Source organism: Cygnus atratus, chromosome 13 (genome assembly GCF_013377495.2).
Source record: "Cygnus atratus isolate AKBS03 ecotype Queensland, Australia chromosome 13, CAtr_DNAZoo_HiC_assembly, whole genome shotgun sequence".
Taxonomy (NCBI): domain Eukaryota; kingdom Metazoa; phylum Chordata; class Aves; order Anseriformes; family Anatidae; genus Cygnus; species Cygnus atratus.
The window spans coordinates 14,265,516-14,409,694 of record NC_066374.1 but is presented as its reverse complement, the minus strand read 5'-3'; the positions used below and the strand labels follow the sequence as shown (position 1 = coordinate 14,409,694).

At 42.0% G+C, this 144,179-nt stretch overlaps 1 protein-coding gene and 1 long non-coding RNA gene across 2 annotated transcripts; one reads left to right on the top strand and one right to left on the bottom strand.

Annotated features, from left to right (window-relative positions):
* Positions 1–7,129: 7,129 nt before the first annotated feature.
* LOC126913460 (uncharacterized) lies at positions 7,130–49,202 on the bottom strand. Its single transcript, XR_007708797.1, has 3 exons — positions 49,127–49,202; positions 10,053–10,179; positions 7,130–7,279 (listed from the first exon to the last, which is right to left on the bottom strand). It is a non-coding gene; the product is annotated as an uncharacterized LOC126913460 (long non-coding RNA).
* Positions 49,203–70,371: 21,169 nt separating this feature from the next.
* FGF13 (fibroblast growth factor 13) lies at positions 70,372–125,884 on the top strand. Its single transcript, XM_035541751.1, has 5 exons — positions 70,372–70,558; positions 72,602–72,712; positions 78,682–78,785; positions 124,288–124,486; positions 125,748–125,884. The coding sequence occupies exons 1-5, from the start codon at positions 70,372–70,374 to the stop codon at positions 125,882–125,884; spliced, it is 738 nt and encodes a 245-aa protein (XP_035397644.1).
* Positions 125,885–144,179: the final 18,295 nt, after the last annotated feature.

Genomic DNA, 144,179 nt, shown 5'->3' with positions numbered 1-144,179 from the left:
GCTTCAAGTTTGAAAATTTAAAAGAAAAGGAAAAACAGAGGGCAATTGAATTTACACCAAGCAGAATGTCTTCAAATCAGTCATGGTGGGGAAACCAAAGCATTGGTGTAGTAGATAGGCTTGCATTGATTTGAAGGAAGCAGAAATCCAAAGTGCAGTCACACAGTACAGACAGGACTATTCTTTACTGAGCCACAAGCTCACTTAAGCAAACCCTTCAGGACCATGTAATAGCCAGATAAGTAAAACTGTATTTTCACATGGTGGTAGCTAGTGCGCTGGTAGCACGGTCTGTGTGAGAGCTGAAGTTATAATAAAGGCTGTGAAAAGAAAACTCTGAGGCAAGGCACATGTAGAGCAGCTGATGGGAAGATTGCTCCTCTTGCTAAGTGCATGTGAGGTAATGCAAGACAGCTTTGGAAAATGTTGTGGTTTAGCCCGGCTGGCAGCCAAACACCACACAGCCGTTCGCTCACCCTCCCCCCTCCCTCTCCGGGATGGGGGAGAGAAACGGGAAAGTGAAGCCTGTGAGTTGAGATAAGGACAGTTTATTAAGACAGGAAAAATAATAACAATAATAATAATAATAATAATAATAATAGTAATAATGTGTACAAAGTGATGCACAATGCAATTGCTCACCACCCGTTGACCGATGCCCAGCCTATCCCCGAGCAGCCGGCCCCCCCCTCCACCCCGGCTAGCCACCCCTATATATTGTTCAGCATGACGTCAGATGGTATGGAATACCCCTTTGGCCAGTTTGGGTCAGCTGTCCTGGGTCTGTCCCCTCCCAGCTCCTGCTGCACCCCCAGCCTGCTCGCTAGCAGGACAGAGCGAGAAGCTGAAAAGTCCTTGGCTTGGTGTAAGCATTGCTCTACAACAATTAAAACATCAGCATGTTATCAGCGCTCTTCTCATCCTAATCCAAAACATAACACCCTGCCAGCTACTAGGAGGAAAATTAACTCTGTCCTACTTGAAACCAGGACAGAAAATGATTCTGAAATTGTTTTGTGAAGTAAGATGTCAGGTGTGGATTTGCAGATATCATTTGGGAGGATGTACTGGAAGACTTTCACAGATGGGAAAATATTTTGCAAGAGAATTGGAACTAAATACCATGCAGAGATTGAGAAGGGAAAACCACATTTCTACCAAATGCTTTCATTTTACTTGCTCTGTATCAGGTACCATCAAAGAGTTCAACACCTGCAATTTTGCATGTAAAAATGAATCAGGAAACTTTAGAGTCATTTCTGTTCAAATTAGCATAGACTAGTTTGTGTATGCTGGAAAAATTGTCTATCGGTTCTTGATTATCGTTGCTATTATTGAATAGCTTTGTTAGAAAATATAACTGCAAGTCTGTAATCTTACACGTTAATCAATATTTACTAGACATGATGTATTGACTGAAAATGACAGATAATGAATCACAATTTGTTTGGAATATGCTTTAAAAAAAAAAAGCGTCAAAGTGTGTAACTTTGAGTCTGCAATTTAATGATCTTATGGAAAAAAATGCTGTAACCTACTGCCTTCCAGGGCAGCACCAGTCATACTGGGATAGCTGAAATTATATTTAATAGATCTCTTCCACTTCTTGTGGAAGAAAAGGGTAGAAAACGTGAGAAATTGTACAAGTTTTGAAATAGAGCGTACAAAGCTGATAGAGTAGATGATGCAGCACCAAAAGAAAGGCACTGCAAAGATGTGAAAGACATGCAGAGATTGAGATATGTGTGGATATATGGATACCAATGTATATAGATGAACTTTTATGTACAATATTTAATGGAAGATAGATTTGTTTGAGGCTCCAGTATAAATATGCCATCCCAAGAGCATTCAGGTTAGGTCAGATTTGTAAGTTCAGTGATGTCATTAATATTTGAAGACACGCAAACTTTTCTTTTCATCTGAAGGTCTTTGGTCTCATGTTTGTTAGCTGAGATGTTGTATTAAAGACTGATCTTAGATATAAACTCTAACGCAAGCTTCTCATTAACTCCTGGAGCACCGTGAACATCCCAACCCAAAGAGCGTTCATGGATTATTCCATCCTTTTTTCCCTTGAATGTCAACGAAGTTATTGTTCCCCAATACACTCTCTGAAACTGTTCCTGTATAGGCAGCAGACTCTTTTGTAGGGCTAGAGAGAACAGTTGACCACCATAACCTAAGTTTTCATACCAATGTCTTTACACCTTGACAGACTATCATATTTGCCCTTACATGAGCTGTCTTATTTAATGTTATGTACAAGAGGGAGGGAGAAGGAGCAGTCCTGGAGTGGCAACAACTCACCCAGGTGAAGGAAGTGGGTTTCACCAACAGATCAGAAGAGGACCAAAATTGGTCTGTGCTCTGGGAGCTCAGGCCAGGCCTGTTATATCAGATGGAGAGGCTTCTAATGGGTTTGCAGGGAGCTGACTTAAATCCACAGCTGTTTAAAAATAACAAATCTTCCCCTCTGTCATTCTTTCTCTCTCTCTCTGTCTCTTGTTCTGCTCCAGATCACCCTAAGTTTGCAGGTAAGCAAATGCTTTGCGGCTAGTGTCTGTTTTCTTGGAAAAACTTCAATTAGAAAAAAAAAAATCAAAAACAAGAGGAACCTTGGGCTGGAAATTTTCCTTTTTTTTATTTTTTAAAGTTTGCTTTGAATGTTTCTTCTGTCAGGTATTTTCATTTTCTGTCAGGTGTTTTCTCCCACTTGCATCCTTTCTGACAAGGCCTGTGTCAGAGGCAGAAAACAAGAGTGAAAGGAGCCTAACAAAAAAAAAAAAAAGGAAAATGTATAGATGTCAAGAGTGCCAAGGGCAGCAGAAGTTTGCAAGTTTTAATTTTACTCAGATGTGAGAGAACTGAAAACCAATTTAAGGAAGAGCATGTGGGTGCAAGGCTTGCTTTTTTTACCTGCCGCCCAGGCTGTGTTTCCAGGGGTGAAGCCTGTGGAGTGGGGCTGGAGATGGGGAAAATACGGTGGCAGCGCTCCTCAGGGACGGGGGGAGGAAACTCCACATCCAACACTGAAGTAGCTGAGAGACGGAAAGGATGCTGGAAGGTCAGCTTCTGATCCAGAATAACGGCGGAGGTAGTTGGGCTTAGTTGTTTATCTGAAGCAGACCAAAGAAACAGTCACCGAAACCCTGAGGTTAACTTGTGTTGCGCATTCCTTCCGTGGTTTGTGAGGGGAGCCATTGAAAACAGGACTAAACTCTCATTTCTTATGCATTACCAATCACCTCCTGAACAACAACTTTCTGTCAGTAACAACCTAGATCCACACCAGGATCCACATCAATTCCCAGAGCTGTCACTTTTCTCGCGCAATAATTTATTTGCTTCTGTAATTGCTTTGCTGGATTTTTCTGACATCCAGGAATTGGGTCTCCAGCACAGATCTTAACATCTGAGATATACCGTGGACTGTACTGCATGCTGGGACATGCTGATAGTTATTAAAACTTGCCATTCACCTGAGTGGTCAAATGATGCAAAAAAAAAAAAACAGTATGCAAATGTATTTGGGAAACAGATTACTAAATCTATTCCTGGCTGTGCACTGGGCAAGCCAGTCCTGACTTACTAATAATTCTGATGATCTTGGTTTTAATCATGAAGTTGTTGGCAGATGACAAGGAGCAGATATGAGCACAGTAAGAGAAATAGATGCCCCTTCTATCTGTTGGGTTAAACTTTAAGTAGTTGGTTCAAAAGAATCTGCATTTAAACTACATACTGTAGCGCATACCAGATACACAGTCCTCTGATAATTTAGGCCTGGTCACTGCCCTCTTCCAGCCTGTGGGCATTGGTTTTGTTGCCTTGCAATGTGGAGGTGAACAGTGCATGTTTTGTTCTCGTGGGATTGAGGGAAAGTTCTGAGCCCTGTTTTTGGAGTAGCTGTTGCCTCCCTCCCTGCAGCCCTAGGCAGAGGGAGTGCAGTGGGATGGGATGAGAGTCAGGCTGTGGTTGTCTTGAAGAGTGAATTGTATCACAGGGAAGGTCTAGAAGCCCCAGAGGCCTCTACTAGTTTGTTCTGCTGTCATTCTTTGCTGAATGATGAAGGGAATGTGAAAAATGATTGACATATTTTTCAAATGTATTTCACATCTTCATCTTCACAAATGTAGAGCTTTGGACTTAAATCCCCATGGACTGATGGAGTAGGACTGGAGTCACAATTGAATGTGTGCTTCTAAAAGTAGATCTTTTCCATCATCCATAATGATTTGACAAGGTTGTAATTGGTGAGCATAGACCACTGGTATAGTGCAGAGCTCAAATTAACCTCTAATGTACTGAAACTCTGTATTAGCACCAAAAACCCAAGGAAATTAAAATATATTGTTTATAGAATTCTCTGTGGTAGTCAACAGCACCTTGGCAGTGTTCGCCCATCATCCAAATCTCAGCGAAGCACTCTGCTCTTCCTGCAGAAGCTGCTGGCTCAGTGTGACAAGGCAAATGTTGTGAGAGTCGTATGTTACAGAATCCGTGTTACAGGATAAGCTGTTGGTCTCAGTGTAAAGTGGGAGGGAGGGAGGGAGAGAGAAAGATGACTTCGCGGGAAAAAAAATGTTATACTAGGGAAGAACTGGTGAAGAGTCTAGAGTTTTGCATCACTTAGATAGCTCTGGTGAAAGGAAACTAGTTTTCAGCATTGCCTTGCTCTTCTCTGAAACCTGCTGCTGCTGCTTTTGTTCTCCTCTGCTGTCAGCCTCAGTCCTCCTGGGCTTCTGCAGGAACATGGTCAACAGCGGGCAGAGAGAGGTGGAGTGAAGACTGTTACCTTGGTTTCAGTGAATTCAGATGGAAATGCATCTGTTGTGGTAATATTTACGTGATAAGTACAACAGTGCAGTAAATAGACTATAGCTGGTCAAATACAGCGTTTCTTGCCTTTGATATTTTTTTTCTGTGGAGGGAATTTTAGTGTTGCATTCAAGGAAAATTTGATATCAGCAGAGTTTTCTATAACATTTTTTTCATTCCGTCTGAGTATGGGACCATTTCTGCGTTTCTTAGGAAATAAAGTTGGAAAGAAAACAAATGCATTTTCTTAGTCTTGTTAGCTCAAAATTTTATGAAGAGTACTTCTTGCACCCCTGTTAGGTCAGAATGGGGGGGCTGCTTCATGGTATAGTAGAAGTCATGACAAAACAGTATCTTAAAAATACATTGGTGAACACTCGTTAAAGTATTTATACCAGGTCATCTGCAGTAAGCAATCACTTACTGGTTAATGTGACTGTCAAATGAGACAAGTCCCCTTGTGCTTGTGTATTCCACTGAAGGTGGCACATCTGTCAGGTCTTCCATGATCTGTATTTACATCGTCATCTGGCAAGAAGAAGTTAGTTGTGAGAGTGAGAATGAATCTGTTTTCAGAAAGGTTTGTTTGGTGGCATTTTGCAGCATCATATGGCCCATCTCAAAAGAGAAAGTAGCTCCTTGATTTCACTAAAAAGTGCAGCATAATCTCTTCCACGACTCCAGAACACTAGATCTATAATTTAAAAATCAGAACTGAATCAGTGCGGAAGGTGGAAATGCCATTGATTAGTGCCGATCTGGTAGGCAGTGGAACCTGCTGTGGAGGCATTTGTTCAGATCTGAGAATTGAATCTACGTGGAGATGCTTCTCCAATTTCAGTCCCTTGCAAATGCCTTGTGTCCCGGGCGTCCTGCCTCTCCTGTCTTGGGGCAAGGTGGCTTCAGCCACCCATGCCATCTTGCTGCTCCTGGATGGGGATGCAGAAGGTGACAGGGATGTTCTGTGCTTTGACTGTACGTGGTGGAGATCCAGCAGGGAGGGAGAATTGTTTAGCAAAAGTAATCTCAGAGAAATGAATTGTTTCAGGAAAAGCATGCTGGCAGCTTGACCAGAAGTTCTTGTTGTTACCATAATTAAATAAATAAGCAAACAATTAAATAGAAGCTGTGGCAGCCTCAGAAGTGAAGCGGTTCCCTGCCTCCCTCCTCCCCTCCCTTCCCTGTCGCTGGCGGCAGAGCAGCGCTGCAAGCTGGCTGTGTTTCGCATGAGATGTGGCTAAATTTCTCCAGAAAAAAATATCCAGAGGGACAGGATGCGATGCTCTCATTTCTGACATCTTAAGCTTGTCACAGACGCCGAGCCTGTTTCACCCAATGTGATTATCTCTCCCTCTGTCAAGGAGGCAGATGCCTCAGCTAGGAAAATATCGTCCCCGGCCTGTCATCTGGATTCTATAAATGGAAATAGGCCTTTGCAAAAGCCAAAAATTATATTTAGTTGCAGCTATGGGGGGGTGAAGGAATAAATAAAATCTGAACCTTTCAGACTTACAGCGGGAACAACAAAGCACTTAGGTTAGCCCTAATCATCTGCAAATGTTGATGCATTCATTAAATGTACTCTGCACAAATAAGTTATCTTTCCGTCACTCCTTTTATCTTATTCAAAGCATTCACTTGCCAGTCAGGTTTCTGTGTACAAGTCATAAATATTCAGCTTTTTCTGGAATAGTTTTTGCCCAGTATTTTCTTGTTTTCATCTAAACTCTCCATATGCCAGCAGCAGCAACAGCAAAATGCTGTGAGCTGGAGGTGTGTATTTCAGTGATTTAGCCTTGGATAGCCCACAGTAGCCTTATCTGACCAGCCCTTATTAGCCCTGTGATAAAGAATGAGCCAAAGATAAAATTAAAATCTTGCTAGTTTAGGTGTGAAGAAAACTTAAACGTGGAGCATGCTGCAGTGCTGGAACAACTCTTACGTGTCGTGTCACTGCTCTGTGGGGTAGGCATGAGTGCCTGTGAGAGGTTAGTTATTAGGGCTCAGGTTTTAATAGCTTTCTGTGTGTATTGCTGACTAAGCAGACTGAATTGCCAGTGTTTTAAAGGCCATTCAGGAGAAATCAGGGAGACATTTTTCAGAGCATTCCACTTGATTGCGATGCTGGGTCAGCCAAAAAAAAAAAAAAAAAGTGGAGTTCTCCAACAATTTCAACACAGGGAAAAAGTGTCCTTTTTGAAATTTTATAGCAAGTTACAAAACCAAAATCGTTCTTGGGCAACTACCACCCCACCCCCCTCTTTGGCTGTTGTTTCAGTTTCTTCTTCTCTTGACTTTGTGCTGGAGCCATCCGCATTGAATCCCTGGAAGGTGGTCAGCACCGCTGCGCAGGCCTACCGTGCTGGTCAGAATGGGACCCCAGGGTACCACGTTCCCAACTGGTCTGCACCAGAGATGTCTGGTCATTTGGGTGGTTGTAATAAATTAGATGAGAGTTCTGCAAAAGATAAACTTCCTTAATTTACATACGGGCTTTGAGACCAAATTAAAGCCCTCCTGCCTCTCATGGTGCTGTGAAAACCCATCCAAAGCTTACAATGAAGTTGTACTTCATTTATTTGTTCCTGTTACTCATCAGGGATGTGTCATCAGCAGGGAGTGATTACCAGAAGGAGGTGAGCAATTAAGTGTTAACCATGGGCATGGAAACCTGTGAAAAGGCAGAAGAGTACAGCGATGAGCACTTTCTCTAGCCTTTATAAACATCAGTTCAGTCTGTTCAGATATGTACCAGGGGTCTGTGCAGGGCTCTCCATTATCAGAAGGTTCTTTGAGAGCACAAATGAATTAATTGCAAAAGGCTTGGTGACATCACATCAAAGCATAATTGTATTTGCTGTCTCTTCCTGGGGGGGAGGAGTGTGGAGATGAAATTAGTGATGAACCACGCTTGACATTTTGCTCTCCTTGTTCTAAAAATGCATGGAGATCATTGATGGTCAGGACCCCGTTTATTTTAATTCTTATCCTGAAGGTGTGTGCTGTTGCTTTTGAGGCCCTTTAGGATACTAACTTCCAGCGTGGGTGTGCTGCTGCCAGCAGAGATGATAAATTGTGCGTCATCCTACCAGCCTCTCAACCCCATCTCTCAGCTCATGAGATTATGGTCACAGATCCTTGTAGACCTTTCTGCCCCTGCTCTGAGCAGAAGAGGGAGAAAACCTTGCCCGTGGTCTCTTTCCTCCTACGTGACTTTGCTTTAAGGGAGGAAAAAACTTGGTCAAGGGCTGTATTGCTTCTCCCCAGGCACTGGATCTGCTCACGCTAGGTTTATGGGGCCGGTGCAAAGGGTGCAGATCTGGGCTGGGCTCTAGGACTGGAGGTACAGCCAGGCCTACAGGTGGCTAAGGGGAGTCTTGGAGCTCCTGGACCGGCTTATAGGCTTCTTCCTGGATCTCTGAAACATCAGCCAGGTCCCTGGGAAATTCTTTGTGAACTCCCATGAAGAAATTCGTGGAGCTGACTCTAGAAAGTTTTCCTGAAGACTTGTCTGAGAACGCTGTTATCCTCCCATAGGTTCATTAACAGGCATTTGTGTGTTTGTTTTCCCCCTCCCTCCTTTCCTTCCTCTCTTTCCCTGTGATTGCCTGGCCCTCTGTGGAATTTGGTTGCTGTTCATTACTTCAGTTCTCTACCCAGAGGCTGCCATTTTTATTTATTTTAGTTTTATAATTTCTATTTTCGGATCAAAAAGAAAATAGCATTGACCAAAAAGAATTAGAAGCAAGAAGTTTTTCAAAGAACTAAGCCTTTGAAAATTATTTTTTTTATTCAGTTTAATTTCATGGGTGCACAATTTCTATTACACGCAGGCCAATTGGGTTGCAGTAACTAAAAAAAAAAATATTTATTTCAAGTCTTGTAATGTGTTATTTATGAATGTATTATAGTTATAATGATTCACTTACAGAACTATTGTGACAACAGTACCTTATCTTAAAAATGGGAATTTACAATATGATATAGTTAATTAACAATAAGAAAGAGAGCGAACTGAGAAGATGCATGTAAATTGACAGCAATAACAGAATAAAAGCCAGGGTTTATATGGGTTTGAATAACACAAACTGAGAAGTCATAATGGAGGAAAGAAAGACTTAACTTCCACAGAAACTTAGATATTAGTCTGGTTTCTGCACATCTCATCGCTCATTGAAAAATGTCTTAGACTTGCCAGGCCTGGTTCAGAGAAAATTATGGTTGTAAAGTAATAAATGGGATCCACTGCAACTGTGCAAGGACCAGTGGGTAACTTAATCCCGCATGGGACTTACTTGGCAGTATAATCAAACATTTGCCAGATGCAAGATAATGTCACGTAAATATTTAAAGCTGTAATCGTGCCACAGCATGTTAAAAGATGGAAAAAAAAAAAAAAAGGTGCTGAAAGGGAGTTGGTTACTTTCAATTTAAATAGATCATTTAAACCAATGAAAGCAGTGATTCAATTTTCTATATGGATGCGTGTTCACCTGACAAGAAATGTAAAGAGGGCAAAGTCCTGTGGTTGTTGAGAAGTGGTGGAGAGTGAGTCTCAAGTGGGCTATAAATGCTTCACCAGCTGTTCTCTGTTTCCAGCTTTGTTTTCCTGTGATTTTGCAACTGTGGTGCTACCATGTTGTGCATAGATAGGGTGCTGAGGAGTTTTGTTTAAGGCGTGGGTAAAAGTTATTCCATCAGGGTATGGCTGAACAGTGCTGGGCATGCCTGGGTGAATGAGGTTCAGGAGAGTGCTTCAGCACCAGAGAGCACTTGGTTAAGTACTGTGCTTATGCAAGTTGTGTCCGATTACATTTTGATCCTCCAAAAGCTTCTGTGGAGCTCTTAATTACTTCATGTCTCATGTTCTGGCTGTTTCATTTGCTTTAAGGCATATACTGAAAGGAATGAATATTGAGATTTTAGCCTCTTTCTGCCTAAAATTTCATCCAGATGCCCATTATTTTCACTGTTCTGAGAATAAATAAATGAGATGCAGTGAGCATACAACATGTCAGCTCTCCACACAGCTTCTGTTTTGCTCACCCACAGCTATTTCAAGTGCCCTTCCAGGCAACTGCCCACAGCGGGACACTTTGTCTAGACATGATGTGAAGCTAAAGCCGTTAGTCAGACTCTATTAATATATGATATGCAAAACATTCCTGGAGAGAAACTTCAGCGTGGATCTGTCAGATTTGACCAAGGGAAGCTCTCTTTCATTGTCTTACCTGGTGGGGGAGAATGACTTCTGGTGGGTGAAAGCAAGGTCTGAGCCCCAGCATCACGAGCAGCCCGACCCAGCACGGCTGTGGGAGCTCTCTGGCAGTTGAGTCAGCTCTGGTGTCAGCTCCTCAGCTGTGAGACACAACAATTACAGCAATAATTTGAGTCAGAAAATTGACAGAACCATTTAATGTATTTGAGAGTGACAGTGAGTCATCTCTGATCATTGTGTTTAGCAGCCTGGAGATCCACAGGCACCCAGGACAGCCTCGATTCCATGCCTGTATGACAGCTCAGGACAAGGAGTAGCAGCTCAAAGTCACCGTCTCTTTCCTCCCAGAGAGGGCTTCACGTGGATCTGATCCCAAAACACCATGGCAGTGAGAGTTAGGACCAGTTACAGACAGGGGCTTGGCTGGTGATAGCATCTCTGCTACCTGCAGCCCTTAGCCTGTTCTTAGCATGGGGGCACAGCTAGTGTATGTAGCAGTGTCAATTGTGTAACTGGTGTGAAATGAATAGTTAGAGCAGACTAAAATGCTAATAAAGTTTTTACAAAATCTCTTTAGGGTTTCATTTCAGGAGCAGAGTACATTGGTAATATGGAACTTACAGCTTAGTAGACTTAAAAAGGAGGATTTTTTTTTCCAACCCACAAAAACCTTATTTCTTAAATGAATTCTTTGAGAATTTTCTGTTCTCCAGCAGTCACCTGAGATGCAAGTGGAGTCGTGGGGGCTAATATTAAAAATACTGTAAGTGCTTATGTAGCACACAGGGCAAGGAGCAATAGAAAGACTCCTACCACTGGTGATTAGGAACTGTGCAAATACTGCTGAGCACACTCTTTGCAAAATTGAACTGTCCAAAGCAGTGCAATGCTCAGTAATGAGTGCTTGCAGGACCTACACACTCAAGCACTTGTTTTGACAATTGTATGGGACAAATCTTCAGCTATTGTAAATTGCTCTGAAGCTTTTCTTGAATTTTTGCTATGTAACTGGAGATGATACTAGTCACATCCACGAGTCTTGGGCACTTAGAGCAACATAAAGTCCTTTCCACATTTTAAAGTGTTTGAACCAACTTCAGAATAAATGTTTTAATTTATTTTGAGCTATGTAAAGGCCCAATAGGCATAAATATGGTAATGATGTGAAACAGCGATTTGTCTCTAATATGGATGGTTTCGAAGCAGTACAAAAAGTGATTGTGGTATCCCCAGAGGCAGCTCCCCAACTCCAGTCTGTGGTACACAATGTCTTTACTCGGTTTGAAAAGAGCAGCTTTCTCTTCCACTAAAATAAAAACCACTTGCTACATCCTAGAACACTAGAAGCTAATTTATAGCTCAGTACTGAAACAATATCTTTTTTTCTGAAATTGTCTTTACTAACTCGGATATACTGCTGCAAGCCAGAGGACTGCCATAGTTACTTCATGCACTGGAATGTGAAATGTGACTTTTTTTTCTTAGAGCTCTGCTGTGCTTGCTGTCTTGAGTTACTTTGTCATTTACACTGCTGAACACCGATGCAAGCATATCATGCAATGTAGTGTAAATATATGCATACAAAGGCAATAAACACCACTGTTATTTCTGCTTTACCAGAACAGCCTTACCTTGATCATTTTGCCATTTGTTTTCTGAAAAAGTTGATTCTGAATAGTTTATTGCTGCTTGAATGTTTATGGGCGCGCATTTATGCACTGAGTAGAATATTCTCTTGCAAAACCACCTCCCGTGTCTGGCAGAGGATGGTAGCTGTGCATGTTTGTGAGGTGGCAGCTGCCTGGGCTGGAGATCACCTGTGGCAACATTCGAATTTTGTGCTAAGTTGTGTGGAAATGTGCGCTGGTCTTTGAAAGATGTAAAATGCATTTCTTTTCTATAACCTCTTCATCATGCCATTTTTGTTGGTGACATGTCACTCAGTTGTTGAACAACTGCAAGGTGTGTTGGCCTTGGACAGACCGTTTTTAGCAGAACAGCAATATGCGAAGCCGGAATTGTTCATGTGAGTTATCTACAGTTTGGCTTAAGCAAGTACCTCGTGGTGGTGGTGGTGGTGGTGGTGGTTTGTTTGCTTGTTCTTTTTTGCTAGCTTGCAAACACATGGTATTGAAATTCCTTTCAGATCAAGTTTTGCACTAGAGTGCTGCCCCTTTTGTGTGCCAGGTTGTGCGCGCAGCCATCTCCATACACCTGGGGGTACACAGATGTCATCTCAAATATACTCCAAGCTATGCCAGCAGCAGCTTTCTCAGTTTATCTTCCCTCACTGCTGACACCTGCTCAGTGAATTGAGTGGCCGTGTGGAACCAGGGCCCTATCTGAGCGAAGGCAGCTTAGAACAGTAGGGGGAGAAAAAACAACCTTGTAATGGCATGCTTAGACAGCCTGCCTTGGTACCACTGCCAGCGTGTGCATAAGCAGGGCAGATTGGCTTCCCTCTTTTGGGGAGATGGAAGGTCTTGCTCATTCATCGCCTGCCTGCAGATGATGCCGAAAGCTGTCCCTGCGGTTCATATGGAGAGGGAGGAGCTGGCAGCATCATACTTGCTGTGTTGAAGGTAGCTCAGGTTTTTGCTGTGAGCTCCTGTCTGTTCAAGCTGGAATAAATGGACAGTGAAAGTCCTCATCGTGTGCATCCTGCTCTGCCAGGGTGGTGTCATTAACCCAGTCACTGCACATTTACTGTTCACATCAGGGCAGCAAAATCATTCCTGGTGTCCGTGACCCAGAGCTGATCACTCCTCTCACTTTCTCTTTCATGTGGTCTTGTCCAATGAATTGAAAGACACTAATTTATGCATAAAATAATGTATCATTTAAAGTCAATCTTTATGGAAATAGTAGCAATTCTGGTGCAATTAGGCTGCTAGTACTCGCTGGCTGTGGTGCACACTATATGGAAGCACCAGAATATTGTAAAAAGGAAGTTGGGTGGTTGTAAACGGTCTCAATATACTGAACATGCAGCTGGACCCTGCAAGCACGGTCGTTAAGGTGGACAGTAACAGGAAAACAGGTAGTTTAATCTTTTGCTGATTTGGCTTGGTGCTGGCTAAATTGATTTACAGTGAAAAGCAAAACCCCTCTGTGTACGTGCAGCAAGTTCATCGTAGCCATGCTGTATAACAGCGATAGCGTAATTGGACGTGGATTTGAGTAAAGCCCAAAGGGATTTTTAGATGAGTGTAGGGGGGGTGGGTGGGGGAAATGCTCCCAAGCACAAGTGTTAAACCTCTGTCAAGTGAAGTTTCTGAAATGTGGTCCTTTTACTTCGGGAAGAGGAGGAGAAAAAAAAATCACCATTGTGAGTATTGTTGCACATCGCTCTCAGTCGATGCTCCATTCAAGTGGATATAATGATTTAACACTTCCTGGGCCAGACAGGAAAAAAAGTTGGTTAATTGTCAAAATACTTGAGGTGCATTTTTCAGTCACGTCTTGGGTGTTAGAGAGCTGCTGGCTGGGGAAAGCTGCTCCAGCAGAGGTTCTACACAGGTAAATAGAAATGGTAGTGCAGGCAGAGCTTTCTCTGGTCATATGCACGACTCCAGTGAGACTACAGTTGAGTAGTATTTTAGAGGTTAAATAATTCGCTGCAAAATTTCTTGGGTTGCAGAAGTCAGTTGTGGATGGAGGTAACGTAACTAAAGTTTTAGCACAAGAAAAAAACATCAGGAAAAAGCTGTAGTCTTTCATCTGACTGATTTAAAAACATGTTTGTTTGTATACGAACCCGATTTATATAATCTTAGCATTTAAAGTATTGGGGAAAAAAAAAATCCAATTCTTCAAACGAAGACTGTTGCTTAATTTCAGGTCGAATAGGTATTTTTCCTTCTCTGCAATGATTTTTGTGCCGTTCGTGCAGCAGCTGTGTGTATGGCTCAGGCCAGAAGCAGCCGCCTGGCCTTTGGGCAGCAGTGCCGAAGCAGAGCAGCGTGCAGGTGCCCGGCACCTCCCGGGGCAGCGGCAGTGCGCTGTGCTCCTCTCCCTGGCACGCCGAGGGTTTTTGCTCCTGCTGATTAGTTTTCTGTGCTTTGCTTTGAAAGATTTCCTCTGGGGCCATTTCTCAGAACAGCTCCTTCTGTAATGGGTTTGAATTTTAAAACACTTCATTTCTTGCCTCCTTCCTTTTGTTTATCCGCAGTAAATGAGGCAAATAATTGGGAGGTGTCACCTGCCCCTTCATGAATGGTGCTTCTGTTCTTGTCCCCTTCTTCCAAGCAAAGTGCCCAAGAGCTGCAGCAGTGGAGAGCCTCTGAAACAGTCGTTGAGAACTTTACTGCTGCTGTTCATCTCCTGTTTCCCAAGAGGTACAGCTGATCCTTCTTTCAGATTTCCAGGAGGGATTCAGTCTTTTATTTGAGGATTTTGTTGCCTTTTTGCAGGCTCCTTTTCATTGTTCTGCTCTTCCAGGGTGATTCTGATTTATATCGGTGGTGGTTTTTGTGTTGTTTTTTTTTTCTTTTTTCCTTTTTTATTTCTCCCTTCACCTCAAGGGAAATTTGTCTCCTTTGTAGCCCTGGTGTTGTCAATAGACGCTCTATAAATAGCAAGAAAAAAGCTACAGGCGTTTCCATTTCTGTTGTCTTCCTTTGTCATTTGAAGCTATTCTCCTAGCTCCAAATAGGGCTAGATTAATAATTAAATTCTTATTAAAGTTGCGTTGCACAAAAACATTCTAGTATTTCATAAATAGTGAACTAGAGCTCTCCAAAGCACTCTCACAAACTGTCAGCTTCCCACTCATCACTGGACCTTTCTAGCAGTTCTCTTGCCACCTCCTTCTCTGGTTGCCTGGTTTTCACCACAATGCGAGGATATTCTCTCAGAGGCGTTCCTTGTTTTCTCTCTGGTGCTTTTGATGGCAGCCAGAACTTGATATGAAGATGCCACATCTTTTGGTGTCTGTGCAATCAGGATGTGTTATTCAGCTCCTGAAGCTGCCCAAGCAGCAATTGCCGTTTCAGTGTCCTCCCCGGAGCCCACCCCTGCTTCTCCGTGAAGCGTCCCCAGTTCTCCGCGAAGTGCGGTGTGCTTACAGCTCTGCCATATGCCGGCCCGTGTGCCTGTGGCTCTTGATACGCGCTCCGGAAGAAATGAGTAGCACGCTGTAAATTACTATCTTGTCTGCACTGGTGCATGGAGCAGCCCACCTGTTTGGAAAGCAGCCAGCTTGCGTTTGTCTTAGCAGATGGGGAAAGCAGAAAGCCGCTCCGAGTAGGCAAGGAAGCAATGTTGGTTCATTCAGTGGCAAGCGTGGCAAAGTGGTGAACTGAGCTGCAGAGCTGAGTAAGAGCGGGCACAAGTCTTGCGTAGCAAAACTACAGATCCTGGTGGCTGGGGAGGGGAAGGCAGCGGTCTGCCCAGTGCAGAGTGAGTTGTGGACGTTGCTTAGCCCCTGAGGAGCAGGAGCATGCATCTTTATCACAGCTCAGATGCTGGAGGCTGAAAGCGCCACCGAGCAGCATCTGGAGAGGAAACTGCAGTTCTCCCAGACCGCAGTAGGATAACAGTTGGAGGCAGCTGCAACACTGAAGAGTGGCCGGATTAAGTTAATCAAAGGCTGTTTGTTAGTAGATGAATGCCCAGAACAGCTAGGAAATAAGGCTGTGCGCAGAAATGTAAGTGCCTTTTCCACAGGGGAAAGAGCAGACACATTCTTAGAATTTATCAACAATTTTGTGATGTTGGATGTCATTGTCTTTATTATGCACAAAGATCTAAACACAGTCTTATCTTGTCTAGTCTTTTTAGAGGATAACAGCATATTACTGCTAGCAGTAAATCCAATTACTCTTTTAGGTCAAGGGGGAGCATTCTGTGCAAATATTTTTGGAAGATCTGAAAAAATTATTCTGTGTGGTTGACCCAAAGAGAACATATCAGAATTTTTCAGCAGATCAAAAAGTCTAGAAATTCCTACTCACACTGAAAGAAATATGTTCAAAAAGGCATTCAATTTTGATTGTAAGACATTTTTTTTTAATTTTTCAAAATGAAAATATTTCACAATGGGAAGCAGTTTCAAACTAGAATAAAAACACTTCCTAAAACCATCAGTGAAATATTCTCATATGGGGGTGAAGGCAGGGTTGTGAAAACCTTAAGAATTAATTCAAAATGAAATGTTTTGCCTAAAGCAGGTTTTAACAATATTGTTCTGGCTCACTTTGTCTGTTCCTGGTTCTCTAATAAGGACTTTATTGAGTGTATAGGGAGTGACTGTGCAATAGATACTGATGATCCATCTAAAGCAGGGAGGAACTCTGTCTCGGACAGGAGAAATCCACCTGTGGATGCACTGAAGTTGATTTAAGTGGGTTTTGTTCCTGTTTTCTGGGGGTCGAATTGTCGCAGTTGATAAGCCAAATTCTACCTTCTGCTTTGCTCATGCTTGCCCATGGCTAGCAGGAGGACTGTGTCTCTCCATCCTCTCCTGCCATCTTTTACAGAAAGAATTTCTGCTCGCTGCTTTGCTTCAGTCCAAGAATGAGGCCTCCAAATAGGATTAGGATTTGGCAGAAATCTTTGGGGGTGCTTGTACTGCAGCTTCTGCTGTGACTGCAGCAGTTTGGGGCGGTTTGGATGAGATGTGAGCCAGCATGGTTGGCTGCTGGTGCTGGGAAAGTGAACAAAAATGGTGGTCGATATGGGATGGTGAACCTCGCCCAGCGGATAGTTAACTGCTGAGGCCTAGGCTGCTCCTTCCTGTATCTGAACCAGCTAATTTAGTGAATATTTAGGAGTCTCTGCCTTATGCAGCAATCGCAGCAGGGGCTGGTGGTTGGCTTTGCCATAAGGATTATTACTTGGACTCCACTAGTAAACTGTAAATATTCCTGTGATGCTTATGCTGTAAACAGGAGTTTATCCTCCCTCTTCCACCAGACAGAGAAGAGAGCTCTTAGACTGTCTACTGTTGAATCTCAAAAGCCTCAACTCCTAATAACCAGCACAATCTAATGTAGATCAGCAGTAGGAAAAGTCATTAGTTCAGGTAGTAAAAGCCCTCTATTAGACAAGAAATTTGCTTTCCCAAGAATGTAAATATCTGAGCTCTTCCAGACAGCTACTGCCCATCTCAAAATTTATGCAGTATTTATGCATGCCATAAAGCTGTCCTTTTAATATCAATTCAAAGGTAAGCACAGAGAAATAGTTGCCAGAGGGGAAATTTATAGTATTTGGTTTGAGAACAAAAGACTAGGTGCTGCTTCCCAGTAAGAGGAGTGAATAAGTTGTGCTGTTGGCAACTTGTCATCGTCACAGCCTCTGTCCAGCAGCAGCCTCCAGATGCAATGAGAGTTCTGTTCAAGTGGAGCTCTAATTTTCAAATATCATCTAAGGAAAATCAAGGTAAAAGTTACAACTTCCAGAAGTTACTTTCATTTATTTATTTATTTACTTATTTGTTAACCTTTGGAGTTGGTGTGTTTCTAGTTTGGTGTCTGGTTTTGGTCATCTATTGGGTAGAAAGCAGCAGGGCAAAAGGAGGGACTCAAGAAACAGCTTGTTGTGATTTAATGTTAGCAAATGTGGCAGCTTGTATTTCCTGCTGCATCTATCTTCATTGTGAAAAATTGTGTATCAGAGTTGACCAAACTTAGAAGTTGTGAGCGTCTAAATGCAAGCTGAAAAATAAGTTTCTGACTTGTCACACTAAGGCCCCAGGGCCGTTTGGTGAGAATATTGCATTGGGATTTTGGCAAAGCTGAGTGGGGAAATGGTATGGATAGACTACATTCCATTACGTGGCTTTGAGTGTATCACAACCCCAGAATAGAATTTTATTTTTTAATTAACTTTTAAGTATTTTCATGCCTCAAGTTCGTTATATTGTTAAGGTGGCTAACAAAAATCACTTCAGTTTGGATAAAGTAGGGAGAAAACAAAGTGGTAATGAAAAGAAGCTGAGGGAATTGTTCTCGCATATATACCTGAGAGCTTTTCATCAACTACTTCAATGCGGAAAATGTTATTACAGAAAAATACCCCACTTTTCTACCTATTCCTTGTTTTGCAAACACTGACTTTAATCAAGCTATTTTGGAGGTTGTTTTTTTTTTTTAAAGGTTTGTCCTTGCAAGGAAAAGAAAGCAACCTGATACCGTAACGTTTTTTTCTAAAAGGGGAAAAAAATAAAAGCAAACCATTTCTTACATAGCTGTAAACATCCTCAGAGCCCTAGGTCAAGTCACTCCTGACCTTTCTTTCCTTTCTGTGGGTAGGGAAGGCAAAGGATGGAGGAGGTGCTCAGCGAGCATCGCCACCGTGTTCCACAGCACAACCTGACAGGCAGCAGTCGTGAGGTGTGTGCTGCGCTCCGTATTGTTCTTCCAAAAGAGTTGTGTTGGGGGAATGCTTTTTCTGTGTGTGTGTGTGTGCATGCCAAAGAAGGGATTTTTCTTCTATTTGTGGAAGTGTGATTTAACAGGCGCTCTAATACTCTTCATGGGTTGAAGGTCTAGTGTAGAAGTGTGATTTCAGTCCTTCTGAAATGCCAGAAAAAAAAAGTAATCTATTGCAAGTGTAAGTATCTTGAGGCTCATAGCATGCAAAACTAATCAGACTGAAAAAACGTAAGGGAACCTGAAGGAGGAAAACCATGTCACAGGTAATAACCTGGAAGGTCATTGCAGGAGGGAAGTCAAAACAGATTCCTGTAAGTACAAAATTTGTATGTTAAATTGTGTCATCTGTACAGCAAGAACAGCCTAACAGGAACAGGGAAATGCCTCGTTATTGAGGCAGATTCACCCTATGGTTGCTACAACATTTAGCTAGCGGAGCTGACACCTCTCCATGTGAAGACTAGGGAAAAAATGTTTCTGTACAGCTTTATTAAACTCTGAATTATATCAAAGAATATTCAGTGGGAAACAGAGCCAAGGCCTATGGACAGACTTGATGTTATGGTTTCTGGCAATTCTAGGCATGACTAAAATGAGGTTGGACATGAAAGACAGACATAAACCAGCAGTGTTTAGCTGGTGTGTTTGTATAATAGAAACATGTCTGAATTTATCTTGAAAAACATCCCAGTGCTGGCGGCCATCTTAAAGATGGCTTTCCTTTCTCTCAGTAAGGCTTGTAGGAGGAAGGAAGTGGATTTTATTTTATTTATTTATTTATTTTTCACACTGGCTTGTGGTCAGTAAGCGTGTACTTAACAGTCACTTACTGACTGTGAGTGGAAGCATATCCTAGGTCCTGCAATTAGCACGGACTCTGTAATGAAGGGAACCATAGAGAAAACGCAATGTCATCTGCTCCACATTGCACAGTATGTAAATACCACTTTGGATTTTTGTTACTTCCCTGAAAAGTACTGCCTGTTGTCTACTGTGGTGTATATGTGATTGCTTCACGTGTATGTTTTTTATCCCATTAGCAAAATCATACCAGACTCCTTGGTGATATTTCTCTCATTTCTAAAGGGTTTATTCACAGATGTTGAATAATGACTCTTTTATGGTTATATGGTTATACACTGATTATTTTTTAGCCATCAAAAATGGACATCAGGTTTTTGAAGCTTTTTGCATTATATTCTGCGTGGCTGAAATTTCCCCGTGGACTGGTTGTTTGCACCCTTAGCTGAGGTCCTGGTGCTGTCATTTCAGTGGCTCCATGAAGGGTGCCTGGCTGTCATCATAGCAGGGAAATGAGGCTTTGGGGTTAGGGTTTTTTCCTAGTTTTGTCATAAATTCTCAGTCTGACTTGAGGCCATTCATCATGTTAAGAAAAGGTTTTAGCTGTTCCTGTCAAAACAGTGACATCAATTATGTTACCCATACATCATCCCAGCATTAAGGCTTTATTAGAGCTGTGGTTCCTAGTATTTGCTCCAGATGTCAGTGCTATGATGTTCCTCAAAACCAAGGCTCTGCTACTCTGTATTCAAGTAACCTGAGGTGTGTTTGCTGATTTCAACACATTCTCCATTTATTGAAGGTGTGGCTCTCTTTATGGCTTTTTCACACTTAAATAAATCTGTCTGCAGGTGGTCAGAGTATGTGCGTGACTGGTAAAGGACCCGTTAAACTGGTAAAGGACCAGTAATTCATTCTACCCATTGACCCTATTAAGCAGCTGCTAGCCTGCTTTCTGCATGTTTTTTTAAAATTATTTTTTAAATTGTTTTGCAAAAGTGGTGATCCAGCACCACACAGCATGGAGCCTTGCGATTAATTCCCCCAGCTCCCACAGCTGAGTGGGACTTCTGGAAGGACTCTGCCTCTCACGGGGTCAGCCCAGGGACGTGCCTCTTGCCCGAGGCTGCTTGTGACAGTGGGACACGCCAGCTTGTTGACAGAAGGTAGCTGTGCATTTCACTCCTGCTGGCTGTTCATGTTTCTCAACACACATTATCCTTTATCCCTGCAAATGTCAGAGGGACACGCTGTAGGCTTCCTGCACTGTTGACATCGGTGTCACTGCACACAGCTCACTGGTGGCTTTGTGCAAGCTCCGGCCGTAGCAATGTCTGTGTGGTGACTTCTTGGAGGAGTGACCCATCAAGGCTTGTTGGTCTTTGGCTCATCTTCGGTGTTAACTCTTAGTGATCACTCCCAGCAAGTTCCCTTCAGTCTCCGGGCTGTCAGTACGTTTCATGAATGCATATGTAACCTTCAAACAAGCCCAAGTAATACTGGTATTGTTAAGGGAGCAATTATCCGGTGACCCAGACCTTGTGCTCCAGTGACCTACTACTCTTTTTTAACAGCTTGTGCTTTTCTATGAGCTTATACATCCCTTTTAATGACACTTTGTCTGGATTATTAGTCTGTGTTATTGGTGCTATGTGTAGTCTAATGAAGCAACAACAACTAAGGTGACAAGTGTCTCATACAGATTAATGAGGTCTTAATCAAGGTGACTGCCCACTGTGGAAAGACTATCAAGTTGAATCACTTATCTCCTATATATGATTTTTCCTAATGCCTTTTCGATAGGAGAATAAAAGAAAAATCTAGAGAATGAAAATGTAAGGGGATCATAGTTGTTTGAAGGAACCCATGTTTAAATCGCTCTGACAATTCTTAAAAATTATTATTCATTTGCAGATATTTAGGAAATGGTTAAATTGCTTGAATTACCAGCCAGTGCTTCCAGAAGCAGATAAATTTATATAGTGTTGCTACATCTGCAGTTGTAGGCTAGCATGTCAATGGTTACTTTCTCAATCTTTGGGATTTTTCTTGATCTTTGGATTTATTTATTTTATTTATTTGCTATATGGTTGTACGGTCTCAGCTTAGTTTTGGATGTAGTTCTATAGCTATGCATCACATTATGCATAACTAGTAGTGGTTATAGACTGTCCTTTGAAAAAGCATTTAATTTTCGTTCTTGAGAGATTATCTGTTCCTTAAAGCTGTAAGCTGAGGGATCTTGCTGTCCCCATTATTAAGGCTTCAATTTTTAGATAGTGGAAAAGTGTTTTAATTCTTTCTGGTAGTGTAATACTTTGAGGTACCTGGAGCTTTCTGTATGCTATACATTTTATCTTTTTACCATTTAATAGTCTGACCCCATTTAGAAAACATTTCAGACTGCATGTCATGTATATTATTAATGGCAGTATTGACTTATAAGATCAACTTTAAAAGATGACTTACTGTTTTACAAGAAAACCATCATAAAGGCTAATGTGCTTTCTCTTTGTACATCTACTTTTCTACCCATTGAAAATAATGATCAAGTCAAATGTCACTGGATTATTATCCTTGCTCTGAGAAACTCTGTATAATTACATATCCTGATAAAGACATGTTCTTTTTATGTTGGGGAATAGATATACTGATGTTGCATTACCTGCAGATGTGGAATGATTAATCCCTGATGTTAACATAGAGATTGCCTATGGTTAGGCAATAACAGCATGCTTTTTTTTTTTCAGTTATTCCACTATTTATGAAAGCTGCATGAAACAATGTAAATTGTTGATGTTTATGAGAAGTATTGTTTATGAAAGTAAATATTTTCCCCTCACCCCTCTATCATCATGACTAAGATACTTTAACACTTTAAATTTTATTTTCTTTCCCATAAACCTTTCTTCCCCTCCTTTCTTCCCCCAACCCTGACGTTATGTAGTTGATTTAATTCTCTAGATTGCTTTCCTCAAGCTCTAACTTGAGTTCATTTTGTTATGTGGTGACCACAGTTATGGATGACGCTCCCCCTGGCACTCAGGAGTACATTATGTTACGGCAAGATTCGATCCAATCTGCGGAATTAAAGAAAAAAGAGTCCCCTTTTCGTGCTAAGTGTCACGAAATCTTCTGCTGTCCACTGAAGCAAGTGCACCTCAAAGAGAACACAGAGCCGGAAGGTTTGTGGCACTATGGATCCATGTTCTGTTTGTTTCTATTATTTTTATTTTTCCATGTATGTCCCTAGAGTGTGCTGTGTGTTTTCCAGCCTGTGTCAGTGCAGTGCAACTGATGCAGGAAGCGTGATGCACTCCATGTCCCCCTTTGCTTGCCTGTTAGTGTCTGATTCAGCTATCACGGGACACTATATATAAGCTATGTACAGTATCGTTCTAGATGAGAAGTAAAATGGCGCTGCTTTTTCTTAAATAAAGTTTGTTTGTTTCAGCTCTCATCATTACACACTGCCCTTTTTTTGGCTGCCAAAAGTTGCTTGCTATTTAAACAGCATCAATTCCAAGTCGGTTCTTTGCAGTAACGTTTCTGAAGCTGCACTTTGCTGAAAATAATGGCACTTAGGCTCAGATTCGGCTTGTCCCCAACACCTTTCACTCCATAAGGCTTCTGCATAGCGCTAGAGAATGCTCATGACAGCTGTACTTCAGTAAAGCAGGATGAAGTTTGTATGTAATGCACGTCCGGTTGCATTTTGGAAAATGAAATGCATGCAGAGCAGAAAAAATAAGCAGAATGTTTTCTTTTTCAGATAAAGCAAAGGTATGGTCTTTTCTAATGCTGTGTTAACTAATATGAAATTATTAATGAGGTATCCATATCTTTAACTTGCTGGTCCAGTGTATTTAAGATGAAGCTGTTTTTTATTATATTTAAGAAAATATTTCCTTTATTGTTCCTTATGCGTTTTTCATTACTGCCTCCATATTCCACATGGTAAGGCTTCTACTTTTTGCAAAAGCTTCAGTATGTGCCAAGACAAGCAATGCTACTGCTGGTAGATGTATTTTAAGATGAAATATTTCGGGGAGATCTGTGTTTTTATTTTAAAAAAAAAAAAAAAAAAGGCATTTCTCATCTCACCAGAAATATTCAGTCTGACACAAATACTGGTGTAAGGTGCGGGGAGAGATTTTTTTGTTTGTTACAGTGATGTTGCAACTGAATTTTAAAATTGGGTTTTGAAAACATGAGGTCTAATTCTTCTCAGTTCTGGGGCTGACTTGGGTTTTGATTTTGCAATTTTGAATTCAAAAAAAGTAAAGCTGAATCCCATAGCACTCTTCTGGATTAACAAATATAATGAATTTCCTATCATCTGTCAGGATTTGAGTTTGTGAGTAAATTATGAGCCCAGAACTGCTCATGTCAAGATCCTCTAGGAAGACAATGACAGCTGAGCTGCTAGAGGTGCTCAGCAACACTGGCAAATGTTATTTTGTAAATTGAAGGTTCTGCATGAACTGTAAAGTAAAGGGTGTTCTGTATCAAACAGATTTGGGCTCTAAAGTTGACCTCATTGACCCACATACTGTATTTCACATCTCCTTTGTGCTCACGTGGAACTCCAGCAGAAGTTGATGGTTATTTCAGTGGAACTTATTACTGACAGCTGGATTTCTCCCGGTGACTAGCTCTTAGCTGCTATCATTTTCAGTGGATAAAACAAGTTACATACTAATGGCATGTTCAAGAGGAAAACACGGGAAGTGGATTTGTGCAAGGCATTTTATCTCCAGACTGAGAGTCTCCTGGGGGCGTGGTTTGGTTCAACACTGAGAATTTCAGGATCTGTTGGGAGAAGCTTGCAAGGTACAGGCTCAAAGTGAAGACCTAGAGAGCATCAGTTCTGCTGAATTGTTGCCTGAAAGCCAACAGTTGTTCTTAGACTCTCCATAAATCTCCATACTCTCTATCCCCAACAGCTGTTACTCCTTCCTCCATGGCATATGGTATTGTTAATCATTCTTACTGAAAATGTTTAGTTTTAAGAGGAACGCTTTCCATCTTTTACTGCAGTATACAAGGATGAATGTTTCTTCCCCTTCCCTCCTTTAGCCCTCCTTCTCTCCTCCAGGAATTTTGCATCACTAGACAGGGCACAAGAAGCTATGGCCACTTACCCCACAATCAGCTGACTTTATGGGAATTCATACAGATATTATTTCAATGGAATTTTTATGTTGCATGATTTCTACAGATGTTTCTGTGAAAGACACTTCTAACATAAGAAGGAAAATACATGTTTAAGAGTCCTTTTAGCCTCTCCTGCAGCTCAGATTGCCTAGGGTATTTTTCTTTGAAATCTGCAAATGGTTTGGCAATGGTGTTAGACCCCCCTGAAAGGCTGACGTGTGTCATCCTTAGTGGTTCACTGGCACAAAGCTGAAAACTTACGAGTATGAAATGATTTAAACTGAGCTATCAGTGCAAACACAAGAACAGTCTGTTGAAGTCAATGGAACAGCTGGAAGAAACCCGATCTGAATACCTTCTAGTGAGAACCCAACAGTCAACAGCTCAGTTGTGCCGTGAGGATGAATGATAAAAAGAAAAGAGAAAAAAGTTTAAACCTGTTACCATAGTGTAATTTTCACATTTTTAAAGGTACTGGAAAGTACAATAACTAAGTAGCCATTATGAAATTTCCATTTCCAATGATGGCATTTTACTTAGGTTATGTGAAACATTGCAGACTTGAAAGACTCTGCAGTGAATATAAAAATGTACATTTTTCTTCTTTAGCTTCTGAGTAATGACATAGGAACACAAAGTAAATCCTGCAAGTTTCTAGCACTGCAACTCATCTAAATATTTTATTTAGATGATAGATTTTTTTCTCTACACTTTTTAACCACACTTTCACACAGGGTAAGTGCTTGGGCCATCTCATATATCACTTCAGGATTTTGATCTGCTAAGCATGTATGATGATGTCAGGTAAAAGATTTTCCTGGCTTTCTGTGGGCGTGTTTGGGGAATACTCTACTACGTGCTGAAATACTTAAACAGCACCTCATTCTGGTATTTGAAATAGGCGACCCAACAGATTTATTTCTCTTATCTCAGACCCATTTCTAAAAACAAAATAGATCCTTGTTTCTTAACTTAACTTGCCTTGGTTTCTTCTTTTCCTGATGCCCAACCTGCCTGCAGACAGTCTCATCATTTTTCACAGCACCCATGTGCCTCAAATACACCCAGAACAATACTCAAATGCACAGCAGAAAAGGTTGGGGCCTGGTATATTCGATATCAACCTGCAGGACATACAACTGTTCTTGGTCCGGTAACTATGGCAAACACAGTCTATTTTAACTAATAGATGTGGAAAGAAGGAGAGAAACAATGGGAAATTAAAAAATATATAATCTTTCCAAAACGTGGAAATTTCCATTTGGGCCCCATGCCAGCTGGATGACATCTGGATTGCACTTCACATAGGAAGCTGCATTTCCTAATTCTATGAGAAACTCTGGACTAAGTTAAAAGATGAACTTGTGCTTCATTCTGCATCATTTCAGCTCTGTTTTCTCAGTCATTCTACGGTTTACAAATGCTGTGGATCTCTCAAATGCAATAAAACAAGAGGAGCTGACATCCTTACCTGGATGCAAGGTCCTATGGGCATTGAGCATTGTTTACAGTTACATCCAAGCTGTAGCAAAATACAGGGTGTTTTTGTAGCTTCCCTTAAGCCAGGAATACACTGCTAGCAGGAGAAGGGCCATCTGAAGTACATTTTGCAGCTATTTGTTCTCTTAAATAGTTTAAACATAAGCTGCTGCTATCTGTGTAAAACATGGTTACGTAAAAAGAAGTCTGCTCCTGGAAAACTAATTTGAGTTGTATTATTGCAACCAGAGGAGAGAAAATAATGAGAGAAATGTTTTTTAAAAACACCCATTGGTTAGTCACAGTCACATAATCAAGAGCCTTGGCCTTTTGCCCACAGTTCTGTTTTCATGTTGTTTTTTTTTGACTTGGTAACATTTAGTCTCCCTCCAGGCATGCATAACCTTTTTACACAAAAAAGCAGGCAAGCATGGCAAAACCTGCAGTGGGGATGGGGACAGGGAAATCTGGGATAGCAGCTGGTAATGAGTAAAGGCAGCTTTCCTCAACCAACAGGAAATCTGATTAGATAGAAAATGTTAAGGATGCTAATGTGAAACAAGCAGCTTCGCGGTTGCCCTTGACAATGGCTTGTTATCTTCATCCCTAGCAATGGGATGACTGGCAGAGCCGGTCCCGGGGGCGAGGAGAAGGTAGGACACTTGAGCACATTATGTGGGAGGCTGGCTCTTCTGCCTGCTCCATGTGCACACGCTGTTTTGTCACCGGCAGAAATTCAGAGCCTTTATGTTGTCATATTGAATGTCCCTTTGGTGCTCCAAGCATTGTGTCAACACTGATAGTACTGTTACTTGGCACGCTAATTATATACTTCTAGACCAAATCAGTCCTATTAGCCCAGCTCCCTCATTCGCTCATGTTAATACATCTGTATTTCTGCATTTTAGAAAATTAAAGGAAGGGGAGGAGAACCTGTATTTGGAATCACGGAGAACTGTAAGAGGCTTTTAACTTTGTATATTGTTCAGATCTGAAAAAGGCTTTGTATTCCAGTGGAGGAATACTGAGGAATAATAGAGATGAGCAATGTGAAATGTAGGTACAGCCCCCTGTGCTGATCATGTCTGAGATGTTCAGAGCCAGCACGCTTGGCCGTGAGACACCAGTGGGGAGGTTCAGGATCTGTGCTGCGGGTGTGTTCAACCTTGGATTTAAGCTGGACCAACAGCTGCCTGAAAGGGGCTCGCTGGTTCATTAAATACAGGCTCCTGCTAAGTTAAGTTTCTAAATAGGATCACATTATGAGGGTTGTGCTGCCTTGATATTAATTGATCACATTTTTTCGTCTTCCAAGATGCTTTTCATCATGTCTTCAGCTTTCAGAAGGTGTAAAGGCTTTCTGAGGTGAAAAGTGAAGACTTGCTTTCCCGTTTTCCCAGGCTTTTGCCAGTAGGAGTATTTAACCCTTTCCTGCTGCAGATAAGCAGTCTTGCCTGGAGCAATTCAGCCCTGAGAAAGGAGTAAGGGAGGGCAGACAGTCTGCTATTGCTTCGTGTTGGGCCCTGCAGCCCTCAGTGCTCTCATCATCACCCTTTCCCTCAGCAAAGACCCCTTCTTCCTCCCTGTAGGAGGACTGAGCACCTCTCAGTCCTCCTGCAGGGAACGTGAGGTTTTCACCCTGCCTTGAGTCCTGGCACTGGCAAGAAGAAGCAATGTGCAATGCCTGAACCTTGTCCAATATCAAATGAAAATAAGCTCTAAATTCTGTCTCTCTGGAGTTGCTGCAGCTATGGGATCATATCTGTTATGAAGAATGATCTAGAAGGAGTGACAGAGACCACAAAAGCCAAAGGTCTAAAGCTGCCGCAGTTAAAATGGCTTTTCCCCCAAGGGAAAGCAACTTTGGTTTGAGTGATTAAGTGACAACCTTCTATTTCAGGGCATTGGGAGGAAGTGGTGACAACAGCACTCTTACTTTCTTCAGATGCTTAGTACATAAAGCAGAACAGCTCAGTTCTGTGAGTGGCTGAGCCCTCTTGCCCTGATCCTCCAAAGCCTTTAAGCACATGATTAACTTTAAACATTTGAGTGCTCCCAGCAGAGTCAAAGGGGATGGGATGTATTTAATGAGCTTACCTGAACATAGCCTGGGCCTGGCTCGGGTTCAGGCTCAGAGAGTGCAAATCCAGAGTAATTCCACCAAAATCCAAGATTTACTCAATATTTACTTGTCTGCAAATGAGATCAGAGCCCCATTGTAGTTTAATTTTATTTCTTCTTTTCTTACTCTCTTAGGAGTTTATATGGTCCTTATTGCTACAACCATTTGTGATTGAACATGCTTATCCTCACAATACTCTTGTGAAGTAGGAACGTTTAATGATTCCAGTTAGAAAGAGGGAAGTGAAAGACATGTTTCTCAAAGCTATTCGGACATCTCATCCATGTTAGTATCAATAACACCTCCTACTGAATCAGCTGAGCATTAAGTACTTCACTGTTTATCTTTTGAAGTTTTGGGAGTGTGACATGCCTAGCTTTTGGACTGTTCTTTTGGCTGCTGGACATATTCTTTAATGCCCAGGTGTTTCCTGATGTCTGTAAAACACAGTCAAATTTCAGTGTTGATTTCAGTGAGTGCTGATTTTCCAGTATCCTTTCCACCTGATTTCTTGGTGACTGTCCTCATTGAGCCATCAAATGGATGGTCCCAAATCTACAGATAACAGATAAACCAGGAAGGCACCAAGAGTTGAGGAGACCTCACAGTGCTTCTGTCTGCCACCTCGCCTGGTCACAAGTTGGAAATTAAGTGCTTTTGGTACTGAGTTTTCCTGGTGAAACAACACAAATGTGCAGCTCTAATTGTGACGTTTGCCAAATTCACACTCTGTAGTGTCAGAGAAGCTTAACTAAGTAATGGCATTAAGAGTAGCCTTAGAGCTTTTATTTCAAGACCGTGGATTTTAATTCTCAAACTGGAGCTGGCCTTATTGCTGAACAGGTCGTGGCGACCTAAAGAGAATTCTTACCTACCTGTGTGCTCTTAGGGGCAAATCTTTTATCTATGACACTATTTTGCTCTAATCTCAGAATAAGTATTCATTATGGAGCTGGTATCTGACACTTAGCGTATCTAAAGTAGGATATTTAGACCAAATGAGTCACACAGATGTGCTTTTCTCATCTCATCTTTTAAAGGACTCTTTGAGAGCTTCAAGGAGTGCTCCTTGTATGGAGGAAGGCCTTTGTCTTGCTACATTTACATTCCACGATTCTCCTGAGAAAGCATCAGGCTGCTCTTCAAACTGTCCTCATCTTAAATAAGATGATGTAGTTCTTTATTAATAATAAGAGATCTTTGTACCTTATTCAACTACATGGTCCATCATAATTATTGCACGACCTTTTATCAGTGGTAATGGCTGTAGTATTTGAATATTGGCTTTCGGATTGGGAGCATACCAGTTTTTCATGCTGTTCTAGGTTAGGAAAGCTCCAGAAACAAATTGTTAAACTTTTTGGCTATCACTGCAAAGCTTCTTTTCCGAGGATAATCACTTACAAAAGCATTTAAGCATGTCTACACAGTGCAGTGGAGCATGCTACAGAGATCCCCTAGCTGATGTCCCATATCTATACGGCACAGTGCATCAACATGCAACAGTAATAGTTGTCGCAGTGAAAACCATCTTAAGTTGCTCACAGTGTTATGTTGCAGTGGGTCTATGCTTACCAGTTCTAGGGTTAGCACAGCTGATACCTAACTCACGTTTCTGCTCTTTGTTCTATCAGCAGTTTGGACATTCAGTAACAGATACATCTGAATGCACAAAAGTGAAGCCAAAACAAATGTCAAGGTTTATCAGAAAGCCTAACAGACTCCATACCTCTAGGATGGTCTGGAGAAGAAAAGATCTATGTTAGCATCAAAGCCTGATGACTAGTCTTGCTCACTGGGGAGGAGATGGAGGTTACCTTCAAAAGATGTTCATAAAGAGGTTAAGATTAGGGTATGCAGTGATATAGAGGAGGTATAAATAGTTAAATATCTGTCACATTTTTCAGGTAAACTAAATAATTCTTGCATGTTGATTTAGCAAGGAAAAAAATAAAGAATATAAGCAACATATTGACTCTGCAGAAGAAGTCTTTAGGTGCCAGCTGTCCTTCATGCTTGACATTTCCATGTTATGCAATAGTCCCTTCTACAAAGGTTATTGGTGCAGCTGTGTTATTTCTCACTATTATAAACAAGTTAGTCAAATTTAGCTTTCACAACAAAATAAAAACTAGTGGACGCTCTTGAGATTTGTGCCAGCATCATTAAGACAGATTATAATTTGTTTTGTATGGCTCTTGACATGGAGAAGTTGGAAGAATGTTAATGTAGAGTGGTAAGTGGGCGTAATGTTAGGGAAATAGCTAAGCATCTTGATTGTTTGTCTTGAACCCCATACAGAAGAAAAATTAAGTAGACCAATACTACTTTCTCTTAATTTCTCCAGTTGAGGTTTGGTTTCTTAATAAATATTTTTTAAATAACAGCTTAACCTTTCTCCTTATGCTTGACTTGCCTGCCGGATACAACACACCAGTCTCAAGGTTTCCTTCCTTTCATCTTGTAGAAGAGGCACATTTCATTCTTCAGCTTTGTTCTGTGCAACCTTTATAAAAAGGGTAGAGGCTTAGCTGTCCCTAGAGCCTCACATCATTAGGGGATGAAACAGTGAGACTTACTACAGAGGGTGAAAAAGTATCTGTATCAGCAGAACTTACTCCATACTGCAAGCTGGTACTACATCTGTGGAAGTTGCATCAATAAACCATCATGAAACTTGTCAAACTGTTGGCTACTGACTTTGGAGATAGGGCTGTTTTCCCTGATACCTCCTGCCTGCCTTCACAGAGATCATTGGTTGGAAAGCTTTACCAACTTTTCAGTGTTGTGAAGACAGATTGGGCTGCAGAATAAGCCAGCCATGAAGACAGTCTTCAGCACGAGAATCTGGTACTGCAGTGAACACTGTGTTAAGTTTTCTGTCTTTTGATAAAGGCATTAACAGCATAAACCACATTTGTGGTGACTGACAGTCTGTTCTCCTGGCTTTCCTCTGAGCAGCCAAACGTTTTTTCATTTCTGCAATAGGTGATGCCAAATAAGAAAGTTGAAAGAGTTGTTAAAAATGTAAGGTTTATTTCAGTTGTGTGCCTTTGCTTAATTGGTGCCTGCTCCTGTTTTTCTTCTTCCACAAATCCAGCTTGTCTGAGTTGATAGTCAAAGACCAAGTTTTGCTCTTTAGTCGCTGTTTCTCAGGTGAGTATGATCGATCTCTCTCATTCCAGAGAGGTGGCAAAGCTGACATCAGATGTAGCTGGCGTCTTTCAAATATTGTTAGTAGAAAATATTTAACGTTCTCAAACTCATTGTATTCTCTTTTAATGATGAGCTATTAATGTTAACCCAGTAGAGTTTGTGTTGTTGGCCTTCTTATGATGTTTTGATTAAATATGTACTAAAACAGTAGTAGCAAAAATTCAAATGGGACTTGATCTGCCAAATGCAAGTAATCAGTTTCTTAAATCACTTGAATATTAGATGAATGTAAAAGTGGTGAGAAAGTTTGCTGGTCTTTGTACTAATAACAAAGGAACATGCTTAGGAAATTATCGTAATAACTGAAATATTTCTTGTAGTGCATTTAATACATGCAGTGAAATGTACAGTCATTATAACACTGGTTCTGGATAAAAATATATGGTGCTAATTATTTCAAAGTTCAGAGAAGCTTTAAGTCAAAGCAAACTCTCCTTCTGGTTTTGAAGAATATTTTTTATGATATGAAATTGTTACTGTAGTGGAAGTTATATTTCCTCTAAAATTCAGATGAATGCTCTGCTTGAAAAATTCCTTTGCCCCTTGACAGTTTCCCTCTAAATAACAGACAAGGAGGTTATTTAAAATCACTTGTCTGCTAGGTTGTTTAGCCACCTACCTTCAAGGCATGCTGATTAGCCTTGAGGAAGACTAAGCAGATCACTATAAGGTTCTTGAGTTAATATGGACTCCTCCTCTTTAAAAGTGATAAACTCATAATGAAAAATTAGCATGTTGTTTTTAAGGGACAGCAATTTCTCTTGCTGAGAAAAGCCGCTGCTTCTTTGGCACACTAAGATATATGTTTTCTTAAGGATGCCTGTTTTGAATTTAAATACTATTTTTCTCACATTCGGAATACAGGAGAACATACTTTAGGATGTAATGTCTGTCGATGCTCAGCTTGTGCAGGCTGGTGCCATTGGGAACCCTGAGAACTCTGATGAGTTTTTAGGTCATTTCTGCTAAGGACACTTTTGAAGATAATTACGATTCATTTGCTGAAACTTTTAAAATCTCCATTCCTATTAATTTTATTTTGAAAGCAAGTTGCAAATAACCAGAGAATAATCATCAAGAGGAAAGAGAGACTGGGTGCGAAGGCAAGTTCTGATAGGAGAATGGGTATAAAGATCAGCAGAAGAAGAGAGGGCACTTTTAACTGTAAGGAATCATAGTTGTGAGGGGGAGAGTTTGAGATGGGAAAATGTGAGTTCTGTGAAGGGGAAGAAAAGTCTGCTAAGAGAGTGATTGGGAAGCTGGTGGTATGGACAGGTGAGCAGAGTTCTTTCAGATTATCTTGTTGGCTGCAGGTGAGATCCAGAACTGAAAAAGACCTCTCTGAGCTCCAAGAGAGCTAGAGGGCTACTGAATAAGAGAGGAGTTTGAAGCCTCTTCTGGATGAAAACTTGAAAGTAAGTGAAATGGCCTGGAGAGGACAGAGATTGAGGTTGTTTGGCATCACCCTATGGAGATCTGACCCCATGAGTTGACCAGCCAGATGCACTAGGCACAACAGGTTCTTCTCTAACTCCAAATTCATTGCTCTGTGCACACTGTCAGGTGTATGAAATTATTTGATCATCTAAATAGTGGATTCTAACCACACAGGTAGTTTTCCATATCCTAAGCTGAAGTAAGTTAGTGAAGTATATTGACTTCTCAAGAATGCTGACAGTTTACATCTGATCAGGTGTATTTATGGTCAAATTCTTTAATTTGCATATGTGAGTGACAGTGTGTGTAGTTTTGTTTTGTTTTGTTTTTTGTCCAAGAGAATGAGAAAAAACATGGGGTAACACTTGAACAATTTTTTCTCTATATAATCCCTCCTAAAGGAGAATTTGTACTGCCTCAACAGAATTGAAAAGGTGCCTTTTAAAAACTAATGTCTCAGAAGGACATCTTTTTTAAAACAAAACAAAACAAAAAAAACCTCCAACACTCCTGCCAGGTTTAAATTTTTTTTTTTAAGGGCTTTACTACCAGCTTTTAAAGTCAGCTTATTTCCAACAGAGTGATGTTGATATGGATGCTGGGCTACATTTTTCATTGTAAGTCCTTGGCCAGACTCTTATTTATGGATAAAATTGGAATTCAGTCAACCTGGGATGGATGCAGAGAGAGTGTTAGTTGGCTTCAGGTCAACTTATCATCTGAGTTCTGTAATACATCCCCAAAGATTTCATCACATACGTTTGAAAGGTACCAGTGACTGAACTAGGTGTTACAGGAGTTCTATACTTAGTTCTGCACTCTTACAGGAGATCTTTCCTATTCAGGTGCCAAATTCTCTGCCTTCATTCCTTGGTGGTTGGGTGTTTTATTTTTGTTTGTTTGGTTGGTTGGTTGGTTGTGGGTTTTTTTTCATAACAATCTTTCTATATATCCTATGTTCCCTGAGTCATTCTATTTCCCTCTGAGTCAATGTCTGAACGATCTATTGTTGCTGTATGAAGTCCACCTTCTTTTTGTTTAGTGCTAGGGAAAGAAGTCTGGCTGGGAGGCAGGAGGAGCACCTGGTAAAATGCAGTCAGCTTTTTAATCTCTTGGAGCTGGTGTCTGTGAAGAACGCTCACTTTTAAGGACATATCTATAGGAGGTTTTTTTGATACGTAGATCAATGTTTATAAGGAAAAATGTGTAAATCTAAACTCATACACTAAATTTCTCAAGAGACTTCTGTTGCTCTAAGTTGGTTGGAAAGGAAACTTCAACTGAAATGTTCATTTGTACTACTTTGATTCAGGATGGGGCTCCAGGGAAGGATCAAGACAGATTGACTTTTGCAGTTGGTAGTTTGGGCAAATTCACCAATAGTTTAGGGCTCATTTATAGTCTTTAAAAACTTGGTCGTGACAATGTTATAGAGTATGGGATAGTTGATGCCTAATTTCTCCATCATTATAATAATAGGACTTGTTATTTCCTGTGTAATATAACTTCTTCAGATTGGCATAGCACCATTTTAAGTCAATGGATCTTAAAGCTATGAAGCAAAGGGAATTGCAGGAGTGGAGCGAGCATTGGCTGAGGACCCGATTCCCAATGCAATGCTTTCTTCTAATTTCTTGAGAGACTAGGTACTCACAGTTGATTTTGTCAGTGGAGCTGGCGAAAGTTCTAGGAATCCTCTGCTTCTCTGTTAAGCCTAGCTGCACCAAGGGTCCTATAAAGAGCAGGTGATAATCGCTTTGCTTGCTTCAGCTACTCCTAATAGCACTTTTTTTCAGCAGTCTATTGAAACCAAATAAGAGGGGAGAAAGAAGAACATGCGCATAACTGAGATCTTTTCCGGAACTATGTCTTCTGTAGATTTTCAAGGTGTCTGTTACATGAAGAGTTACGAGGGAAGTACTTTCATAAAATGTTTCTTATTAAAGAAAAAAAGTGGTTCAACAAAAAAGGGATTTGACTGTGTGAGTGTGCCATATAATTTAATTGCATAGGTCACATTTCATTAGGAACTTTGCATTTTATAAATTGATTGTGTCCAATCTGGGAAAGTAAATTCAGCTAAGAAAATACTTTTTTTTTTTTTTTTTCTCCTAAACACATTATTTTTCTCTTTTTTTTTTTTTTGGAGTTTTGGAGAATTATCCTATTCTTCTTCCAAAATGTTTTTCATGTTCCTTTTGCATGGGAGGACTCCATTTTTATTTTCAAAAAGTCATGTGTTTTATTAAAGACTGATGCCCAAGTCCGCCTTTTTTAATCCCCTCTGTCCAAAAGTGTATATTTCCTGGGCTGAGAAGTACTTTCCTTGGAAAATTTTTTTTTTCTTAAATCTTCTGGTTAGAGACTGGAAACAGGCAAACCAGTGAAATGTCTTGGTCTCTTACTGCTAGCAAATAATCATCTTATGTAAAAGGAGACCAAATTATATGTTTCCATGTCCACTTCCAAACAGTAAGTTCAAGTTATATTGCATGTAACAAATGCAGGTAAAGATCTCTAGTCTTATCTGTTCATACCTCTACAGAGCATGTTTTCTCTGACAGTGTTTGGCATAGAAAAAGAGCATCAATGAAAACTTAGTAAGTACAAGCTATGAATGCAAGAACAGCTAGGAATTTGAAGTACATAAGAATATGAGAATGTAATTGCATGTGTTTTACACTAGCCATATATTTTCCCCCTTGGATGTCAGGGCTTCAAGGACTGGAAGTTAAAAGATTAACCAGCAGAAACACTAGCAAATGTCCTCTTCATAGAGAAGAGACTGTTGTGCTTGCTGACTTGCACTGGCATAGGTTCAGCTTAAAAATATTCAACATTTATTGACTAGTAAGCTACCCTGCAACAGCAATTGCTGTTGTCCCAGGACAGTGTATTTCCACTTAAGTATGCAATTTCATTAAAGTAATAGTCTTGGTTCTTATTTGCACTAGGTCATTGAAACCTCCTTTGATGGTCAGAAGAAGCTTTTCAGTGACCTTAAATTATTCCTTTAAGAATGTTACCTCACCTTTTAGTTCCCTTTCCACCGAGGTCATATAAACGTCTACTGTAATTGAACTGTGTGCTTCCTTAATAATTAACAAATGTTTGAAATAGCTAAAGACAGTCTTGATTTTTTTTCTGTAACCTCTATACTATAATTAAGTTTATTAGTGTTGAATAATGGGAGAGCCAGAAGTATGTTCTCCTTTCTCATAGTGAATGAAGGAAAATGTCAATGCAGAGACCAGATTAGAATCTGCACAGCATGTCAAATTGTTCTTCATGGCAAAATTACTTATTAGGGCAATTAATGCAGAGGTGTTGTGACTAGGTATAAAAAGTGCTGAATAGTGTCAACTTTCTAATAACTGATGTAAGTTCACGTCTCCTATTAAGCAGTGGGAGCTGGAGATTCAACAAGGAAAAAAGATCTTTCTGTGTGAATTGTGTGTGAATTAAGTAGCGTTCAGCATAGAAGAGTATTCCAGTAGGAAGTATGGAGCTAACGTCATGAACAAAGCACAGTAGTAAGTTTTCTACTTGGATTTCAGTCCTGAGAGGATTAGATCTTTCTGGATTGCAAGTGGGCTGCCATGACTCAGAGAAGAAGTGATTAGATCATCTGGATAATGGAGGCCACAGAATCTCTTCCAGACTATGGTATTAAGCACAGTGCTTAGACTCAAATATATCTCTTTGAAAGGCATCTCATCTTCAAGAGGGAAGAAATTAAAAAACTTTTTTTCCATTAGTAATTTGCTAATAACCTTTTCTTCAAAATAAGTGTTCCTTGGACTTATAATTAAGCAGGATGCAGCCTAAAGATTATTATAACTTTTTTTTCATGAAAAAAAGTGTTTTCTTGGTGGTCTATTTTCCTCTCAAAAGAAATTGATCTGAAAAATGGTTGATGCAGTGATTTCCACTTATAAAACATCCTATGTCTTACCTGTTTTCTAGATAGACTAAGTTTTGGTGTATTTAAAGAATTGCATAAAGGTTCTTATTAGAATATACTTAGGAAATTTAATGGAAATTTAGTTTGTGTTGAATCCTGTATAAGGGAAGTTCCTCAGCCACTTTGCACTAGCTGCAGAGGGTCTGTCTTGGGGCAGCTTGTTCTAGCATCATGCCAGGAAGTGGGGTGTCAGGGAGACTTGTGGCTCCCCCATCCACAGGGAAGAGATTGGGCCAGCCTTTGGGCCAGCTTCCACAACACCTCTATTCGTCCAGCTTTTGATTTTTATTTTATTTATTTTTAATAAAACTTACTTCAAAAGGATCTGGGACCCAGTAGGAAATTATTTCCAGATAGTTCATGAGCCTAAATTTTGGAGGTTGTTGTCAGTGGACTTCAAAACTCATTTATTTTCTAGCAGATGTCTGTCGACCAAACCAATACACTAGGAAGTTCTTGAGGGGTAGTATGTTAGTGAGAGTCCTCCCATGCCAAGGTATTTGGAGAAAGAGGCAGGCATGCCCTTCAGTCAGGACTGAAGTGTGTTTAATGACTGAGGTGACTGAGTGATACCAGGCTGTTCTCTGCTGGAACAAAGCCATTCTTAAATTTAATTTTAAGCATGTGTCATTTTTTATTTCTGATTTTCCCTCCTCTGCCATTTTAAAAGTAGTTAAATACAGTAGAGGGAATTTAGCGCTCTGAAAATGTTCTTATAAGTTCTGGAGTTGGAGAGAGAAGGTGTGGGCAGGCTTTCCCTAACAGCTCCTCAAGCCTGAGTCTTATGCTTCTTATGAATTGAGAACAACCCTGTTTCCAAGGTCATAATTGTACACTACGATTACAAACCATCGTGTGAACAGGGGATGTTGTCAGAATACTGTGGCCCTAAAAACCTCCATAGGCATGCCCACAAGAGGCATTTCTTATCTCTTTCAAGCCTGCTGTCTCGGTATTCCCCTCTCTGTGCATCTCAGGCACGTGAAGAAGACTTAGCCTTTGCATTGCTCTTTTTTCCCCAAGAGAGATCTCCTAAGCATCCAAATTGCACTTAGATCGGGGTTACGCAGGATGAGAAGGTGGGGAGGGTTGGGAAAAGAGGCCACATATGTTTCAGATGTAATGGTGTGGTGAATTATGAGTAACTAATTGGAGTGGTGTAATTAATGAGAGTTAATCAAAGCAGGGAAACATGCATATTTTCTGCAGGGTTATTAGTGTCTTTGTTATCAAATAGAATTCAGATGCTGGCAAATTTTAAGGTGATTGACAATTTATTTTAAAATTACACGCATTTGAAACCCCTCCCCCAAATCTGCAACAAATTAAAGTGTAAGAAATTGGCACAAATGATCATATAACTAAGGAAAGAAGAATGCTGTGCTGCTTGTGATCAAGAAAATTGTCTTTTAAATTCATTTTAACAAAGCCATAGGAAACTGTTTTGTCAGGGATCCTAGAGCAGATGCACAATTGATTTAATTATGTAAAATATTGATCACTGAAAACCTTCAGCTACAAGCAGACAACACACGTTAGAGAAATATGCATTAAATGTTGCATGGAACCGATTACAGAGTGGGACTTCAGGAGGAAGTAAAAAGAAGAGGGAAAAATTCAAGTTTGGCAAGCAGAAGAAATATTACTTGAACCATTTTAGATGATTCAGATTGGGATACAATAGCTTTTTGTCACATAAAAAATGTCTTGATTAATAATATCGAAAAGTAGGTTTTAGTTTTACAAATGGTACTGAATTGAGAGTCAAGTAGATAATGAGAAACAATTTAATCTGATACATGAAGAGGATTAATTTGAGTACCTGGGTTGTAATAGGGCAGCACAGCTCAATGCAGATAAATGGTAGATAATAAGCTTTGGAGTAAAGAACTCATAGTAAATGACTGCTCAGATAGATGCTGCAGCAAGCTGACTCGGGGAAAAAAATGAGAAGTTACTTGAGAAAAATTGCCTATTCAGCAGCAAAGCCAAAGACAGGAAATGGGCTATTGAACTGCTGTTGCTGAAGGAAAATAGCAAAGGATTTAAAACTTTGTCATTAGCACTCAGCAGTGCAGTATCATGCTAGTGGCTGTGGGAAGTGAGGTGGTGTGTGTGCATCAAGGGCAGTATGGCACGGCTGGGGTGCCATGGCCTGGTGGCTCTTGTGCAGGCAGGCACAGCTCCTTGACCACGGAGAGAGGTGGCCTCTGTCCCCACTTGCTCTTCACTGAGCATTGCCCTAAGTGCCCCAAAACCAGGGCTGGACTTGGTGCTCCTCTGACTCTTTCAAGCTAAAAGGAGTGGTGCTGCATGGGCCAGTACAGCAACATGTTGGTTTAAGCCCCATGTGCAAAATGCATGGAATGGGGTTGTTAGTGAGCTGTGATGTAAAGCCTGGGTGTCTTCGACAGCGCTGAAGCTGGGCGTAGCTCCTTCGTTGATTTGTGTGGATCTCAGAGCACACATCACTTTGAATACATGAATGTCCAAGCAGGTTTACTTATACCCTCTTTTTCTGCTAATTACATTTTTATGGTTGTAGAATTCAAAAGTAAACTTTACTTTTTTTAAAGCCTTGTGCATGCCTAATGAGAGTCTTGACATGAAAGTTTTCTTCATCTGCAGGTACCCCGGGAATCCAGAGCGTGTAGGAGCCCTGCTGCTCTACTAGGGCACTTTTCAATTATACATTTTTTCATCGTGATCTTCTAAATCAGAGTCTTAGAATGAATTTAACATAGTCCTATAATTACCAAATCTTGTTCTGCCCTTTCACCTCTTCAATATACAGCTGTGAAGGCATTTTAGTAGAAGACTATACCATAATAGGTTTGATCTTATATGTTAAAATGTCTGAGTGTGGCTAAGCAATACTCAGAGGGGACAGAGGAGGTGAGAACCGGCTCATGGACTGGGTGAGTTTGAGCTCAAGGAAATAGTCTGTCAGTTCAGCAGGACTGAAATGGGCACACCACCAGAGACACGGAGCTGTGTGGCCTTCGCGAGATTCAGTAGTTCTAATTATTGATACTGTCTCATCAAAATTATGGAGTCTGTCACAAAAGCCTGACAGAGACCCAAATGCCGGTGACTAACCTGCGTACTAGTTTCTCCATACCACAGATTTCCATCCTCCACAGAATGCGATCACTGTGGTTGGTGAGAATGTGCTAGACCATGCTGGCGCCCTATAGGCCGCGCTCTCTGCAGCAGCTGCCACCACTGCTAGATGCTTTCTGAGCCCTTTTCAGTGCTGTTCCCTGATGCCAGCTTTTCTTTGGCCCCACAACACCAAGAACGTAATAATTATTCTAACACTGCATTATAGAGTCAGGAAAATTATTATTACCCAAGGCAATTTTATATACAAGTTTCTTTTACAGTTATCTTTTTAAATTAGGGCAAAATGCTCTGTGATTCATGACTCAGTCCGAGGCTTGGGCCAAGGAAACAGAATTGCATGCAAGGAGGCAGCTGATTGCATTCTGTGCTGTGCTTTCTATTTTCCTGCAACATTATGGTATGTCCAGGAGATGCAAGGGAAACCAGAACGTTTTCCAAAACATCGGCAGAGCACTTCTGCATTGAGTACAGTGGCCAAGGGAGAAAAAGAGTTGGAAAAATCCAGAAGATTTTTCTGGATTTTTTTTTTCTTTTCAAACCCCTGAGTCTCCATCATGGGTTGGTTTTCAGGTTCTAATTTAGGATCCCAAGCCACAGAGGCTTGATGCTGTTGTTACTCTGTCACAGCCAGCTTGGGATAAATGTCCCCACTCACCAAGCTCTAGTTCAAATTTGCTGTTGTGAAGCATCCATATTGCTGGGCTTCTTGGAGCCTGCCTGCCCTCACCTTTTCTCACTTCATGTCATAGATCTAACTTTTTAAAGAAAATTTTGTTTTAAAATTAATACAGTCAAAAAGGCAGTTTAAATAACAGAATATTCAACAGTTAGTAAAGCTTCCTTCAACAGATTTGAGTGCAAGACTGAAAATGAACTGTTATCTTTCCAGTTATACTTACAGAATGCAAATTTGAATTGCAAAAAGGCCATTAAAAATAGCTTGTGCAATTTAAAACAGACTGAGTCAAACTGACAAAGCAGAAAATAACATGAACTGGAGATGCACTTGTGTGCTGTATCATGTTAATGATTCTGTTTTCTAAACCAGGAGCAGCTCAATAATATATGCTGTTTCCAAACAAATGTATGTTTTATTAAAATAAATTAAGATAGAGAAAAATACACCAGTGTGGGATGGGAAGGAAAACAATTATTCAGGAAGATTAAACTTGCTATACATCAGAGACTTGTGGGATGCCCCCACTGGGATTTTGTGTGCTGTTTGTAAAGATTTTATCTATAAATATTACATCTGGACTCAGTCATGCACAAGACCCTGACCCTGAGCATTACATGACAAAAATACTGCACAGTATGAAAAGTGGTCCAGATGTTTGTCCTGGTTTTGGATGTGGTAGAGTTAATTTTCTTCCTCGTAGCTGGTATAGTGCTGTGTTTTGGATTTAGGATGAGAATAATGTTGATAACCCGATGATGTTTTAGTTGTTACCGAGCAGTATTTACATTAAGGACTTTTCAGCTTCTCACAGTGCCCTGCCAGCAAGGAGGCCAGGGGTACACAAGAAGCTGGGAGAGAACAGAACCAGGACAGCTGACCTGGACAGACCAAAGGGATGTTCCATACCATATGGTTTCACGCTGGAAAATTAAGCTGGGTGGAGTTGGCCGGTGGTCTAATGCCATCTGGGACTGGCTGGGCATCGGTCAGTGGTGAGCAATTGCGTTGTACATCAATTGTTTTATATATTCTTTTATTATTGTTATCGTAATCATTATAGTTTTCCCTTCGTTTTCTGTTTTTGTCTCAACCCTTTACCTTTTTTCCCATTCTCTCACCCATCTCACTGGGCAGGGGGAATGAGTGAATGGCTGTGTACTGCTTAGCTGCCTGCCCAGTTAAATCACAACAGTGCTGTACATAGATACTTGCTTAAAAGCTATCCTGGAGTTCCAGTAATCAAATCTCTGAGATTCAAGAAGACAGCAGTGGTAGAACAGGAAAACATGGGCTTTTGTTATGTGTTTGGTCTAAAGGCCAAAGCATTTGTATTTTGAATTAATCTACTTCATGTAACTGCCTGGGTGCAATGGATATTTGACAAAAGAAGCAAGTTAACCCCCTCATAGCTGCAGCTGTGTGTCACTGGCAAACAAAGTGACGCCTTTCTCCAGGAGCCAGGCTGTCTTTGCGTTTCTCACAGTACAGCAATCCATGTTTCTTGTGCTGTTGACTTCTGCAGCCAAAACAGACTCCAGAGTTTCATTCTGCCTATGGCAATACCAAGAGGTGATCACCTTTGTAGCACTTACTCTGGCAGCTAGTTTGTGTTAGATACAGCATAAACTTTATAATGCCAATTTTCCTATCCAGGCTGATCTCCGAGTGTTATGGGCAGACATAATGCTGCCTGGCACTGTGATGTGATCTTTCCTTACATCTGCATTTTATTGTACATGATACGTCTGTGAGCGCTGGATGCCCAGAGTTCTCCCCTCTGGCTAATCTGTCTTTCCCTTGACAGCTATTAAACAAGGATTTATCAACATGACTCAAAGGTAGCTTTCTGGCACTTTTAATATGTAGAGATTTCAATACGGAAATGCTTCATCTTGTTGCTGATGCAGATCGTGCAGTGAACTTAAACCAGATGTCCTTAGGAGGACTTTGATCCAGTGTCTGTTAAAACAACAGAGCTGGGTCTTCAGACAAACTGAGGAACATGCCCAAAAAATGGGTGTGACAAATAGGTCTGTGGGTAAAGCCAGTTACTGAGATGTGAATTTATTTCCCCTCAGATGCTTAAACTGTATTTGCAAAGGCTATTGAAGACTTTAGTTGGGGCTGGGCGTTGGTTTTCTGAACTTCTACTCAAAATTCCATATTTTTCATAAATATATGGAGGTAAAAGGAATAAAGTCAATTTGAACTAGGCCCTCTAGAAACTAGGCTTTGTGTGAGGATAACTGGGAGGTGCTGTACATGGGCTCCCAGTATCCATGAAGTGCCAGTGATCAAAGTAGCTGTAGATAGAGCTTTTGGCAGGGATACATTTTCAGATGCTTTAGGATTTAAACTACTTTTGTAGTATCAAATAGAGTTGGTATGGGAAAGAGGAGGAGGTATCATAATGCCAGAGTGCCTATACTATATTTTAGAATCTGGGGTAGGTGGACGTCAGTTTCTACCCAGTATGGTAATTCCTTTATTTTCCTGTTCTTCTTCTTAATAGTGATAAAACTTGGAGAAAATTTCCTGATACTCAGTTCTTAGATATTATATACATTGTCCCATTCCCGGTAAATGAGTCTGTGCTCAAAAATTAAAATTCTGATTGTTTTGATTGTGGTTATGGTGTTATATTGCTGTCCTCAAGGGACTTTGGCCTATGCACTGAACTTTGTATTTATCTCCTGTTTACTAGCCCTTCTTCTGTCTGCATAACTTCCAAAAACCCTTCATCATTCTGCATTTCTGAGTAGCACTCCTTTCACTGTGGGTAATGCAGCCTTGCTAGTGCTTAGTGATAGCAATCTGAGTCAGGCAACTTGGCTGTCTGGAGAGCTGTGCTCAGATACGGGATAGTAGATATCCTCCAAATTTAGTACCACAGGCAAAATTGGTTAAAAGGAATCTTGCGAAGATAAGTGTATCAAAGACTGGGAGGCACTCAGGTGCAGTGCAGATCAGAGCTGGGGAAGAGCTCAGATGGGTTTTGCTGCTCCGCATTTGAAACAGGAGGAATGAATCTGTACTTCAGCTGTTAGGAGCCAGCTAAGAACTGTCACTAAAACTACAGAGAGAGCTCATGTAGCTCTTTAAGTAATATTCAGATTCTTAAAAGTGCCTCTGAGCTGTTGTTCTGCTAAATTATCCCATCCACAACAATACTTGTAGACAGAACCATCTATTTTGCTCTATGGGTGTTTTTTCTATAACCTGTTATAAGTACTCAAGTCTGCTATATAATACAAGATTAAGAAAAGCTGAACCAGGAAAATAACAGTAGATGTATATCATAGATTCTTGTACAAATGATGTTGAAGGAGAAGAAATTTCAACTACAAATCTGGCATCCGATTTATTTAAATTCAGTGGAAATGACGGAAATTAACTCTGTTGTTCCTTATTTTGTACGAACAAACACCAAGTGCAGTGAGGCAACCTGGATCTATCATCTTATGGAAACTTGTTTCCTTGTGATAACTTCTTTGTAAACTCAGCTGTAAGTGTTTTGCTTGATTGTCATGGGCACTGTGATGGAGCTAAGATATTTTGGCTATACACCTAAATCTGTTACGCTGGAATCCATGGCTGTGAGCAGGTTTAGTCTTACAGATACAAACAGCAGCACTCCAAACCTCTCCCCTGACAGTTCCTTGGTGCTAAGAGTGTTTTCGGCTGAGGAGCAGAACATTGTTTGGTTTTGTGATAAAGATATATACAGGAGGGCTGGCAATTAAATTCAGTGCTTGGGTCAGTGAAAATAAAATAGTACAAAGTAGAATATCAGTGTGAGTGGAATGTGTAGTACACACGGCCTGGTAAATTCTGACAATGGTTGGTGATGAGGAAATGTGAAATAAATGTAATAGTAATTTAAAAAGCATTCCGAAGTGGATTACTCTGAAATCTGACTGTTGAGCTCCATGTTATGTATGTTGTCTGTGTTTTCTACTGACTGAGGAGATGCAAGTGTCAAGGTAATACATTGGCAAAGTGTGAAGTGTCAGAGCACTGCCTTGGTGAGGACAAGAGCAGACATTAGGTTGCCCCAAGCATCAGTTATTTATGAGTCAGCTTCAAAAATAAAATAAAAAAAAAAGAACATTTGAAAACAGGAACTTGCTGTAGGACCCAGTAAACCAAAAGCTGTTTTTAATCAGACGTGGCAAATAAACCTAACCTTTCTCCCCCGATCCATGAGAGTCTAGAGTAGAAATATTCCATCCGTGGTGCAATTGATTATTGATTCCCTTTCTCCTGCTGCCACTTGGTGTACCAAAGGGTGGGCATTTTGGACCAGGTGGGGGTACTTTCCCCCTCTGTTTCTGTGCGTTGCTTAGCAGCTGAGCCTCTGACAGCACACTGAGCGCGGCAAGCCCAGCGCACAGTAGGAATGAAAACTCTATTTGTCATCTTGATAAATCTTATTTGTAACTCTTCTGTAAAGGATGTGACAGATTAGCTGAAGGAGAGATCTGGGGACATAGGGTAGCACACAAAATTTAATTCTGACTGATTGGATGTCACAACGCAAATGAAGCATGGTCTCACATGAGGTAGTAATTGCAGCTGTATTGTCCATTGCTTTGTATATTCATCGCATTCTCCCTATTGATTAAAAAGATGTTGCTATAGTAGCTGGAACACAAGTTTTCTCAGTGTCTCTTCTCATGTTTTATTGATTTTTTTTTTTTTCCTGCTTAATAAAAATGACAGTCCTTCCTGATTTCTGAAAGGAGACAGTTGTTTATAGCCCGTACGGATCAACAGCTTTTGTAACAGCTTAAACTGCAAAGCTATGTAGGTCTTGTTGGCAGTGATAAAAATAAGGACTGTAATTCACTCATAATGTCTGAGGTGGGTTTTTGTTTCACATTGCTACCATTGTGTGGAAATGGCAGTCTGGTCATTCTGTGCCATTTTGTCTAAAAGCTTTTCTTACATACAGGTAGCTGGACTGTCAATTTTGTCTCAGCCCCATCACTTACTGAGGAAATAATTCAAGTAAAGGCAGCAAAGTTGTTTGTCTTTACTGTGTCACCTTTTGGGGCCTAGGATACAGGCTTGATAAAAATGGAAACATTTCATGAGTTCTTTCCAGTTTTGATAAAATATTAACTTAGAAATGTAAAAAAGAAAATCTGTAAGTGGAATTTACAGATTTGGGGTGGGTGTATGATTTTTTTTTTCCTCAAACAAATTCTTTTAGTCTGTCCATGTTCTGAAATCATTTGTGAACTGACATATCACACCTCTTCTACTGTGTGTGCTCCAAAGACACATTTAAAAGAGGAAAGATGTAAAGCGGGGAAAGCTGCATGGAAAATACAAAGTTCTTCCACCTTTAGCCAAGATCAGATGTGCATTTCTTCCAGTGGAGTGGATTCATTAATTGAAAGACTCCAGCGTGCAAAGTCAGAACAGTGTAACAAGATTCATGTTTTTGTCGAAAGCTATTTGGGTCTCCATCCACAATTTAAGTGGAGTTATTTATCGTAGAGACAATTGTTTGTCAGTTTCCAATGCTAATTATCTGTTCAGGGCAGCATCTGTGTCTCCATCCCTTTACAGGTTCAGATTCTGAACCTGTTTGCATCTTTTAGATGTTTCTATATTATAAATACTGTATTATTAATGGTGATGATTCCATCCTCTCCCGGCCTTACTGAAAGTGAAAACAAATGACTTCTTTCTAGCTGAGACCCTAGAAGATGTTGACAGATGTAGAAGTATTTGTTTTGCAAAACTTCCTCTGCTTCCCTTCCGTGCTATCTGTAGCTTAATGAAAAGAGCAGGTGACACTGGAAATGATGCAGTATGAGTGTTGAAGTTCTCTGCTCTAACCTCTCTTGGACCACATGGGTAACATTTTGTAAAATCTGTAGGTGTTCCAAAACGAGTGGTCAGCAGGGCATGTTTATGCAAGTAACCAGAGCTAAATTGGCCCTAACTAATTAAACGTAATTCAAAGGATTCCAGTGAAACATCTCATGATACACAGAGGCCAAGAGGTTAGGAGATTGATTATCTGTGTAGGCAGTGCCTTTAAGCTCCAGGCAAATTTACACAGTTATTTTGCTCAGTTTAGAAATATATATATATGTATATAATTATATTTATTTATTGGGAAAACATAAAAAAAAAGGCCAGGGACAGAGGGTGGGATGCTATGGTTATAATTTGTTCAGTGGACAGATCAGAGCGAGTTGTCACAGCTGTCCCTGTGAAACATGTTGGAGGTGACTCCAACCCATAGAACTGTTGGGCCTTTCTGCGTTTTCCTGGATTTTGACAAACTGCAGATGAGCTAGCCACAGGTTCAGAGGGGTTCAGTCTTTTGAGCTGTTTTTCTGCTTAGGCTTTATTGTGCTGATATGGTTGAGATTAAGAAGATCTGTTCTGAGAGGCACCCTGAGAACCACTGCTCACAGCTCCTGAAGGAAAGACATCCATGCTGAACCCAGTCCAGACTTGCTCAGCAGCATTCAGTCGAACACTTTTGTATATTCAGGTATGTTTTATACTTGTATGAAATCTCTAAATGTCTTTCGATATTAAAATTCTCTTGATCTTCGCTAAAGATCTGATATATGTTCTGATATAAATATATAAATATAAATATATGTTATGGGATAAATGATTGCTTTAGGAAAATGGCTACTAATCATTACGCTCATCTGATTGTCCACTTTTGCCAAGTTTATTTAAAAAGCTGTAAAATGTGAAACATCCCACAGATAAAGGAACATCAGCTGTAGAGAAAAGCAGAAATCTGTTCTGTTGTCACAGTGCACTGGCTCCAGTGTTTATGTTCTAGGGTAGAGCTGCAAAAGCACTGATGACTAAAGAGTGAGTGTTTTAATTGCATTTAGCTATTTAAGCATTACAGATCTTAGCATTCCTCACTGAATTCTCTGGGTGTTTTTTCTTCTCATTTTATCCACCAAGTGTAATTAACATTATTACTGTGAGATGTTCATCTCAGTCTCTCTTTGTGAAAAATTGATGCTGGTGTCATTTAGGTGTTTTATCTAGTGGTTTGTCAGTGGCTTGCTGAGTAATATTCCCTATGGGAAGGTTATGTTTACCACGTTTCCTGTAGGTTTAATTGCAGGCAAAGATAAAAACAAACACTGGATGCTGCATAGATCGATTGGAAGAGCACAGCAAAATATGGAGTTAAGCATAAATATATATATATATATATATATATATTTTTTTTTAGTAAAATTTGCCTCTTAAATTATACTGAATTAACTGTAGCCTGGTTGTTGCAATACTGTCCTAGCAGCAGCAGAGGTAGGAAAATACCTGTTGTGTATTCTCAAAACTGCATCAGCATAGACAACTGTCATTGTATGCTGTTGGAAGGAGTCACCCCACACCTGAGGGAGCAGTGGGCAGAGGGGGCCCCGCTTGGCGCAGGTGCCTGGTCCCCACCGGCTGTGGTGCGGCCAGATGCTGCAGTGTGCTACATCTGGCATCCATGCAGCTCGCACGGCCTCGCCTGGCCACCCTGGGTAGTCGTCAGGAGCCAGCCAGCTCTTCCCCCTCCGTTCCAGAATATTTCTTCCTCTGATGAATTAAATGAAAGCGGCTGGCTTTCTTGCAGGCACAATGTACAGCTTAAAGTTCAGGAAAGCTGGAACTAAGTATTTTCTTGTCATTCTTTTATTAGCTGACCGTTAAGCTTGACGTAACTACAGCTAAATTGTAATCTGACTCTCACCTTTATTTAAATAAATTCTCTGGCTTAAAGTTGAAAAGATTTGGGAAAACTTATTAATACTGAGTATTGAGTCAAATATATATTCCTGGGTAAAAGAATGTTCGAAACAGTTTCATCAATACCTGGTTTCTCCATACCCCCCACCACTTTTCTTCCTCACAGTGGGGTGAAATGTTTGTGCACATCTCCAGTGGCACTTAGCCTTTTTTAGTGCTTTAAGTAGGTACTCGAATTCCCCCTTGACTCTTCTGGATGAATTGCCAAAAAGGGAGTTGTTATTACTGTACATCAGTCCTATAGTCAAGTGGCCACCTCTGTGACTGACAGCTGCATTGATGCGCAGAAGATGCTCTTGTGTATTTTAAATTAAGGAAACAGATGATAAAAATGAGCATCCCACACAATTTCCTCATACGACCTGTTCTGTTCAATGCTACCTTGTTCTTATCTAGCTCGGGCAGTGTTGTTTACCCCCTCTTTAGGTTTGCAGGAGCCTAAAAATAGCAGAAAGTGCATACCCCCATCAGTCTAAGTGATGTGTCGTCAGCATTGTGAGAACACGCACAAAAGACTAACTCTGCACCATACCTTGCCCTCTATCTAGGGCAGCTAAAGCTTGAGTTAAAAGAATGAACTTGGAAGTGTTCCCATTTTCAAGAAAATCCTACTCTGTCAGACCTTGGAAGTCATCAAATTCCCCACTGAATCCCATATGCCTTTGCTGCCCCAAACGCACCAGCACAGCACTGAGAGCACTGAAGTGCTGAATGAGGGCAAAATACAGGGCGTTGTTCGCCGTTTCAGAGTTGCACTTAGCCTGGCCTGAGCTATGAGGCAATGGAGAATCAGTTCCCACCCATTTCAGAGTTGCCTAGGGCCCAACCAGAAAGAATTCTGTGAAGTCAGATATAGCCCTTATTTTTTCCTTGGAATACTAATTTATGGGAGAGAAGGTTCATATATTATCCACCAGAAAGCTCATTTCATTGGTACCTGTGGTGGGCACTAGTCAGGGTTCCTTGAGTGGTCATTACGGTGATCTTCAGAGGACTTGGTTTCCTCCCGGGCTAGGTCTAGAGCTGTCTGAAGAGGCAGATCAGCAGCATCACTCTTTGAATGTTTCTCCCAGAAATTAAGCCTTGATGACCATGCCAGATGATTTGTGTCCCAGATGTGTTACAGCTGAAGGTACAGGGAAGGAATTTTTCACTTTGGGAAATCTGGAAACTGAAGTCTGGCTCCAAAAACTACATTGAATACCATGTTGGATGCCAGGGTGATTGACATAAAAGACAATATAAGAAGATGCAGAAAAACAAATTTAGAAGTGCAGTGGGCATGTGTGATATTATTTAACTGCCATTGTCATAGAGTCAGGTAGCATTTACCCCATTCACTCTTTTCTTCTAGATTCTAGAAAACTTATAAATGTCACCGGAATTAAAATAGTTTCTCTAATAAGTGGCAAAGGGGTAAAGACTTTTCTCTGTTAAAGTACCAAAACTCTATCAGCAAAGAACAAGCCCATAAAAGTTGCTTGCTGTGCACTAGAGGCAGCCCAAATCAAGAGGAGGTTTGAATCCATGAGGCAGCATAACAATGAGCCTAGAGACATCCCAGAACATCCTTGTGTGCTGGACGGTAATTTAGTGTAACAGCATCTGCAGATTGTCTGAAATTTTGACATTAGTGATGCTATGTACTTGTTATTATGCTATTTAAAAATGGTATTTGCTTCTCTGTGCCTAGCATTTCTAGATGGAAAATTTTCACTGAGATTTAGCTCCTTTCTGCATTTTACTGAGATTTCTGATATTTGTGGTTAACTCAACACCCAAGTGAATTATTTTTGTCTAAGCTGCAAGATAAGACCTAGTTTTTCAGAAAAACAAACACCTTTAAGTCCTGGAAAGTCCCTTACCTGAGAAGATCTCTCGGCTCCTGCACTGACTCCAGGAGTCGTCCTGTTTGAAAATTGGGCTGAGATTCTGTGCTGGAGTCCTGCAAGTTGGCAGCACTCAGCTGTCTGCAGGACGTTTGCATAGCTCTGTCAGCCTGTGGCTTTTGCGGGCTTCTCCTTGTGCTGGTGAGCTGTGAAGCTGCTGTGACGTGAGACTTGCCTTTCTCTGTGTTAGGCATGGAAGCATAGATTTGGGTGCCTGACTTGAAACACTTATTTTTAAACAGGGCCACAGCTTGTCTCTGAAAAGCCTCCAGGTGATGACAGCTTTTAGGCATCAATGATCATGACGGTGCTTAACAGGGGGGAGTGAAGGGAAACTCAATTTCCCACTTCAAATCCCCTAAATCATCTCTCATTAATGCTCATATTTCCATATGCAGCCTGTTCGCAGAGAGCAGGAAAGCACAGGCTCCCATGCCACACACAGAACATTTCTTCCTAGTTCCGCTTTTACTTGTCCTCTCGTCCCGATGTCTCAAACAGAATATGAAACTAGCTGCTCTCTTTATCATTCCTCAGCTTAACTTTGTCCTGTTTTCTGTTAGCATGTCAGTTGGTGATCAAACAGGTGAGCTGCTTGGTTGCTGGGCTCTTGGGAACTTGGGGACTCTGTCAGAGGAATTCAGAGCTCTCCTGTAAATGAGCTTGAGCTTAGTATAATGTTGTTGTTGTTTTTAAAAATGCTTTTAAGAAAGCCTGTTCTTGCCCAGCTATGGATTGCAGAGCCACTTGTACGATGGTGGAGTCCAGAATAATATTTTGGGAACAAGTTCTTAACTGGCTCCCATTACTTTCTCTTACTGGGTATGGAGCACTGCAAAACTTCAGTTCAGTTCCAAGGTACATAATGCTAAAATAAAGAGGAACAGTATACGGGGTCAGAGTGGTAAATAGGGCTGAAGGGAACATTCCCTAGGATGTCTGAGGCTGGGCTTTTCAATCCAAGCCATGAAATCAAGATCTGGTCCAGGTTCTTGAATATTCAGCACGATTTGTGTCCTGATGGTGTTTGCACAGACAAAGCACTAGCAAAAACTTGTCTTGGCTGAATCTTCCCACATCTTTAGCAACTGGCCAGGTACACCTCTGAAGATCTACACAAAAAAAGGTAATGTGACTCACTTCTCAATGTGCAGACAGCATGTGACTGGATTGTCTTCTGTCTGCCTGTCTCCTTTCATTGTCTCCGTCACTGAAGTACTTAAGAACATGATGTCACTGGAGTCATGTGCCCATTTATTTATGGACGTCTGTATTCGTCAGTCATTACCATAATACCCAAGAACTGGAGAAATGGGTGACTCCCATCCGTCTGCCCATGTCTGACAAATCTCTCCAAGCCCATCAATATAAGAATTAAGTACGTGAAAGGCTCACCTTTTGGTCTCCAAAGTTACTGAACCTGAATATCTGTGTGAATCTTCTTTCCAGTCCTGCAGCCCAGAGCAGGGTTTCTTAGAGCGGGAACGCTGGATGTAGGGGGAAGGACTGGATTTTTTCACTGCTCTGTGCTGCAGATCCACTGCAGAGCATGAGATACGCTTTCAGGTTTTTTCCTTGTTCACTTCTCTAGTGCTGCTGACTGACTGCTGAGATGTTCCCTAAAGCCATGCTTCCCAACTTCCCTCTTTGTCTCTGCAAATAGAGTTAAATGGGAGCAGGACTCCCTCTAATGCTGAGATGTGGGGTTAGAGCTCTCACAATTGTAATCGAGCACATAGTCACATAGCTGCTTAATTAAAAAAATGTAATTAAATTAAATTACATTGTTTTACAGCTGCTGCTTTGGAAAGGAAGTGGAGGTGGCAATGTTTAATGATGCAGACTTAGATTTGGAGTTTATGAGTTGGAAGCCAGAGGAACAGCACAGAAGACAGCGCTAAACAGCTGCCTTCCAGACTCTGTCCCCGAAAATGGGTGCTTCTTTCTGAAGTGCTGCAATGAGAGAGGTGCATTTTCAGTGTCTTGTAGCCCCAGATTCATGATGTGAGTTGTGATACCCACATCATTTAAGCCCTGTGCAATATTATTCCCAATCTCTCAAGTATCCTTCCCAGTGTATGAAGCACTTTCTAGCCTGGCTTGTGGTAGAGGATACAAGTGGCTTTTCAGGTCATTTCTAAAGAAGGGTGCCGTCTGGGAGCCTGTGGCTCTGCGAGCTGCCTTGGGAGCTGGCAAAACTCAGTGAGCTCTGGAAGCATGGCTCTAAGTTGCAGTTGTCGCCCTCTGTCAAAGGCCTATCTGAGCATAAACATTACTTGAATATGGAGCATTGTGGCCAAAACACAAGTCTGAGCCTCTGTCGCTCAAGTTTAAGAACAGGCAAGAAGGAGGCTCTAAAGACACCACAGGGCTCAACAGCCTGTGATGCATATGTCAAAGGACGGGTTTGTTGCACAAGCCTTCCTCCCGTAGCTGTTCTGATCTCCTCTGGGATGTGTATGTTCTGTGGTTTGAGAAAGGGCATCTATTTCTGGGACCATCAGCCAGAGATGTTTTATGAGTACAAGATTTGTTCAACAGAATTACACGGCCCATTTCCCTTAATGTCTGTTTATATCTAGACCAGGCTGGAAAGGGCAAATCTGTTTCATAGAAAATTGGTGTGTTTTAAAATTTGGTTCTGCCCAGATCTGGAACAAAATGTAAGACCACACAATTTTTCAAGAAAGGGAATGAATCCCCAGATTTGGGACCTGGAGTCTAACAGCCTGAGGCTGTAGAACCTGGATGCTGAGGATTTCCAGGATGTGAATCTGGGGCCTTGTGCTCAAAAAACTTCAAAGAAAGAATGGAAATAGTGAAGAAAACTCTTGCACTTGCTGGTGGTAGGGCTTAATTGGCAATTCCTCAAGCCGAAGTTTTTCTGCTGGTGATTATATATTTTCAGACCAGTAGGGTCCCAGAAATCCCCTGGCTTGTTCACCAACATCTTCCCTTTGGCAGGTCTAAAGACAGTGAAATATACCTTCATGCTTAAAAGGACAGAAATTATCCAGGTTAGGAACTCTGTGGGCTTTGTGGATTTTATTTATTTATTTATTTTAATTTGGCTCAAGACTAAGTACAAATATAGCTATTGAGCAATTTGCTGATTTCAGATGAATTCATCATAGGACTAGCCAGAAAACATCAGTGGTGGTTTTATGAAACTCCAGTGAAATTTCCCTGTAATGGTATGTCACTGGAAAAAATGATGAAATAGCCTCCTCTAGTGGCAAGTATTTTATGGAGATTTTTTGAGTGTTTGTGTCACGCTTTGTTCCGTAACAAGGAAAGTATGAATGATGTCTGTAAAATAACCGATGAGAGCTTTTTTTTTTTTTTGTCTGGTACAGGTTAATTCTTGTATTTCTGGTAAACACCACAAGCATCTTTTATTAACAAAATTCTTCCTGCATGATCAGTTCCCCACGAGTAGCATAAATTGAATATAACCATGGCACTGCGGCAGTGTTTTTAATAGCAAGAATGAAGACCTGATGTATGATAGTAGCACATAACAGCTCATTTAAATTATTAGTGGTTTTCTTCCTCACTTTTCTGCTAGTGTTTGGTGCAACATGTCATCTGTAGAATGTAAGCTTGGAAAAAAAAATGTGGAATTTTGTGCTTACATCAAACTTCCACGATGGCATTAGCTTGTCTGGCTGATGATGCAAGTCTAGGTAGGGTGGCGGGGATGGAGACTCCCACCTCACTTATACCCGTACCGATATAGTACAACTTCTGTCTTTTCAGGAATTCCCAGGTATAAATGTAATCTGATTCAAATTGCAATGCATTCTAGTTTTGCAGATTTGCATATAGAACTTGAGGCTGACTTTCCAAACAGTGCAGGGTGCTTCCTTATCCAAATCACACTCAGGGACATCTGCTCCTCCTTTTCTGTCCGTGGCTTATTTCAGTATTTTGAATAGCTTATTTTCATGTGTTATACCAGAAAATTAAAACAGTGCTGATTCACACTGCTATAAAACATAAGTAGGAAATGAAGAATAAAGTCTGAAGGATCAGACCCAACCCCAAGTTACTGTCAAATTAAATTACTTTCAACCTATTATTTTCCTCTGGTAAACAGTGAAATAATTGTTTTATTAGAGCTAATTTATTTAATTATCATAAATGATATGACTGTTTTATGAGTACTGATGTGTGTATTGATTTTGGCTGTAAATGCTTGCAGGCTGCTGAGAGAAAGAGCTTTCCTTGTGAGTTGTTTGCACAGAGCATTTGCAAATGGCATGGGTAATGCAGAAACAGAGGAGTCAGAATGGGTCAGACTTGGCAAGAGGCACCGTCATTTCAAAACCATCTGCTCATTACTGAACGCTGCAGCCGCTGTGGTTGGGCTGCTTGCCAGTTGGCCAGGACAGGGCTTTGGGTACATCATACTTGACTGTGACCTGGCCCAGGGTCTTTGGAATCTCCTCGGTTAGGGAGGTAATTACCAGACTTGACTCTTCTGGGCTGCTGGGGCCTCATCTCAGGGAGATTGAGGTCAAGTCTGCTGATCTCCTCATCCCAGAAATCTGTCTGCTATTTCCTTGCAGTTGTGTCAATATGTGATTTTCAGTGGGGTTTTTCAAAAGCACTTTGGAGAGTTTGATACACGTGTGTCAGGGAAATGTAATGGGTTTTATGCTCCTAACTCTCCTAGGTGTTTCTGCAAACCCCATCACAAATAAAAAAAAAAAAAAGTGCAGCATCCAGTTCTCTTTCTTCAATAAGTAAGCTAATGAGGGTTTAATCTTATTTTTCAGCTGCAGTGAAAAATAGGACAAAAACTCCTTTTAGCTTTAGGAATTGCTCTCCAACACCTGGAGTACCAGATATGAGTAGGATCACGCTTCTGTAGAGGCTCGGAGGAGGTACTTGCTGTGTTTTCTTTTGTGCTTGGGAAGTGAGTAAAAACGGTTTGTGGTAGAAGTTTGCTTGACATTTGCTTTCCAGGTATGATGTACCAGAGGAACACCATCACATGGGGCTCATGTAAATACACAGAAGGCTACAAGATTACTTGATGCATTCATCAGCATTTCGCCATGTTATGCACATGTCACGTGGGGAGGGTGTATGGTAAGAGCCAAGCAAGGAGCAGGGTCATTACCCTGAGCTGCTGTATAGTCGTCCTACCCCAAACCTCTGCAAATACATGGGGCTGTTACCACCTCCCTGGTGTGTAAGGTAGCAAGGACCAGTAATCTAATGTATAACCACACAGGTCAGAGTTGGAAATTACTCGAGATGCCTATCTTTGAGTCACTGGGAAGGTACTTTTGCTTTCTTGGGTATCTTGGGAATGCTTGACAAAGCATTCTGTCTGCTAATTAATAGTAATGCTGCTAGACTCAAGGTAGCCTGAGTATCGCTGCACAGTGCCACACTGTGCAAGTAGCTTTGGCCTTTAGGCTTTCCTCAACTGGCATATTCCTAGCAGAAAATATTTACTTTTGCACTGGCAGCTGCACAGCTACCTGACTCAGACACCAGGTCACCCCAGCAGGGCAGCTCCAGTGTCATCCTGTCCTTATGCAGCACATGGGACAATGCAAACAAGGGCTATTGATTTCTAAAGGAGAGAACGGAAGGTACTTTTTATTATACTTTGTATTGCAGCTTTATTGAAATGTGATGAATAGAATATACTAGAATTATTGTATTCCAAAGAGAATGCAATAACTGAAAACGTTCAGACCCCTACGTACCTATTCTGCTTTATTTACACAGTACAACTTTGAGACATTGTTACATGCCTGCAAATAGCTTACAAAGGGGTTCTCACACCTTTCTGCTTTCGGTCCCATATGTGACTGTCCTGTTTATGCAACTGAGCTTCCTTTGTGCTCAAGAACTCTTCATAAGTGTTGTACTGCATTTGTAGTGGATTAGGACAATATCTGACACTTGAGAGTTTGCAGCTGTTTAGTTCCATATGCTAAAAATCTGAATTTCAAACTTACCCTTTCTGTTAAAACTAAATGCCTTAATTGCAGAACACTGCTTAAACATGCTGCCTTGTGTGCGGACACGAACTGCAATAGACGTTTTCCAGCTGTGCTTCTTCTGGCTTTCTGCAGCCTCACAGCCGGCTCTTGTCTCCAGGTGCCTGTAGGAACATGCAGGATCCTTGCACAGCAGTGCTGCCTGCTGCTCGCTGGGAAGGCACCACCAGGTGGCAGATGATGCTAAGAAAAGAAAGTGCTGGCGCCTGCACTGACCTCACGCAGCTTCGTTTAGTGACTAGAGACAGAAACATTCCCAGCAGCAGAATATTAAAGAGTTTAATTCTTCCAGAGTTTCTTCCTTATATATGGATTGCACGACACAGTAGTACAGTCAGGTCAAAAAAGGGAGGGGAAGAATGGAATGGAATAATAGATACTTCTAGGCTAATATACAAATATATAATACTTCTAATAATCTGATACAGAAGTACAACAGGATGAATTGAGTCATTTTGTTCGGGGGCTAAAATTTAAACATCTGAGTGACTCTGTAAAATTATAATGATGACTAATATAAAAATGTATGCAGAGCAACAGGCACTAGTATCTCTGACAGTTTGGTCTGGTAGTTCAGATCACTTTCTTCTCCTTATTCCATCTTATCCAAGAAGGCAGAAACCTTCTTTTAGTCATCATCTGTGTTTCTTTGGAAGGTTTCTGTTGCAGCTGCTGTTTAACACTGCATGATGTTAGCATGGGACTGCTGAGACAGCAGTGCTGCACTTGCTGTCTGTATTTTGCATTTGACATTCTTTGGCCATAGCGGCAGCAGCAGAACTGGAGCCCGGCCTCTCAGCCTCTTCCTGCCATGCAAACTAGCTGGGCATTTGGTTGGGGTATGCAACAGACATATAGTGATCAAAACAAAGTGGAAATTGGACACAAGCTCTATATTCCTTTTATAAAAACAACAAAACAAGTTACTATGCAATGAAGAACAAGATGGTAATAAGGGTCAGATGAACACAGGTTAAGTTTTCGATGTACAAGTCCATTTTTACTGAAAAACTTTAAGAATAATTCTGAATTGCTTAAATGATTCTTGAGGTAGCTGAAGAGGATAGAATCCTGAAACTTTAGTAAGAACTGTTTAAATTTGGGGAATTTGTCATTAAAAGTTCATTGGAAAAAAAATAAATGCATTGGTGCTTGTGGAAAAAGTTACATTTACAAACAGATTAATCTTGTTCGTAACTGCAAAGGAGTAAGCAAAGCCACTGCTGGCTTTTGACTGCCTGTCAATAGTTGACATGGGTGACATAAAACCTATTGACTTGAGGTCAGTGGTTTGAAATCAACAGCACTCAGCAAGCAATTACTGATGGGCATGAGTACATTCCTCCACATGAGCCTTTGACTTTGTTTGTTTGTTGTTGGCTTTTTTTTTTTTAGTTAAAACTCTGGCTTTGTGGAAAGGTCTCAAGATCAACTTCATTTTTGCCCCAGTGCAGTTTTCTTGATGTGGTACTGTTTGTCTGCTGGCAGTAATAATTAAAGATGTTTTTAATAGTACAGTGTATTTGGATATCAGCAATATTCACAGCTTGATTATATGCAGCCATGGCATAATAAACAGTGAATAGTCTAAACTTGTGCAATTCACAGCATGATTTCATTGCTGTATACTTGTTGCAAATTCCAAATACATAAGCAGTAATGTGAATTAGTAAACACTAAAATATCATTTTGGGAAAATTATTTCTTAGTTGTTAAATTGGCATGCTGCAACTTTTTGGTCTACGTTCAGCAAAGCATAAATGCTAGAAAACCTTAAAATGCTTTGCTGACTTCAGTTTCTAGATCTCATCTAATTTTCAACAGTGATTTTGTGTACCTAAAGCCCAGCATCTTGCATTTGCTACTGATTGTGTTAGAAGGATTTACGAAGTTGCTGCTCCCTACCTGGAGGCTAGTCCTTTTCCTGTTGATATGCGAGTTGGTAAATGCTCACTGCTGGTCCATTGCACTGCAAAATAAACCAAGCTCACGCCCACATGACTTATAAACATTTTGTAGTGGAGGGAGTGGTAGCTGGTGTAGAGGTGGAGCCTTTTTAAATAGTTTTTCCGTATGACTTGTAATTGTAGCGGACTCCACAATGACTAAATCATGCTTACAGACAGTATTTGACTTTGAAATCTGACTCTGCTTCTAGATTGCATAAATCTCATGTAATATGTGGCCAGGGGCTTAACTTGCTCTGCTGAAGAAGGATGAGTTACACATGGTCTCGGTCAAGTTCAGCAACAGAAAATTCAAATCCAGACCTTGATTGCCACAATTGAATACTACTGTTTGCAGTACTGTACATCTTCAAAACCAAATCTCAGTGGCTTCTTCCTTCCTCAAAACTGTGTTAGGGATAGCAGGTTTTGTTGACCACAACTAGAATATCTTCAATATTTTTCACTAAGTCCAAATGACAAAAAAGGATCTTTTCTGAAAATGCAGAGTAAAGCTCAAAAATTTCAAAAGGTGGCTACAAGGTAATTATTTCAGTATAGTTAGCAAATGTAATTCTTGCAACTGCTTTTAATACTTGCAACACTTATGGTACACCAATAGTGCAGCTTATTTAAAGAAGATAGAAAGTATGGCACATATCCTACTTCAGGAATGTTGTTAAAGCTATTCATACTGCAAAATGCCTTGCAATAGAAGATACCAACTAAACCAAGCACCAGACTCCTATAGCTGGCGTAATGTACTACAGTATCCTGTTACAGGCATTCTTTGTAATTCTAGGAGGCAGAAAATAAAATCTGACACTCAAAAATAATAAGTTTAAGTAAATCATGTAGGAGAAATGTACATTTATGTCCAAGAAATGGTTAGATGTTGCCAGAACAATACAGATACATTATGAATCTTTAATGATCTCTGAAAGTCATAATGGTCTGTCACTAATGCCCATTAATGATCTCTCTATACCACGAGTATGGGCTTGATGTTTCTGGCTGGTACCTTAGAGAATACTTTAAATATGCCTGAAACTTTCTCTGATCTACTCCCTGTGTGTCTGCTCCAAATGTAGACTGCAATTGTCTGGGTAGGAGCAGCTTGTAAAGCAGCATGGCTTTGGGGTTAAGAAAGTCGTATTCAGGTAAGATGTATTTAAGCAATATTTTTTTAGAGGAAAAAGCTAGAAGGTATTTCCTGGCAAGTAATCCTCTGTAGAGATGGTAAACTATATAAAGAAATTAAAGCCTAATATTTCCTAATATGAAGAATGTGTTAGTTCTTTGACTTCTTGAATTTGCTTTGGTAACTCTTAAAAATACACTATTTAAGAAGGAAAAAGCAAATGTTATTGTTAATTACTACTGATTGGAATGGTAAATATACTGAATATGCTGCTGAACTGACAATTTTTTCCTGTTCAAACAATGTATCTCAGATGTTGCACAGGTTGATTTTATGGCCTTTTAAACATCCGTGCTATGTATTTAGTTAATTTTGTACCCAAGATTTTTGTCAGGTATAAAGCTTGCTTTAAAAGGAAAAAATAATAACAATAATAACTCCATTCTGTTCCAACTGCCTTTTATGAGAGTACTGTGCCTAACATTAACTGAAGAAAATCTTGTTATGGTGATAATAACTTGAAAACCATTGCATTTTTTTTAACACAAAAACATTAGCTTTTCTCTATTCTTTTGCAAAGGTTTTAGAAAAAGGCTTATGGTGGTGTATTTTATTTATTTTTCTTTAATAATGAGAAAATGTGTTCCCTACTTCTGGTATGTGAAATGATTAGATTACTCTAAGAACCAACGCCCTAGGGCTGGAAGAGAAAAACAAATCTAAGGAATCAGAATATACCACAATGTCAAATAATAATCTGATAGGCAGTGTGTACAGAGTTATATATTAACTGTGTTTTCTATGATATATATCATTCTTTATTAGAAATCACTCAACATGATTAGTAAGCAACTTTTATGATATTGCACGTGGCATCCATGTTGTTGTTGTTTTTCTCCTTGAAATGAATACAATAAATATAAATAGAGTAAACTGTAGAATGAGAAATAAACTGTCCATGGTGTTTTGGCAGCTTAAAAATTCATTTACTGAATGTAATCACTCAGTACGCGATCCAGATTAACTGCTGGATGCCTTGTGCTTCTGTACAAGTGGTAAGTTTTTATAGCAATGTGACGGTAAAGATGGAGCAGATTTGAAACCACCCGAGATTTTGCTAAAAGTTGGCTTCTCGGGAGCGCACCGCGTAGCCGGTGTAAAAAAAAAAAAAAAAAAAGAAAAAAAAAAAAGAAAAAAAGAAAATCGTGTAAAGGCCCGGGGCTCCTTCTTTAATCCGCCTCCACGGTGCTGGGCGGCGTGCGGGGCGGCGGAGCAGGATGCGGCCGGGAACGGCGGCTCAGCACCGCGGACAGCAGCCACCGGAGCGGCTCCTCGGCCTGGCCCTGCGGGGGACGGCCCCGGGGACAGTCCCCGCGGGTCTCACGGCCGCGCCCGGGTGCGTCTGAGAGCGCGAGAGGCTGCCCGAGCTCCTCCTGAATAGAAAAACCCAGTGCGAAGCGCAGAAATCACAACAGCTGCTTGCCGGGACCCTGCGCTTTCACGTTTGCTGCTAATTACAGCCGGAGGCGCCGCGTACGTTTGTTGTGATTAAATATCACCAGTGACCGGAACGAAACGGGGAACGAAAGCGAATGACCTTGCTGGGGCAATTACAAGAGCTACCTCTAGGTGGCCCTCTTGTGTCTGGTTTTGGCAGTAATTTTAGACGTTTGGTTTTTCGAGTGAAAGTACTGGAAACTGGTCCTGTTTGATTTGTAACTGTTTACAAATTAATGTTCCACAGCGTGCTTCCTGTACAGGAAACTATATTTTACTGAAAGCCTCCTGAAAGGACGTTGCATCAGAACTTTTTAAGTGGGCTAAAAATTTATGGCCGTGATGGTTTAAAAATATAATTACTGAGTAAGACATTTCATATATTACAGATCTGGGAAAAAAGAAAAAAAAAAAAAAAAACACTGAAGAAAGTGGAAGTTTCTTCCAGCCTTAACAGCTCTTCTCAGATTCCCTGGTGTTTGTGCATGTCATTATTGTTGAAACGTCTTGGCTCGTATTTGCAAGCCAGGAAGAAGAAAGGCAGGAAAAAATGCGTGCCTTTAAGCGTCCATATTATGAATGTAGAAGCCATGTTTGCAGAAGTGAGAGCCATCCAGTTCCAGTTACGGTCCAGAGGACATACGTATACCAGTAAGCTCTGAGAGCTATATCTCTTACTCCAGTCGTATGAGGCAACTGCCTAGGAATCCCTGCAGGCCGCACAGAACCCTGCAGACTTCCTTGAATTCTGTATTATGTGTTTTACCTGTGCAACTCTGGTAATAGGTGCAACTGTGCGATTAGATTCTTTACCCTCTTGTAACTGTGACAAATAGTACACAGGAAAATACAAGGAGGTTTTCCTTCGTTTCAGTTACACGGAATGGGCTGAGTGGGATTGGTCAAATGATAATGTTAAAAGATCAGCCAAGGTAAGTTCTTACAAACTAGCAGGCTTAGTTCTAAGCCTGAGGATCTAATCCTGCTGTTTGTCCTTTCTTTCCCAGCAAAAGCTCCTCAGCTTTGGAATGTTGCATTGAAGATGAAACTAAACTGTTTGTTTGTAAACAAAATTAAGTTGACCTCAGCTGAAGAATAAGGACATCAAGATACTGATGCTTTTGTGTGGATGCTGCTCCTTAAAAGTATGTTGCGATTTTTAATGAAACAAGGAAAGGTTCTGGCAGGAAGAGATGGAAAATGAGAATAATAAACAAAGAGAAGAGGGTTCAGGGGAGAGGACAAAGTCTAATGATATATCATCATCTGGTAAATATTATGTGTCTCTGCTGTGAGTTTAGTCCAGCATGATTTAGCAGTATGATAGGGGAGTTACTAAGGCTATACGTATGGACTGGGAATTTAATTAAAATCCTGGTGTTATGCTTGTATCCACTTCTGCAGTTTAATCTACTAGCTTCCTGGTGGTTTTAGTTAGAAATGCAGCCCCGAGTTGGATAGGTACCCAGTCTCTGCCCAAACAAATGTGTCCCTGCTGTAGCTCAGCTGGGTTTAAGCGAGGAGTAACAGTGCTCAGCTGGGGCAGCTTCTTAGCTGTTCCTCTGGTTTCTGAGCGTTGGTTCTCTGCATAGCAACAAAACCTTTCCATGCTTTCTGATGAGTTCTGAGTCCCCAGAAATGTACCCAGCAGCCTAATGCAAATACTGGGAGCAGCAGCAGATGTTCTGCTGGCAGCCTGCTTCTCTGAATTGACTTCTCTGAATTCCTTCTAATTTGCTTCTGTAGAATTTGCACACACTTTTTTTTTTTCCCCCAGACCTATTGAAATCCAATACAGCAAATGCTGGCTGGTGGACCGTCTTGCTAGCCAATATTTCTTGTAAGTGTTACTTGCAAAAAGAGTGTATCTCACATATGATAATGATTTTCCCATTGTTTACTTAGGATATATTTTTCACCTCAAATTCCCTGTGTGATTTATAGATATTACCTTTCCTCTGCTCTTCGAAGCAGCAGCTTCTGTTAAACCGGGAGTTTCCATGAGGCTAATCATTGGAAGGTGGAGGGGAAGTGTGACTGTGTGTGTGTTTGGGCTGTTTTTATGTTCACGTGTATTAATGAGCACTGTCAGAAACAAGATGGTGAGCTCCATGAACCTTTATTAAGTATTTCTTTATTTTTGATGAATATTTTTGACAGTGAATATTATTTATGTGTAAGGTAAATTACAGACTGAACCCACTCACAAGGGTATCTCGGTGAGGCAGAGGTAGTATTTTCTCTAATACAACTGTGAAATAGCGGTGCTTTTTTGGATGGGAATGAAATGCCATCAGGAGGTGTCTGTCTTCTTTCCTGACTGTACAGCCTAGATAGTTGGTCAGATGAGCTTAGGTAAACCTGACTTTTCTATCTCTAAAGTTAGATCAGATGTGTCTTGTTTTATCACTACTTATATAGATGTTATTACATCGTTAACAGAGTCAGAAGGCAGAAGTTCTAGCTCATGGCCCCTTTCCCAGTCCTCAGGGATTACATTCCTTCTGGTTAGTGAAATTGAGACCAGCGTTTTTACTCAGGTAAACTGGTTCCAGTTCCATGACAGGGAGTGGAGTAAGGCCCCACTTGCACGTTTGCAGAAGCAGTGAGCCAGTGAAGGGTCTAACTCCACCTCCTGGAGAGCCTTGCCTCCATCCAAGACGTGGTGGTTTTTGCTCAAAGTCCCTTCCATTTGCGATCAAGTCTGTTCACGTTCTCATTTATAGTGCATCAGCATGGTGCCATGATCTCGGCAGTCAGGTGAAAGTCACAGAAAACCATTGCCAGGACCTTCTGATCCCAGTCCAGGTAATTTGGTTTCATTATTAAGAAACAGATGGGTCTTGTGTCGTTAACGTGGCACCAGGAAGCAGCAGGCTTGGCATCGATCACATGATTGCAGCAAATTGGGCTCAGAAGTTATATGAAGTCAAGCAGTGGGGCAGAACTTAGTTTCTGAGCAAAGCAAGGGCTGGCTGTGAGCAGCTGGTGGTAATGCTTAGACACAGGTGGGAGGAGGCAAACTCTGAGGGGCTCCAGCTCAGTGGAGACCTGTTGAGTCTGTTTCTGTCAAGCTCTTGACAGAGGATGAACATTCAGATCTATGAAAAGATGGAGAAAGATCCATTTGAGTAATGTGACAATCCCTAGGCAACTTGCTCTGGGCCTGTGAAGGACTATTTACAGTATTTTGTCATGTGTAAAGTGGCCTTATGTTTAATTTGACAGTGGCATATAGCCCACGCTTCTCCTGTGTCCCATGCTGAGATTTAAGTGTTTCAGGGAGGATATGCTGTCATTTACATTGATGTTTCCAAGTGTCATAATTCTGAGTGAATGAACAGGTATTTCTGCGCGTACTGATGTGGAAGGCCCTTGGATATGTTTGCTGTGGCATTGCAGCGGGCAGGGGGAAGTTGGTTGGTTGCTGCTGCAGGTTCCTGGCTTGGGTTGGGGCCCCGGAGACACCGGAATAACGGAATAACATGCTCCCAATTTGGGAGCACGCAGAGCTGTGGGAGCTGATCTCTTCTGTTTGTTCTGTGACCTTTCCTAGCTGATTGGCGCTGATCTTTTATGCACCAGATAGGCGATCTTTTGTGGTTGACATTTTGGGATGACTGAATATGGATTAACCCAGGAAAAAAAATATTTCCATTTTCTACCTTCAAACAATGCCCTCCTTTTCCAAAAATGCCTGCTCCGCCAGAGGACATGGTCAGATCAAATCCAGTTTTGACTGAGACAGTGCTGTAAAGGAATAAGAATTCACGGCTGGGGAGGGGCAGAACTGGGATTTCTTTAATGGATATTTTCTCTGAAGATCTGAGAGGAAACTGATGTTCTTGATCTGAGATGTATGGCCATCCTGAACGTTTAACAGGGAGTGTCAGTCATGAAGAGGCCCAAATTTTTCTCAGAGTCAGTGAACTTGGTCCTGGCAAACTTGTGCAGATCTGATAAGAGAACAGGATTAGGATTTGACAACCTTTTGTAACACATCAGGCACATAATTATTTTTTTAATATCTTCGTAGTCTTAGTGAGGTGACTGACATGTTGAAGACAAGGATGTGCTTCTCTGCTTTGCTGGATGGAGGCCAGTTTCAGCACATCCAGCCCTGTGCACCACAGATGTATGTTATGCTGGGACCTCTTCTGGTGTTGGGATTCATGATTTTGCATCCTGTGAAGATAAAAATGAGCCAGCTGCCTAATCCTTCAAGCTGTAGAATAGACTGGGCTTCCACATGCACAACATGTGAGCTATTATATAAAGTCAGTCCAACTGACATCTCTACACTGATGTCACAGGAATTTTGATTTTTTCCTGTTACTGACAGGGATGCACAGTGCACTTTTGCAGAGAATCAGGGCAGAGGCACAAACAGGAACATCCATGCCACTATATACAAATGCCTTTCAGTCTTGGCATAAAATAACTTCTGTTTATGGCAGTACAGCTCTTAAAAATGTTTTTAGCAGATTATTAAAGCTAATCTTTTTCTGTTCATTAATTTTAAGGTAGCCCAGTTGGTTTGTTGACTAAAATATCATCAAACCTGAGTTCTTGGTCTGGAGATGCCTGAAGGCAAAGCTCTTCCACAAGCATCTTCTTTCACCTTGCACTTAAAAATAAACCTCTAGATGACTCTCAGCTTGTCTCTTATGTGCTGCTGGAAAAAATAAAACCAGGCTTTCAGCGGTAGCTAGCCGGGCAGCAAACCATGCTCGCTCCTTGGGCAGAGAGCACCCAGATACTCGCTGTTCTGCAGCCGTGTGTCTAGCCACAGAGCTGGCTGCAGAGGAAAGGCTGAGTCATTTCCACGGGGTGTCTCATGGAGGAGCAAAGTGATGCGGGACTTGGGTCTGAACAGCTCTGTTTCCTGGTGAATAGTAATTCTGTTTACTTAGACGAGGAAAAAATCACTGGGGGCCTCAGTGCTGCTGTGTCATACCCAACTGGATGAAGTCTTGTTTATCTCAGCCTGAAAAGGGAGAGAAGTGATTCTGGTGGCACGTTTCAGAAAATAATTCTCTACTTGTTGGGAGTGTAGGCAGTGGAAACAGTCCATAAGCTTGACTCTGGAAGCTTTTTTATTCTGCATGTTTGGTAACAGCAGTGATGTGTTACCTGAGCAAGAAAAAGAGAACCTTGCGAAGGACTCCTGGCACCCCATGACCACCTGAAATTTTCTGTCATATCGAAGCAGCTTCACTCTTGTAAATACAGAGGTGTGATTTGGTGTTCAGGTGGGGCTGAGTGAGGTGTGTATCTGGCTTGTGATTTTTCTTCTGGTCTCCATTTTCATGCAGAATTTGCTTTAACCAGCATCTGCCTTCCTGTAAAGGACCTACTATAAACCTTGTGGTGCTTGTTTATAGGGGAAGAAGAAATCCCTGAGCATACCGGTTTGTCTGAGGATGGGATATTTGGACCCAAGTTACCGGTACTTTTAGGAACATGTCATGAGAATCAGCAATGCTTTCGCAGGGTGCAGAGGAGCTCGGGTCCCTTGGCGAGTCACACATCGGGCTCGTGTGCCAATCACCAGTGTGCCGTAACAGGCAGCCGGAAAGTGCCGTCTCCTCCACGCGCTCCCTGCTCTGGCAGCAGCGTTGCGCTGGCATGCTGCTCTGTGCTCAGTCACATCTGTCGTCGTTCGCGTGCTGAAATAGCACACACGAGCAGCAGTGGGGGGAAAGGGGCGCCTCTGCTCGCAGACTGCGGCTTGCACCCAGGCACGCTGCGAAGCCGCTGCGGCTTGTCAAAACCTGCTCTTTGTTTCAGGACAGTGCTGCCCACAGGTGTCCGGGATCAATTCAAGCTCATGGAAAACAGCAGCGTTCTGCAACTCGCCACAGTGGAAAGGATTCAAGGAAGACTGAGCTAAAACCAGTAGTGTTGCACTTCCCTCTAATTTGGTGAAACAGCCGATGGTGCTCACCTGCAGTTTGGGCCTGTGATGGGAGGTTGATACCTTTTCATAATCAGAGTTGTATAATAATCATCACAGAAACTCAACATCTGTTTGGGATTTAAAATATAAATCAAAAGTGGGTGAGGTCTTTGTCTACTTCACAACAGTGCAGCTGCTGGGTGAGATCCACCTCTAGGTAGCTCTTGCTCCCATCTCGGAAAGTAACTGTACAGCTCTGTCCCATGCTGACTTCTTAAAAGGTACCTTAATTCTTGATTGAAGTGGGGCTGACAATTTACTTTTTAATTCTAAGTCCGCCCAATTTCAATAATCACACACACAAAGAAAGAAAACTCAAAGAGTGCCTGGTTGTATTCTACATTCAAAAAATTGCTTGGAATCTTATTTTATTTTACCTTTCTAGTGTGGTAGGGAGAGAGCAGCTCTTACTATTCAAAGAAAACAAAGCTGTTCTTTGTTTGCTGGTTTTGTTTTGTTTTGTTTTGTTTTTCATATCTGTAAAACCAAAGCAGTCCAAAGACTGGTCCTGTACCAAAGACATTTTCCCAAAAAGATCTTCATTTTTATATGCCATTTATAGTAAATGAAGACATGTTTGTAGGAGTACCGATAGATGGAGAGGTTGATCATGGGGGAAAAGAAAAAAAAAAAAAACCACAACAGAGCACTGTTTTTTGAAACTTAAATCTGATTATGCATATGTGCTATTTTTACTCCTCTCCTTAGTTATCTGTCAAGGAACATTTGTGCAAATGAATTTTCTTTATGGATTTTAAGCATGCAGGCTGGAATGCTGGCAGAAAGATATCCTAAATGCTGCTTGTATATACTGCTTTTCCCCAGGATTTTCAAGGTTAGCCAAATTCTGAGTTCTGAGTTTCACAAATTCATTGTGAAAATTAAATGTCATCTGACCTATAGGACAGATCACAATGAGGCAGCTTTACTTTGATCTGAAGATCAGACACTGTTTTCCAAACTGAGAATATGTATGAAGTAATGGGTGAGTCTCAGGAAAAACAAGTTTCACTTGTGACTGTATTGGAAGTGGAAAGATGTCAAAATTCACAGTACAATATCGGTGAGCTGAGTAGGATGAGTTATTACTAATAATATCCAACTGTCTGTCTCTTGGGTTGGATTTCACATGTCTTATGTGGACTGGCAGATGAGGGTAGTTGTGGAGCTTGTGAATTAGATATTTTTACCCTACTATTTATCCAAATAAAAAATTAGAAGTTTTTATTTAATATGAATATGTGAATGCTATAAAGTGCCTCATGTAAAGGTAAGTGAGGGTATGAATATACCTATGCGTGTCAGTGTATATGTATACATGTATCTCATGCAGAAGAGAGGCATTGCAGACAGGGATGCAGGGCTGCCACATTCAATACACAGAGTTAGCTGTCAAGGTCTCAGGCTGTGATGGCACATGTACATTCAATCCAACATCGTGTTAAAACTTGTGCACTATGGATGTTTCTGTTATTAAGGCCAGGCCATGCAACTTGTTTTACTGGGCAGGAGTTCCCAGTTGGAGGAAACAGATTGGCACCTGTCACGAGCTGTTTCTAATCCGGGGAAGGACTGTAGTGTTTGCAAAGGTACAGTGAATGGTGCTTCAGTATTTGGTGGCACAGTTTCCACTGTGGGTGCCTGGGACCACAGTGTGTGTGCCTGGAGAGGGAGGAGAGAAGCACGTGGCTTTGCCAGGGGTGTGTGGAGGAGAGAAAGAAGGGGCAGGAGGGGCAGGTGTCCTGTGATGCCTGTCTGAGTCTGAAATCACACCTGAGATTCCACGCTGTCCCATGGACCTGTCTGCATCAGTCTGCTTTTGATTAGCCACAGGGGGGCCCTGGGTTTGGGCCAGGGCGCACACGTTGCAGTTCTGGGCTTGTCTGGTGGAAGCCCTTTGCCATTGTGGCCCTGCAGAGCTCAAATCCTGCAAGGATTCAGTCCTCAGCCTCCCCCTCCCAGGACATCCCACCCTGCCTCAACCCTGCAAGGGTTTGCAAATCCCCTCTGCCTCAGGTACTAATTGTTTCAAGTGTTGCTTGCCATCTGGGTTGCAAATCTCTGTTTTGTTTCTAGCCTGAATTGCCTTTATTTTAGGCTCCAGCCATTGAAAGCATGCTGAAAAGCAGGGAGGGGGATGCTGCAAGGAGACCCCCAGGACCTCCTGCTTCTTGCATCCTGGGCCACAGATGTGTGCAGGGGCTGGTGTCCGCCCTGCAGGGCATTAACCATGGCGGGGTGGCCAGGTGTGTCACCAGGCTCTGCTCCTAGTCTCCAGGCACTGCTGCTTCTCTCTGCCCAGGTCCCCGCACTGTGCCACAGCCCCCAGGGGATACAGAAGCCCTGCGAGGGGGACAAAGGGACGAGGGAGAACGTTGCAGTGACAAGGGAATTGCCCTCTCTGAGTCCCTGTTGGTGGACTGGAGCTGGGAGAAGGTGTGAGGGGGGAGGAAAGGAGGGAACCGAAGAGCCTCCAATAAACCAGCGGGGCAGAGGGGACCCTCCCTGGCAGGACTGGGGGGGGAAGCTGGGGCTGGTGCCAGCCAGGTGTCCTCCCCTATCGAAAACCTGGTGCCAGCTATTTGCTCAGCACGGTCACGTTTGTTTGGGTGTCTGCGCCTCCCCGGGAGGCGGCTCTGTCACCGCCAGGTACCCACAGCCCCCTGGGGACAGCCAGGGCCAGCAGCCGCGGTGCGCCAGCTCCCGCAGCCCACCCTCAGCTCCGGGGCCCCCGCTGCACCTCCCCGCACAAAGAGCCTGAGAGAAGGAGAGGAGGAGGTGGAGGAGGAGGGGAGGGTGGCGATAAGGGGCTTGCTTGCTGCGTCGCCTCATTTCGGTAGCCAGCGCACAGCTCGTGGGGTGTGCGCGAGTGCGTGCATCTGCTGCCTGAGGACTACGGCTGCTGCAGCATCAGCGCCGAGCTGCCGGCGACCGGGGGTGTCAGGGGAGCTCTGGCTGTTTACCGCCTGGTGACAAGTGTTGCAGTGCAAAAGCCGAAAGCATCCGTGGAGGGGAGGCTGCGCTGGCAGCGGCACCTGTAAGGAGCGGAGGAGAAGAGGCTTCCCGAGGCATTTGGCAGCAAGCAGCCAAGGCTCCAGGCATCAGCACCTCCTCCCGGTGTCTCCATCGCCGCTTGCTTCGCATCTCTTCTTTGAGAGAGAGAGAGGAGGAAAAAGGATCCAGAAAACCCCTGCAACAGGACAGACCCTGCTTGGAGTCTAACAGGTGTTTGCTGGGATTTGAATGGGGAGGGGCTGGGTGGGGAGAAAAGTTAACTGGAGAAATTGGGGCTAGGAGAGATGCAATGATCTTGCACCAAGTGGATGTGCCGTGTCCGCATGTGAATAGCGCGTCTGGAGAAGCTCAGAGGGATGTCTTGCAAATCGCCTGTTTGATCTCCGTAGAAGCGCTCACCTCTGCCTGCAAACTTTCCTCTGTCAGAAGTTGGGAGGAATAAAAAAAAAAAAAAAAAAAAAAAGGCACCAGAAAATCGAAAGGGGAAAATCCCAGCCGACAAAACCATTTTGACCTAAACTGTTGCATCCCGACCCGAGGCGCTGGTGCCTCCCAGGCTCCAAGCCGGTTGGAGGTGGGTGGCATTGGCCAAGACACCCAGCAGCGGCCCCGGCACTGGGGACAGCCGAGCAGCATGCTGGCCGTGGCACCCGTGGCCGGCCAGCAGACCCTGCGTGCCTGACCCGCCGGTGGCGCCGGGGCGGTGGCGGCCATGGCTGCAGCCATCGCCAGCTCCCTGATCCGCCAGAAGAGACAAGCCAGGGAGCGGGAGAAGTCCAATGCCTGTAAGTGTGTCAACAGCCCCAGCAAGAGCAAGGGAAGCTGCGACAAGAACAAGTTGAATGTGTTTTCCAGGGTCAAACTCTTTGGCTCCAAGAAAAGGCGAAGAAGGCGACCAGGTTGGCAAGGGTTATGTGTTTGGGGGGTTGTTTTGTTTTATTTAATGCAAACTGGGGTGTGCATCAGTTGTGGGGAAAGGGAGACCAATGTCTCAGGGCTGGTAAAATGAACTTACAGGTCACCCCTGGCTTGTATGATCCGACAGGCATGGGTGCCGTATGCTAGTCCTCTCCCTGATTGTGTTCATCTGATTTATTTGGGTAGCACACACCATGGCTTTCTGCCTCACTTGCACACCTGCGTGCACCCACACAGTAGCAGTGGCAGTTCAGTAGTCTGTCTCTCTGTTACGCCTGTACGTCTACAAACACACGTGATTTATTTGTGGGGGAGATTTTAGCAGGGGAAGTTCCCCCCCACACACACCTCCTTTAGCTGTATGTTAAATAACTTGGCAGTCTAGAGCTCTGTTTTTGTCTTCCTGCTTCGCAGAATGCCAGTGCCTTGCTTTATTTGCTGATTGCAGAAGAAGCTTTTTGCTTTTGCTGATGCCTTCCAGAGTTTTGCCTCAGCGCCCTGTTCCTTTCTAGGAATCTCATAGATGCAGCTGCCTGCAGACACGATCCTCTCTGTGTCAGAGGTGCAAAAGACCAGGCATGAAGGCTCAGTCCCTGATCTGAGGGTTGTTTTTTTTTGTACATGGGAGGAGCAAAACCCTCTGGTAGTGTTGCTATCGCTTTGCTGTGCTGAAACATTGATGCCGTTAGCCACTTAACCTGTCTGCCTTTCTCACCAGCCACTGAAGACGTGCCTTGCTTGCAGTTTACAAACAGCTTTTGGATGGTTAAGAAGCCAAAGTTGTGGTTGCATTAATTTCTTGTAAGATTAGTTGGTAAATAAGAATTCTGCATCCATCGGTACCCTTATTAAAGGTGGCTAATAGGAAGTAATATACTTTTGTAAACTATTATAAGCTTTTCCCTTCAGCTCCTACTAAAATGAAGAACAGTAACAGAGCTCCCTAATATCTGTGATTACAAACACGAGTCTTATTCAGACATTGGAAGTTGGGCATGATACGTGATATCTTCCCAATCTCTGAATTAAGTAAATTGTTGTGGAGTGAGCTGCAGAGATGCAGAGAATGCATCACCTCCTGACAAGCATAATTGTGTGAAATGACTACAATGCAGATGTCATTGGGATTCAGTGGCAGTAGACCTTTTTTTTTCTCTCCCTCCCCCCCCCCCCCCCCCCCCCCCCCCCCCCGAATTACTCCTGGTGCATTACCTAGATGTTTTAAATCTTGACAGCAAATCCTGGTTTGGTCTAGAACGATCTGAAACCATTAGAGATATTTTCCTTTCTAACTGTGAATATGAGAATTGTTATGGAAAAAAAAAAAAATCTATCCAAAGTATGTGTTGTTTTGATCTTTCTTCTTCTAGCTGATGAGGTAATTACCTCAATCCTTATGGTAATATTTATTTTGCAGTTCCACACATTGCTGGATTTCAGGGTTCCCCCCTCCATTTTCCATATGTTCATTGAGTAGTTTATCACTTTGGATGCTCTGTACTCTTCGGAGCAGTGAGGACTGGGGGTTTGTTTATTAGAGCTGCAGCAGTTCCTGTGGTAAACGTTTGCTGCTATATATTTAGGCTCTCAGCTGTCACTACAGCTCTTATTAGTGCTATCATAGTAGTCCTCTTTTTACTCTCCATGTAAGAAATCACACCTTTTTAAAAAGCAGAACGCACTCTTTGCCAACTCATTTCTAATCTTAAATGAGATAGGGCTGAACTCCTGAGGCCAAGCAGCACACTGTTGGAATTTGTATTCACTGGAAGCAGATTTTAATGTGGTGCCTACATTACAATAGAAAGTGGCATTTAATCATTTTGGCAATTTATTTTATAGGCACGGATTTGATCTCACCCTAATGAAAAGCGTTGCAAAGCTGGTTGCCCTGTTCTTGTTTTCAATCTTTTTTGATATCTCAGCCTTGAGAAGAAACCAGGAGATTTGTTTTTAGCTTCCTGCTCGGTTGGAATGGCACATCAGGATTTCCCACATTAATTTCACTATTGTTTTTTTTACAGAGCCTCAGCTTAAAGGTATAGTAACAAAGCTATACAGCAGGCAAGGATACCACTTGCAGTTGCAAGCAGATGGAACAATTGATGGAACAAAAGAGGAGGACAGTAGTTATAGTAAGTGACATGAGAATAACTGGTGTGTTTGTGAATTGTGGTGTCTCATTCTTCCCATATAGGTCCATCAAAACGTGTTGTCCTAGAATGACTGAGTGGAAGCAGCATTAACGCTGTGCTCACAACGCAGTAGTCTTTCAGACTTACTGGGTCTGACAGAAATGCAAATAAAAATCACTTATAGAAATAATGAACTAGAGAAAGTAATGATGACACACATGACAAACAAAGCAAATGTTATCTCCATGGTAATCTAGAGAAGTTCATTGCTGTCCTTTGGATTTTATTAGATTTTTTTTTCAACTGGGAAAATTTGCTCGCCTACTCAGAGTGCCTGAAATAGAATAACGCTATCTCCACTCTGAAGCAGGCATTCATTCAAACAGAGCTGTGTTATCTCACATAATGTGAGTTCATCATCATTTTAAAGTTCACATTTCTTATTTTTTTACCCCTTCTAAACTTAATTATACCTTCAGCTTCCAACCAGTTTTCCCCCAGCTTTTCTGAGGAAAAAAAAAAAAAAAAAGCTGTGGTTTTCTATCTATCTGTTTATTTAACAATTTTAACAATTAATAGAAAACAGGAAGAGATGACTAGAGAGTAGAATTTATGTATTTAAATAAAATGTTTAAATGTTTCACACATCTTTACTGTTTAGCTTAAACTAAGTTTCCATTCTGAAAGAAGAAGTTAGGAGGAAAAGGAGTTTGAGAAGGTATTTCAGGCCACTTGATCAACAAACCAGGGAATAAACAGGCAGACCTTCCTTTTTACAAACATCTTTAATTACTAAAAAGTACTGATTTAAATGATATCTTTTTAATATGAAAAGCACTTGCTGGAGAAGCATCATTTCATTTTTATAGTGCACTCGAATATGGCTGAATAAGTGCTGGATGCAGTAGGAAGTACCGTATCTTACTTGTCCGATCACTTGTTCACGCTCCCTCTTTAATCCTTTTACATCCCTGTATTTGCTTCTGAGTGACAGAAGGAACCTCTTACGCTGCTGGAGGTCTCCTCTGCAGCCACTGAAGGTGCTGGCCCTAGGGCAGAGCGCAAGCATAGCGTCCGTAGGGACACCTGAGGTCTGGCTCCAGGTCCTCGCTCACGGAGAAGGTGGCACGAAAACCAGATCAGTGCGGTGCTGAGAGGATTCTGCCATTTTACTGATTTCTCCTCTGTGCAGGCACAAAATCTACACTAAGAATGACCCTTATGGATCATAAATACTGATTTTCTTTCAAGTGAATTATTTGATATTTATGATTTTAAAACTCTTCTGATCAGTACAGATGGTTCAGGATTTCAGGGTAATTTGGTACTCATCTTTAAAAATAAAAAGAAGAAAATATAGGCAAACCTTACTTTCTCCATCAGTGCATGCTATTGTTATAAACTTCTAGTGTACCAGAGAAAATATGTGAAATTCCATCCTATTTTTGGAGGGATTTTTCATTCAAATATTTTACATGGAATTCCTCTCGTAGGGATTCTAACACTCTAAATGAGATAAAATTTATGGCAGCCTGTCCTTTTTGACATTCATATGAATGTGTCTGTTTCTGAGATATTTTTATTTTCATTGTGTCCTTAGATTTACCATAACTTGACAGATTACAAAGCAAATCATATAAAACTCTGGTTTCTGGACACCAACCTTCCAAAATGCTGAACGCTTAAACATGATGGTGCCCAGAAATGGTGGCAGCTGGGCTGCAATATCCAAGTGTTCAAACATAGGAGAGTTTTTGTCATTAAAAAACACATGCTTTTGCATATATTCCTCTTTTTTTTTTTTTTGGTAAGATAAATGTATAGACCTGAATGTCCTGTAGTCCTGAACTTATTCTAATGGCAACATTTTTTCAATGACATTTTTAAGAGAGACTGATTTTTGCTGGGGATCAGAGACCACATAACGGGCTTCCCCTAAATCCATGCTCAAGTGAATATTAGGTGGATCAGGCCCTCTAAAATAATTTCTTCTGATTTCTGGAGAGAGATCTCTTCTTTGCCCCATCTCTGTGCACCACAGGAGAGCCACAGAAGCTGTAGCCTCTTCGACATTGAAGAGGACCCCTGCTCTGCTTGTTCTCTTCTTCTTTACATCCCTAAAGGATGTCATTGCCGTTCTCTTCTGTCATCTTCACCAAACATTTGCTCTATGACCATTTGCTTTGCACTGTAGTGAGATAATTAAAACTCCCCTTAACAAGGGGAACACCCTCAAATTCAGCTGTGGCCAGCAAAGTGGCTGCACAGCGTTGGGGCTCTGCAACTGCAACTTTTAGAGCAAACTAAAGTGATAGTCTGCCTGGTCTCCTTGTTTCAATGTCAGCATTTGCCTTCCGCATTCATTGCAGGGGTGGGGAGAGCTCGTGTCCCCTGTTTCAGGCTCCGGACAGCCTGGGCCCAGGAATCCACCTTTGCCATCATTTGCTACTGAGAGCTAGTGGGAAGTTTGCCTGAGGATGTCCTTTGGCTCCTGACTTGCAATCAATTATTTCGATCTCTGCAAACCCACTGTTTCACACATGGTTCACAAAAACAAGGTCGCATCCACAACTGCAAGGAGTTTAAAAGAAAGCTCAGATTTTGGAGCACAGTGTAGGCAAGAACTGAAACATAGGGGCGAGGAGCTGTAGAGCTCACCAGACCTCATTTTTAGCCAAGAGTCCATGTAATTTGAGGAGGTGCCTCGTGGAAGGGATTTCCTGGCTGAGAACTAGATTCTGCCTCATTTAACGTGTTAAATAGGGTAAGGTTTTAAATCAAGGCAGAATTTATTCCCCAATTTTGGCAAGACAAAGAGATTTGAGGACTTATATAGTAGGGAAATATAGGACGCAACACCCTGCTGAAGGTATATGAAAGTCCAGGTGGCCAAGCCAAGGACGACGCAGATGTCACAGCAATGTATATGTTAATAAATCCAGCTGTGACCCAGTGCCTCTATTTTGCAGCTCTAATTCTATGTCAGCTTGTATTGCACAATGGCCGTAGCAAAGATCATCTCTCCCTTAGGCATCACCACGTTTTTCATTATGATGGATATTATGTCCTTATTTTACACAGTGCAAATGTCATAGGAAAAGGCTAGGATGCACATAACTGCATTGTTTCATGCTAATGCAAACTGATCATAGTAGCAACCAATTTATTTTCCCATGGTTTTGTTGCCACTCTTTCCGTCCTATCCACCCCCATGAGGGTCAACTACTAGAAACGTGGTAGATTCTCATGCCTGTTGCCTGTGGCGGTGGGTGCTCATGGAGAAGGATGCTGCGCAGCTCTGCTCTTGGCCATGATGCAGAGACAGTGTTACTCCCCCAGCAGCCCTTTTTGCAGCTTCCCATAGTCTGTGCCCTAGCAGCTGCCAATCCCACCAGCATCTACACCAGCTTCTGAGTGTGCCCACCCCTCGCCTTGCCTCAAAATAGAGCATGTACGTTTATGGCAGGAAAACATGCTCAGCTGCGGAGGAGAGCAGCTGAGCACCCGGCGCAGCAAGTCCCCCAGCCCTCGCTCAGCATCCTGTCTCTGCTCACTTTGCCAAGCGTAGCACAGCCAAGAATTGCTCAGTAAAGCCTGTCTCGGTGTCTTGTGGCTGCAAGCTCTATCTTCTTGACTGACCTAGGCTTTGCCCTGTCCTCAGCTGATCTACTGGCAGGTTGGTAGCACTATTTGCAGTACAGCCCATACTTATACCCTTGCTTGTCCTACTCATAAGAACACCATTTAAAAGAGCATCTTTAAAGAGATCTCCAGGTTCTGCTTGGATACTGAGCTTTAAGTTGTGCTCTCCTGCATAAATGGAGATCAGATGCTGCTTGTTGAGGGTTGAACTGCAAAACTGGGCTCTCCTAGGGAGTGTTCTCTGAGTCAGATGGAATATTTTCTCCCACAGATAAATTCAACATTTGATAGAAAGAATGAGAAATCCATAGCTGAGCATTTTCCTTAGTGAAAGTCTACATTTTGTTTGCTAAAACTGCACAGAACTAAGAGATTTTGTTTTAGTGAAGAGAAAGCCATTCCTGCTGATTTTGTGCTTGCAGGCGAGTGTGAGTAGGGGCTGTGTGCCTGTGTGTGTCTGCATGTACATTTGTGTATATGAAGGGGAAAGAAAAACATAGATGTGTCTTTAAGATCTCCTGCATTTATTAGTTCTGCATATTTCCACCTGGTCTGCTACATATAACCATTGTAGAAAAAGCAGAGAGTAGGAAATCCAGTGCTCAAAGGCGCCCTGAGCTCAGAGCAGAGCAACCGTAGTTTGTCGTGTGCCAGGACAGCCAGGCAGGCTCCGTCCTCCAGGAGCCCGTGTTACCCCTTTTTCACCACGGCACCCCCATCTTCACTGCCCCGTGGGGCTGGGATTCTCAGGTAAACCCAGGGCAGCACAGGGAGGTCCAACTGGTTGACTGAGCAGAGAGTGTTTTCACCAGAAATTAGCTCTTCATCCCCAGGGCACAGTCTTAACTTCTGGCTATGCCTTTGTTGAGGTAGGACGTGCATATATTTGTGCTTTCCTGTTTTGATACATTTTTGACAACCCCACACTCAGAATTAAGGATCTGTACTAAACACGGGCAGGCTATGAATTTTCTTTTAATTAAATATGACAATTATCAGGGTTGCCAGGCTGAAAAAAGTATTTATAATGGGTCATAATTCTTTTGGAAAATAATAAAAATATTTCAAATTCATAATTCAGTTTTAAATTGGCTTCATGTAGTGCCCTTAAATACCAAAGTTCAGCCTGAAGCAGGCTGGAGTTCTATAGCCAAATAATAGACCATTGGAAATAAGAGCCAGTTTGGCATTGCTTCACCCTACCTCTGCACTTACGCAGCAGTCTGGAAGGAGATGTTTTGGGTTATGATAACAGTGCTTGAAATCTTTCTTAACTTCTCCTTTTTATTTTAATCCTACATGTCATAGAATATCACGAGTTGGAAGGGACCCACCAAGATCATCGAGTCCAACTCCTGGGTCTGCGCAGGACCACACAAAAATCAGACCCTGTGTCTGAGAGCGCTGTCCAAACGCTGCTTGAACGCCGGCAGGCTTGGTGCTGAGACCACCATACGAAACGCAGAACACAATATTCAACTCATTATTACTTGTGTTCACTTTTAACACAGTTAAAAAGACTTTTAACACAGTTAAAAGTCTAAACGTTGGCAGAACTTTGCTTATTTTATTAATTTGCCGCTTTACAAATCAGTATCTTTTTTTTTTTTTTGAAGAGAGGTTTCTCTGCTTATAAATACTGCCACTATTAGTGTGTATACAAGCATAAATGCAAGCAGAACACTCAAAGCAGCTCAACTTTGAGGAGACAGATTTAGGGCTTGATCTAAAGAATATGCTATCATTTCGTTGAGTTTAGAGGTTATTTAACCCTGTTTATTCAAAACCATTCTCCTCTCAAAAAGACCAAACTAAACCAAGGTGTTTTGGGATGTTAATGAAGGGTTTTAACTTTTCTGATTTTCATTTTGCTTCTCCTTTTTGTTCAAAAAACATTTACAGAATTTGATCTTAATTTGAAAAAAAAAATAAAATCATCTTGAAAAATTTGGGGTCTTTTTTTCTTTTTTTCCCCCACATTTATTACCAGAAAAAATAAATTTAATTTAATTTAATTTTTATTCAATTCCAGCAGAATCTGAATTCTGCTCATGAGGCAGATGAGTTATTTCATCTCTCAGTACCTCCAATTTACCATCTTCAGAAGGGGGCAAATATGCTGATCATCCTCTGTAGATAATTTCTGAGCTATTGGTAGACATGTCTATATAAGACAAAGTAGCAGTATTGTTCCGTAGCGCTCACAGAAATTAATATATGCATGAATGGACGTGTTTTATTTGGTTCTAGTAATTATGGCTTAATTCTCTATCTAATCTGCATACTTTAAAGGATTAATTTTGCTTTCCATATGCTTTCTCTCCTAGCTTTGTTTAACCTCATACCTGTGGGTTTACGAGTGGTGGCGATTCAGGGGGTTCAAACAAAATTGTATCTGGCAATGAACAGTGAAGGATACCTATACACATCAGTAAGTAAACATATGAATTTTTCTCTCACTTAAATGCTGATAAGATCTTTATAAATGAATAAGTTGTTGTTCCAAAGAATCCAATTATAACCCATAGTGATAGGATTTGACAGTGAATTAAATGAAGTGGTGATATTCTGGTTTAGCTTTTTTTTTTTTTTCTCATTATAAATATATGTAAATGTATGGAATCAAATTGTGGTGCCTTTGATCCAAACTAATGATCCTGAAGTGTGAAATAAATAATATTTTTTAAAAAAGAACAAAACCCACAAAAACACACATGAGGCTCTCCCTTGGTCACTGGGGATTGATTACTCTAATCTGTGAGGGGTAGAGAGGAAAAAGGACAACTTGGTGAATCACACGCGTGCCTGAACATGTTTTATATCTTCCAAAATAATCTCTATTGCTGTTATTAAAAGGGATTAGAGAAAGTAATTTTTTTGTTGTTGTTTGGCTGAAGTTTTCAAATAGAAATGGAATTAAGTGTTAAAGTCTTAGGGCTTCAAGATTCTGCACGAGTAAAGAAATGTTTCATTTAGCAGTTTTGATCAAGAATGTCAGTTAATAATTTTCCTTGACGTTTTTCAAGAGAGCAAACACTGTTTTCATGAATAAAAAAAAAAAGATGTTTTTAAAAATAGACCATTTTTCAATTAAAAGCATTTAGCTGAACCATGTTTAGGTGTTTTAATTATAAAGTCTTAATAGATTTTTCCCAGGGAAGAAAATAGAGGAAAATGTAATTTATTATCTACCACAAATTACTCTCTTTTAAGAACAATTCCCTTAAGGTGCCTTTAATACTGATAACAATTAAATAAACTTATTCAAATCTCTCATTTGTTTTGGAATCCTGACAGCTGGGACAAGGGACGAGCTTTGCGTATTTTTCCTCTTGTATCTGCAAAAGCAAATTAGAGGTGGATACGCTTTGGGACAAAGTAAAATTTCAGTGAGCGGCATCATACTCCACTTCCCTTTTTGCTCTGGCTATTTGCTCAACGTGGTTAATCCACAGATCCGTTTGTGGGGCTGTAGCCACACAGCCAGATCATGCAAAGCCCCCTTAATCCTGTGTAGTCACGGTCCTTTGACTGCGCGGTACCATTTACATTTGCACTGCAAATGTACCTTTGGCTGCACTGTGTGCTTTCATTTACATTAGCATCCTCAGCCGTGCTTCTTTCTGGTTGCACCCTCACCGATAGCACTCTGTGCCGTGCGGGCTTCTGCCGGCTCCGTTCTGCCTCTGTGAATGTTACCTCTTGAATTGTGGGTTGGGGTAGGATAGAGTGATTTGTACAATAAAGTGAAATTCTGTCGTTGTGCACAGTGAATGTGCTAGGTTTGAGTAGAGAAGATCTTTCATTGAAAGATACACGCTGGAAGAGTCGGATCTATTTTTGCAAAGGTGCAAAAATTTTTGCCACGATGCAGAAAATGGGATACAGACAAATTCAGACCTACAATGCAGTAGTAACTCCTCACTTTGAGACATAAAGACAAAGGGACCATCACTTCTAGTATCCCTAGATGTGCGGAGGTTGTAGCAGAACATAACTTTTTTTGACGAAGTCCAGCTTTTAGTCTGATGGGCATGTAGGCACCTTAGGCTGACCTTGGAGACTCATTTGGGTTGTCATTGTTGGCATTTGCATTGGTTAGAGGTAGTTCTTTGTGTTCTCATATGTTACCATGAACGGTGTCTTCACTGAATCCTTTATTATCTGTGAAGTTAACAGTTAGTGCTATTGCAAAATTAACTGGTGACATCCCTCTATTTTCCCCTTATTAATAATGGTCGTTCTTGTTTCTTTATTAGGCAGCTATATTTTCCTGTATTTATTCATATATTCTTCTTGAACCTGATAGGCTTGTCAAGGCCCTAATAAGACAACTGGAGTGTTGCTGTGTCCCAAATTCATATTTTTAAATGCTCTTTCACAAAGACAGGCATTCATTTAATGTGAAACTACTTTTCCAAATAAAGCTTCCACTCACATTCTCAGTAATCTTGGTTTTATCAGCTGGTGACTTCTGTTTGGGTTGTGTTTTTTTTGTTATTATTTTACAATAATTGCTAGGCACTCTCTTGGCTTGAAAGGCAAAACCTAGCTCACAGCTCTGTTGATGTCCCTGAGAATGGACAGGGGCTGGTGAGGAGCCTCTGCCCCCTCCTTCACCTGCTATGTGAACAGGTTTCCAGAATTGCAGCTCCAGCACCACTTTTTAAGTGGTTCTAGCCCTTCCTTTGCTGATAATGGTCTTTTCAGCAAGGCATACAGTCTGACAGTCTGTTACCTGAGAAATTAGCTCTATATTTTGGGCTGGATTCTTGGTTGATGTAAATGAGTCCCAAGAGAGCTCAGCTGATTTATACCAGCTGAACACTCACCTGTTCAAGGGATGGCAATAGGGAGCCTGGGGAAAAGATCAGCTCAAGTAAATGACATCCGTCTACACATCCTGAGGCTTTCCAAGCCCCTACAGGGAGGTGTTCCTGAACGGGATTTGTCAGGAGCAGGCAGATGGCAACACGGGACTGATCAGCAGCAAAACTCCCATAAAACACTGACAAACTCTTGAAGCAAGAACACAGGGAAAAATAGAAAGGTACTACAATTGTGGATAACTATAATGGATAGTTGCACTGTTTTCAGAGAGAAATCAAATTAGCATTGATGATACAATGTAATAGGGAGAGACGATACTGCGGTCTATGTCATGATCACATGCTTTCAGTTTTATTGCAACTCTAAAACTTCAGTTGTGTTTGTGTCTGCAAGGTTTCCTTCAGGAGGTTACATATTCATTTGGCAAACCACTTGAAAAACACCCTGCTAACATGCTGTGCCTGTTCCTTGCCCTGTGCCACTGTCTGTGCCTCGCTCTCAATAGTGCCTTTCAGCCTGAAACACCTCCAAAACACTGCGCCTGATAAAGAGGCCATTAAGTCCCTGGCAATTACCCCTCTGGTAGATAGGTAAATAAGTCATCTGGCGTACCGAGGATAAACGGAGGCTCAGCTAAGTGCTTTCCCATACTCACCCAGGAAAACGTAGACGTTAGGACTGATATACCAGGTGTCCCATTTCCATGTGTATCTTGCACTAAACCACATTGCTAAATCACAGCTCCTTTTCCTTTGACAGATTGTAGTGAATTCTTGTGCTTTGTTCCTTGTGGTATATTTTTTAGTTTTGAACTGTGCAGCAACAGAATTGACTGAGGTGATTCTGGGTATCTTGCATATGTAGAAAATATGTCCTGGCCACAATGCATTACAGTTGGTGGCAGATAGAGAATATCTGTGGATGCAGTTTGCCAACTTGATGAGTTCTGCCTTTGGCCTCGCCCCTTTCCCCCAGCAGTCTGTCAGGACGGTGATTCAGGTGTCTGTCCTCAAAGGCAATCTGCGGTGTGGCTTACTTCTGATCCAGTGACTATACTCAAGAATGAGGTGAATTTGCCCCATGAGGGGATCACTGAAGTATGATAAATCTGCAGAGAACAGATATCTGTAGTTGGCTGCCAGGCTTCATAGATAGTTTGCGGCGTCTGTCAGTTAGAGCAAAAATAAGGTCTTTAATGTAATGATAAAAGCTCCTCAGGGACAAGACAGCAACTCAGCTAAGGAAAAAATATATATACACACACATATATATATATATATTTATGTATATATATTAAAATACATATATAAGAGATGCATTACACGTCCTTGAGTACAGAGACGGGAAGTGACCTTGGCTGTGTGACTGCTCATGCCTCTCCAAGCAGTGCATGCCTCCCCTCCACACTGGCTGGAAAATGTGCCTTCATATCATAGAATAACATCCCATTTCATATTATTTTTTTTCTCTAGCGTGTTTCCTACCAAAGTCAAGGGGAACTGTGTTGGCTACATCTCCCAAGTTGAACTCACCCTTACGATTTTCCTTGTTGGGACCTTGGGAGCTATTGAAGCTGTAACCCTTCCTGCTGTTTGATACTTGGGCATCCCTTGAAAATGAAAGCACAGGTTTTAATTTACCCCTCCTTACACCACTGTCATGCTGTTGTAAGGTGACTTAAACAGTGTTATGGCACTGTCATCTTACGTAACCACTTTAATGAATCACGCCCTTTTGTATTTTAGGATGGCTTTTATTTTATCTTATTTTTCTTTCTATGAACAACCACATCTTTCAGAAGACCACAATATATGCTAAGCTTGAGGTTTTTCTGGCTTCATACCCTATGAATTTCTTGTGTTTTTTTTTGTCTTTTTTTTCATTGTCTTGCACAAAAGAGTGAAAAATATTTTAAGGATCTGTTTGTCAGACGTAGTCCTAGAGTTATTGCTTTCTCATTAAAGTGATTGTGATTTGACAGAAAAGGCTCATGGTGATACAGAGCAGCAGCTGAGAGAAGTTCATTAAAGGGAAGGCATATATGCACTAGGTGAAAAGAATTGAGTGTGCTGTTTGAATTCTACATAGGTTGAAACATAACCTGTATCGCAGGAAATTTCAAAGAATAGCCTAAGAAAAACTATCTGCATATTTTCTAGAAACTATCGCGTCAGAGTTTATTTCATTATTTCATTTAAATCATTTAATGGTTTTCCATGAGGTGCATATTTCTCCTATAGAGTATTTCAGCTTATGTAATTGTGTTCTCGTTTAGCCTGTATACATCATCACAAAAAGTAAAATTAAATAGATGTGCTGTTCATTGCATCTTTCTGGCCAGTCTCAGGGCCCGTGCCACTCAGCTTGTGACGAGAGTGTGTTTTTCACCTCACCCTGTGATTTGCCAAAGTGTCTGGTTTAATAGTGTCATACGTGAGTAAGCTTATAGCTTCTCGTAGCTGGGTCAGGCAGACAGGTGTAGAGGAGAGTGTGCGTTCAAGGGGTCCCCAGTTTGGCTTTCCCTTTCCCAGCCTTTTCCTTTTCCCCCTTGTGTGGACAAGGGCTGCCTGAAATGCCTGGTTCCCCAGCAGTGCTCCATGGAGGGGGGCAGTGGGACAACGCCTTTCCCCATCTCATCCCTGGGCTGAGCAAAGCCCTCGGGGGCAGATGGGGACAGACACAGTGCACTTCTGCTGCTGCCAGCTCTCCAGTCCCCAGGACGCACAGCTGCTCACCTGAAGCAGCCCCTTCAGTGCCTGGGATCTGCATGTTGGGTCCAAAGCACCAGCTCTACCATCTCCTCCCTCAGGACTGCACTGCGACCGCTCGCTAAGGTTGACAGAGCCCCTGTCTACGAGCAGCCCTTTGCCCTGAGGAAGTGTGACAGAATCCAGTCTGCCCTCCCTCCCACAGACTTTCAGCTCATCTGTTGGGAATTCAGGGCATTCAGCTTTTTTGTAGGATGGGCATTAGGAAATGTACTCCATGGAGATGTTTATGCTTCCTTTGTTAGCTTTGTTACAATGCCCAATACGTTTGAGTTAATAGAGCTTCTGTACATGACTTAATTTTGCCATTTCTTGTCTGATGCACTCAGTAGAGAGTTAGCATGGGTTTATAAGGAGCACTTTGATAAAATTATGTGCAGGGTATTATACACATAATTTACTCTAAGACAGCATTCAGCTATCATTGTCCTCTGATGATAAATAGATTGTCATATGTTTGTTACCTGCACGTAAATTAAATACTGTATGAATTGTGCATGTTGATCATAGCCAAAAAACGTGAAACATGATTAAATTCTCAGAGTCGTTCAAGAATTGTTTTGGTGAATTGGAGAGAAGAGAAGTTTGTGCATATTTTAATACTGAGCAGAGCATCAGAGACCTGCTGCAGCAAATGGGAATGGCTGGGGCATTTATGATGAATTACTGGCAAAGAGCATTTCACCACCTCAGAGAAATAGCACAAACCAAGAGATAGGGGAAATAATCAAAAGCTTCATCTAGTTAAATTTGCATGTCAGTGTAAATCATTTTTTACCATGAATGCCGAAGTACCAAATATACCTTAATATAGTTCATTCTCTTCAGTGATAGGGTCCTAGATGCAGCTGCAGCACGTTTTTCTTTTCATCACAACACTTTGCTTTGTGCTGGAGAAACAGGCAACGTCCTCACAGCCAGGATGTGAGGCATCGTGCTGACAGCCCTGGCTGCCCCCTGCCCTAAGGCAAACTGGGAAGTAGGCAGGAGAGGTGTGGGATCAGCGCTGAGACAGGAGTGTGCTCTCTGGAGGCTCCTGGGCACTGCAGGACCAGCCCATACTGATAAACATTTTCTGACACCTTCAGCTACAGACACAGCTTTAAATTATGCCAGCAGCTCAGCAGATGCAAACCATCTGCGCTTTGGTTCAGTCCTACAGCAGTGTTACAGCGCAGGGATGGATGCTGGCCTGGGAGAAGCCTTGGTCGGTCTCCGTGCAGCATCACCGCTCCTGCTAACGCTGCCCTGATGGCTGCTGCCTGGCCCAGGCTGTGCTCACAGGCTCAGCCCGTTACCAGAAAAATCTGACTGTGAGGTTTTGGGGTTGGTTGTGAGCCGGACGGCATGTAGCTGTTTTGTTCAGGTGCTTGCTTCTGCCGGAATCAGCATGATTCCAAATTTCAGGAGACAGACTGCCTGCCGTTTCCAGCTGAGAAGGGGGGGAGGCATTGCCTTCCCATGAGAGAATTATTAAGAGATTCAGCAAGCTGAAGTTCTTGAAGCTATTATGCTGCTTTTCTCTACAAGTCATCCCCAAGGTGTCTGAAATCCACAGAGGTGCTGCTGTGCATCCAGCCCTCACTGCGGGTGGTGGGAGCTGAGGGTGCTCAGCACCTTCTAAGATGAGGCATCATAAGAGGAGCCCAAGCATGAGAAAATGATGCTTCAGGAGTGTGTGCTGCACAGACCCTTACCAATCTGCTGTTAGATGCCTGTGCAATGGTTTCCTAACAGAGTGGCTGTTAAAAATCAGCAGAGAAATTGTTATTTTTACAAGAACAGGTTCGATGTCCAGTGAGAGAAATAACATACAGGTGAAGTAGGTAAAAGACTAAAAGTGCATCCACTCTCTCTTTGTTAATCAATGTCAAAGTCCTCAAGTTAAGAGACTGAAAGTCTTTTAAAAACTCAGACTTTAGATGTTGCTAAAAGCAGAAGTTTGGGACTCAGCAAGCTCAGAAATGGGGCTGCAATGGCAACGTGGCCCCCGAGGCCCATTTTTTCAGTCCATTGCACTGCTTGCTGAGGTGACAGTGGCACAAAACTGGCATCAAACAAAAAAAAAAACCTTGGCAGAACTTGAAGCTGGACCCGAGCTCGGTAGTTTGGCACCTGGATTGCACACAGCTAGCTTCCAGCAGTGTGGTTCGGCCCCACGCCAGCACACGAGGAATACTGAGTACCAGGACTTCAGGCTACTCACAACTCCTCACCGTCACGTTGCAAAGCATGTCTGGCAAGCAAGCGTTGTAAGCAGATAAGGACTTGAGCAGACGGCGTGAGTTGCAAAGTGTGAGAAAAAGAGCACTGCCAGGTTCTCAGCGTGTTCAGTTTGGAGCGCGTATTCAGATCACCAGAGGACGGGTTATGTTGCTATGATTCAGCAGAGCCAACGAGAGAAGTGCTGCTTTTCTCTCCTAAATTTGCTGTGAATGCTGCAGTTTGTGACTGGGCTGTCTGTGCCGGCGGCATAGGTGCCTGTAGGGTGACGTGTGCCTGCTCCCTGCCAGGGCTTGGCTCTTTTGCAGTTTGCCAGCAAAATATGTATATTAATATTTATGTGGGGTTTTGAATTACTGCTTTTTTCCCCTGATATGTATGGAAAAAAAAACTCAAAATCAGAAATGTTTCCAAATTTGCCTGCTTTCTTAGAACATGGCTTAATTAAAAGAAAATACCACTATGAAATAGCAGCCTCTCTCCTGTGCTTGACTTTCCCTCTAGAAGGCTGTCTGCCTTCCCATCTCCTGCCCAGAAGGGCTTCCCCTCCCTCTCGTGCTGCAGATTGAGCTAATGAGCAGCTCTTGTCACGGTGACTCAGCAGAGCTTCTGCCTCATCGCACTGGCTCCCTGACTGGCCGAGGAGATGGCTCACCTCGCCGGCAGCCTGCTGCTCGCTGCCAGAGCCTGTCAGAAGATGAACATCTGAACAAGGATGCTGGAGCAATCAAAGGCAGACTCCGAGGACTCCCCCAAACCAACAAGAAGAACGTTTCAGGACACCTACTGGAAAACAACCTCAGAACTTCCGTAGAAACTAATCAAGGATTACACTTATTAAATCTGCAGAAGGTGTTTTTCGCTCAGCATGTGTTAGGATGGGAACTCAGGGCAATGGGATGCTGAGGATGATATTGTGTAAGTGGGCTCAAAAAGTCAGGCAAATTCCTGAAAGAAAAGCACTGCAAAATACAATGATATCATGTTTGACTTAGAAATGTCCTGAATCATAGCTCAGCTGAGACTGGGGAAGTGCGCTGAGAAAATCTTGAAATGAAATTCCCTTTTTCTCATACTTTTACATAGTCACCTGCAGTTAGCCCAGAACAGAGGGAGGCTGTTTGGCTGGGGGGCTGTCTGGCTATGAGTACAGCCTGAGAAAGTCGTAGCCTTACTGGTTTGTCCTGCTTCTGGGTCCCACTGACATTTTCTTTCTGGGTTCATTTTGCAGAGGCTGCTGGTGCTCTGATAAGAAATCTCCCGAAGTACTGGGTAACACCAGTTAAGGATATGCAGGAAAAATGTGGTTGTGGTGAGAGCATGGGGCTGGGGTATAGTGGGCTGTCAGAAAAGCTGAATGAGAAGACAGAAGTGTGCTCGTTCCTGCTTCTGTTCCTGTGTATGTCTGCTCCCATGTAAGCACAGTCCAGGGCATGGCTGGGAGCTTTAGCTGTTGCAGCAGTGCTAGCGCAAACAAAATGTGGGAGCTTCTGGGCTAACAGTAAGTAAAGGGCAGTTGAGATCCCAAAACAACTCTCCTTCAAAACCGTGCTAGCATCCTAAACAGATCTGTTGTGTGGGGGTATTCAGAGTGACTTTATTAAACGCATTTTTGTGTCTTTTTATCTTCATGTAGTCCTGCAGTTGCGACAGTGCTAAGAGGAAGTGAATTCAGTTCTGCTCCTACTTGGCAGCCTTAAGAGAAATGTTTACTGCTTTCTGCTGATTTACATCCTTACAAACCCACTGAAAGCATCCTTTTCCTGGCAGAACTTTTATTGCAAGTGATGAGGTGCGAAAACTGAGAATCCAGCTTGACTCTGAAAGTTCAAATTGAATCTGCAGTGTTGTCAATCAAAAGACGTCTTTTAAAACATCCATGAGCAAAACTGATGGGGATTCAATGGGCAAGAAAAAAATGAGTCATAATCCCCAAGATTCTGGGATTTATGGTTGCTTTTGGGAGCTGCAGCACAACTGAAAGAGGTTTCCAAGGGAAACTCTGTTGCTTTGGTTGCAGAGAGCATGAATGTCATCCTTATGGTATGCCTTCTTGGTACCAAAAATAAAGAAGCCCGTACAAGTCCTAGAAAGCAGGATATGCGTTGTGTGTGATACAGAAGCCAGGCAGGGTGAAATTAAACACAATAGTTGTCATATTTAGGTTACGTCCTTGAAGTTTGTTTCAGAAATCAACTTTTTAAAATATAAGCTTCTTCTTGGAGGGAGGCCTGCTGAATTCCTGGATGGAAAAGCTAGAAAGGGTCTGGGGAAGAAGACAAATCTGTTCTATAAAAATCGAATCAAGAAACTTAATTTCTGTATTGAGCTGCTTTCATTATGCAATCTAGGATTAACAAAGGAATGTGAAATTTAGAATGGAATAGGGAACCTTTGGATATAATGCCAATATAATAGCCTTTACCAGCAGATTGGATGGTTTAAATAATTGAACAGATAAGACCTTTCATATTTTATTTTGTGTGGATGCTACAGGTGTATCATATTGTTTTTAACTTTTGTAATTTTGCCCAAACAGCAGTGAATATTGAGCAGTACAGTTCTAAAATTAAATCCACTGGAGAGCTGGTCAAAACAAGCATAATAATTGGTGAAGTACAGTTCTGTCATTTAAAACCTTGGGACATATCTAAAAAACCATACAGAGCTAGATTCAGAAACACATCACAAGAGGCTATCTGCTTTACAAGGCATCTTCCCCTTTCCTTGCTCTGATGACATTGACTTTCACATGAATGGGTATGCAATTTAGACCTTCCATCCTTATCTCCAGAGCATTCTCAGATGTAAATAAAAGGCTGCTATGAGACAGAAGCATTCCTCTTGAACCCAAGTATTAGTGGGACCTTGCATTTGAGTGGGCTGGGAATGGACAAACCTCAAAGGGTTTGGGAGGACGTGTTTCCTTGAATGACAACTCCAGGACCCAATGTTTTATCAAACTGGTCCTAGCAAACTGAAAAGAGTGGACTATTTCTTACCCTTCCAGCATGGGCAGCTTCCAATTAATCTGCAAGACCTACTGTATTTCTAAAATGAGGATATCTCATGGAGCTGGTAAACAAATTAGAAGCAGAGTTTCATAAATATTAAGGCTTCAGTTCAGATTTGAGGCAAAGGTTCACATCAATTCTCATTCCATTCTCGTTATTTCACACCAGTGTGCTCAAATCTAGAGGAGCATCTGCTGCCAGCTGAGCCATATTGACACTGACAGAAGGCACAATAAGCTCAGAGTAAATAAGTGAATGATCTGAAACAGAACAAAAAGCCAAAGAAAATCTAATAAGAGGAATAGACACATTTTGAAGTGCAGATCTTTTCCCTTCACCTGATGAACCAAGAGTTTAATGAGCTTCATATCACAAACTTTTTCTCATGTAAGTAATCCTTACTCAACCAAGCAGATTAATTGAATGCCTGCCAGAGGAAAAAAATAATTTGAGTAAGATTTGCAGGATTTAAACAGGACAGCCATTGATTTGCAATATGAAATTTGTGGGATTTAAAAACATGAACAAAGCATTTAGGAGCCTAGTAAATCTCAATGACTAAAATAAGTCCCTCTTTGCTTGGAGTCAGATCCCAAGGCCTGGAGCAGTCATCAGGAATAGGGAGAGCAGCAGACTCCACCCCTGGATGTCCAGAGGGTTTATTCAATGTAGCGTGCAAGACTTGAGCCCTTGGCTTGGAGCCTTCTCTGGAAGCCCTGGATGCCCAGGTCTTCATTTTGACTCGTGTGGTAGCTGAAATGCGAAAGTTTCCTATGATATAGTTTGGCAAGTGCAGAACCAGGTGTTGTGTTGTTCATAAAAAATACCTCTCTTCAAAGGATTTAGATTTTTGCACATTTCTTTTTAGGACTTAACATTTTCTGGTAGACCATACAAAAATCTCTGTTTCTCCAGGTGCGGGGGAATGTTTGCAGGAGGCTCTTTCTGTAGTGTTATCATGGCACCAGGAGCACTGTGATAAGGTCTAACAGTTAGCATAGCATCCTTTCTTCTGACACCTTTCTGTGGAAGGCACTGTGTTCCTGGTATCACAGAAAAACAAGGATGATTGCATGCGTGTTACCACTTTTGGATGTCATGAAAGCATAGCCAACTTCACTCACCTATTTTGGAAAATCTTGACTTTAATTTATGCTTTAGCTGCCTCTGTGTGAAACAAAGATTTAATGTGTATTCTAGACAGAGACGCTGGGAGCTTGCTTCATGGGCAGTAGAATTGGACACAGACATCCTTAGGCTTTACTTGGGGAATTTGTTGCAGCTGTGATAGTAAAGGCATGAAAGAGCTTTACACAAATTGTTGATTTCTACCACATTAGTTAATTGTTTCTCAAATTTGCATTTCTAATCAGTGAGATACCAAAACACCTGTATTCTCTAAGTGTTGCACTAATAGTTTGTATTTCCTTTAGCTATGCTTATAGGAACAATGCCAGAAAGGCAAGCATATATTATAAATAACTTTTAGCTCTTACAACTAAGTTATAAATAATATTTTTCTTCATAAAATTATGTCCAGCAGCAGTGTCAGGGAGAAGGTATTCCTTGCTCATCAGCCAATAGCCATTGCACTGATAATGTATCTTCCTGAACAGCATTGATTTGGTAGCACTAAGGGCACCATCTCTATCACAAAGCCTAGGCAATGTTAATTTTAGAGGCCATACAGTGATTTCTCCATGCTGAATCCCTGAAGATTTTGAAATTTTCAGCTGAGAAAGGTGATAGGCTTGGTCTGCATGTGGCTTAGGTCTATTTGTACTAAGGAAACCAACCTAATTTTGTGCTGTTAACCAAGGAGATGGGTACAGGCACCCTGGCTTGGCTATGAATCATCGGATGAAGCTTCATTTACTACTCAATGGCACACCCTCTGCGCTTGCAGACCTTCATTTTATTATCACAGGAATGACAGTCAAAGAAAAGTGTTTTTTTTTCCCTCTCAATTAATTCCAAGCTTTCCTTTGTTGAGCCGTTTTGTTTCGCTCTGGCTCTCATAGTCTCCTAAACAGCAGTTGCTTCTCTTATGAAACAATTAGAGTTAATGCGGGTAATTGTGATAGTTATGGCCTTTACTTTTTGATATAGCAATTATCCAATCTGTATTTTTTTCTGAGTCAAACAATGTTGGTAAAATTAAGTCGTCATTAGACTGAGCTGTCTGGAGACAGTTTGCTACAAAAACACCAAATTTGAGCATCTCTGCTCTTTTCTCAAAACAAATGTTGAGTAACCTAGAATTGAATGTTTTCTGTTTCTCAGTGATGTTTCTCAGTCACTGTGCCTTAGGTTGTACCTTCCCTATACTCACATCACTGTGTCAGCTGCAGCAAGGCTACACACAGAAGAGTTTGGTCCTTTGACTACTTTGGCATATTTAAAGATCTGTTAGTAGAGAGTCTTGTGAGGTTTTACAGGTTATGTAGTTCTTAAACCCAAATCACAGCATTTCAAACTAAAGTTATAAGAGTTTCCGTTTCTGTAGGACAGCAGTGAATACAGTGGATATGTAAATAGCCCAAATTGCTCATATGAGTAGAGAGTTTTTGAGTTTCTACTAACTACTTAAGAAATGCATAAATGTATTTTCCTTCCACCTTCCTGAAAAGTGCATTCTCAAAGCTACAGAGAAAAATATCATTTCTCTGTAATCTTTAAGGTCCTGAAAGCCTGATAAAATCTTATTTCTTTGGAAAAGGCTTCTGAAATAATATTTCTGCATCACTACCAACCTGACGCTACAAACATTTGGTTTCTTACCATAATGATAAGGAACATAGCTGGTATACAAAAGATAAGAAATAAATCCTCCATATAGACAGAATAAATGGATGGACAACACTGAAACCTTTAAGCCCGGTTATGAAGCTCTGTGCAATTATATACTGGAACCTGGAATTTGAGGGGAGGGGGGTGGAATCCTCCAACCAACAGACAATAGAAACAGCAATGTGCCAGAACTCAGGGCTTTTCTCCAAGTCTCACTCTCTCCAAATGTAAAACTTTTGGCTCAGGCTCAACCTAGGTCTAAGACAGCTGACTTTTTTTTTTTTTTTTCCTTTTTCAGATAGAAATCATCACAAAGCTAGCTCTGTGTTTCAACTTCATAGCATGAATTTAATTTCAATTCAAGACTCATTTCTTCTTATTGATTCATTCAACCCTCCCTTTCTGCTCATATGGAGATGTCAGTCATTGCTCACATTGGTCTATACATTTTAGGAGGAGGCAATTGTGCTCATAAGGTTAATTGTATCATCTCTGAAAGACTGGGTGTGAACAATACTTTGCGATGGCTAGTTAGAGGTTGAGCATTCTGCTTAAAGAGTTATGTGCACATACAATGCTAGTTCAGTAGGTATTCTTATGAGAAAGCTGATCTTATGATCAGTCTGTATTTGTTGAGTTAATTGGGATATTCAGAGTAAAGAATTGTATTTCTGCTTAGAAAACACAAGCTTTTTTGTGAGTTATAGTCACAGGAATCATTCAGTCAAACATCCAGAATGCATCAACCCCATTCCAAGGCTATAACCTTGCCTGCCAAGTCCTACCAATGGTTTATTTTTGTGGTCAAGTAATAAATGAAAGGGGTTTACAATTGAAATAGAGATGGACACTCAGCAGCCGCTGTAGGCCTTTTCCAATAGTAGCAGCTCTGGGAAGGTCCATTGCTCCTCAACCTAAGCTCTTCCCAGATGGTACTATGATCCTTTTGTCCTTAGCATTTCCTGGTATCCCACTTAGCAAACACCTTGACATGCAAACATGTTAACAGTTCAAAGTACAGTCATCTAAGCCTGGAGAAAAAGGAAATAACTCCTTAGGGCACAGTGGTCAATACACAGTAGAGCTGTTATGACAGTGGAGTGGAGCAAGAAACTTTTCTCAAGATCTTGGTTATTCTGAAGTGATTTTTCTCCCTGTCTGTGCGCATTAGTAGAAGAAAAATTAAGTGTCTGAGTCCAGCCCTCTGCCATATCGGTGTATCTGGCACAGTCAGGAAGACTGGTAGAGGTGAAGCAAGAGAGAACTGGAGACCCACGTCTATGCTCCACACTGTCAGTGCAAAGAGGGTGGATATTAGTTGAATACCTATTGGTATTTTCGTGCCTTATTAAAATCATGTTTGCTTGGTTTGGATATTAAAGGTTTGCTATTAGTTCAACTGACTCTCATCCAAATTCAGTATAATAATCCCAAGTAGATTTGATTGGCAGAAAACACTGAATATTTACATTTCAGAAGCTATTGCTTTTATTTTATTTGTGGTGTTGGTGATAGGACCTCAAGGACATCTGGTTGGATGCCAATTTATATTCACCCGTTCATGTACTTTTCTCCCCTTAAATAAGGCATTTTTCCTATGAAGTGCTCTGTTAGAGAAATCTTTGATGTGATATCTAGAGAGTACGAATTGCAGTTGTAATTAATCCTGTTACAAACAGATGATATGTTACGATATTTCACTGTACTACAACAGTGAAAAGTATTTTATAGAGCCTTGGAGAGTGCATGCATTTAATAATTAGTATAGAAGGAAATTATAGATGATGGACAAACCACAGTGAGTCAAAATTTGTGGTTTTATGTAAGCACAGGTAACAGCTAGATAAAAACTGGCATGTTCTCTTTTCATCTTCTATTTTCTTCATTTCTTATTTTCTGTTTCTTTTTGCCTGAAAGTTAATATAGCTACAGCAACATAGCATCAAACAGCCAAAAGGAAATTAAGGTGTTTGGGAGAATTTAAGATTAGTTCCTTACAAAATGTGTCAGAGAGACGTATATCAAGACAAGGTGACCTTGTTTCCTTACGTGTGCATTCTCTGTTTATGTGCCTGCCTGGCCATCAGATGATATATCTCACTCTGTTCCTAATAACTTTAAAATCCATTAGCCAACTCTGACAAAATACAGCATACTGGATGCAGTTTTCAGAGATACTACATTCCCACAAGTGTCGTGAAACAAGGCGGTTGGATAAGGAAGAGAAAGCTGAGGTGCTCAAAGCCCTAATGAAAGAAAGGCTGCAGCATAACTCAGCTCTTACACAACCTGAGGGAAGCAGGAATGCCCTTGGGTTGGAGAGATCTCCATCAATGTTTAGGCTTTATTAGATGCTAGAGAATGCAACTGCTCACCCCATCCCTGGGACGACAGGATTCATTCAAGAGACTGCACATGAAACTGACAGTTTTTGAGTCTCTGCCATAGATCAACTGCCCTGTAGTTGTTAAGGCTATTGGTTCATTGGCTGTCTCTGGTTCATTGGATGCTGCTGAGATTATAACCAAGAGCAGTGTCTGAGGTACATCCCTGGTGTTGTAGGATCTCATAAGGAGAAGGGAAAGAGACAGAGAAGTCCCATTGAAATACTGAGTTTGTCCAGAGGCCACGAAAGCTGTAAATCTGTGTTCTTGGCCATGCTACCTGCTGTACAACAGTATTTAATAAGCAATCTGCATGCAGCTAGCTGATACATTTGGAATTTGTTCACTCCTTTGGCTGTATGTCATGCCAGAGCTCTACTTATCTGTATTGTTGCTTGTAATGGGTAAAGAAGGCAGAAAATCAGGGTTAGAGCAAAGTCTGTAATCAACGATTGTAGGAACATTTTAGTAATATTCACCATTACTGCAAAGGCTAAACACCAGTTACAAGCCAAGATTTGTTTAAGACGGGCAAGGATTTTAATCACAAAATCATTCCTTAGTCAATTTGTGTGCTTTATCTTCCCAGCTGTGGTCCTGGTCCTACAAGCAGAAAGCCGATAGGACAGCATCGACCCTCAGCATTTCTGTTTCCAGGGTTGGAAAGCAGGAAAGCATGCATTTATATGGGTGCGTGTGTGTATTTTAAATGCTTAGCTTTTCCTTTAAACCTAGCAGATCAATCAAAGTACTATATTTCTTTGTAAAGGACAGACATTCTCATTAATTTCCATCCCCCACACGTAGCTTATTGCATTATACTGAAAATCTCATCTGAGGAATCCTTTCATAATGTAATATGTTGCAGAAGAAAAAAAGGAACCTTTTACCCCATGTATATTTTGTCTTTCAGGGATTTGGCTGATACCAGTAGTCTGTTGGTTATAGAGAGTGTTTCTTTGGTAACCCAGGTGCACTAATGTAATTCATCAAGGTGCACACACACAATTTGTTTAGCACCAGCTTTGGGTACCGGGCGGCATGTCTGCTCTAAAAATCCTCCCACTGAAATTCTGTATCTTCACTTGTCCTCCCCAGCGTCCTTGCTAGTGCACTCAACACCTGCCTCATTTGGAAAATGGCTGCACTTTGCAAAGTGTCTGGAGGATAAATGCAACTTTAAAAGTAATAGGTCCCATTTAAATGCTGGGCCATCCGTTAAAGATGTCCAGGCACTGGGCACTGGTGCTTTACCTGTGTCCCACTGCTCTTTTCCATTTACAGCCAAGCACACAGGTGTTTTAGCAGCTCGGTGAGCCTCGGCTATTACAGAACATCATGGAAACTTACTGGTCATACCTGGCATCCGAGCTGGTCTGCGGGCATTAGCAAATGTCCCGCTGAGCTGGTTGGCAGGCATCCCGCGGACAGGTGACCCGTCGGTGTCACCACCAAGCAGCAGAGCTCATGCCAAAGCACAGACTGGGGGTGACCAAGGTGCAGAATGCAGGTTTCCCATCAGATGGGATATGTTTTCATCCTTCTTGGCTAGTGCAAGCTGAGATGAGGAAAGTCTTCGCTTGCAGAGCAGCAATGCATATTCCCCAAATTTCTGCCTTAGGGAAGGCTGGTGCAGGCACTGAGTGCCTGGCCAAGTCAGCCGTCTGTCCTTGTTCCTGTGGCGCAGGGCTCCTGCTGTGTGCATGGGTTCAACCCAGCAGTACACACCGCTCCCCCCCATTGTCACTGCGCTGCTGTTCAGGTATCCTTCCCAACCAGGGAGCTCCCGGTTCCTCTCAAGGCAGAGCCCAGGCAGCATCCTTTACTGTGAGCACCCCACCAATCCCCACTCAGACCCTTGGGTGCTTTTTAAGCTGGTGCTGGGCAATGGTAATTCTCCACATAGCTTTTAGCTGGGTTAGAGACTAAAGAAATCCATCTGCTGTTGGTTACTGACATTGACCATTCAGCAACACAGTTGTGATGGTGCCCTTCCCTGGGATGATAAAAGAGTCTAATTCAGGGTAGTTTATTAACAGAAATTGGGCGGAGTTTATTAACAAAAATAATTATTGCTGAAAAATAAAAGATTAGTTGAGAGAGAATTCTAACCTGAATAGCCTCATTTTATCTTTTAGTCGCTTCTTCCTTGATATTTTCTGCTCCAAGAGTAAAAAGTTTAATGTAAGCCCTACATTTTTGCATGCATGCATATTCAGGGTTGTAAATGAAAGGAGAGTGACAGTTTTGCATTTAGTAACTTCACACCCACACACCTCTCTTCTCTCTGATGCTGACACTTAAGCCTTTGAAACAGCTCCCAGGAGCAGTCCTTGGATGCAGACAAGTGAGATCTAAAGAAGGAACCTGGATGTGCTACTGTTTGCACATTGCACCTGGAAAGGGCTTTGAAGAAAGGCACTTTTCTAGATGAGTAGCTCAGAAATTGTTTCTCGTTAACTCGGGAGAAAGCCTAAAGCCAGTTGAAAGAAGAAACTGCATGTGGAGTTTTCCAAGGGCTGGTTAAGAAAGCTAAAATACCATACCAGTGACGGTAGGGGCAAGGTGAGGATCTCCTCCTGCTGGCTTTGGAGGGACTTCAGGAGGGATTTTGAGATGGCAGGGGATCCTGCTGACTTCTGTCTACCAGTTTCCACAGGCACGAGGTGGATCCCCTCAGCATGCTGCAGTTATTCCTTACATCCAAACCTGTTCTCCAGCATGGTCCTCACCTTGCAAAGAGGAGTGAAGGGAGAGTTTCAGCCTCCCAGGCACAGGCTGGCCAAATTGGTACTAGAGAAGATACTTGATTTTCCCTAGCTTTCAATACCCCCCTCTTCTCCTCTCATTGCTTTTTTTTTTTTTTTTTTTTTAATAAATACCTTGACAATTTTTACTACAACTAACTCTTGTCTTTTCCTTCCTTCCTGTCACTTCCCCTTCATTTCCTCTCTTTTCGTGTCCACTTTTCTCAATCTTTTATTTATTACATTTCTTCTTTTCCCCCCTCCCCAACAGGGAGGGTAGATTTCATTCTCGTTACCTGCTCCCTCCTGCTCCCAGAACCTTTTACAGGCCTGGTTCAAAACTTGCCAGAGCCCATACAAAGGTTTGAATATAAAAATGACAAAATTCATTTCACGTTTTGGAACAAAAGGAGCAGTTTACAAACATTTTTCTCCTCTCACTTGCTTTAGAGGACACCATAGCTAGGGAAGGGCTTTTCTTTTCCAATCGCTCTACACAGAATAGGCATTTATTACAAAGAAAGCCATTTTCAGTTTGAGTGGGGGTGGCAGGCATGCATATTCAACTCAAATCATATATATTTGGGGTAATTTAAAATTGCCATAGCTAGGAATCTTGTGTGGTATAGGCCCTAATGATCCTTAACTGTTCACAGCAGAGCACACTTTTTCATGAGCTCTGTTTAAATTAACATCAGTGTGTGTTTGCCTCTGGGAAATAACAGTCCTTTCCCCCCAGGTAAAAGGATGTGCTTGAATTGCCTTTGCAAAGTCTTTGGATGAACTGCTTAGGAACGTGATCATCTGTGTGAGAAAGAAACGGTATCATTTAAGCAATGTCATTTTTATTTGAAATTCAGCTTGTTAAAGAAAATATCTGAAAATGGGCAAAAAGTGTGCTGCTTGCTACCAAAGGTGTAGGAGCTTTCAAAGTCTGAAAGTCTTACTGGGACATGGGGATTAGGTTTTTTATTTTCTTCAAGGGGCCAAAAACATGAGCCATGGAAAAATCCACTGATAAAAATAAGGCTGGAAACAGAGCGGGGAATTGCCAAAGGGGAAAGCTAGGCTGTAAGAGAGGAAAGAGAGAAAGGAATAAAGAAAGCAGCAGAAATAGGGAAAGGAAGAAAGCAAAATCATATAAAATATGATATAGGGCAAGTATATTAAAGATTGTACAAGCCATCCATCATCTCTGAGACTGGATTATTCTTAACTAAGTATAACTGGGCAAAGTATTTGGTTTTTGTTTGTTTGTTTGGTGGCGGTGTGTTTTGTTTTTCACATAGCAGATTACACAGGGGAAAAGAAGTGTTGGGGAAAATTAATTAGTGGTGGGGAAAGTTTGTATACTGCAAGCTGAACCCTGTGACACATAAAGCCTGCATGGGTGAGCCCGGTGAATGCAGACATGAGTAATGAGGACTAAATGGGCCCGTGTTTCCTATCATCTTTTTTCATAGATTTAAAACATTCAATAATGTTGAAAGCAAAGGCAGATATTTTGGGGGTGGTTTTACGTGGAGAAATGCACACTTTTCAGATTTTCCTCAATTTGAATATGCTTTGGATGTGCATGTTGAAATTTTCCAGAAATTTTTGCATGGAGCTTAACACCAAGAAGAAAAGTATTAGCAGCAGTAGAAAACATTTAAGATTGTCAAAGTGGTGTGAAATATGAGCGTAGAGGGTTAGCATAGAAACTGTTTCCTCCAACCTAAATTAGGTACACAATCAAGCCTTCCCCTCAGCTCTGCAGGTGAACCAAGTCGCACTTGATGGTAAGGTTCCATTTATAACAGTTTTACAAAGTGTTAGTCCATGGTAGCAGAGGATTTAGACTTCAGAAGTTTTTTGCCTCAAATTTCGTAGTTTTCAGTGAAGAAGTTTTAAAACCTACAGGAAAATTGCTGTTATTTCTTATCAGATGGGAAGTGGCAACTAGGAGGTAGGGATGCTGCGGGCAGCTTGCAGTGCCCCAGGCAGCTGAGATCTGGCTCTCCTCAGCTAAATCTTGCACTGAAGGCAGGCCCTGCATCTCCAAGCCCTCACACAGTCTGCAGCCTGATTTCCAGAGCTCTGTACACCCAGTCCCTCTGGTCCCACCATGGAGAATGGGTGCTCTAAGTAGGCAGAAGCAGGGGGTCCCTCACAGTGCTTGTCTACATGGGAGCACTCAGACGTAGGTTGTCCCCCACGTGTCCTAGTGACCTCCACGTATGCTGTGCCATTGGTGCCAGCAAGGTTAATCTCTTTGTGGGTTGTTGTCCTTGCCAGCATGGGTGACATTCCTCTGGTCCTTGGTGTGACTGCACGAGTGATGATCCAGCATCTTGCAGAAGCTACTGTCAGAGTCCAGAGTGCTTTTGTCTGACCTCTGGTCTGACCTATTGAGCTTCAGGAGTCTAGCCCTTAAATCAAGGAAGACAAAGACGTAACCATAGATTCAATACATATTTTTAAGTACATCTTGTTCTTTGTTTATGTGGGACTTTAAAATACTTTTCCTCCCCCACCTAGAACTACTTTTCAGTATCAACTGATGAGTTTGTCTGAATCTGTATGTTTTGTACCCAGTGATGGATTTTCTGAGTCACCATTGCTCAGGATGCGAGGTATCCATGCTCTCTCCTTATCTCCCCTTCAGGAAATGGTGTGGAACCTGCAACACCTTATCAGAGACTTGATTTTGTGAAAGCCGCAGTTGCTTTTGTGCTTTCTTAAAAGTGGGGTCCAAGTGTCAGGGTTAAGCAAAAACATGAGTTAGCGTTTCTCAGTTGGATATGAGTGCTTAGAGAAACCCAGCATTCATTAAAGTCCTATACTTGTTATATTAACAGTGCGTATTTTAGTGTGGTTAAACCAGCTCAGCACGATCTAGAGAAGACGGTAATTTAATAATGGTGATTTGCTCATTTAAATGAGGCAACTTATTTTTTTCTTTGTAAATTCGGTCTTCTATGTTTGTTGCTGTTTGTATTCTGCTGCTCATTAGGCTCATTGGCGCTGTAGTAATGATTGCTCTGGAGCTGTATTCTTATTCCCATACAAACTTTTAGCTGAGCTTTATGTTTCTTATAACCATTCCCAAGGAGGAACAAATTGTGCTCCAGGGAAGTGTGTAAGTAGGTTGGTGGTGGTTGAACCAGGACAAGGAGCTGCTTCATTGCCTGGCTGTTCCTGGAGCAGTTGTGTTGACTCAGGTCCATTCGAGGTCTCACTTGCCGTGGGAACTGATTATGACTCTAGATATTGCCTCCTGCTTATAGTTTGCACCTAGTAGTGACCTTACCCACCTATTCAAGGCAGAAGAATGAAAGACAAATGCAGAAAGGTCATCATGACCAGACAACCTTAGGCTGGCCTGGGCTGCCCACCAATTTATTCTCTCCAGGCTTAGACATGGTGTCATAGGAATAGTGCCAGGGTCTACCAAGGTTTCACTGTAGGAAGAAAGGTGATTTTTTTGTTTGTTTCAACTGCAGTGTACCCTGTAAACAGGGTGTTCCTAGGCCCTGCCTAGAATGGCCTTCAGGTAAGGCAAAGAGCACTTGAAATCCACCTCATGTGCATGTGGCTTGCTGGCGGTGGGGAGCAGCTGAGTGGCTGGGTGGTGAGGGCCAACCTCCCGCCCTTCTCCAGAATTCCATGGGAACACGTTTTAAATGCTGATGGCTGACTTGTTGTGCTTGAGACACAAAGCCACCTGGATGGTATTCCTTCTCCTCCAGTCTCATCTCAGCCGTTCTACAAAATAAATTGCTGTCAGTCCTCAGTATGTTTGCACTTGGTGCATTCAGACCTGAATATTGATAACACATATCCAGTCTAACCATGTAATAAATAAACAATTAATGCAAGGCCAGAACAAAATTGTCTTTCCAAATCTCTGTTCTGACTAAATAATCTTAGTCCTAAACACCTGGAGAGTGCATTAAGCACTGAATATGGTATGGCCTCGTGCTGTGCCTGTGAGAACTGAGCAGTTTAACAGAGGCAAGGCAGAGAAAGGCAAATTTTCAGCCCTGCTTTGCAGCAGGAGATAAGAGGCATGGGGGCTGAAGACCAAGGCTGTGCTGTGGCTGGTGGTGGAGCCAGGCCACAGCAGGGTTTCCTGAGGGTGCTGGGTCCTCCCATGTTCTGCTTTTGCAGCGTAACCTCGGGGACGGTGTGGTCCACTTAGCACTAAATCTTTCTTTATTGAAAACAACATATGCTTATCAGGCATTTCATTTTCTGTCTCACTGCTTCTGAATATGTTGTTGTGGTTACACTAACCACGCATGCACTTTTCTGAACCATTAGCTGGTAAAAGCACTTTCTTTTTATGTTGAGAAGTGATAAGGGCTAAGTTACAACCTCCCTGAAAGTGTTTTTCTGTGGGAAACAGCTTCCTGCATATCAAACAATATACTCACCCTTCCAGGTCAGTCTCTTTGCAAGTAACTCGGTGAATCTGTACTTTTTTCCCCAGTGATGATTAAAAGTGGCTCCGTTTCTGTACATAGAGCCTCTGGACACATCTTGTAATCGTCTAGTGATGTGCTGTGGGTGGGACTGAGAGAAGTCATACCTAGGACAGAGCTCATCTAGTAAGCTGCTGTAGGAGTAAAGACTTTGCTTTTTCTTACCAGGATTGATTTTTGCAATAAAAAAGTTAATCAAGCCCCTGAGATCTTCCCTACAATTGAATTACAGTAGTTACTGCAAATCTCCCACTTTACTATAAAAAGAACCGTTCCACTCTTAATTGGGAAATGTGCTGTAAGTGCATAAGGGGCAACATTTCAAACTTGCTGGGATCTGAATAGCATCAGTAGAAATCATTAAATAAAACAGATGTTTTCCTTCTGACAGTCAATCCAAGGGTAGTGGTTAGACCCCTTAATGGAACTTAATGAGACACTTAGCAGTCCATTTCCTACCGCTCCTGGCTTACTTACAACATCATCCCGTCAGCGTGCATCTTGCAGGAGTAGCAGCGAAGGTCACAAAGGCTGTCTGGATATGGCAGCAGTTTGAGCCCAATGCCTGCACGCAGTAGTTTCCCAACTGGGTTAAAAGGGTCTCCTCCCTTCAAGACAGCTGCAATTTCATGTTACATATAAAGACAGTGAAAGAAAAAAATAAAAAAAATTGTGCAGGTTACTTGAAAAGATGCCTGTTCTTGAGTTCATCATAGCTTTGGTGTCAGTGAAAACACTGATACTTTGCTCTTCAGGTCATAAAAATAAAAGCCTTCCCCATCCCCACCCCTCAAAAAACTTTTCAACATTATAATTTCAGTTTTCATGTCGTATAATAGCCTGAGTGTAGAATTTTAAGAACATCAAGAGATGATTTCTGATAATGGATTTTGTGAAAAGATCCAGGGTTTTTATTTTTATTTTATTTTTGTGTTGATTTGAAATAAGAACAGATTTTGTAGCGGCTTGTAGTGGCTTGGTGTTTCCTATGGAACTGAATTCATTTACATTATCTCTAATGATAGCTTATCATTTGATAGGGGCATCACAAAAATGGATGGAGCACTTTTTTGTGTGCTTTTTCTTGCACTTTTTGTGGAGCACTCGGGCTTCAGAGAAGCCTATGAAGGGGTCTGCAGTTCTCATCGCAGCTCAGGGTTTGTGTGCTGTGCTCTGGCTGGGGATGGGGCGGCAGCAGAAAGCCACATGCTGAATAGGCGCCTCATGCTGGCTTCCACCCTGGGGTCAAAATGACTTGCTGGTATCTGGAGCCCTAATGGTCGGGAATTCATTTTTTATATTTGGGGTGAAACTACAATACAAATTGAGCAGAACTTGGATAAGGTTGGTCAGTGTTTTTATGTGGGGTGTATGTCAAGGACAAATTGTTTCCCAAGATCTATAATAGATCTACTGTGTTCAATAACAGCAACTATCTTTGGTAATCCTCAGTAGATGGACTGGATTTCTTGGGAAATAATAACAGTGTGGTTTTGCTCATAACAAGCACTGTAGATAAAGATGTGTCTTTACATAACTTTCAGGTGGCTGGAAGATAACTTGCTCTCTTGCACAAATTAATGGCCAGTGGGAGCCTATATGAAAGGCTGTGAAGATATTAGAATGAGACACTGTCCTGCACACTGAAGTTCTTCACTTTATAAATTTAACAAAGATAATCTAGGTTATTTAAAAGGAAATTGATTACATTTCTGAGATAGGTAGAAATACACATTTTGTACAACTGCTCTGTTGATTCTTTGTTCAGCCTGTTAGTGATGATGGTAAGAAGTATGAATTTGTGAAATCTGTATAGGAAGTTGTCCTAGGCATTTCTCTTTTACAGCACATGAAACATCCTTCCACGTATGCAAATGCTTAAAAGCTCAGTGGATCAAAAAATCTCTTATTTTTTCAGCAGCCATATTTCCTTCAAAAGGATACTCCTGAAACTCATTGTAAACTCTTGCTTTTGATCAACACAGAGTTTTTCTAGTTTTCCCTCTTCTTATTCAAATCCAAAGCAAGGCAGTATTTAGCTATGTTTGTAGCTAGTTTTGTGAAAGTGATCACCAGAAAGCCTGGAAATGGTGAAGTAGATCTCACCTGTAGCTCCTGGGAGGAAGTCAGTTAACAATTAAGGAAATCAAACCACAAATGAGGGTTCTTCAGTTTTGAAAGAGGAGTTTTGGGAAAAGCAGTGTCATTTGTCCCCAGTATGTCTTTCTGATGCTGAAGAAGAGATGAAAAAGAATTTTATTTCCTTTTATTTCTCAAATGCAATAATACAATAAAAATAGGTCACGCCATTTAGTGTGAAATAGGCAGTGGTTTCAAAGAACTAGTGTTTCTAATTTGTGTTTTTCTTGTGGGTTTTATCACTCAACGCCCACGTTACCTAACTATATACACCTCAAATCAAAACTTAAGAATAACTTGCTTATTAAAATCTGTCATGCTGTTAGGAAACATGTCACTGATACACACTTTCTGTTTCTGGCTTGCCTTGTCAGCATCACTGCCACCGTGATACCCTGCATGCCCCCATTTACCTGTTATTTTTCTAGGCTGGTGGGAACAGAGGGAGCTCAGCTGGTGGGAGGAGGCAGCCCTTTGGCTGGGATCTCTCTGAATCACCTTTGCAGAATATTTAGCAAAACGAGACGGGGAGAATCCAAAGCGTATGTTACAGAGATCGGTATCTGTGCCAGTTTCCCAAATGCTCTGATCTTCTTGCTTTTGAGGGATTAATTACCTGTTAGCTCACTTTTCAGAGTTTTTTTTTGTTTTTGTTTTTCTGGTACTATCTTTTATCTTTTTCCCTTGTTCTTATGCATACTCTTTCATACTTGTCACTGAGGAATATTGGGATGGGAAACTTTTATCTCTTCCAATATTGGATTTTGCTTCGTGATGTTATTGCTGTATCTGCAACAACCCAATTTCCTTCTCCTCTGTATATACCTCTAGAACTGAGTTATTGCTGAGGTAAATTTTCTCTCTTGTCACTCCACCATTTGACACAAGGTGATTAAATTAATAACAGAGGTTATTTTTTCAGAAGCTGCCTGAAAAGGCTGTCCATTCAGGTAATGGGCAAAAGTGTCTCCTGCGTGCAAAGTGGTGTAGCTACTTTTGTGTGTACTACTCTTCACTCCGTGGCAGTTGTGCTGAGGTTTGGATAACATTCCCCAACCTGGTATATATGCCCCAAAATGAAAAAGCCCAAAGTGAAGAAGAGAAGAATCTATTCGTTAAAGCTGAGCAAATACGGGGGGTGGGGTAGGACAGTGAATATTCATTTGATTTAAAAAATAAATTAGCTTTAGCTGTGTTCTCATCCCCTTTGGCATTTATTTTCCAGAACTCTGCATCCCGTCAGATTATACCAGTGTAAATGTTCTCAGAAAGCTCATTTTTAGCAAGTATACTGAATTATTTGCATGACCCCCAGGGATCAGTTCCTTGTAATTACACAAATAACTTACTTGACTTACTTGTAGCTATGTACTGTAATTGGTGCAGCATGCAGTTGCTGATGCACGTTAACCATGTTTTACTAGTATATAGTGCTCACCAGCAGACCACCATGAAATCTTTTTGGCCAGGGATGGAGAAGCTTCCTAGGGCACAGTACCTAATTAATTTTTAACACCATGCTAGCACTTTGCTGCTAGTGTAGCCAGCTTTCTTTTGATGTCAACCAGGCACCCATGCCAATGGTTTGCCAACACTGAGAGGTTACTACAGTGCCGCCAGCCTCTGGTGAAACAAGCTTTATCAGGTAAAAATATATCCCAATATTTCCCTGCCCTCTTGGCATCCGCAGTTGGACAGTGCAGGCAGAGGCCACCAGGATCTTGTTACAGAAACTCTCACTCCAGGAAATGATTATCAAGTTGCAGAAGTGTCAGTTTACAGATACCCCTGTGCACCTTTTGCAAGAAGTTGGAGGACAATGAACCTGTTTCAGTTGTAAGTGTATGGTAGAGAGGTGAACATAAGTACAATGTACACGTAAATACAGAGGGAGTCTCCTATTTGCCAGGGGAAGTCTTGCAGCCCTTGGACTGTTGCTTGGACCCTCAGTTACTCTTGTGCCTTTGGCTTTGTAAAACGGAGATGTGGCCATACCCCTTGAGTGAAATGGAGACGGGATGCTCTTCCCCTAGTCCTAGCTAAATACTGTGTGCATCCTACCAAGGGTGAGTGTGGATAGGTATAGAGAAAAAGGCAAAAGATTTAGCAGATTTAACAATGTAGAAGCATATAGTAATGAGAGCACGAGGACTTTGTGTGGATTTAAAAAACAGTAGGCCAAGACACTGCGAACTGATCTTTGTCTCAATGAGCAGGACAGCTTGGTGGAGTCAGGGGAGACAGGAAAAGTCTGTGCTAAATGCAGTGGTATGTAAGAAGCATTCTTGGGTTTTAATCCACAATGGGAGATAAATTCCTCATTAGCCTTGGGCAAAACATGTAAGAACTTGGTTTCCATTTCCTCCTTCATGAAAAGGCTTATGAGGAAATATCAGAGCACTGGGAGGTGCTCCTGGCAGACAAGTCCCATTGCCAACAGCAAGATAGGAAGCGCAGGGATCTGAGCCTCCAACCAAGAGAATTACTTTCAAAAACCACTGCGGTGTTTCCAGAAGTTTATCCCAAGTGCTGAAACTGCTGCTGAAAACAAAAATGTACTTCAGCTGTCTTTTTTTTGAGCATTACATTACATGTGAGACATTAGTTAAAGATGTTGAAAATACAAAGAATTGTCTGCTGGGTTTTAAAAGTGTTTTAGTTTTTTATGTAGTATGTTCCCCATTCTAACAAGATTCCTTACTGTTGTTCATCTGGTCTGAGAAAAATAATTTACTTTCTTTCCCTTAGAACTCTCCAATTCTCTTGTCTTGATCTCTGATGCTGTGACAGGTCTTTAAAAATAATTGATTCCAAGTGTTTGGGTTTTTTTTGGGAACAGAGAATTAGAACTGGGAAGTGAGGTTAGACTGGTTGTGCATTGCATCTCTGCCTGTGTTGTAAACCGAGCTTATTAGTAAGTCACTGAACCATATATAATTGTATTTTGAGTTATCATGTTAAAACTCGCAGTGATGACCTACCCTATACGTCATTTGATGTTTAGATTACAAGCTTTTCTGATACAAGTCACGTGAGTTATTTTTTTAAAAAAGGAAAAACAATTTGTTTTTCTGTCTGCAGAAATAATTCAGCCCTTTCCGTTCCTGGCTGGTATCACTGCTGGCTGCAGCTGCTGGGAGCAGGAAAGTTGAATCTCTTAAAACATTTCTTTAAGAATGCTTCAACTATGTACATGTGATTACACTCAGATATTATTTAGTAGTCTTCATTTTCACAATGGAGTGCAAACATTAATTACTCCTCTCTGTCGTCACTTCAGTTTTGCAAAATAGGAAATTGGATATAGTGCTTTGCTTATTTGAGTATGTGCAGCTCCCCAAAGTGCATCTCTGAGAAATGAGAAGAGATGTTACGAAGAGATTTATCCTAGGCCACGCTGGGAGGTGGCAAGCTTGAATTAGGCAGTTACAGTGTCCTGACCCCAAACTGTGCTGGCTGATTCAAAAGGTCAGGTGAGGTTGTGTCCACACCAAAAGATGACATCTAGACGATCACCTGGCACACCGCTTTGTCTTTTCCAAAGACGGTACGGTTTCAGTGACAACGATACATGAAAGATGGCCTCTGCTGCAAAGACAGAGCGTCTTGTTTTCTGTATAATTACCTCTCTGTCTAGACAGGTCGTTACAATCTGGATGTTGGGTAGGCAGCTGGTTGGTTTAAGCTAGACTTTTATAATTCATTTTAGAGTAAGTTTGGCAAGCTTGCTCATAAAACAACTCCTGCCTTCTCTCGTCTGAGAAACGTGAGAGATGATCACGCTCTTGGTGGGGTGAGGTGTTTCAGGAGCAAGGGCCACCCTGGTACCAGCCCACACTGCTGCCCACTGCAGTGACCCCCACAGGGTACAGGCACGGCAGTGGCTGCTGTTTGTGATAGTTTCTGTACCAAAATGAGGTGCAGAAGAACCAGGTACAGTGAGAAGGGGCAGCAGGGCACTCTCAGCCATCTTGGAACAAGCACCAGGATTGGTACCATGGGGACGACCTGGAGGAAAAGTAATTTCTGCTTGGAAGGGTTGGGGCCAGAAAAACTCCTGTGTTTAGGGAAACAAGATTTCATCCACCCCTGCCTGTGCTTGAAGCATATGGGTCTTCTTTATTTTTATTTTTTTCCCTTTACCAGAAATAGTCTCAGGAGTACAAAAGCTAGGCTAGCCAAGCTGACCATGAAAAATTAAAACTGTAGTTCTGGCTGATTTAAATAACTGTTGTGAGTGTGTATTGCCCTAAGTTGACCTGCTCACAGTTATCTGATAAAGCTTCACATGTATCTATATCTGTAAGGCGTTTTGCAAAAGCTAGTGGCATTCTGCTCATGCAAAGTGTTATTTAATAGATGGGAATCTGTGCCAGCACCATATGAAATGTTTTCTAGTCCAAGCCTAATTAAATTTCCACAGGAACCCCATTGCCAAGCAAACTCTCCTGGTTTGTTCCGACCTCCAATGCTTTGGTTTGTTTGAGGCAGTAACGTGAAATGTCAGCAGCAGCCCAGGTAACACCACCTATTAATATGTTGGATGATGTTTCCCATCATCAGGTATTATTTTTAGCTGCTCCACACTTTGTCAGAATTTAACTACTAGATTTAAAATCTATCAGTCTTCCCTTTCTGGCTGAAGTTTGTGGGGAAGCTTCATCTCTGTCACTGCAATTATTTCCAATAATTAGACTTGGAAAACACTTCTGAATTGAGTCTTGGGATGGGAGTCCCTTATGTCTCTATAAGTATCCGTGACAAGGGATTTTCACCTGCTATGAGTTCAGTATGGACTTTTGCCCTTGCTGGACGGAGGAATAGGGAAGCAAGTGTTTGACTTTGGCATGAGTTCCTTTAAATCTCTCCTTGCAGATGTCCGATAAAAATATATTAGAGTTTGGCAGATAAGGTTTTCCACAGTTGAGTTTGCCTTGAGCAAAAGAAGTAGGCAGATGTTTTTCTTTTCTCTCTCTTTTTTTTTTTTTTTCCTGGGGCACTGAGGGACAAAAAAAGAGAGAGGAAATGCAGCAATGGGGCAGAGAACAGGAACAAGAGCGACAGTGAATGGAAAATGGACTTTGAGAGAGTCAGAATTGAGGATGAAAAGAGGCCGGTGAGGCAAATTTTCCTCTGTGTGAGCGCACTTCTCCCTGGAACTCAGTTCAGGTTTCCTCAGATATGATTTTCTGTCTGGAAATCTGCTGACCAAATAAATCTTTATTGCTTGCTATTGGTTTGCACAGGCAAGAATAAGCACCCCTGGTTCCTGGCTGCTCCCCTCCCTGCATGCCCAGCAGCACTGATGAATGGCAGAGAGGGCTTCTCCTCTGAAACACAGGGCTAGAGATTGTACGTACAACCTGTGCTGCAGACTGCAGCGTAGGATGCCGTATTCTGCCATTCATCATACAGCAGAGAAATACCCTCAGAGGTATCCTCCACAAGTCCCTGTTGCAAACTCTGTGCTGGCATCAAGACACTGTTCTGCAAGCACGTGGGGTCGGCACAAGCTCCCTCTTCCGACACAGGACACGCTGGTGTCCCTGTGGCCCGTGCCCCTGCCTGAGGCTTCTGCCCCGGATTCAACCCCAGTGGCTTTAAAACAAGAGGGCCTGGCATAAGACAAGGGTGGAGGAGGCTCACTCCTGAGCATGACAACATTGTGTTCTACCTCTGTTCACGGTGGGACTATTTCGGCTATCTGGTTAAGCTCTCAGGGAATGCAAATTTTTCAGCGGCAGCTGTAGGAGCTTGATGGTGGAAGAACAAAGTAGGAATTTATAATGTGAATATAATTGTAAAGAGAAGGATTTTTTTAGCGAGAGATCAGCGGTAGTGCAGAGTAATAATCATCTTAAAGGGTGACTCTCTAGAATTAGTTGTTATTTTGTTTGAGTCCTTTGAAATCGTTTCCATACTATGTAATTATCTTAAATTTTAAGTGCTTCCTGCAGTGATAATGTGTGCATTTTTGCATTCTTATGTAAATGCTTTAGCAGTTCCCAGTGTAGAATTGGAAATGTCATTCAAAAACAGGTAATGGCTTTGCAATGTCTAGGGGAAGAAATTAATCTTTTTCTTCCACATCATTTTACAGTTTGTATTCTGTCGTTGTGTGGTTGTGTTTTCAGCTCTGACAGAAGCTGCCTTTCAACAACAAACATCCAGTGGTCGGATACACTAAAGCAAAGAGCTGGATTTCATCAGTCTGAGCTTAAAAAGATGAGAGGCCAGCAGCCAAACTGTTACCTCCTACAGAAAGAAAATCATTAATGTGTACACTCAATTAATCTGCACTCAGACATCCTATGCAAAGACAGATATGAATAATTATAAAAATATGATTTAAAAATAATTAAAATGTTATTAAAAAATAACAGAAGTCTAGGAATCACTGATAAGATTTGTGTGCATGTGCGCGGTGTTGCTGAATTCAGTAAACATGAGGAGTGGGTCACTGCAACACCAGCTTGCATGGCTGTGCAGGTGGCACAGACGAAACCCCAAACCTGGGGAAGAGTTCATTACCCAATCAGCAAGAAACGCCACTGTATCTGAGGCTAATGTTACAAATGCAAATGTAATGCCTAAAGCAATATTTGGTGTGCCATCTGACTCCCCTCAAGGTGCCATGTTGGAACAAAGAGGGATATCAACAGGTCACTCTGGGAAGTCGCACATACCTGTTCTGACAGCAGATTATTTTACAAGTGGAAGGAAAGGAGCAAGCCTGCCGCTTCCCTGCCAGGAGAGCATCAGCTTGTGACACACGGGGCTCACTTACACTGTGAAGCTCATAATGGGGAAGGTTGTGTTTGAACCAAAGCAGCAAGGCAAGAGTTCTGCATTGTACAGAAGTATGATGATTAAAATATGAGATTTAAAAGGCACTGCCTCTCACTAAAAAGCTAGTGCTGAGATTTCAAAGCAGACTGGGAGTTCAACCACATACTTTCCACTAGTTTCAAAGAACGGGTTTTGTCTACATTTGCTGGGCTGTTTTGAAAATTGACATAATTTCTTACAAATCATTCTCTCTTAATAATTCAAAGCTCAGTCCTGGAGCACTAACTCAGGCAAAGTCATGATTCATTTCATTGGGAGCTTTGCCAATATAATACTGAAAGGTTTGGGGGCTATTCCAGCAAAGGGGAAAGAAATCCCTGCAAATATTGCAAAGTGAAAACTGTATCTTGGATGTACCCAAGGTAATTTCTTTCTGTTTCAGTAGTCACGCTGCTGATGCAAAGGCTGATCTTGGGCAGACTTGGCCTGGCTTGGAGGAGAGCAGACTGAAATCCTCGTCTACTCAATACTCTGTATTTAAATTCACTTAGAATACCCTTTAGCAGAGTAGAATCTGTGGTGCGGGAGTTGAACATAGCAGATCCATGCTTCATTATCCCCTACAGGGTTAATTTATCCCAACCGTGTTCACTGAGGGCAGGAAAATCCCAGGCGGACCCAGCTCTTAACTTTGGTGTTGCTTTTATGTGCCTTGAGGTAGAAGAGCTGAATCAGAGCCTGGGCTCACACACGCAGGTCCAGATTCAGACTCAGATCCTCAGGGATATTCAGATAGATGAATCCCATTTATTTCAGTGATAGTTTTATTTTATTTCAGTGGTAGAACTTAAGTGGAAATTAATTACCCCATTTGTTCATCATGGGTTTAGCCACAAAATCCTCAAAGTCCAAGGATGTCCACAGAGTCTTGTTTGCCTGCAGGAAAACTGCATTTCTGAACTTGCCAGCACATACTCCCTGTGCAGATTTCAGAAGGCAGCTGATCAAATTTACCAGCATTTCTCCTGAATCCTTGCCCTGTTGTACCTTCTTCCCTCAGCCTTTTTTTTTTGCTGCTTGTTAGCTTATAGTAGCAAAGGGTAGCCCTAGACAGTGAAATGGAAGATGAACCGGTGGGTAAATTGGAAGACGAACACCTTTTGTGATGGACAAGCTCACCTTTATGTTTTCAATTGCAGGGTGGTTTTGCTCTCTGCTCTTTGGCTGGCTGCAGCCAGCTTTTATTTGCTGACTTGGAAATAGATAACCAGATTTTAGAAGCAGAACTGATCCAGGGCAGTTTAGATTTTTGAGAGAAGATGGTAGTAGTTTTCAGAAGAAGCCTTGGACTTGAATTTCAGATTCCTTCTTGCTGTAATGCAAGCACAATAACTGCTAATTTAGAACCAGAAGTTCTTTGTTTTTACTGTGCTTAAAAGGACTCTCTGTAGCAGAGCTACAAAGTTTGTTTTTAACATCAAGGTACTCATGTTATTCAACTTTTTTATGATTTGAGGAATGAAGGTTTCTCTGTAGTACAGCCCTTCTATGTCTTGTCCGAGAGCTCCCTGTCTGTTCAACAGGTAACAGTGTCAGAAGAAATTGGGACTGAAATGTTAAATGTTCCTGGACTTGAATTCTTGGGAAGTCTGAGGGACTTGCTGGTGCAGCTCTGTAAGTGTGCAGCAGCTCTGTAAGCTAGGGAGCGCTCATTTAGTCACAGTTTGCACTAATTGTTTTGCTGCATCATTTTTTCTCTGTGAGATAACTCAGAATGGCACCAGCTCTCCTTTTGAAATGCTGTAATACATAGGTCTGCAGGGCCTGGCTCATGAAGCAACTGTTCCATGCGGATTTCCCAGAAATCTGTGATTGTAGTCGAGGCTATCTTAGGGTAGGGTTTTAAATTGCACCCCTCCCTGAGACATCTGGGTGCCTTCCAAGTTTAAATCGGCCTTGTAAGTGCTTTACCAGGGACTCACGTCTCTTCTGCTGCTTAGACAACAGCAGCAGCATGTCTCCCAAAAGTCTGGCTCCAGTAATCAGTTACACAGCCCAGGGGCAGCAGGGAGTGAGACATCACCAAATGACAGACCCTTGCAAAGTCCGTATCACCACTTGGGAGAGAGAGAAAGCGGAGCTCTATAAGCCTCTCTCTTCTCTGGCTCAGGCTCTCTCTTGGAAGGACAGGAGTTGCTATTAGACTGTGCATTTGTTTTAGAGAAAGCGTCCTATAAATCACTGAAAAAAAACATCTATTCTTAACTTCATTGAGGACAGTTGTCTGAGGGAGTTGTTGGAGTTGTTGCTGTATCACGCAGTGAGGTATTAGAAATGTTTCTATCTACACCGTATAGCTTGCTGGGCACCCTTTTTTGGGGGTAACAACTAATTTATTTATTTATTTAATTTAAGAGAGAAGAAACTTTATTTTGTCCTAGGCCTGTCTGATGTTTGCAGAGAGGTTTCCCCAGTGCTCTGCCTGGGCTGCTATCCGAGGGCCTGGTGAAGATGAAAGTAGCTGCATTTGCTGCCCTCCTGGACTGTCTGAGCCACTCCTAGGGATGCAGTCAGCCTTTGCTGAGAGCACATTGCACTTTGAGCACTGACTGTAGCACAAAGCCTCCCATTTCCCAAGCTATGTGGTGCCAGCTTGCTTGTTAGAGCAATGCAGTGTTTTAAATGCTAATACATGCTTTACCCAAATTACAGACAGATGTGTGTGCTTCTGTTACCTGTGCCTGCTGCAGAGGAGATTGGGCTCTGCTCTCTTGCAGTTTTTCATGTGTAGGGTGTTGGAAAACTCCTCTGAATAAGAATTTCCTTTAATCTGACCCATCGAGTATTGCTTATAAGGAGGGCATATGTGTCATTTACTGAGAGAAATTCAATCTGTTCTTTCTCTGCATAAATGTCCCTTCTTAGGTGGGGTCTTCACCTGCTGAAACAAATGTTTTCTCTCAGTCAGCATCAACTCTTGGATAAAGGGTCAGTCTTACATCTCATCTTTCTTGTATAATCCTTGATAATCTTCCTTTTTAAAGTTTTTGCCATCTGAAATCTCTCAAATCCCACAATTAGCCTGCTGTCTAATACGAACATCCCTCTGAGATCCTCTTAGCAGCATATGTTCAATAGCATAATTTAGGGAGCCGAGAGGGCGGAGGAATTCCAAAGAGCATTGCTGCTCTATATCAAGAAGCAGGGTCTGGCTGCCAGTAATACCCTGGCACTGTCAAACTACTGAGGTTTGAAAAACATCCATCCATGGCATTCATGAATAAATGGATTGCAGAAAATCAAGCTCGTTTGAAAAGGTCACATTACCATTTGGTCATGCAGAGATGCTGCTTTGGTCCAGGCAGAGCTAACCAGCTCCTTGAACCTGTGACATTCCCAGTATTCAAGCTTAGTCTTTATCATTTGTACCTAATGTAGGCAAGTTAGCTGGATTAAGAGTGAAAATATCAAATAACCTTGAGTTCTTAAATCAAGATGTGTATGTTTATTAGCAGAGAACGTGAACATCAGAAAGCTAATACAGTAAAGTCATAGGTAGTCTTTCCCTTGGTCGTATTATGTTTAGGATCAGGTCCTGAAAGAGTCACTGATTTTGTTCAGTGTAATGACCTGCTTAACTTTCCCTACACTGACATTATTTGTGTTTAAAATGAAGCCTGCAGTGTAGTGCCTTGCAGAATAAAAATGTAAATAATAGGCCTATTGGATTGGTATTAATACTATTTTTAGCATATAATGCCAGTCTAAAGACTCCACTGCATTCGGTATTTTGCAGAGATTTACACTGGGCTCCCAAACTTTGGCAACGTTGCTGCGGGCGGAGCACCTGCAGGCAGCCACCTGAGAGCATTGCTGACTGCACGTGGGGAAAAGCAGCAGCCAGGATAAATGCCTTTGCTGAGAACTGCAGCCTAAAAGGGTGGTATTGACCACCAAAGGATCGGCTAACCCATGGTGCCATAAATATGCAGCCACATTAATAAAATATACGGGCCAAATGGCAAGCCTGTCCTATTGTGCAGAACAGACTCTGAGCTGACAGCAAAGCAAGGACCTGTTTGATGTAATGTGGCATTATTTCGTCTCCTGCAGCTCTTGCTGTTATTTATCTTCTGCTTGCAGCTTCTCGCAGTCAGTGAGCAGAGGCAATTTCTGGTGCGCAGAAAAAGAGCTCACTCAGCAGCATCTGCCTCCAAGCGCTTCCTCAGGGGCAGGTCCCATCTTTCTTCACTGTCAGCAAAGGTGGTGGGTGGTGGCATGGAGAGGTCCCAGCTGAGCTGAGGCTGAGTTTGGCAGCACTGCCTGCCCAGTCTGTGGAGGGAAGAGCTCTGCCTCCATAAGCTTGCCATCAGAAGCCCAGGATCGCTCCTTACAAGTGCAGCAGAGGACGAGGAGATCACTTCCATGCTGATTTGCCCGGTGTAAGTCCCAGTGGCTGTGCAGACAGGCTTTCAGACAGGTTGCAGGTTACCGCAAAAACAGCATTCCCCGTTGTCACCTATTCCTAGGGGAAGAACATTAGCACTTGTTCTGACTGTTGTTTGCTCAGCTACCCTGCTCCCTAAAAAGGGAAACCTTCCATTTCTTTCCCTTTCCCCACAGAATTCAAGGAGCATCCACCGCTAAAAGGGTCATGTCCCAGCTTGTAATTAAACAAACAGATTTAGAGCCTGCTGCAAACACTAATTACATTATTGTTTCTTCAGCACTTTCAGATAAATCTGCATGAATTCACGGGTGATGGTCTGAAGGAGATCTCTTCCATCTCCTTACCCTAGGGCCGTTGATGTCCTGTATCTAGGCTAGAGCAGTAAATCCCACACTCTTCTAATTAACCCTGCTAATTCCAAAGAGCCCATCAGGGATGTGAGTGCCAAGGGAGTGTTTGGTGGTGCAGTGCTCCAGCTTTGCTGCCCTTCCATCCTGCTGAAGTCACAGGTACCCCAGTGTGGCTGCTGCTGCCTGCTGAGCCTCGCCCCAGGTTGCTTGTGCCCTGCAGCCCCTCACAGCCCATGTAACTGAAACCAGTGTTTTGGGATGGTACGGCTCAGGCAGTCAATATGGCAGCAGAAAGGTCATGCTGCCCTTCCTGCCCCATGCTCCCAGGTGGTATTTTAACAAATGCTAGCCAAGTCACCTTGTTCTAGGAGCAAATTAACCCGTGGCTGCTGCCCTGTTCTCTGCAGCCCCAGCAGCAGCAGTGCAGGATTCCCCCAGTGGCAGCGATCATGTAGATGAATACAAGAGTAATTTGGTAAAAGGGCTACTGGGACAGGAACACATTTTCTTTCTCGGCTGCTCTTGCCAACTTGCAGACGGCTGGGCTGTGACAGAGCGATGTCTCCTCATGCTATGTCATTGGCCTGATGGAGAGGCTCTTCCTTGCAGCAGCTTGCTGCAGCTTGTTGCTGCCGTGTGGAAGACAGTACCCTTGCATGGTTTCTCTGGCCCCGTGTCCTCATGAGGAAGTGATATACAAACCCAAAGGGAGAGCAGGCAGGCAATTAGCAGCTCGGAAGAACGAACCACAAGCAGCTGACTCAAAACAAGGCAGTTGTGGTGTCTCCTGAGGCTCAGCCTTCTCTGAGTGCTCACCTTCTGCAGTTCAGGTCACTGGCCGACTTTGACGAATGGCAGCAGGCTCAGGGCTTGGCCATTAAAACAAGTGGGATGCAGGGCTGTCTTTAACTGGAAGCAGAACATGGTCCCAGTACTTCAAAAGGCATTTTTAAACGCGGACTTCTTTTTTTTTTAAAGCAGTGCATGACACACTTAAGCTGAGGACATTCTGCACAACAGCTGTGTCAGAGAGATTTGACAATACCAGAATTTGATGTCAATTATAACTGCTAGAAATCTGATTGTAATGGCTGGCGGGTTATCTGTGTAATAACGTCTGTGCTACAGAATAGGTTGCTTAGCATCTTTGGGGCTTTCTGCTCTATTTCTGGGGGGAAAAAAAAAGCTGTCCTATCTGCCTTTTGCTTCCATCACTGCTTCTTTAATTTTTAAGCTTGGGTACACTGGTGGATCAAAATGTCAGAAATACCATAAAATTGAACTGTGTTTATCAGAGACACAACTTAAAAGATAGAGAACTTTTGTACAAATGCACAATGGTGAGGCTGAACAGCAAAGACCATTTTACTTTGTCATAAGACAACTGACTGAAAATATCTTACCTCTGTTATACAACTCAATGGTTCAGCCTCTTTTTAAATGTTGTGTTTGAGTCCTGGAAAAAAAAATTGAAAGGATTCAGTGAAGGGTAATGAAAATGATTAGAGGCACAGAGAACCTTTCATATGAGGAGAGATTTAAAAAGATTAGGTCCGCTTAGTTAAGACAAGAGATGAATAAGCAGAGACATGATAGAGAGATGTGAGGTAATGAACGGCACAGAAGAGGCACGCTGAGTACTTTTATGTGCTGTTTTCCAAAATTAAAAGCTGAGAGAAGAAAGCTATTAAAAACAAAAAAAGAAGAAGAAGAAGTTTGCTTACGATAAAAAACAACAATGGACGCATTTTTAATACGTTTTCTGTGCTGCTGACTTCACCTGTGGAAGCCACTATTGCAGAAAATGAAGATAATGAGCTTGGGAGAATGATGAGAAACACTAGGTTCTTTGGGGAAAATCTTGAGCCTATTGAGAGGAAAAGGGAGTTCTGCTCCAGCTTTGAATGCAAGCAGGATTCACCCATTGGCACCATCTCAAGTCTGCTGCAAGGAACTGCCAGCCTCAGTGGGCTGTGAGTCTCCATACACTATATACCTGTGCACTACGTGTAGTCACTTGCTTCAGCTGTCTTTGATGATGTAAGATACCCTGATTTTTTGTCCAGGTTGAGCATGCAGTATCTTTTCCACCATGTTTTCAGGGAGCACATCTTTTCCAGCATCTCTATTTTCAGTAACACTGGTACAGCTCGTGTTGAGGCAGCTCTTGCTCTTCAGCTGACATGCTCAGAGGGTAGCTCGTGGTGCTTTGGTCAGCTGGGAAGCTTTACTTCATCTGCTTGACTCAGTCACCTGGGAGGGGAATCGTGAGAAGTTGCAGCAGATCGGATTCAAGGTCCAGCAAGCTTGCAGTCCAGAGATGATCAGTGGCACATACCTAGAGAAGAATATGAGATCGGAGTGTGGATGTACGGGGAAAAACATGCAGGATACTCCCATTTTTTAGTAACTGGAGATTACCTCACCCAGAGCATATAGTGGTGGTCACCAGTCCTTGACCAAGCATGGAAGGGCAGTCTCATGCAAATCATGGGCTTTATCATGCAATACGGCCTTTGGCTATACATTGAGAAAGTTATTCTAGTATATATAGATATTATTTTTTGAAACCCCAACCTATGCTTATGCCAATAGAGTTCTCTTTCTGAAAAGGTTTAGAGGTTTAAATGCAAGCTTATGTAGAGACTTTTTTTAATAGGTTTTGAAGCAGTAATAGGGCTTTTGTATGTGTGAAGCAATAAAAACTGAATATGACAAAAAAACAACTTCTAGTAATAGTAGGACTTCATCACATATGTTGTTCTTCTCTGTTAATCTGGTTTAGATCCCTCAGATAACCTGATGGGCACTTAGCGCTTAATAGACCTTCCCAAGTTTCACAAAACAGCCAGTGTTTATAGACTAGTTTCTTCCTCCTATCTGACTAGAATTTCACGGTTTTTCATCTAGGACTGGAAAGTCTGGTGCCCTAAAGCCAAAGAAATTAAAAAAAAAAAATAGATGCAAGCATTAGAAGATTTTAAAATATTTATAGAGCATTCGGGAAATTGCAGAGGTTTCCCTGTACCGTGCATCCAGGATCGTTAGGGGTACACACGTTCAGCACAGCTCAGCACTGATGCAGAAAAGCATATGGGGGCAAAGTAGAACTTCTCTCTTATTCATACCATGTAAATTATGTCTTATAACTTTGTGAGCTGGATTAGGAATGGGACCTGTGCTTGACATCTGTGAGGCATTCTCCTGGGCATCTTGCAGAACATTTAAATGACACTGTAGACTTCCTTTAACGAGATTAATTTCCTCTGCAGTATTCAGAAGAGTGTCATCTTTCTGTATGTATCACGCATTAGTTCTCTTGCCCCAGTTAAGGACTGCTTTGCTTAATCAACACAGCTGTGGAAGTGGAGCATCACCAAAAGACTGGGGAACAATGCCATGATCATGCATCGTTCCTGTCTCAATTAAATTTCAGCACTCTTTACAGTCATTGAGGCTTTTCCCTGGGGTCATCAGGCAGTACATTCCTCGCATGGGCAGAGCATGCTGAGTGGTGACGCACCAAACTTTAAATAGGTATTTATTGATGTGCCTAAATGCCACTTAAAAATCTGGGCAACAATGACCTGGACAAATTTTCACAACTGAGTCACTGATAAGACTAGTAAAAAAGTAATGAACAAAACTAAAACCTGTAAATCTCTGTGTTTGTGATTAATATGTTTTCTACTTCAGTTCACTGTGTACGTTTTTCCCTAAGTTTGTGCATTTTATTTGCTGTGCAAAGGAACAGTGTCGAGGGAATAATTACAGGATCTTTGCAATGTTTTTCTCATAGATTCAGAGAATACCTAGTGACAACCTGAAATCCTACTCTGGAGATGCTAGATATCCTGCTGGTTCCTTGGGTTCCATTTTATTGTTTCTGGAAGCTTTGTCCTAAATAAATTTACACACCACTGAGTTTTTGTGTTTCGCTTCATAAATTCCTGTTTGTTGCAATATCCCAGACAATTCCATGCTATGAACTTGGTTGGGATGACCTCCTAGGAAAATTGTGCCTTCCTATCTCTCTTGCCAGGAAGTAGGTTTCCTAATGAAAGAATTTACTATACCTTTTCTACATAATTTTGAATTTAACTTTCTTTCCTGGATGGTCACAATGCCAGTACACATGCCTTCAGCTTGCAGAGAACTCAAGGGGAATTATACTCTTCCACAAATTACAACTGCATTGTTAAACAGACTTTCTAATCATAGTCCTAGAGGATCATTACATATTTATATATTGTGAGTTGCTCCCACCCAAAGCACAGGGATTCCTCAGAACAGGTAAATAGGTAAATTTAAGCAAAATAGACAGTGTTGTGGCATTGTATTCTATCTGTGGAAACTGTATTATCTGATCCAGAATAAATTATTTCAAGCTAATTATAAGTTTCAGTCACTATTGCCAACGGATTTTGGAGGCTTCACAAAATACCAGTTTCTTCAGAGAGTGTTGTCGCATTGGTGGCCTAAAAGCTGTTATTTCTGATAACCTAAAAGTTGAAGTGATCTCATCTTGTACAGTTGATATCACTGCACAATACAGGGTGATGATCCAAAGGATACACCCTGGAACTTCACATGCCAAGATGGAGAAAATCAATCTCTGTTAATATAAAAAGGCAGGCTCACTGGTGCAGAAAATCACTACTCTGGAGCCTTAAAGAGGCTCCTTCAAAAATTCATGATTATAGAATGGAGTCTTGGGCTACATTATAGTCCTGAAAGAAATCAGGATATGGAGAAAAAAAAATCCAATTTTCATTAGGTAGAGGAAATAAACAATAAACACAATAAGCAAAATCATTGATTGCAAAGAATGTATGCTCAATATGTAAGAACATTTTCCAAGTTTCCCATGTACCCAATACTTTTTCCAAATTGTTTTCAAAGTTAATTTCTCTTTTGTTGTTTCTCTGTTTTGTTGGGGCTTTGTGTGTGTGTGGTTTTTGTTTGATTGTCTTTGGTTTTGTGGTGTGTTTTTTTTTCATGCCTCTAACACTAAATCCATCTTAGTAAATATTCTCATTGTTCTGGTCAACTGCTGTTGGAAGCTGCAAAACATTCAGCTTGTAGTGATATACAGAAATTTAACAAACTCAGTATTGACCTAAAGACTTAAACTTACTGCTCTGTAAAGTATTTGGTCATGTCCCCTGCCAAGGTTATCCATGATGTAAATATGGTATGCAATAAATAGCAGAGAGTAAGCATCTTTGCCCTCCTTTTGTGCACTGTGCCTGCAGCCATCCTGATGAGAGGTTTCTATAATATGACAGAGCTTTGCAGACACTGAATACCTTTCTTTAGAGCAGATTCCCCATTTTCTGTCTATTGGGAGTCTGAATTCCTGCATTACAATCATATGGGGGCCATAATAACTAATATTTGGTCCTGCAGTGTAGATTGGTGTGATGGCTGATAATCTGGATGGTGTATGGCTTGAAGCATGGCCTTTGCACAATTAGAGCAGGAAGAATGCCAGGTTTGCTTTTACAGTAGTTTAGCTTTCAGCATCGGTAGGCCTATACCTCAGTATTTGTAAGGAAGAGACTGGATTATTTTAGATGTAATCTCGTCAGCTGCCTGGAAATACAGTCACTCTAAATATATGCTACAATGCCTTTTTACTATATTATCATACACCAAATTATTCTCCTTTTTAATTATTTTCACATATTTAATGCAGCTGCAGATCTATTCATGCAGAAACATTTCACTTGTTCAGCTGATCAGCTCAAAACCAAGAAGCAGCTTCTGATACTTCATCCTCCTGCTTACTTAAGCATGGCTGAGTCATGACTACAATGAATCCAGCACTTTCTTTAACTTTTATTTATTCATTTATTCATTCATTCGTTGTTAAGGGTGAATGTGCGAGGGGCTTGGGTGAGTGCAATTTACTGTCGTGCAGGTGCCGTCATCCCTGACTGCTGAAGCAAGCTGCAACTGAAATACTGTTTCACACAAATGCTTGCTTTCTCATCTGTTTTGTATAACTATATATTCATAACACTTGACACCTCAGAACTCATTCAAATTACTTTCATTGCAAAGATGGACTTCCCTTCAGGACAACTGGAAGACAGGAAAAAACAGGGATGACATTATTATCACTATGCACTTACATCTGGTGATATCTGCTTGCGGCCTTAGAATTCAACCGTTATTTATATTTATAAATTTGAATAGCATTAATTATATAAGCTGGAAAACATCAGTTTTTATTCTCTCAAGAATTAAAGCTCTCTTTAAGATCTCCCAACTTTACTTTGTGCTTTCTCAGTGCACTATCAAAGAATTTACCAGCAAAGACAACATAATGGCCATTTTGCACTTGCTGCTCTGCACTGTATTTTAAACCAGTGTGCTGATAGAAGCCCTGTCCATACCCAATCAGGTTGGTATATGAGCTTTCCAAGCTCAGAACAATATGCTTTAATTGTAATACCCTCAAATTAGGAGCATATCTGCTAGCATTCCTTAATAAAAGCTTCTGTCTGCAGTTCCCCTTCCCCACTCTTTTTTTTTTTTTTTTAAATGAGTGGTAGAGACACGTTGTATAAACTAAAGGCAGATGATGGGTAGGAGCAAACATCTTCAAAAGGTATGCAGCTGCTTAGTATTCAGGTGCAAGCAGAGCACTTCAGCTTCTGTAAACAGCTCGTTTGGGATCACCATTTATTTGGCACGGAGGAAGCCTTTGCCACCACACAGCACCTGTTTGAAACTACAGCCATAGCCTAGAAATTAAGGAGATATCAGTCAAGATGAAAGACCATGATCTCGTGCCCAGCCAGTCAGATGAATGAAGGTGATCTGCTGCAATGCTGAAAAAACAGAGGAAATGTGACTCGGTCACTGAACATGTTATTGAGAGGAGTCTTTATTTCTGTGCCCGGCTGTTTCTCATGAGAAATGACCGCTGTGGTCATGACACTGAGTCGTGGGTTGAGGCAGGGAGAGGATGGCTGTTCATGATGCTCATGGGGCTGGCTCTCAGGTTGGTGGGCACCAGCAGGCGGTGTCTGGCTGTACATGGGCACTGCTGCAAGCTCATTCGCAGTGAGTTCCACCATGGCATGTTATCGCAAGCCTTGCAGCCAAGGGGAAAATCGGGGATGAAAGAGTTTTTTAGCGTCTTTATTTCTGTTTCCTCACTCTGCTTCAAGGGACTCTTGGCTCCTGCTGCTCATACTGAAGTTAATTTTCTTCCTAAGAGAGCTGGAGTAAACGTGGTTCTATTTGCAATCTGACCCTCTGTCACTGCACACAAGCAGGCCTTTTGTACCCGAAAGAGCTCCAAATTACTGTACATAAACCATAATCATCCATCAGGAGCACTGTAGTTTTCTATTTTGCTGCTAATTGGATGATACACTGGCAATAGTCTTTGTTAACATGGCTAGCACTGGGCAGGGTACAGTGAGAGAAGGCTTTTGTTTAGAAATGTGGCAAACTATAGTTTCTGTCTCTGTTTGACAGCGATTGAAACCAGTCGTCAATTAACTAAATAACAGCCAATTACTTTGAAGGAAAAAGGAAGAAAATTTCTTACTTCACATTCTTTGCTGAAGCAAATGCCAGTCAGAGGACGGGAGGTTTTTTCTTTCTCCTATGAGAAGACAAAATGGGAAAAGATGTGCATAAATGTACAGTATTTGTTGTTTTGTTTTGTTTTGTTTTTAAGTACCATCTTTATTCTCATACAGGAATATTCAGAAATTAAATAAGAACATCTTTTGCTCCCGAGACACTTAATTTCCTGTGACTTTTTTTTTTTAATTCAAAATTGCAATCATTATGCAGGCACAATCTTTCTTCCTTTCTTTCATGCTGCTGCAGGATACTTGAGCACAAAGACAGCTCTGCAGAAGCTGTCTGCCTTCACAAGGAAAGTCCAGCAAAGAGCTGGTGGCTGTGCAGAGCAATGATAGGCATGTTTTCGATATTAACATTTGCATCACCAGACCAAGCCCTTCCTCTTTCATATCTTATGGGCAGTCAGAGGTCCGTAGCTGAAAGTTCATCAAAATTTGTATCGCTAAAAACCTGAAGTGCCTAGAGACCTCAGGAAACAGCTGAATAGTTCTATAAGGACTGGCATTTTGGTCTTAGACCCATCCAAGACTTACGTTTCATGCCTGCATCCTTTTCTGAACCTGGGTAACAGTGCCAAAAGGTATCAACTGAGTTAAGACCATTGTACAGTGAAAGCCAGTCACACCACTGGCATGAAGAACAAGGCTCTCTCCTGGTTTGCTGCTCTTTATTTTAACTATTAGCTCAATATCATCTCCTTGAAAGCAGCTGTGTAATTCATCATGACGACTAAGGCTTGATCCTATATGCTTTCATCTGCAATACCAGTTAACTCTTGCCAGTCCCAGATCAGAAGCTGGTGTCTGCAGTGGGTCTCTGACAGCTGGGCTTTCAGCAGATGATACACTGGGCAGAGGAAGAGTATAGATTAAGGCAAAGAGGCAGCTGCTACAAGCTAACTTAATATTGCTGGGCTAGTAAAAGACCATTTACTCATGGCATCACAGCTTTGAACTTCTATTGCACTTTTTTTCCTAAACATTTAAGGCCAGCAGTTAATGCACAAAGGCATTACGTGGCCTCGCTTCTCGTCTGCAAGGCTGGACCGCAGCTGGTCCCGTGGGGCTGACATCAGGGCTGTGTCTGCCTGATAGCCATTAGTTGCATCAATCAATAATTTTTCACTTAGACGTTTTACTCATTGCTCAAAAAGATTTTATTATGCTACTTTGAGCTGCTCACAGTGTCATTTCATGGATTTCAAATTGTGTTACCCTTTTGTTAGTACTTTTAGGGCGAGCATTCCAAATTGGATAGTAGAGGGCGAGAGTTAGGTCTTTTAACTGTCAGAAAAGCAATGAATATTGGATGCTTTTGCATTAACTGATGGGAGATTCAGCATTGCACATATTGATCTGTTATTTTCTTACAGGAACATTTTACACCTGAATGCAAGTTCAAAGAATCAGTATTTGAAAACTACTATGTAACATATTCTTCAATGATCTATAGACAGCAACAATCTGGACGGGGTTGGTATTTGGGTCTTAACAAGGAAGGAGAAATAATGAAAGGAAACCACGTGAAGAAAAATAAACCTGCAGCACATTTTCTTCCAAAACCATTAAAAGGTAATTGTTTGGGTTTGCTCCCAAAAAATTTTCTGAAATGACTTTATATAGTGTCAGAGATGTTAATTCCTGTGCATAAGTATTTGAAGGATACAGCTAACCGTATAACAAGAGTATAACATTCTGCTAACACACTCAGTGTAACCAGAGCTAGGGTTTGCTTGTTTGTTTGTTTTATGTTTCTCTATATTACCTCTGCCTTTCTCTCATTTAACCAAATATGCATATTAGTTTCTTTGTGCCCAAAGACCAGTGTCTCCCTTATAGGTAATGAAGACTTCGCCTGGAATGTCCCAAACATCTGCTCACAGACCTTTAGTGACTTGCTGTATAGCTTGCCAATCTGTGCTTCATATTACAGGGTGTTTGTCTATTTTTGCTTGGAATAAATCTGTAATGCATGGTTCTTATTTAACCGTAATTAATGTGGCATCAACACATGACATTAAAGGTAATAATGCATGTGGCGTATGTATCCTGCTGTGTATTAAAAGCCAGGACCTGGAGTCATCCCAGTTAACTGAAGCATCTGAATCAGTATGGTGCTCAGACTTGGCTACATCTTTGGTCAATGCAAAGAGAGAGATCTCAGTTGATGTATGGAGGTGCTTCCTTTTCTCCGGAAGAACTAGCTTCCATATGCTTCTCCTTCAGGAGGAATGAAGCTCTCTAGTTCTGGGTTATACTGTTAAGTAACTTTTCAAGGCAGTATTATTTTGAAATCAGAGAGGATATTTCAAAGGTGCATAGTCCTGGGTGAATGCTGGACTAGCTTGGCAGTCTACATTTAGGAGCAGGTTTTGCGCACCCGATGTTGAGTTTGATCCTCCTTTATGTGTGTGAACACAAAGCAAACAGAAGACTGAAAATCTACTTTCACACCCACATGTCTGAACTACATACAAGTAACAGGTCAAATAGCAGCTGTTGGTAGTGCTATTTCACTATTAGTAAGGAAATGCTGATTTATATCAGCTCACGTCTGTCTTGTAGAGTTTTGTAAGTGCAGAGTGTAGGTGGGTGGTTAAACTGGGAGGGAGAGGGAGTTATGGTTTTTCCTCTCTAAAATGCCATACCCTTGAAAAGGAGATTGGAATTTCTAAGGCAGTGTTTGAAATCCAAGTGGTCTCCTTGCTGTGTTTCTTTAAGTCACTCCTTACATTGCTAATTGCTGAATGAAAAATCCAGACTTTTCATAGTCGGACAGTGCACCAAGTGACTGTAAAGTGTGCTGACGTGCTGTCACTCTTTTGCTTTGCAGTGGCCATGTACAAAGAGCCTTCTCTCCACGATCTCACAGAGTTCTCAAGGTCTGGAAGTGGGACCCCAACAAAGAGCAGAAGTGTTTCAGGAGTGCTAAATGGGGGTAAATCCATGAGTCAAAACGAGTCAACGTAGCCAGGTTAAGGCAAGCCAAGTGCTCTCTAAACAGAACCTTACCTCTGGATGCAGTTGAATTCTTACTAGCAGTCTTTCATCCAAACGTTCAATTGCCCAGGACAAGCCACCGAACTTGCATAGGTCACTCGTTTATCAGCCATTAGATCTACTGGTTGTCAAAGGATATACCCCAATAATGTAGAATATGCTTGTGCATATCACAAGGCACTTGGATAGCCAGCAAACATAACTGTGGAATAAATCTTGGAGAAGAAATGTCCAAGAAATGTCCTTTCTCTCTCTCTCTCTCTCCCCCCCCTCTCTCTCCCTCCCCCCTCCCCCTCTCTCTCTCTCTCCTGTGCTTTGTGGAATACGAAACAAAAACATTTCACAACATTCACTGCTGATAAGAATTTGCTTTCCAACTAAGAAAAAGACCACTTTTGCTCTTCAAAGGAAATTTTAATGCTTATATGTTTTATAGGGGCAAACAAAAAACAAATATGTAAACTCTGTTGTTTCCTTGGCTTACCGTTTTATATCTAAGGCTTGATAAAAAATATATCCTTTAATTTGGAATAGTGCAACTTTTTGATTTCTGAACTCCAATGGGTCTTTAAAGCTATGTCTTTAAAAAATAATTTAAAATTCAGGGTTGGAACTGAGAGTTGGTGTCTCAGGCTCAAGCAAACAGTGTTCTTGTGGTTTTAAACACAATGAAATATAAATTTTTATAGATTTGTAGTTTCTGGTAAAGTTCTTGTGCTAACCCCAGTCTGTAGGACTTGAGTTGTTTTGTTATCCCAAGTGGAAGTTAACAGAAAGGGATAAAATTATCCTCCAGTGTAGATTTCTCTTAATTCCATTTTGTGTGTCATGTTAAACTATTGTTGTGGCTTCTTTTCTAAAGACAGAAACTGTGGAATTAAGGTGACTTAATTTTTTTATAAGAAACGTCTTATTTGTAAAAGTCCTTCTTTCACTGTAACGGGCACGTGAATATTGTGTAGGAGGAAGCGTTAGGACAGGTTACCCCTAAACAACATATACTTATACATGCTATTGGAAACAATTGTTTAAAAAAATGTAGTTAGGTTTCCATTTAGGTCATCATGTCTGTTGCATGGGAGAAAGTTGGAATATTGGCATAGAGTTGCATGATGTGTAAGATTTTGTGCATTAATCATCGTTGGATTCTGTGCTCCAAAACTGACATAGTTCTGTACAGGCAGTTTTCTGCCTTGTACAAAAGAGTTGTTTATTATTTGTTGTATACACAACCATGCACTGAATAAACTATTTATATTAAGATGTACTTTTTAAAAAAGCTTGTTTGATTATATGATGTACATTGGTGATTAATTTCAAGGAAAAAGGTTGGCAGTTAAATTACAAAGTTATAAAAGATATTGCAATTAATGTTCAAAATGTTTCTATGTAACCGGTTATCCCCTTGTAACGCCACACACTATACAATTGAGGACATATTCTTCTTTTTGGATATTGTTAGAACTGGTCTTACATGCCCAGCTGAGATACTCAAAACACAGTGACCATTAAGAGCCACGAAGTCTTGGTAACGGCCCCTCTGCTGTGCGCTGTTGGAGCCCCAGTGAATTGCACTCCTCTGCTTGGAGCTTCTCCAGCTTCTCTCTGTCTGTTCTCCTTGCTAGGCTTCCCCAGTGCAGCTGCATAGCGCTACCTCGCAGCTCACCTTTCCAGAGCCCTCGGTACGGGGGGACCCAGCGATATCTGGTAAGTCAAGCATTGCTCTTGCCAGTGTGGCACCTGGAGGATGCTCAGAGCTTGCACAGTACCATTGCAAGTTCACCTCAGGGGCCAGCTTCGTCTTGACTTGAGGAAATGGGCTACCATACCTCCTGCCTTTGTGCGCATTCTGGAGAGAAAATGTCCCTCTCTCCTAACTTTTCTCTCCAAAAACATCAAAGAGAACTCTTCTAGAACACCCAGACAGCTCTGACAGGTGAACTTCATTCATCAAGGTGTTTCAATAGGGCCTAGGAGGAACAGGTTCTTATCATGAGAGGCTGAAGAAGCAGTTCTGGAAGGGAATAATGGTAATGGAGACAAAAAGCTACCTATAAATGTTAGCCTGACATTAAAAACAGGTATTCTACTGTCTGGTGGTCGGTCTCATCCTTTCTTGACCAAACTGGAATTAGACCAAGCTAGAACAATTGCTTTCTATGAATGTCAGGGCTGTGAGAGGAGAAAAAGAGATTATGTTTCACATCAAACCCCAGAATTTGTTTTTTTTTTGTGGCAAAGAGTAGGCAAAGAGCTTCAGCTTGCTAAGGTCCCATATTGGAGCAGTAGTTGCAACACCCACCAAACACCACCATCATAGTGGCCTTCAGAGGACCTCAGGGTCCTCAGCACACCCTTTGCTGAAGCGTGAAAAAAGTAGGGAAGCACAACCAGTTCCATGAAAGTTATTAAAAATTGAAGATACGGCCTGTGACTGCTCCTAGAGTTTTGGTACGTCAGTGGGTCTGGAGCATCTGTTCTCTTCAATTAAGTGTGCTTTGTCCTCATGGAACATTTTTCTCAACCCTCCCAATTAATAACATCAGACTCATTGGGGTGCAAGTTCCAAGGAGTCCGAGTGCCTTAGGGACATAAAACCTGATTAAAAGTAGGCATATTTGTGCCAAAGCTAGTTAGATACATGGTTCAATGCCAAATGTTTACTATCCTAAAGATAACAGGAGATCTGCTGCTTTGCTTTATAGCTGCAGCCTTGTTAATCCCTATCCCCAGTATCTCTAGCCTTGAAGGTCATCTGCAGTGAGAGAAAAATGCTCATCTCACACATGGTCCCTTCTGAGGTCTGTAGTCTGACCCATCTTTTGTATTGGCATTGGCATCAGCTGAGAGCATTCACTGCCAAGACCTTATTTTCAAGGGTTTCTAATATATCAGACTAGCAAATCCTACTCTTGGGTTAAAGATGAGAAGAGAGATATGGTGATAGATGAGCCATAAACAACTGTTTCTGACAATTGTGTTAGATTTTTGACAAACCTGTTACAACTATAGTTTTTCCTTCAGAATATTGTGACTGAAAGCAAATACCCTTGATAGTGTCCTGATAGCACACAGAAGCTCAGGTACACTATGGAAAAAGGGGAAATTATGCCCAGAGTTTTACATGTAGTCTCTGGAGCCATAGACTGGGATTTAATAAGGAGAAATATAGTAAAATATCTTCACTTTGCAGACAGCGAAGGTGATATTCCGGCCCAGCCAGCAAAGCCCCGTGGGCAGACAGGAATGTGGCTTCAGCAGTGGACCAGATTTAGGAGACAGACTCCAGAGTATTTATTTGTCGTTCTCCTTCAGCACACATAGATTAGACCATTAGACAGAGGACTTTTGGGTCAGACCCTCATTTAAGAGCCTGCGAGATGTTGGGAAAACACCTGTATGGATAGCTGCCTATGAAAAGAAAACGTATAGCCACTGGTCAGCCCACCTTGCTCTGCCACATATATCTATCCTAGTGCAATGGGATACATGCCTGGAATAAAGACAAAGCCCAGGGGAAGGTATGAAACCAAGCGTTGTACTGTCTGTGAGCCACCACCAACTGTCTGCAGAAGGCTTGGTCTCAGGCCCTTCTGCTATTGCCAGTATGATGGCTGATGCCTTTCATCTGCCTTTTCTTTTGTTCCTGCCTCTCCACCAATGCTGCCCACGCTCTGTGCAGCATACCGTGGGCCTGGATTTGGCTCAGGAGGTGCAAAACTGGCACAGTGGCTTTCTGATTCTCCTGGACTTCACCAGGCAAAGGGCCTAGAGCCACCATTGGGTCTGTGCTCAGAACTTACAAAAGGCTGACAAATACTACCTGCCAACACGAAAGGAAATGGGTCACCCATGAAACTGGGAGGAAAACTGCTAGGAGCATAACTATTATAAGGCACAATTGCTGCCTTTTTGTCATCTGCCTATCAGAACTGCTTTCTCTGAGGTCTCTGCATAGGGCTTGGACATTGCCTGCTTTGTCTGGTTTGGGGGTAAGGGAGGGTGGCAAGAGCTCTTCTCTGTATCACAGAGAGCTTGTCTTTTTTTTTTTTTTAATTTTGTTGTTGTTGTTGTTTTAATGTACGTCATGCTACCTCATAGCATGGTTTTATCTCTGTAGCCACTTGCTCAGCCATGTTCATCACTGGCATGATGGAAGACAATTCTCTGCTTGGGGAAATAATTATCTCCAAGTTAGTCCAGGGAAGAATGGTGCCCCTTCTGCAGCACTGTCTGGTGTCCCCACCACTGGTTTCCAGCCCACAGGCCAGGTTTTCCAGTGGGATAAAGACGGTGTAATAAGCTCAGGGATGCTGTGGTAAACCAGGCCTCTCCCCAGCTGAGCACCAGTGTGAGAGCCAGGTCTGGCAGAGCTCTGCTGTGTCTTGAGTATCTCTGAATGGAGACCAGAGCCAGCTCTAACAGGTTTAAATGTCTCCTTGACATATCCTTGACCAGGACACTTTTGCAGGACAGAATCTATATGTAACAACCTCCTATCTTCTAATAAATAATTCTCTCTAAAACAGTCTCCTTTTTGTCTGGGCTCTGATTTTTATCAGTGCAGCTATTTAAGGGCTCTCCATCCCAGCACTGCTACATTACATTATTGCTTAGCTTCCATTTCACTGTACCAATACTGCACTTCTCCTATGTTTTCTTGATCCAGAGAGGGGCAAGCTGAGTGGTCAAGACAAAACAGGTGGATCCTTCAGTTGCTCTGCAATGTAATAAGTTTTACCAGCTCAGGAACAGCTACACCAGATCTTGGAGTTCAGTTTCCTACGTGGTGTAAGATCAAGAAAAAACACCATGTTGTTTTCTGACTTTGGCTCTGGAAAAAACAATGATGTAAAAGAATAGCAAAAAGCCTATTTTAAATAGATTGGTTTCTTAAGAAAAAGCCCTGCAATGTGATTTGCCCTGAAGAGCATAAGCTTTGGGCTTTTTTTCCAGCTCTTTTGAGGAAGACATTCTTGAGAATTCCAACTTGGATCACAGGTTAAAATTAAGAAAAAATAAATAAAAATTCACTGACATGAGTGAACAGAGCTGTGGTAACCTGACCCTTACTGGCAGGTTGGCACCAACATTCCTGCCTTTTGGAGAGCAGGGTTCTGAAACAACCTGGGTTTGCTGGTGAGCAATGGCTTTTATTGCAGATCAGCTCTTCTAGCAGAGCTCACCCTGATTTGGGAACACGCCACGGCAGTTCGGAGGGGAGGGCACTCAATCACTTTGCCCTTCTGCAGCTCCTCTCATGGGGAAGTTTAAATATTAAAGTAAAACCTAAATTTGAAACACATTTTCCATTAATCAGAGAAATTGAAGTAATAAATTATTCCATCTCATCAAGAACTGGAAGACAGTTTATAGGGTTCCCTTCAAAGATCATTATTAACAAGCTGCAAGTTAAAAGCTTTCAATACCACCTATGCAAAATTACTTTCAAGCACCCACAGGACATGTTTTTCCCCACATCATATATCTGGCATGTCTTGCCGAAGTTCAGCAACTGGAGGTGTAGGCTACGGCTTCGTTTTCCATGGGTTGCTTAACATTGCACACTTTATGTCGTACTCTTTTTCTGAGCTTGTCCCCTTGCAGAAGACAGGGCCACTGGTCCACTCCCCAGGGACCATCGCACCTGTGTATGGAAGAGGTGTCCCTGTCCCAACCTTTGTAGCACACAGAGATGGTTAATTTGATGAGGTGTCAGTCGGTGCAGACTATGGGGTTGATCTGGGCTGTTGGTGTCATATCTGGGGGGACACACAGCAGACGGGCATCTCTCTTACACTCTGTCTTCGTTCCTGCATGGAGAAGTCTCAGCACAGAGCCTATTCCCGGGGTAGCCTGGGTGAACTCAGGGGCTTCGCTGTGAAAAGAAGCGCTCAGCACTGACAGCAAAATGCTGCTCGCTGTGGCTGAATGGCGGCAGCAGCAGCATCTCTGGGAGGATCATGGCTGGTGCCTGGTAAAATTAATTCGTTCGTGAATAGACTGCAAAGCTCTGAAAAGTAATTTGTCATGATTCATCACCCACACCTTGAAGAAACTATCGCACAAACAAAAGCCCTATCTAACTGGGCAAATATATTTTTCCCCTTCTTTTATGTATTGATTTAATTCAATTACTAAACCCACTGAACCCATTTTTACAAAGCAGGGCCCTGCACATAGAGCGGGGGCACAGACGCCTTCATCCGAACCTTTGCAGCAAGGAGGTTTCATACAGACAAGAACTCGGAATTCTTTTAGCGTTGTCAAACAATACTACATACATTTTGATGAAACCCATACTAAGGTCTGGAATGCAGGATTATCTATGAGGTGTCAGCCAAAGCTGGTGAAAACTGTCTTCTCTTCTTCCCACTGTGAACTCTGGATCAGGCCTACAGGCAAAAACCTCAGGGAGACAAATCCATGGAAGGAGAAGTTTTTAGACACGTTCTCAAGGGAAACAGGAAAAAAAAAAAAAAAAAAGGAAGATAAGCATTTACCTGAATTATGTGAATGAAAGGACCCTTGGAGCATCCCTGGAGCTGCATACACACATGCTCCAGGGAAGGGGTAATAGGAATAATGTTGCAGAAGGAAAATGGTTCCTCTTCAGGGGAATTTCTGGTGACAGCACCTTCCACTTGGGTTCCTCCAGATCACTGTTCTAGCTCAACGAGAGATGCTTTAGGCCAAAAAGGTGCCACTTTGCTTACAACAAAAATGAACAAGGCCAATAAAGGGAAATGGAGGAGATGATGGAGGCTAGGGATCATAGAGCAGGGTGCATTCTCTATGAGAGGCCACACAGCCACTGCCTTTCATCGCGTTTAGCAGGACTCAGTTCACACCCTGACCCATAACCAGTACAGCAAAATACTGTGCCGCAGTTTAGACTTCTCTGTTATGGGTATCTGAAGGCCCCATCCTGATCGTGGCTGCAGAATACACCATGGATTCTGGTAAGTCTGGAGCCTCATGCTTTAATGTACCTTCATCTGGACCAGAAATTCACCCCATTGCTGAAGGAGCTCAGCCATTACCTCAAGCATAAGTATGTTATAGTGGTTAATCTGTGAAATATTTTTGGATAACAAAATTAACTGGTTCAAAACTTAATTAATCCTATTTCTTTCCCAAATGGCTTCCTTCAAATGGTACTTGAAATGGTTTTACTTTTCCCCCATTGTCTGCCTAATGCACTGATGAACTTTTCCTTCTGAGCTTCTCCTTATTTTAATTGTCTGCTCATTCAACCATCCCTTCTGATAATTAAGTCAGTTAATAATATAAAGTGATCTTTAAAATTTAAACTTTTTTCCTTGTTAATCAAAAGCAGAACTTTTTGTTGTTGTTGAGAAGGGTGTTTTTAACAACTTCCCTCATTTAAAAACAAAAAACAACAACAAAACATTAATGGCTTTGGAAGTAGTGGTAACATTTGGGAAACCACCTGTTACAGAGGTGTTGGTGAAGATATTAAATAATGCAGTACTGAGGTTTTCCAGGAAGTTTCAATCAGCAGATGTTATGGTCACTTAATCAGGGTAGATGGAGCAAAACAAAGAGAAATCAGAGGAAATCATAAACCAGGCAGGAATTTGGATGCTGTTAACTCTTACCAGCTAGTGACCCCACCTACTTAGATGATCCCCAAGCCTCTACCTATGAACACAGCACCATTTTCATCCCCTTGGTCACTGTTTTTTTCCAGTTGTATCCTGTTCTGCAACTTCAATCAGCATTCAAGAAAAAGGTAAGCATTTCTGCCTTGCCCCACCTGCCAAGAGCAGCTGCCTTGCGAGCACCATGTGGGGCCCAGGCATGTTTCCACCTCCTGTGGCAGGTGTGTGGTATCCCATCTGTCATGCAAAGCTGGCATCTCATTAACACTTTGCCACCAGAAGTCACTTGTTTCAGGTGCTTATTCTCCTTGGTGAGACCCCTCACAGCATGCACAGTGCAGAGCAGAGGACTGTACTGACCCAGACAGACAGCTACCCAGACAGACAGCCACAAATCTGCCTCAAGGATACTTGTGGCAGCTGCTCACCCACAATAGTGCTACCCCTGGCACATCTCTGTGGCATTCGACTGAGCCAACCCCCAATTATTTTCATTTTCAACAAGGGCAAAAGTAGTATTCTTCCGTCACGCTCTGCAGCAGACAGACACCAGCCCACTCAGAGTTCAAGTCCTGCCAAGGAGGAAAAGATACATATATATATGTGTGTGTGTATACATAGCAAATATATTCATGTTTATGTATTGAGATTAGAGACAAAGGTAGACAGATTAGATCTCTATATAACTCTCAGCCTGCATTTGTCATATGAGCACTCCCTGGCAGCCTGAACTGGTGAGAATGGGGTTGGCACCAGCAAGCACAAGGAATTCAACATGGTGAAAAACAGGCTGAGATCACACAGAGATTCACCTTGCTGATGCAGTAAATTGGAAAACGTTTGGGAAATGAACATGCAACCCCTGCCAGCCTTACTCAGGCAAACATTTCCACAACCTCCATACTGCCCTTGGTACTGGCTGACCCACCTCGTGCAGTGAGCAGGAAGGGACTGATGCTTTGCAAGAAGACTTTTACTTCTTGATCAAAGCTTGCAGTGGGAAAGACTTTGATCACTCATGGTGAAGCACGACACTGAAAAATTGCTCAGAAATGGCATTAAAGAGGAAAGCAAACTGCAGTCCCTTGCCCAGCACAGAAACTAGGAGCAGGAAATGGCTGCTAAAACCTCACAGGAGACTGCTCAAGGACCTCCAGTCTTTGAAAACTGCCATGGAAAAGCAGAAGGGTTTAAGCAGCTGACAAAGATTACAGAGCTGGATGGAACTTGCCAGGAAAGATGAAAAAGAGAGGGGCTGGGGTGGGGGGAGGTAATTGCCATCAGGGTTAAAGGAAATTAAAAGTATATGAGAAAAAAAAAGTGCTGGGAAGAGAGAGTAGGCCTAGGAATAACCACTGAGTGGGATGGTATTAACAATGACTCAAAAGTGGCAAAGTTATTGAAAGTCGGGCTGCCTACAGCTCTCAGCATTTCTCTTACTACCAAGAGTCTTCATTAAACAAAAGTAAAACTTCCATCCATCTGATTATAAACCTCCAAATATGATCTTTGCCCTGACTGCCCAGAGTGCAGAGTAAGTCTCCTCCTCACACTCTGGGAATGGCTCCCAGAGGAAAATGGCTGTGGTCATGGAAGGGTCAACCAACATGAATGAGCTCATGGAGCCTGAGCGTATCGTGTACTGTAACAAACAAGCCCAGGGCCAGGAGCAATGGCTTTAATTCATTGTATTTATCACCTGAACCTTGGGCTAAAGCCATATTGTTGCTCAACAAACAGAAGGAAAGCAATGATTTGTAAGACAAATTTGTAATCATAATGGTTTGTGTTAGTTCACCTATACAATATACAATAATGCTTGGCCAAATACCTGATCTGTGTTCAGATGGACTTCAGGTTGCCACTGTGAGTTTATCAGTACAATAGACTTGAAGTTTAGCAGCAAACATACACATTCCCCTCTCCCATAAATACTCCTAGAATGTAAACATTGTAATCAGAATAGCTCAAGTATCACCTGTACTTCGTAAAAGTGAGTGCTGTGCTATAAAATAAAGTGATGTGTGCCTAACAGTGCATGAAAACGCACAAGAAAAGAGTGAAGAAGCAACATTGTAAGAATGATAAACAATTGCATAGAAGTTACTTTAAAAGCCCTTTCTTCTTATTACCAAAAAATAAAAAATAAAATTAAAAAAATTGAAACCCCATGTAAAGCACCCAAACTGCAGGTGACAGAGATCCATCTGGACCACATGGCTGCGCCCTTCTGCCCTCCATGTGCTATGAGAGGATGAGGAAGAAAAAGAGACAAGGAAGTTTGTCCTTTTTCTGGGAAACCTAATGAACAGATATAAAACAGTCTTGTTATATAATGATGCATTGTGGAGATGAATGTGATTGAAGTCATCTCAGCTGTGCACTGCTTGGGAGTGCTGAGATCAGGCAAGGGGTGTGGTAGCTGCAGTCTCATCTGGCTCTGGTGTCTGTATTGGGCTCCATGTATCTGTAATTACACCTAACTGTGGTCAAATATATTTATCTTTCTCTTGCATAAATCCCACACCAGATGCAGTTGGTAAAGCACCACATTATAATGCGCTCAGCTCTCTCACTAATGTCAGAAATCGAACCAGCCGGTGACAGGATGATGGTAAATGTCTGTGCTGTTCCTCACATATGTTGATGTACACAGGCTTTGGGAGCCAGCTGGGGTAACCTTTACAGTATTTTATGTATGCAGCACCAGCAGCCAAAGAGGACAATAGTGTGAAATTCCCTGTAAGAACACAGCCTATAGCCTCCATGGCCAAGCACTTGTTTGAACAGGACCTTTCTTTGTTGTGATGAAGGCAGCTGTCAGACCTCTCAGGGAGCCGTGCTTCATAAGTTACCATGATATTTAGAACCCTACGACCTTTTAAGAAGTGTAAGATCTGGCTTAAAGGGCAGCCTTCCTGAAATAAATGACTCTGAAATCTCTTAGGTCAAATTCAAAATAAAAAAATAAAAAAATCCATAATCACATCACATCACATTATTTTACTATGAGAAGATTAATCACCAATAACTGACAATTGATTTGCAAGCTACATTTATTTATGATGTGTTTGTACAGCACCATGCACACCCTTATCTATTATCCAGATCCCAAGGAGTTACTTAGTGCAAATAAATCAATGCAATTTATCGATTAAATTATATAAATACTCCTGGAGCTCAGACAAGTGAAAGTTTCTGCAGTGATGCTCAGGTCTCTCATTTCTGGTCTGGGAGCTGGCAAACTGTGATCTGAAGGAGGCCAAGGAGGCTGGTGAGCTCAGCGTGGCCCCTGCAGCTGCATTCCTGTGACCTCCTGTACTTTCTAGTGTGATACAAGCCCTCCTTCAAGTTACTGCTGCATGCTGCAGTCCAAGCGAGAGAAATTTTTGTCCTCTTTTGACCCAGCTGCAGGATATCTACACAGCACATGGGACTGCTTTAGTGATGGGAGTGATGGCCAGTAGCAAGCTGAACTCCGTGAGCTGGTGCTTAAACTCATGCAGAGCAAACTACCCTCATGAGGCACCCTCAAGTCACCTCACTGCTTTCCTTCAGCCCCTTCTTTTAAAACTCTCCTCGCCTTCAGGCCTGTGCAAATGTTGGCCAAGAAGTTGCATGCATTCTGGCATCTTCTGCCCTTCACTTCTGTCTTGCTGCTGTTTCCTGTGCTCAGGGAAGTGCTTTGGGCAGCCTCTCTGGTCAGGCAGCAGCTGTCTTCTGTGGTCCTGCCCTTTAGATGCTGAAAGGCACAGCAGCACTAAAGCAGACAAATAAATGACATGCATGGAGGTATCAGCTCTTGAGCATCTCGAGTTGAACATCCCAAATTAATTGACATTCTTGACTTGACTCTTTCTGTGTCTCTGTTCCTTATCTATAAAGTGATAATGCTTCTCCCGTGCCTTACTGGGCTTCACATAGACAAATTAATTAATAGTTTGCATGTGAAATAAACAAACACCGCAGTAATGAGTGTCATGGAAAAACCCAGGCGGAAACAGTATTTCATCTTTACAGCAAGGCTAAGCAGTATGCAGTAAACAAGGGCTGGGGCCACACACTGAATGACGGGAAGAAAACAGATTTTTGAATTGCTGCCCATTGATTTGCATCAGGCAGTCTGTTCAGCAACTGAGGCTGGGCCCCTATGGAATAAAACAGCATTTGATCATATAATGAGCCACCACTGGAAGCCCAGGAAAGGGGCTGCGTTTCAGGATAAGACTTTTCCTACTCCTTGCATGCTTGACTTCGCAGCTTTAACACTGTCACATAAACATGTCTGATAGCTTATATAATTTAATAGAAATTTAATAAAGTTTATGAAGCTTATCTCTGCTATCACAGCTGTGTTCTGGATTGGGTCCTTTGAAAGTGCATTTGTTAAATCTGCAATGTTTCAAATTACCCTGACAAATGCAAAACAAAGATCTTACATAATTCACTGCAACTGGCAAAGATAAAATTTTACATGTCATAACAACACGTATCAAAAGACTTATGTAAAACTCACCCATAATTTAAAATGTCACTGGAATTGCTTCATAATTAGGGCAAGGTCTTTGAAAGACTCCCTGTAAAAGCTGAAACCTTTCTGACAAAGACCCAGCTGAATACATATCAGTAAAATGCAAGAGTAGGAAACCATATATGCATTGTATCTTAGCATTTGAGCCGCCAATGGCATTGACACAGCTTCTGTTAATGGGATTCCCTTGCACAGCTTTCAACTCCCAACTTTATTTAAAGCTTAGATCTGCAACTCTTTACAGAGTGATGAGCTGGAGACTGTAAGAGGACGGGATGAGATGTTATCCGTGGTGTCATACACAAGCAGCATTTTGATGTAAAGACCGTGCATATGCATGCACACATCCTTACACAAGCAGTAAGTGCAACTTGTGATTCTTTTATAGGCAGAGGGCTGTCAGCTTTGGGCTCTGCACACTGGACACCATGGTCCTGCCGGCTGGTCTCCCACAGCAGGGCAATGCAAAGGGCCACGTCAGAGGCTGGCGAGGGGAGACTGTGTGCTGCCAAAACCAGTGGGACCTAGAAATGTCTTATCATTCATTAACTTGTGTGTTCAGCAGAGTTTTACAGAAAGGGAAGAGGAGAAATGAAAAGTGAATGGCAGGGAACATCTTAGTGACATCTCACATCAAAGAGCGAGGAGATAAGAGTTATTATTTAGACCTGTCATGTCTCTGTCGTACCCAGAGGCAGAGACCAGGCGTGACCTACTTGCAGAATTAGGCATCCACCAGGCAGCGGGTTTTCAGGATTCAGGAGGGAGTCCACGCTCTAAATCCAAATTTTTGTTGTGAAAACCCAGCCTTGGCTTGTGACTGGCTTAAAATGCTGCTTCAGTACTAATGCTAACAAAACTGTCCTCCTGCCCAGGCTCCTGGCAGCTCTGCAGTGCAGGGCTGTGGGGGCTTGGGGGTTGGAGGTGCAGGGGGGATGTGGCTGCCCTGACCCCCCAGCCATCTGAGATGGACTTGGCAAGAAGAGACACGAGCCTTACATTCACAGGTGCAAAAATTCAGATGTGATCTACTGATAACATGATACCCAGAGGGACTTCTGCAGAAAAAGCAAGCGTGAAGCAGGAGGAAGGATCAGCAGGGGGATGTCTCACTGTGGAGGGACAGCATGACTAAGGAGATGAAGGATGGTCCCAGCGATGCTGAGGAGCGTTGTGCTGGGCTGTCCTGGGTTGTTCAGACTTCTGAACACATCTGGAGAGACTGCTCAGGTGTGGTGCGTGGGGGGGGGGCAGAGAATGCGTATCTGGTCCATCTGGTCATGCACATTTGTGCTGGGTGAAGGAAAAACACACTGAGGTTGGAGGTCTTTCAAGTATACATCTTTTTTTGCTTCAGGTGTTAGCTGTTAGGTTAACTTAACGTGAAGAAGTTGTTTGTACCCCAGTGTTGGGAAGGAAGACAGGAGACAAAGAGGGAACAGGAGGAGAAATGTGGGGAAAGGGTGTGCCAAAAATATTGGGAGCCTGTTGCTGGTAGTGTCTGTCTTGGACCTCAACAGCTGTAATGTCAGGCTCTACTCCCCAGTGCAGATGCTAGCAACAGTCTGAGAATCACAGGTGACCCAGAAACCCGAGCCAGGGGAAATTTCCAGCTATAACTCAGGTTCCCAAAGCTTGCCAAGGCAGGAGCCAAACATGCCAGCCTTGCAACACCCTGCTAAGCCTGCTTTCTGGCTGCTGCTGGTCCTGCTGTGCTTGCTGCTCTCCTACAGTCCCATCACATTTCCTGCTTTCTTCCTCTCCCGTCCCCAAAGTCTGTGGATAAAAAGAAAACATGAAAACCAGAAACATCGACATAGCAACTAAACTTCTAGCTCTCCAGATAGAGAAATTCTGAATAAAACATTAGTAAATGCATTGCAAATCCCAAGGAGACCCCAAATTGCTTACTGTTAAGCCTATTTGTTTGACCTTGTGATTTGGAATTTATAAACATAATTATATCAGCATCTCGATTTATGCTAACAGATGACCAAGTTCATTGCACCACTGCATTTGGCTGTGGACAGCCACCCCCTAACCGCAGGTGGCACGAGCAGCACAATTACAAATGGAAAAGGGAATGCCCATTTAAACCCTGTGCTCACAGCTGGACAGAACTGAGCTCCATCCACAAAATGCGAACACAGCAGAGGAGGGAGCAAGAGAAGAGGGCTCGTTTGTGTTCCCGTGAATATTTATGGAAAGGTGGGCAGTGAGTAAGCCCAATGGAAATCAATAGGGATTCTTCCATCAGCTTTAGTGACCGTTGGAGCTATGTGACGCCCATGGAGTCACCCTTGCACAGCTCTGCAGAGCTTGGGACCCCATCACCAAAGGCGGCATTGCTTTCTCCTTCCCCGGGACACCAATTAAAAGCCTTGCCCATGGCTTTGCTACAGCCTCTGGGGACCGCTTACATCCAGCTGCCACCAGCCACGTCCTGGAGACATCGGGAAAGGAGATTTTTGGTATTTCGTGTCTAACTGCTGAAGTCTGTGTTTCCTTTGTTCCTGCGCTGTAGCTCAAGGCGCAGTGCGTGCGGTGAGGACTGGGCGCGGTGAGTCAGCCGCTCCCAGCGCTGGGGCTGGCGGTTTCCCCAGCAACGGGAGATGGGAGAAGAAGGAGAAAAAAAACCTTCCAAAGAGCTCTCCCCCTGTACACAGGTTTTCTCCCCTTCCAGCAACCTGCGTGCAAACCTCCAAACACATGCGCACGCTCCTGCTCCTATGGAAGAAAGGTTTGATTTGATTTTCTGTTTCTTGTTGTGCTTAAGTTATTTATTATTTTTGAAGGCAAAACGCAAAGCAGGAATTGACATGATCAAAACCAAGCAATCTGAGACATCCACTTATGTCCTTTAAACAGGGAGAGTGAGAGATGTTACAATTATTTTTGAATAAAGGGTAACAATTAGCAATCCCTTATAAATATATCCAGGCCCCTGCAAAGCTGAATTTAATCACAGATCCTGACTCTGGGCTGTTGCAGAATGGTGAGTTATACAAAAAGCATCGAGGAGAAGCATAAGGAGATTTATCAGAATTTTATATTTAGGGAACATCCCTCTTCAGCCTCAAGGGCTTAGCGACCTATCTCTGTCTGTTCCAGAAGGCTCAGAAACACTGCTGGAGATTGCCTTGTTTTCCTCCTCCTGCTCTCCTCTCCTGCCCCAGGAGGAAAACTGCATCTGAAGCTCCTTTCTGTCTGCATCAGAATCGACATCCCTCGGTTATCCTCACCACATCTAAAAATAGCACGGGGAAATCCGCCTGAGATCAAAGCGATTCATTTACAAAGCGCTGCGTGAGGACAGAGCTCCGCGATTCTCATTCCCGTCACACCCGCAGCAGCCGGATGGCAGGAATCGCACCAGCGCTGGGACCAGCCAGGGCTGGCTCTGCCTCTCCCCCGCGCTGCGTGCACAGCCCCACAGCATCCCGTGGAAAACAAGTGGGAGGAAAATTATTTGGTTGTTGCATGGGGGTTGCTGGGGACAAGGAGAGAGGGGTTTTCTTTGCACGTGTCGCAGATGATGGTCCCCTGCCAGCTGGGCTTCAGCAGCCCTGTGCAAGGTGGAACGGGGTGTGTGGTGGGGGGAAATAGCAGAAAAAGGTTTTCAGCATCAGCACCTGCTGATGGAAAGCAACGCCCAGCTACCTCCAAGCTTGCCAAGGGAGACAAGATGCATGAAATTAGAAATAACAATTGACCCTGCTCCTCCTCCTCCATGGGCCACCCTACCCTGGGAGGTGGTGCAGGATCTGTCCATGCTGCAAAGCTTTCCTCTGAGGTCTTCTTGCAGACCCTCACTCCGAAGGCATAGTGGTGGTTGCTGATTAATTGAGCAAAGTAGATAAACAACTAAGTTACAGTATTATGTCTTGGGATAGCTAACCCTGTGCTTTTTTAATGCAAATCATAGGATGACTTGGCAATTTATCCAGTAGAGCCTGTTACTGGGATATACCCCAGGAAAACGTCTACTTTTTCTTTCTTTTACATAAAAAGGTTTATTATGAATAAAGTTCTGCAAGAAAAAAATACACTAATTATAGTAAGTCAGTGACTTTTAGAGTCTCAGAAACTAGGAGATGAATTAGAATAGCTGCTGCTCCTCTCACATAAAAATGTAAAGGACTTGTTCTTATCCAATTCTATGATTTCTGAACACAGCGTTAGCATTCCCACCACTCCCCTGACATGGATAAGGATGGGATTCAGCCTAATAAATAACTTCTCAGGGGCTTCACAGGAGTAATCCAGGCTAAGGAGCTGCTGCTGAATCCAGTTTTCAGCTTCAAGAAATCCTCACCCTGTCAGGCTAGTGCTTAAATACGGATGCAGACTGTAGCAGGGACTCGAAGAAGCAGTTCTGGGGAGAAGCAGCAAAGGGGCTGTAGGCACCCTCCTGACACCAGCCTGCTGCCCAGGCTCACCACTGCTTCCAGCATCCCTGTCTCTGGCGAGGATATGCTCCTGGCCTCCCGCAGGCACATCTCCATGCCCCAGCCACTGCAGCTTGCCAAGACGGAGGCACCCATAGCTGGATTCTGGGTGGCTGGACCGAACATGCAGGGAATATACTGAGCAAAGATCGACATTCTTTCTCATTAAAGACTTGTAAGGTCTACACTGATCTTTGATTTGTCAAATATAATTACAGGGATAATAAATAGTTCATCATAAAGCTGAACTCCAAATGACCCGAGGTTTTCCAGTTTTGCCAACATCTTTCATCTGGTGAAAGATGGAAAAAAAATAGTGAATAGTTTGTTTCTAAGCTACTGCTCCTTTGCTGCATGAATTATATCCTGCAACTCATTGGTCATAAATATAAGAAGTCACTTCCCAGCTTACATTAATAAAGTGCAGCCAAAAGCTACCCTTGCTGACACTCCACACATTGATTCTGGTGTTCCCTGCCACCTGTGACCCTCAGCTTGGCACCCCGAGCCCACCAAGGATTTTGAGGTGACCAAGCACTTCTCAGACATCCACTGATATGGGCGTCTGCCCCATATCCCCTTTCCCATGTTCCCCCTGCCTAATGTCCCTGAGAACTCTGTTTTATTGGCATCATCTGAACATCTCAAATATCCTTTTGCAGATAGTTCAGGGAACGGGAGGATGAATATTCCCATGGGCGTTTTGCAGTATTCCCTCAGTGATTGCAACTCACTGCTCCATAACACGCATACTCAAAAAAAAAAAAAAAATTTACCACCCTTAAAAATAAAAAACTTCAGCATAAAAAAAATCCAGGTTCTCATTTCTTTCCAGAAAGAAATGCAGTGTACGGCAACACCATTGCAATGCCCAGCATCCAATGCAGCAAGGTCCACTGCAGACTTTTCAAAGGCATTAACATACATTATTATTTATGTGCCTGAACCTCATTGCAGAGAGAGAGAAATGACAACAGACTGACCAAGACAGAGGACTGAGCTGCTGATTGCTAATGTTAATGCTTCACTGTAAATAAGAAGGCTTTAGCCATAGCACAGGAAAAAGTCAGCATACCCTGAGGATGGGGCAGAGCTGATCAAAGCTGCTGCTTTCGGCATCTCCAGCTGCCAGGCAGAATGGGAGCTTCTCAGTCCTCCTGGAGCTGACAAGACCAAAGATGTGGAAGCCCTCACTGCCTGCTGTCCCATCTTTGCTTCAAAACATAACTGGAATCGTTCACTGCCTGACCAGTATCCCTGGCAGGCTCTGCTTGAAGGCTGAATGCAAAAATTGCAGGCATTTTTTTTTATGTGACTTTTGTCAAGAAAATTCTGGACAAGAACCAGGGAGCTGTTGGGCTTAACATATGGGACATGAATGGAGTGCATCTCAGGGAGCAGGGTTCAAGAAATAACCATAGACATTCAGCTCCCCCACTGTAAATTTACTCACCTGCTACTTTTATATTTTAACACATTTTTATATGATTTAATTTTTATATGATTTACCTGTTTATATGCCTTACCTGTTGTTTGGAACATTTAAATATTTGGGAGATCCTACTTAAGTTAACCCCTTTAAGTAAATATTTTTTTCTGTGCCTTTTTTTTTTTTTTTTTGGTGTGTGACTCTGAGGCAGAAAATCCAAGCAATTAAATGA

Bases quoted from the DNA above. Each gene is read 5' to 3' on its own strand.
- FGF13 (XM_035541751.1), top strand. From the start codon at position 70,372: ATGGCTGCAGCCATCGCCAGCTCCCTGATCCGCCAGAAGAGACAAGCC. The intron at 72,713-78,681 runs GTAAGTGACATG...TTTCTCTCCTAG, and splicing joins AGAGGAGGACAGTAGTTATA to CTTTGTTTAACCTCATACCT. The intron at 78,786-124,287 runs GTAAGTAAACAT...ATTTTCTTACAG, and splicing joins AAGGATACCTATACACATCA to GAACATTTTACACCTGAATG.